This window comes from Eleutherodactylus coqui, chromosome 9, assembly GCF_035609145.1.
Source record: "Eleutherodactylus coqui strain aEleCoq1 chromosome 9, aEleCoq1.hap1, whole genome shotgun sequence".
In the NCBI taxonomy this organism is placed as follows: domain Eukaryota; kingdom Metazoa; phylum Chordata; class Amphibia; order Anura; family Eleutherodactylidae; genus Eleutherodactylus; species Eleutherodactylus coqui.
Genome location: NC_089845.1, coordinates 176268668 through 176412846, shown reverse-complemented (window position 1 = coordinate 176412846; position 144179 = coordinate 176268668).

The following is a 144179-nucleotide window of genomic DNA, read 5'->3' as shown; positions in this document are numbered from 1 at the left end:
GCCCTGGTGCGCCTGAACAGAATGTCGCGCTGCGCCACAGTCTGTATGCCCTGGTGCGCCTGAACAGAATGTCGCGCTGCGCCACAGTCTGTATGCCCTGGTGCGCCTGAACAGAATGTCGCGCTGCGCCACAGTCTGTATGCCCTGGTGCGCCTGAACAGCATGTCGCGCTGCGCCACAGTCTGTATGCCCTGGTGCGCCTGAACAGCATGTCGCGCTGCGCCACAGTCTGTATGCCCTGGTGCGCCTGAACAGAATGTCGCGCTGCGCTACAGTCTGTATGCCCTGGTGCGCCTGAACAGAATGTAGTGCTGCGCCACAGTCTGTATGCCCTGGTGCGCCTGTACAGAATGTCTCGCTGCGCCACAGTCTGTATGCCCTGGTGCGCCTGAACAGAATGTCACGCTGCGCCAGTGTCTGTATGCCCTGGTGCACCTGAACAGAATGTCGTGCCGTGCCAGTGTCTGTATGCCCTGGTGCGCCTAAGCAGAATGTTGCGCTGCGCCATAGTCTGTATGCCCTGGTGCGCCTGAACAGAATGTCGCGCTGCACCACAGTCTGTATGCCCTGGTGCGCCTGAACAGAATGTCGTGCTGCGCAACAGTCTGTATGCCCTGGTGCGCCTGAATAGAATGGCGCGCTGCGCCACAGTCTGTATGCCCTGGTGCGCCTGAATAGAATGTCGCGCTGCGCCACAGCCTTTATGCCCTGGTGCGACTGAACAGAATGTCGCGCTGCGCCACAGTCTGTATGCCCTGGTGCGCCTGAACAGAATGTCTCGCTGCGCCACAGTCTGTATGCCCTGGTGCGCCTGAACAGAATGTCACGCTGCGCCAGTGTCTGTATGCCCTGGTGCACCTGAACGGAATGTCACGCTGCGCCACAGTCTGTATGCCTTGGTGCGCCTGAACAGAATGTCGTGCTGTGCCAGTGTCTGTATGCCCTGGTGCGCCTGAGCAGAATGTCACGCTGCGCCACAGTCTGTATGCCCTGGTGCGCCTGAACAGAATGTCACGCTGCGCCACAGTCTGTGTGCCCTGGTGCGCCTGAACAGAATGTCGCGCTGCGCCACAGTCTCTATGCCCCGGTGTGCCTGAACAGAATGTCGCGCTGCGCCACAGTCTGTATGCCGTGGTGCGCCTGAACAGAATGTCGCGCTGCGCCAGTGTCTGTTTGCCCTGGTGTGCCTGAACAGAATGTCGTGCTGCGCCAGTGTCGGTATACCCTGGTGCGCCTGAACAGAATGTCGCGCTGCGCCACAGTCTGTATGCCCTGGTGCGCCTGAACAGAATGTCGCGCTGCGCCAGTGTCTGTATGCCCTGGTGCGCCTGAACAGAATGTCGCGCTGCGCCACAGTCTGTATGCCCTGGTGCGCCTGAACAGAATGTCGCGCTGCGGCAGTGTCTGTTTGCCCTGGTGTGCCTGAACAGAATGTCGTGCTGCGCCAGTGTCGTTATACCCTGGTGCGCCTGAACAGAATGTCGCGCTGCGCCACAGTCTGTATGCCCTGGTGCGCCTGAACAGAATGTCGCGCTGCGCTACAGTCTGTATGCCCTGGTGCGCCTGAACAGAATGTCGTGCTGCGCCACAGTCTGTATGCCCTGGTGCGCCTGAACAGAATGTCGTGCTGTGCCACAGTCTGTATGCCCTGGTGCGCCTGAACAGAATGTCGCGCTGCGCCAGTGTCTGAATGCCCTGGTGCGCCTGAACAGAATGTCGTGCTGCGCCAGTGTCTGTATGCCCTGGTGCGCCTGAACAGAATGTCGCGCTGCGCCACAGTCTATATGCCATGGTGCGCCTGAATAGAATGTCGCGCTGCGCCAGTGTCTGTATGCCCTGGTGCGAATGAACAGAATGTCGCGCTGCGCCACAGTCTGTATGCCCTGGTGCGCCTAAACAGAATGTCGCGCTGCGCCACAGTCTGTAAGCCCTAGAGCGCCTGAACAGTATGTCGCGCTGCGCCACAGTCTGTATGCCCTGGTGCGCCTGAACAGAATGTCGCGCTGCGCCACAGTCTGTATGCCCTGGTGCGCCTGAATAGAATGTCGCGCTGCGCCACAGTCTGTATGCCCTGGTGCGCCTGAACAGAATGTCGCGCTGCGCCACAGTCTGTGTGCCCTGGTGCGCCTGAACAGAATGTCGCGCTGCGCCACAGTCTGTGTGCCCTGGTGCGCCTGAACAGAATGTCGCGCTGCACCACAGTCTCTATGCCCTGGTGCGCCTGAACAGAATGTCGTGCTGCGCCACAGTCTGTATGCCCTGGTGCGCCTGAACAGAATGTCGGGCTGCGCCACAGTCTGTATGCCCTGGTGCGCCTGAACAGAATGTCGTGCTGCGCCAGTCTGTATGCCCTGGTTCGCCTGAACAGAATGTCGTGCTGCGCCACAGACTGTATGCCCTGGTGCGCCTGAACAGAATGTTGCGCTGCGCCACAGTCTGTGTGCCCTGGTGCGCCTGAACAGAATGTCGCGCTGCGCCACAGTCTGTATGCCCTGGTGCGCCTGAATAGAATGTCGCGCTGCGCCACAGTCTCTATGCCCTGGTGTGCCTGAACAGAATGTCGTGCTGCGCCACAGACTGTATGCCCTGGTGCGCCAAAACAGAATGTTGCGCTGCGCCACAGTCTGTGTGCCCTGGTACGCCTGAACAGACTGTTGCGCTGCGCCACAGTCTGTATGCCCTGGTGCGCCTGAACAGAATGTCGCACTGCGCCACAGTCTGTATGCCGTGGTGCGCCTGAACAGACTGTTGCGCTGCACCACAGTCTGTGTGCCGTTGTGCGCCTGAACAGAATGTTGCGCTGCGCCACAGTCTGTATGCCCTGGTGCGCCTGAACAGAATGTCGCACTGCGCCACAGTCTGTGTGCCCTGGTACGCCTGAACAGACTGTTGCGCTGCGCCACAGTCTGTGTGCCCTGGTGCGCCTGAACAGAATGTCGCACTGCGCCACAGTCTGTATGCCGTGGTGCGCCTGAACAGAATGTCGTGCTGCGCCACAGTCTGTATGCCGTTGTGCGCCTGAACAGAATGTCGCGCTGCGCCACAGTCTGTATGCCCTGGTGCGCTTGAATAGAATGTCGCGCTGCGCCACAGTCTGTATGCCCTGGTGCGCCTGAACAGAATGTCGTGCTGCGCCACAGTCTGTATGCCGTTGTGCGCCTGAACAGAATGTCGCGCTGCGCCACAGTCTGTATGCCCTGGTGCGCCTGAATAGAATGTCGCGCTGCGCCACAGTCTCTATGCCCTGGTGCGCCTGAACAGAATGTCGTGCTGCGCGACAGACTGTATGCCCTGGTGCGCTAAAACAGAATGTCGCGCTGCACCACAGTCTGTGTGCCCTGGTACGCCTGAACAGACTGTTGCGCTGCACCACAGTCGACATGCCCTGGTGCGCCTGAATAGAATGTCGCGCTGCACCACAGTCTCTATGCCCTGGTGCGCCTGAACAGAATGTCGCGCTGCGCCACAGTCTGTATGCCCTGGTGCGCCTGAATAGAATGTCGCGCTGCGCCACAGTCTGTATGCCCTGGTACGCCTGAATAGAATGTCGCGCTGCACCACAGTCTCTATGCCCTGGTGCGCCTGAATAGAATGGCGCGCTGCGCCACAGTCTGTATGCCCTGGTGCGCCTGAACAGAATGTTGCGCTGCGCCACAGTCTGTATGCCCTGGTGCGCCTGAACAGAATGTTGCGCTGCGCCAGTGTATGTATGCCCTGGTGCGCCAGAACAGAATGTCGTGCTGCACCAGCGTCGGTATGCCCTGGTGCGCCTGAACAGAATGTCGCGCTGCGCCACAGTCTGTATGCCCTGGTGTGCCTGAATAGAATATCGCGCTGCGCCACAGTTTGTATGCCCTGCTGCGCCTGAACAGAATGTCGCGCTACCCCACAGTCTGTATGCCCTGGTGCGCCTGAACAGAATGTCGCGCTGCGCCACAGTCTGTATGCCCTGGTGCGCCTGAACAGAATGACGCGCTGCGTCACAGTTTGTATACCCTGGAGCGACTGAACAGAATGTCGTGCTGCGCCACAGACTGTATGCCCTGGTGCGCCTGAACAGAATGTTGCGCTGCGCCACAGTCTGTGTGCCCTGGTGCGCCTGAACAGAATGTCGCGCTGCACCACAGTCTCTATGCCCTGGTGCGCCTGAACAGAATGTCGTGCTGCGCCACAGACTGTATGCCCTGGTGCGCCTGAACAGAATGTCGCGCTGCGCCACAGTCTGTATGCTCTGGAGCGCTTGAATAGAATGTCGCGCTGCGCCACAGTCTGTATGCCCTGGTGCGCCTGAACAGAATGTCGTGCTGCGCCACAGTCTGTATGCCCTGGTGCGCCTGAACAGAATGTCGCGCTGCGCCACAGTCTGTATGCCCTGGTGCGCCTGAACAGAATGTCGCGCTGCGCCACAGTCAGTATGCCCTGGTGCGCCTGAACAGAATGTCGCGCTGCGCCACAGTCTGTATGCCCTGGTGCGCCTGAACAGCATGTCGCGCTGCGCCACAGTCTGTATGCCCTGGTGCGCCTGAACAGAATGTCGCGCTGCGCCACAGTCTGTATGCCCTGGTGCGCCTGAACAGCATGTCGCGCTGCGCCACAGTCTGTATGCCCTGGTGCGCCTGAACAGCATGTCGCGCTGCGCCACAGTCTGTATGCCCTGGTGCGCCTGAACAGCATGTCGCGCTGCGCCACAGACTGTATGCCCTGGTGCGCCTGAACAGCATGTCGCGCTGCGCCACAGTCTGTATGCCCTGGTGCGCCTGAACAGCATGTCGCGCTGCGCCACAGTCTGTATGCCCTGGTGCGCCTGAACAGCATGTCGCGCTGCGCCACAGACTGTATGCCCTGGTGCGCCTGAACAGAATGTCTTGCTGCGCCACAGTCTGTATGCCCTGGTGCGCCTGAACAGAATGTCTCACTGCGCCACAGTCTGTATGCCCTGGTGCGCCTGAACAGAATGTCACGCTGCGCCAGTGTCTGTATGCCCTGGTGCACCTGAACAGAATGTCACGCCGCGCCAGTGTCTGTATGCCCTGGTGCGCCTGAACAGAATGTCGTGCCGTGCCAGTGTCTGTATGCCCTGGTGCGCCTGAGCAGAATGTTGCGCTGCGCCATAGTCTGTATGCCCTGGTGCGCCTGAACAGAATGTCGCGCTGCACCACAGTCTGTATGCCCTGGTGCGCCTGAACAGAATGTCGTGCTGCGCAACAGTCTGTATGCCCTGGTGCGCCTGAATAGAATGGCGCACTGCGCCACAGTCTGTATGCCCTGGTGCGCCTGAATAGAATGTTGCGCTGCGCCACAGCCTTTATGCCCTGGTGCGCCTGAACAGAATGTCGCGCTGCGCCACAGTCTGTATGCCCTGGTGCGCCTGAACAGAATGTCACGCTGCGCCACAGTCTGTATGCCCTGGTGCGCCGGAACAGAATGTCGTGCTGCGCCACAGTCTCTATGCCCTGGTGCGCCTGAACAGAATGTCGCGCTGCGCCAGTGTCTGTATGCCCCGGTGTGCCTGAACAGAATGTTGCGCTGCGCCACAGTCTGTATGCCGTGGTGCGCCTGAACAGAATGTCGCGCTGCGCCAGTGTATGTATGCCCTGGTGCGCCAGAACAGAATGTCGTGCTGCACCAGTGTCGGTATACCCTGGTGCGCCTGAACAGAATGTCGCGCTGCGCCACAGTCTGTATGCCCTGGTGCGCCTGAACAGAATGTCGCGCTGCGCCACAGTCTGTATGCCCTGGTGCGCCTGAACAGAATGTCGCGCTGCGCTACAGTCTGTATGCCCTGGTGCGCCTGAACAGAATGTCTCGCTGCGCCACAGTCTGTATGCCCTGGTGCGCCTGAACAGAATGTCACGCTGCGCCAGTGTCTGTATGCCCTGGTGCACCTGAACAGAATGTCACGCTGCGCCAGTGTCTGTATGCCCTGGTGCGCCTGAACAGAATGTCGTGCCGTGCCAGTGTCTGTATGCCCTGGTGCGCCTGAGCAGAATGTTGCGCTGCGCCATAGTCTGTATGCCCTGGTGCGCCTGAACAGAATGTCGCGCTGCACCACAGTCTGTATGCCCTGGTGCGCCTGAACAGAATGTCGTGCTGCTCCACAGTCTCTATGCCCTGGTGCGCCTGAACAGAATGTTGCGCTGCGCCAGTGTCTGTATGCCCTGTTGCGCCTGAACAGAATGTCGCGCTGCGCCACAGTCTGTATGCCCTGGTGCGCCTGAATAGAATGTTACGCTGCGCCACAGTCTCTATGCCCTGGTGCGCCTGAACAGAATGTCGCTCTGCGCCAGTGTCTGTATGCCCTGGTGCGCCTGAACAGTATGTCGCGCTGTGCCACAGTCTGCATGCACTGGTGCGCCTGAACAGAATGTCGCGCTGCGCCACAGTCTGTATGCCCTGGTGCGCCTGAACAGAATGTCGCGCTGCGCCACAGTCTGTATGCCCTGGTGCGCCTGAACAGAATGTCGCGCTGCGCCACAGTCTGTATGCCCTGGTGCGCCTGAACAGAATGTCGCGCTGCGCCACAGTCTGTATGCCCTGGTGCGCCTGAACAGAATGTCGCGCTGCACCACAGTCTGTATGCCCTGGTGCACCTGAACAGAATGTCGCGCTGCGCCACAGTCTGTATGCCCTGGTGCGCCTGAACAGAATGTCGCGCTGCGCCACAGTCTGTATGCCCTGGTGCGCCTGAACAGAATGTCGCGCTGCGCCACAGTCTGTATGCCCTGGTGCGCCTGAACAGAATGTCGCGCTGCGCCACAGTCTGTATGCCCTGGTGCGCCTGAACAAAATGTCGCGCTGCGCCAGTGTCTGTATGACCTGGTGCGCCTGAACAGAATGTTTCGCTGCGCCAGTGTCTGTATGCCCTGGAGCGCCTGAACAGAATGTCGTGCTGCGCCACAGTCTATGTGCCCTGGTGCGCCTGAACAGAATGTCGCGCTGCGCCACAGTCTGTATGCCCTGGTGTGCCTGAATAGAATATCGCGCTGCGCCACAGTCTGTATGCCCTGGTGCACCTGAATAGAATGTCGCGCTGCGCTACAGTTCTATGCCCTGGTGCGCCTGAACAGAATGTTGGGCTGCGCCACAGTCTGTGTGCCCTGGTGCGCCTGAACAGAATGTTGTGCTGCGCTACAGTCTGTGTGCCCGAGAGCGCCTGAACAGAATGTCGTGCTGCGCCACAGTTTCTATGCCCTGGTGCGCCTGAACAGAATGTCGCGCTCCGCCAGTGTCTGTATGCCCTGTTGCGTCTGAACAGACTGTTGCGCTGCGGCAGTGTGTATATGCACCGGTGCGCCTGAACAGAATGTCGCGCTGCGCTTCAGTCTGTATGCCCTGGTGCGCCTGAACAGAATGTCATGCTGCGACACAGTCTGTGTGCCCTGGTATGCCTGAACAGAATTTTGAGCTGCGCCACAGTCTGTATGCCCTGGTGCGCCTGAATAGAATGTTGCGCTGCGCCACAGTCTGTATGCCCTGGTGCGCCTGAACAGAATGTCGCGCTGCTCCACAGTCTGTATGCCCTTGTGCGCCTGAACAGAATGTTGCGCTGCGCCGCAGTCAGTGTGCCCTGGTGCGCCTGAACAGAATGTCGTGCTGCGACAGTCTGTGTGCCCTGGTATGCCTGAACAGAATTTTGCGCTGCGCCACAGTCTGTATACCCTGGTGCGCCTGAACAGCATGTCGCGCTGCGCCACACACTGTGTACGCCCTGGTGCGCCTGAATAGAATGGCGCGCTGCGCCACAGTCTGTATGCCCTGGTGCGCCTGAACAGAATGTCGCGCTGCGCCACAGTCTGTATGCCCTGGTGCGCCTGAACAGAATGTCGCGCTGCGCCACAGTCTGTATGCCCTGGTGCGCCTGAACAGAATGTCGCGCTGCGCCACAGTCTGTATGCCCTGGTGCGCCTGAACAGAATGTCTCGCTGCGCCACAGTCTGTATGCCCTGGTGCGCCTGAACAGAATGTCACGCTGCGCCAGTGTCTGTATGCCCTGGTGCGCCTGAACAGAATGTCGCGCTGCGCCACTGTCTGTATGCCCTGGTGCGCCTGAACAGAATGTCGTGCTGTGCCAGTGTCTGTTTGCCCTGGTGCGCCTGAGCAGAATGTCACGCTGTGCCACAGTCTGTATGCCCTGGTGCGCCTGAACAGAACGTCACGCTGCGCCACAGTCTGTGTGCCCTGGTGCGCCTGAACAGAATGTCGTGCTGCGCTACAGTCTGTGTGCCCTGGTGCGCCGGAACAGAATGTCGTGCTGCGCCACAGTCTCTATGCCCTGGTGCGCCTGAACAGAATGTCGCGCTGCGCCAGTGTCTGTATGCCCCGGTGTGCCTGAACAGAATGTCGCGCTGCGCCACAGTCTGTATGCCGTGGTGCGCCTGAACAGAATGTCGCGCTGCGCCACAATCTGTATGCCCTGGTGCGCCTGAATAGAATGTCACACTGTGCCACAGTCTGTATGCCCTGGTGCGCCTGAACAGAACTCGCGCTGCACCACAGTCTGTATGCACTGGTGCGCCTGAACAGAATGTTGCGCTGCTCCACAGTCTGTATGCCGTGGTGCGCCTGAACAGAATGTCGTGCTGCGCCACAGTCTGTATGCCCTGGTGCGCCTGAACAGAATGTTGCACTGCGCCACAGTCAGTGTGCCCTTGTGCGCCTGAACAGCATGTCGCGTTGCGCCACACTCTGTATGCCCTGGTGCGCCTGAAAAGAATGTCACGCTGCGCCACAGTCTGTATGCCCTGGAGCGCCTTAATAGAATGGCGCGCTGCGCCACAGTCTGTATGCCCTAGAGCGCCTGAACAATATGTCGCGCTGCGCCACAGTCTGTATGCCCTGGTGCGCCTGAACAGAATGTCGCGCTGCGCCACAGTCTGTATGCCCTGGTGCGCCTGAACAGAATGTCGCGCTGCGCCACAGTCTGTATGCCCTGGTGCGCCAGAACAGAACTCGCGCTGCTCTACAGTCTGTATGCCCTGGTGCGCCTGAACAGAATGTTGCGCTGCGCCACAGTCTGTATGCCCTGGTGCGCCTGAATAGAATGTCGCGCTGCGCCACAGTCTCTATGCCCTGGTGCGCCTGAACAGAATGTCGTGCTGCGCCACAGACTGTATGCCCTGGTGCGCCAAAACAGAATGTCGCGCTGCGCCACAGTCTGTGTGCCCTGGTACGCCTGAACAGACTGTTGCGCTGCACCACAGTCGGCATGCCCTGGTGCGCCTGAACAGAATGTCACGCTGCGCCAAAGTCTGTGTGCCCTGGTACGCCTGAACAGACTGTTGCGCTGCGCCACAGTCTGTGTGCCCTGGTGCGCCTGAACAGAATGTCGCACTGCGCCACAGTCTGTATGCCCTGGTGCGCCTGAACAGAATGTCGCACTGCGTCAGTCTGTATGCCCTGGTGCGCTTGAATAGAATGTCACGCTGCACCACACTCTCTATGCCCTGGTGCGCCTGAACAGAATGTCGTGCTGCGCCACAGTCTGTGTGCCCTGGTGCGCCTGAACAGAATGTCGTGCTGCGCCACAGTCTGTATGCCCTGGTGCGCCTGAATAGAATGTCGCGCTGCGCCACAGTCTCTATGCCCTGGTGCGCCTGAATAGAATGGCGCGCTGCGCCACAGTCTGTATGCCCTGGTGCGCCTGAACAGAATGTTGCGCTGCGCCACAGACTGTATGCCCTGGTGCGCCTGAACAGAATGTTGCGCTGCGCCACAGTCTGTATGCCCTGGTGCGCCTGAGCAGAATGTCGCGCTGCGCCAGTGTATGTATGCCCTGGTGCGCCAGAACAGAATGTCGTGCTGCGCCAGCGTCGGTATGCCCTGGTGCGCCTGAACAGAATGTCGCGCTGCTCCACAGTCTGTATGCCCTGGTGTGCCTGAATAGAATATCGCGCTGCGCCACAGTCTGTATGCCCTGCTGCGCCTGAACAGAATGTCGCGCTACCCCACAGTCTGTATGCCCTGCTGCGCCTGAACAGAATGTCGCGCTACCCCACAGTCTGTATGCCCTGGTGCGCCTGAACAGAATGTCGCGCTGCGCCACAGTCTGTATGCCCTGGTGCGCCTGAACAGAATGTCGCGCTGCGTCACAGTTTGTATACCCTGGAGCGCCTGAACAGAATGTCGTGCTGCGCCACAGACTGTATGCCCTGGTGCGCCTGAACAGAATGTTGCGCTGCCAATGTCTGTGTGCCCTGGTGCGCCTGAACAGAATGTCGCGCTGCACCACAGTCTCTATGCCCTGGTGCGCCTGAACAGAATGTCGTGCTGCGCCACAGACTGTATGCCCTGGTGCGCCTGAACAGAATGTCGCGCTGCGCCACAGTCTGTATGCTCTGGAGCTCTTGAATAGAATGTCGCGCTGCGCCACAGTCTGTATGCCCTGGTGCGCCTGAACAGAATGTCGTGCTGCGCCACAGTCTGTATGCCCTGGTGCGCCTGAACAGAATGTCGTGCTGCGCCACAGTCTGTATGCCCTGGTGCGCCTGAACAGAATGTCGCGCTGCGCCACAGTCTGTATGCCCTGGTGCGCATGAACAGAATGTTGGGCTGCGCCACAGTCTGTGTGCCCTGGTGCGCCTGAACAGAATGTCACGCTGCGCCACAGTCTGTATGCCCTGGTGCGCCTGAACAGAATGTCGTGCTGCGCCACAGTCTGTGTGCCCTGGTACGCCTGAACAGAATGTTGCGCTGCGCCACAGTCTGTATGCCCTGGTGCGCCTGAACAGAATGTCGCGCTGCGCCACAGTCTGTATGCCCTGGTGCACCTGAACAGAATGTCGCGCTGCGCCACAGTCTGTGTGCCCTGGTGCGCCTGAATAGAATGTCGCGCTGCGCCACAGTCTCTATGCCCTGGTGCGCCTGAACAGAATGTCGTGCTGCGCCACAGTCTGTATGCCCTGGTGCGCCTTAACAGAATGTCGTGCTGCGCCATAGACTGTATGCCCTGGTGCGCCTGAACAGAATGTCGTGCTGCGCCACAGTCTGTATGCCCTGGTGCGCCTGAATAGAATGTCGCGCTGCGCCACAGTCTGTGTGCCCTGGTGCGCCTGAACAGAATGTTGCGCTGCGCCACAGTCTGTGTGCCCTGGTGCGCCTGAACAGAATGTTGCGCTGCGACACAGTCTGTATGCCCTGGTGCGCCTGAACAGAATGTTGCGCTGCGACACAGTCTGTATGCCCTGGTGCACCTGAACAGAATGTCGCGCTGCGCCACAGTCTGTGTGCCCTGGTGCGCCTGAATAGAATGTCGCGCTGCGCCACAGTCTCTATGCCCTGGTGCGCCTGAACAGAATGTCGTGCTGCGCCACAGTCTGTATGCCCTGGTGCGCCTTAACAGAATGTCGTGCTGCGCCATAGACTGTATGCCCTGGTGCGCCTGAACAGAATGTTGCGCTGCGCCATAGTCTGTGTGCCCTGGTACGCCTGAACAGACTGTTGCGCTGCGCCACAGTCTGTATGCCCTGGTGCGCCTGAACAGAATGTCGCGTTGCGCCACAGTCTGTATGCCCTGGTGCGCATGAACAGAATGTTGGGCTGCGCCACAGTCTGTGTGCCCTGGTGCGCCTGAACAGAATGTCACGCTGTGCCACAGTCTGTATGCCCTGGTGCGCCTGAACAGAATGTCGTGCTGCGCCACAGACTGTATGCCCTGGTGCGCCTGAACAGAATGTCGTGCTGCGCCACAGTCTGTATGCCCTGGTGCGCCTGAACAGAATGTCGTGCTGCGCCACAGACTGTATGCCCTGGTGCGCCTGAACAGAATGTCGCGCTGCGCCACAGTCTGTGTGCCCTGGTACGCCTGAACAGACTGTTGCGCTGCACCACAGTCGGCATGCATGGGTGCGCCTGAACAGAATGTCACGCTGCGCCACAGTCTGTATGCCCTGGTGCGCCTGAATAGAATATCGCGCTGCCCCACAGTCTGTAAGCCCTGGTGCGCCTGAACAGACTGTTGCGCTGCGCCACAGTCTGTATGCCCTGGTGCGCCTGAACAGAATGTCGCGCTGCGCCACAGTCTGTATGCCCTGGTGCGCCTGAACAGAATGTCGTGCTGCGCCACAGTCTGTATGCCCTGGTGCACCTGAACAGAATGTCGCGCTGCGCCACAGTCTGTATGCCCTGGTGTGCCTGAATAGAATATCGCGCTGCCCCACAGACTGTATGCCCTGGTGCGCCTGAACAGAATGTCGCGCTGCCCCACAGTCTGTATGCCCTGGTGCGCCTGAACAGAATGTCGCGCTGCGCCACAGTCTGTATGCCCTGGTGCACCTGAACAGAATGTCGTGCTGCGCCACAGTCTGTATGCCCTGGTGCGCCTGAACAGAATGTCGTGCTGCGCCACAGACTGTATGCCCTGGTGCGCCAAAACAGAATGTTGCGCTGCGCCACAGTCTGTGTGCCCTGGTGCGCCTGAACAGAATGTCGCGCTGCGCCACAGTCGGCGTGCCCGGGTGCGCCTGAACAGATTGTCGCGCTGCCCCACAGTCTGTATGCCCTGGTGCGCCTGAACAGAATGTCGCGCTGCGCCACAGTATGTATGCCCTGGTGCACCTGAACAGAATGTCGTGCTGCGCCACAGTCTGTATGCCCTGGTGCGCCTGAATAGAATGTCGTGCTGCGCCACAGACTGTATGCCCTGGTGCGCCTGAACAGAATGTTGCGCTGCGCCACAGTCTGTGTGCCCTGGTACACCTGAACAGACTGTTGCGCTGCGCCACAGTCTGTGTGCCCTGGTGCGCCTGAACAGAATGTCGCGCTGCGCCACAGTCTGTGTGCCCTGGTGTGCCTGAATAGAATGTCACGCTGCGCCACAGTCTGTATGCCCTGGTGCGCTTGAATAGAATGTCGCGCTGCACCACAGTCTCTATGCCCTGGTGCGCCTGAACAGAATGTCACGCTGTGCCACAGTCTGTATGCCCTGGTGCGCCTGAACAGAATGTCGCGCTGCGCCAGTGTCTATATGCCCTGGTGCGCCTGAACAGATTGTCACGCTGCGCCACAGTCTGTATGCCCTGGTGCGCCTGAACAGAATGTCGTGCTGCGCCACAGTCTGTATGCCCTGGTGCGCCTGAACAGAATGTCGTGCTGCGCCACAGTCTGTATGCCCTGGTGCGCCTGAACAGAATGTTGGGCTGCGCCACAGTCTGTGTGCCCTGGTGCGCCTGAACAGAATGTCGCGCTGCGCCACAGTCTGTATGCCCTGGTGCGCCTGAACAGAATGTCGCGCTGCGTCACAGTCTGTATGCCCTGGAGCGCCTGAATAGAATGTCGCGCTGCGCCACTGTCTGTATGTTCTGGTGCGCCTGAAGAGAATGTCTCGCTGCGCCACAGTCTGTATGCCCTCGTGCGCCTGAACAGAATGTTGCGCTGCGCCAGTGTCTGTATGCGCTGGTGCGCCTGAACAGAATGTCGTGCTGTGCCAGTGTCTGTATGCCCTGGTGCGCCTGAGCAGAATGTTGCGCTGCGCCATAGTCTGTGTGCCCTGGTGCGCCTGAACAGAATGTCACGCTGCGCCACAGTCTGTGTGCCCTGGTGCGCCTGAACAGAATGTCGTGCTGCGCTACTGTCTGTGTGCCCTGGTGCACCTGAACAGAATGTCGTGCTGCGCCACAGTCTGTATGCCCTGGTGAGCCTGAACAGAATGTCGTGCTGCGCCAGTGTCGGTATGCCCTGGTGCGCCTGAACAGAATGTCGCGCTGCGCCACAATCTGTATGCCCTGGTGCGCCTGAACAGAATGTCGTGCTGCGCTACTGTCTGTGTGCCCTGGTGCGCCTGAACAGAATTTCGTGCTGCGCCACAGTCTCTATGCCCTGGTGCGCCTGAACAGAATGTCGCGCTGCGCCAGTGTCTGTATGGCCTTTTGCGCCTGAACAGACTGTTGCGCTGCGCCAGTGTCTGTATGGCCCGATGCGCCTGAACAGAATGTCGCGCTGCGCCACAGTCTGTATGCCCTGGTGCGCCTCAACAGAATGTCGCGCTGCGCCACAATCTGTATGCCCTGGTGCGCCTGAACAGAATGTCGTGCTGCGCCAGTGTCGGTATGCCCTGGTGCTCCTGAACAGAATGTCGCGCTGCGCCAGTGTCTGTATGACCTGGTGCGTCTGAACAGAATGTCGTGCTGCGCCAGTGTCTGTATGCCCTCGTGTGCCTGAACAGAATGTCGCGCTGCGCTACAGTTCTATGCCCTGGTGCGCCTGAACAGAATGTCGCGCTGCACCACAGTCTGTATGCCCTGGTGCGCCAGAACAGAATGTCGCACTGCGCCACAGTCTGTATGCCCTGGTGCGCCTGAACAGAATGTCGCGCTGCGCCAGTGTCTGTAGCCCTGGTGCGCCTGAACAGAATGTCACGCTGCGCCACAGTCTGTGTGCCCTGGTGCGCCTGAACAGAATGTCGTGCTGCGCCACAGTCTGTATGCCCTGGTGCGCCTGAACAGAATGTCGTGCTGCGCCACAGTCTGTATGCCCTGGTGCGCCTGAACAGAATGTTGGGCTGCGCCACAGTCTGTGTGCCCTGGTGCGCCTGAACAGAATGTCGCGCTGCGCCACAGTCTGTATGCCCTGGTGCGCCTGAACAGAATGTCGCGCTGCGTCACAGTCTGTATGCCCTGGAGCGCCTGAATAGAATGTCGCGCTATGCCACTGTCTGTATGTTCTGGTGCGCCTGAATAGAATGTCGCGCTGCGCCACAGTCTGTATGCCCTGGTGCGCCTGAACAGAATGTTGCGCTGCGCCAGTGTCTGTATGCGCTGGTGCGCCTGAACAGAATGTCGTGCTGTGCCAGTGTCTGTATGCCCTGGTGCGCCTGAGCAGAATGTTGCGCTGCGCCACAGTCTGTGTGCCCTGGTGCGCCTGAACAGAATGTCACGCTGTGCCACAGTCTGTGTGCCCTGGTGCGCCTGAACAGAATGTCGTGCTGCGCTACTGTCTGTGTGCCCTGGTGCGCCTGAACAGAATGTCGCGCTGCGCCACAGTCTGTATGCCCTGGTGCGCCTGAACAGAATGTCGCGCTGCGCCACAATCTGTATGCCCTGGTGCGCCTGAACAGAATGTCGTGCTGCGCCAGTGTTGGTATGCCCTGGTGCGCCTGAACAGAATGTCTCGCTGCGCCACAGTCTGTATGCCCTGGTGCGCCTGAACAGAATGTCACGCTGCGCCAGTGTCTGTATGCCCTGGTGCGCCTGAACAGAATGTCGCGCTGCGCCACAGTCTGTATGCCCTGGTGCGCCTGAACAGAATGTCGCGCTGCGTCACAGTCTGTATGCCCTGGAGCGCCTGAATAGAATGTCGCGCTATGCCACTGTCTGTATGTTCTGGTGCGCCTGAATAGAATGTCGCGCTGCGCCACAGTCTTTATGCCCTGGTGCGCCTGAACAGAATGTTGCGCTGCGCCAGTGTCTGTATGCGCTGGTGCGCCTGAACAGAATGTCGTGCTGTGCCAGTGTCTGTATGCCCTGGTGCGCCTGAGCAGTATGTTGCGCTGCGCCACAGTCTGTGTGCCCTGGTGCGCCTGAACAGAATGTCACGCTGTGCCACAGTCTGTGTGCCCTGGTGCGCCTGAACAGAATGTCGTGCTGCGCTACTGTCTGTGTGCCCTGGTGCGCCTGAACAGAATGTCGCGCTGCGCCACAGTCTGTATGCCCTGGTGCGCCTGAACAGAATGTCGCGCTGCGCCACAATCTGTATGCCCTGGTGCGCCTGAACAGAATGTCGTGCTGCGCCAGTGTTGGTATGCCCTGGTGCGCCTGAACAGAATGTCTCGCTGCGCCACAGTCTGTATGCCCTGGTGCGCCTGAACAGAATGTCACGCTGCGCCAGTGTCTGTATGCCCTGGTGCGCCTGAACAGAATGTCGCGCTGCGCCACAGTCTGTATGCCCTGGTGCGCCTGAACAGAATGACGCGCTGCGTCACAGTTTGTATACCCTGGAGCGACTGAACAGAATGTCGTGCTGCGCCACAGACTGTATGCCCTGGTGCGCCTGAACAGAATGTTGCGCTGCGCCACAGTCTGTGTGCCCTGGTGCGCCTGAACAGAATGTCGCGCTGCACCACAGTCTCTATGCCCTGGTGCGCCTGAACAGAATGTCGTGCTGCGCCACAGACTGTATGCCCTGGTGCGCCTGAACAGAATGTCGCACTGCGCCACAGTCTGTATGCTCTGGAGCGCTTGAATAGAATGTCGCGCTGCGCCACAGTCTGTATGCCCTGGTGCGCCTGAACAGAATGTCGTGCTGCGCCACAGTCTGTATGCCCTTGTGCGCCTGAACAGAATGTCGCGCTGCGCCACAGTCTGTATGCCCTTGTGCGCCTGAACAGAATGTCGCGCTGCGCCACAGTCAGTATGCCCTGGTGCGCCTGAACAGAATGTCGCGCTGCGTCACAGTCTGTATGCCCTGGTGCGCCTGAACAGCATGTCGCGCTGCGCCACAGTCTGTATGCCCTGGTGCGCCTGAACAGAATGTCGCGCTGCGCCACAGTCTGTATGCCCTGGTGCGCCTGAACAGCATGTCTCACTGCGCCACAGTCTGTATGCCCTGGTGCGCCTGAACAGAATGTCACGCTGCGCCAGTGTCTGTATGCCCTGGTGCACCTGAACAGAATGTCACGCCGCGCCAGTGTCTGTATGCCCTGGTGCGCCTGAACAGAATGTCGTGCCGTGCCAGTGTCTGTATGCCCTGGTGCGCCTGAGCAGAATGTTGCGCTGCGCCATAGTCTGTATGCCCTGGTGCGCCTGAACAGAATGTCGTGCTGCACCACAGTCTGTATGCCCTGGTGCGCCTGAACAGAATGTCGTGCTGCGCAACAGTCTGTATGCCCTGGTGCGCCTGAATAGAATGGCGCGCTGCGCCACAGTCTGTATGGCCTGGTGCGCCTGAATAGAATGTTGCGCTGCGCCACAGCCTTTATGCCCTGGTGCGCCTGAACAGAATGTCGCGCTGCGCCACAGTCTGTATGCCCTGGTGCGCCTGAACAGAATGTCGCGCTGCGCCACAGTCTGTATGCCCTGGTGCGCCTGAACAGAATGTCTCGCTGCGCCACAGTCTGTATGCCCTGGTGCGCCTGAACAGAATGTCACGCTGCGCCAGTGTCTGTATGCCCTGGTGCGCCTGAACAGAATGTCGTGCTGTGCCAGTGTCTGTGTGACCTGGTGCGCCGGAACAGAATGTCGTGCTGCGCCACAGTCTCTATGCCCTGGTGCGCCTGAACAGAATGTCGCGCTGCGCCAGTGTCTGTATGCCCCGGTGTGCCTGAACAGAATGTTGCGCTGCGCCACAGTCTGTATGCCGTGGTGCGCCTGAACAGAATGTCGCGCTGCGCCAGTGTATGTATGCCCTGGTGCGCCAGAACAGAATGTCGTGCTGCACCAGTGTCGGTATTCCCTGGTGCGCCTGAACAGAATGTCGCGCTGCGCCACAGTCTGTATGCCCTGGTGCGCCTGAACAGAATGTCGCGCTGCGCTACAGTCTGTATGCCCTGGTGCGCCTGAACAGAATGTCGTGCTGCGCCACAGTCTGTATGCCCTGGTGCGCCTGAACAGAATGTCTCGCTGCGCCACAGTCTGTATGCCCTGGTGCGCCTGAACAGAATGTCACGCTGCGCCAGTGTCTGTATGCCCTGGTGCACCTGAACAGAATGTCACGCTGCGCCAGTGTCTGTATGCCCTGGTGCGCCTGAACAGAATGTCGTGCCGTGCCAGTGTCTGTATGCCCTGGTGCGCCTGAACAGAATGTTGCGCTGCGCCAGTGTCTGTATGCCCTGTTGCGCCTGAACAGAATGTCGCGCTGCGCCACAGTCTGTATGCCCTGGTGCGCCTGAATAGAATGTTACGCTGCGCCACAGTCTCTATGCCCTGGTGCGCCTGAACAGAATGTCGCTCTGCGCCAGAGTCTGTATGCCCTGGTGCGCCTGAACAGTATGTCGCGCTGTGCCACAGTCTGCATGCACTGGTGCGCCTGAACAGAATGTCGCGCTGCGCCACAGTCTGTATGCCCTGGTGCGCCTGAACAGAATGTCGCGCTGCGCCACTGTCTGTATGCCCTGGTGCGCCTGAACAGAATGTCGCGCTGCGCCACTGTCTGTATGCCCTGGTGCGCCTGAACAGAATGTCGCGCTGCGCCACAGTCTGTATGCCCTGGTGCGCCTGAACAGAATGTCGCGCTGCGCCACAGTCTGTATGCCCTGGTGCGCCTGAACAGAATGTCGCGCTGCGCCACAGTCTGTATGCCCTGGTGCGCCTGAACAGAATGTCGCGCTGCGCCACAGTCTGTATGCCCTGGTGCGCCTGAACAGAATGTCGCGCTGCGCCACAGTCTGTATGCCCTGGTGCGCCTGAACAGAATGTCGCGCTGCGCCACAGTCTGTATGCCCTGGTGCGCCTGAACAGAATGTCGCGCTGCGCCAGTGTCTGTATGCCCTGGTGCGCCTGAACAGAATGTCGCGCTGCGCCAGTGTCTGTATGACCTGGTGCGCCTGAACAGAATGTTTCGCTGCGCCAGTGTCTGTATGCCCTGGTGCGCCTGAACAGAATGTCGTGCTGCGCCACAGTCTATGTGCCCTGGTGCGCCTGAACAGAATGTCGCGCTGCGCCACAGTCTGTATGCCCTGGTGTGCCTGAATAGAATATCGCGCTGCGCCACAGTCTGTATGCCCTGGTGCACCTGAATAGAATGTCGCGCTGCGCTACAGTTCTATGCCCTGGTGCGCCTGAACAGAATGTTGGGCTGCGCCACAGTCTGTGTGCCCTGGTGCGCCTGAACAGAATGTTGTGCTGCGCTACAGTCTGTGTGCCCGAGAGCGCCTGAACAGAATGTCGTGCTGCGCCACAGTTTCTATGCCCTGGTGCGCCTGAACAGAATGTCGCGCTCCGCCAGTGTCTGTATGCCCTGTTGCGTCTGAACAGACTGTTGTGCTGCGGCAGTGTGTATATGCACCGGTGCGCCTGAACAGAATGTCGCGCTGCGCCTCAGTCTGTATGCCATGGTGCGCCTGAACAGAATGTCATGCTGCGACACAGTCTGTGTGCCCTGGTATGCCTGAACAGAATTTTGAGCTGTGCCACAGTCTGTATGCCCTGGTGCGCCTGAATAGAATGTTGCGCTGCGCCACAGTCTGTATGCCCTGGTGCGCCTGAACAGAATGTCGCGCTGACCCACAGTCTGTATGCCCTTGTGCGCCTGACCAGAATGTTGCGCTGCGCCGCAGTCAGTGTGCCCTGGTGCGCCTGAACAGAATGTCGTGCTGCGACAGTCTGTGTGCCCTGGTATGCCTGAACAGAATTTTGCGCTGCGCCACAGTCTGTATACCCTGGTGCGCCTGAACAGCATGTCGCGCTGCGCCACACACTGTGTACGCCCTGGTGCGCCTGAATAGAATGGCGCGCTGCGCCACAGTCTGTATGCCCTGGTGCGCCTGAATAGAATGTCGCGCTGCGCCACAGCCTTTATGCCCTGGTGCGCCTGAACAGAATGTCGCGCTGCGCCACAGTCTGTATGCCCTGGTGCGCCTGAACAGAATGTCGCGCTGCGCCACAGTCTGTATGCCCTGGTGCGCCTGAACAGAATGTCGCGCTGCGCCACAGTCTGTATGCCCTGGTGCGCCTGAACAGAATGTCGCGCTGCGCCACAGTCTGTATGCCCTGGTGCGCCTGAACAGAATGTCACGCTGCGCCAGTGTCTGTATGCCCTGGTGCGCCTGAACAGAATGTCGCGCTGCGCCACTGTCTGTATGCCCTGGTGCGCCTGAACAGAATGTCGTGCTGTGCCAGTGTCTGTTTGCCCTGGTGCGCCTGAGCAGAATGTCACGCTGTGCCACAGTCTGTATGCCCTGGTGCGCCTGAACAGAATGTCACGCTGCGCCACAGTCTGTGTGCCCTGGTGCGCCTGAACAGAATGTCGTGCTGCGCTACAGTCTGTGTGCCCTGATGCGCCGGAACAGAATGTCGTGCTGCGCCACAGTCTCTATGCCCTGGTGCGCCTGAACAGAATGTCGCGCTGCGCCAGTGTCTGTATGCCCCGGTGTGCCTGAACAGAATGTCGCGCTGCGCCACAGTCTGTATGCCGTGGTGCGCCTGAACAGAATGTCGCGCTGCGCCACAATCTGTATGCCCTGGTGCGCCTGAATAGAATGTCACGCTGTGCCACAGTCTGTATGCCCTGGTGCGCCTGAACAGAACTCGCGCTGCACCACAGTCTGTATGCCCTGGTGCGCCTGAACAGAATGTCGCGCTGCTCCACAGTCTGTATGCCCTGGTGCGCCTGAACAGAATGTCGTGCTGCGCCACAGTCTGTATGCCCTGGTGCGCCTGAACAGAATGTTGCACTGCGCCACAGTCAGTGTGCCCTTGTGCGCCTGAACAGCATGTCGCGTTGCGCCACACTCTGTATGCCCTGGTGCGCCTGAAAAGAATGTCACGCTGCGCCACAGTCTGCCCTGGAGCGCCTTAATAGAATGGCGCGCTGCGCCACAGTCTGTATGCCCTAGAGCGCCTGAACAATATGTCGCGCGGCGCCACAGTCTGTATGCCCTGGTGCGCCTGAACAGAATGTCGTGCTGCGCCACAGTCTGTATGCCCTGGTGCGCCTGAACAGAATGTCGCGCTGCGCCACAGTCTGTATGCCCTGGTGCGCCTGAACAGAATGTCGCGCTGCGCCACAGTCTGTATGCCCTGGTGCGCCTGAACAGAATGTTGCGCTGCGCCACAGTCTGTATGCCCTGGTGCGCCTGAATAGAATGTCGCGCTGCGCCACAGTCTGTATGCCCTGGTGCGCCTGAACAGATTGTCGTGCTGCGCCACAGACTGTATGCCCTGGTGCGCCAAAACAGAATGTCGCGCTGCGCCACAGTCTGTGTGCCCTGGTACGCCTGAACAGAATGTCGCGCTGCGCCACAGTCTGTGTGCCCTGGTGCGCCTGAATAGAATGTCGCGCTGCGCCACAGTCTCTATGCCCTGGTGCGCCTGAACAGAATGTCGTGCTGCGCCACAGACTGTATGCCCTGGTGCGCCAAAACAGAATGTCGCGCTGCGCCACAGTCTGTGTGCCCTGGTACGCCTGAACAGACTGTTGCGCTGCACCACAGTCGGCATGCCCTGGTGCGCCTGAACAGAATGTCACGCTGCGCCAAAGTCTGTGTGCCCTGGTACGCCTGAACAGACTTTTGCGCTGCGCCACAGTCTGTGTGCCCTGGTGCGCCTGAACAGAATGTCGCACTGCGCCACAGTCTGTATTCCCTGGTGCGCCTGAACAGAATGTCGCACTGCGTCAGTCTGTATGCCCTGGTGCGCTTGAATAGAATGTCGCGCTGCACCACAGTCTCTATGCCCTGGTGCGCCTGAACAGAATGTCGTGCTGCGCCACAGTCTGTGTGCCCTGGTGCGCCTGAACAGAATGTCGTGCTGCGCCACAGTCTGTATGCCCTGGTGCGCCTGAACAGAATGTTGCGCTGCGCCACAGTCTGTATGCCCTGGTGCGCCTGAGCAGAATGTCGCGCTGCGCCAGTGTATGTATGCCCTGGTGCGCCAGAACAGAATGTCGTGCTGCGCCAGCGTCGGTATGCCCTGGTGCGCCTGAACAGAATGTCGCGCTGCTCCACAGTCTGTATGCCCTGGTGCGCCTGAACAGAATGTTGCGCTGCCAACATCTGTGTGCCCTGGTGCGCCTGAACAGAATGCCGCGCTGCACCACAGTCTCTATGCCCTGGTGCGCCTGAACAGAATGCCGCGCTGCGCCACAGTCTGTATGCCCTGGTACGCCTGAACAGACTGTTGCGCTGCGCCACAGTCTGTATGCCCTGGTGCGCCTGAACAGAATGTCGTGCTGCGCCACAGACTGTATGCCCTGGTGCGCCTGAACAGAATGTCGTGCTGCGCCACAGACTGTATGCCCTGGTGCGCCTGAACAGAATGTCGCGCTGCGCCACAGTCTGTATGCCCTGGTGCGCCTGAACAGAATGTCGCGCTACCCCACAGTCTGTATGCCCTGGTACGCCTGAACAGACTGTTGCGCTGCACCACAGTCGGCATGCCCGGGTGCGCCTGAACAGAATGTCACGCTGCGCCACAGTCTGTATGCCCTGGTGCGCCTGAATAGAATATCGCGCTGCCCCACAGTCTGTATGCCCTGGTGCGCCTGAACAGACTGTAGCGCTGCGCCACAGTCTGTATGCCCTGGTGCGCCTGAACAGAATGTCGCACTGCGCCACAGTCTGTATGCCCTGGTGCGCCTGAACAGAATGTCGCGCTGCGCCACAGTCTGTATGCCCTGGTGCACCTGAACAGAATGTCGTGCTGCGCCACAGTCTGTATGCCCTGGTGCGCCTGAACAGAATGTCGTGCTGCGCCACAGACTGTATGCCCTGGTGCGCCAAAACAGAATGCTGCGCTGCGCCACAGTCTGTGTGCCCTGGTGCGCCTGAACAGAATGTCGCGCTGCACCACAGTCGGCGTGCCCGGGTGCGCCTGAACAGATTGTCGCGCTGCCCCACAGTCTGTATGCCCTGGTGCGCCTGAACAGAATGTCGCGCTGCGCCACAGTATGTATGCCCTGGTGCACCTGAACAGAATGTCGTGCTGCGCCACAGTCTGTATGCCCTGGTGCGCCTGAATAGAATGTCGCGCTGCGCCACAGTCTGTATGCCCTGGTGCGCCTGAATAGAATGTCGTGCTGCGCCACAGACTGTATGCCCTGGTGCGCCTGAACAGAATGTTGCGCTGCGCCACAGTCTGTGTGCCCTGGTACACCTGAACAGACTGTTGCGCTGCGCCACAGTCTGTGTGCCCTGGTGCGCCTGAGCAGAATGTCACGCTGTGCCACAATCTGTATGCCCTGGTGCGCCTGAACAGAATGTCGCGCTGCGCCACAGTCTGTATGCCCTGGTGCGCCTGAACAGAATGTCGCGCTGCGCCAGTGTCTGTATGCCCTGGTGCGCCTGAACAGAATGTCACGCTGCGCCACAGTCTGTATGCCCTGGTGCGCCTGAACAGAATGTCGTGCTGCGCCACAGTCTGTATGCCCTGGTGCGCCTGAACAGAATGTCGTGCTGCGCCACAGTCTGTATGCCCTGGTGCGCCTGAACAGAATGTTGGGCTGCGCCACAGTCTGTGTGCCCTGGTGCGCCTGAACAGAATGTCGCGCTGCGCCACAGTCTGTATGCCCTGGTGCGCCTGAACAGAATGTCGCGCTGCGTCAGTCTGTATGCCCTGGAGCGCCTGAATAGAATGTTGCGCTGCGCCAGTGTCTGTATGCGCTGGTGCGCCTGAACAGAATGTCGTGCTGTGCCAGTGTCTGTATGCCCTGGTGCGCCTGAGCAGAATGTTGCGCTGCGCCATAGTCTGTGTGCCCTAGTGCGCCTGAACAGAATGTCACGCTGCGCCACAGTCTGTGTGCCCTGGTGCGCCTGAACAGAATGTCGTGCTGCGCTACTGTCTGTGTGCCCTGGTGCACCTGAACAGAATGTCGTGCTGCGCCACAGTCTGTATGCCCTGGTGCGCCTGAACAGAATGTCGCGCTGCGCCACAATCTGTATGCCCTGGTGCGCCTGAACAGAATGTCGTGCTGCGCCAGTGTCGGTATGCCCTGGTGCGCCTGAACAGAATGTCGCGCTGCGCCACAATCTGTATGCCCTGGTGCGCCTGAACAGAATGTCGTGCTGCGCTACTGTCTATGTGCCCTGGTGCGCCTGAACAGAATTTCGTGCTGCGCCACAGTCTATGCCCTGGTGCGCCTGAACAGAATGTCGCGCTGCGCCAGTGTCTGTATGGCCTTTTGCGCCTGAACAGACTGTTGCGCTGCGCCAGTGTCTGTATGGCCCGATGCGCCTGAACAGAATGTCGCGCTGCGCCACCGTCTGTATGCCCTGGTGCGCCTCAACAGAATGTCGCGCTGCGCCACAATCTGTATGCCCTGGTGCGCCTGAACAGAATGTCGTGCTGCGCCAGTGTCGGTATGCCCTGGTGCTCCTGAACAGAATGTCGCGCTGCGCCAGTGTCTGTATGACCTGGTGCGTCTGAACAGAATGTCGTGCTGCGCCAGTGTCTGTATGCCCTGGTGCGCCTGAACAGAATGTCGCGCTGCACCACAGTCTGTATGCCCTGGTGCGCCTGAACAGAATGTCGCACTGCGCCACAGTCTGTATGCCCTGGTGCGCCTGAACAGAATGTCGCGCTGCGCCAGTGTCTGTATGCCCTGGTGCGCCTGAACAGAATGTCACGCTGCGCCACAGTCTGTGTGCCCTGGTGCGCCTGAACAGAATGTCGTGCTGCGCCACAGTCTGTATGCCCTGGTGTGCCTGAACAGAATGTCGTGCTGCGCCACAGTCTGTATGCCCTGGTGCGCCTGCACAGAATGTTGGGCTGCGCCACAGTCTGTGTGCCCTGGTGCGCCTGAACAGAATGTCGCGCTGCGCCACAGTCTGTATGCCCTGGTGCGCCTGAACAGAATGCCGCGCTGCACCACAGTCTCTATGCCCTGGTGCGCCTGAACAGAATGCCGCGCTGCGCCACAGTCTGTATGCCCTGGTGCGCCTGAACAGAATGTCACGCTGCGCCACAGTCTGTATGCCCTGGTGCGCCTGAACAGAATGTCGTGCTGCGCCACAGTCTGTGTGCCCTGGTACGCCTGAACAGAATGTTGCGCTGCGTCACAGTCTGTATGCCCTGGTGCGCCTGAATAGAATGTCGCGCTGCGCCACAGTCTGTATGCCCTGGAGCGCCTGAACAGAATGTCGTGCTGCGCCACAGACTGTATGCCTTGGTGCGCCTGAGCAGAATGTTGCGCTGCGACACAGTCTGTGTGCCCTGGTGCGCCGGAACAGAATTTTGTGCTGCGCCACAGTCTGTGTGCCCTGGTACGCCTGAACAGACTGTTGCGCTGTGCCACAGTCTGTGTGCCCTGGTGCGCCTGAACAGAATGTTGCGCTGCGCCACAGTCTGTGTGCCCTGGTGCGCCTGAACAGAATGTCGCGCTGCGCCACAGTCTGTGTGCCCTGGTGCGCCTCAATAGAATGTCGCGCTGCGCCACAGTCTGTATGCCCTTGTGCGCCTGAATAGAATGTCGCGCTGCGCCACAGTCTCTATGCCCTGGTGCGCCTGAACAGAATGTCGTGCTGCGCTACAGTCTGTATGCCCTGGTGCGCCTTAACAGAATGTCGTGCTGCGCCACAGTCTCTATGCCCTGGTGCGCCTGAACAGAATGTCGTGCTGCGCCACAGACTGTATGCCCTGGTGCGCCTGAACAGAATGTTGCGCTGCGCCACAGTCTGTGTGCCCTGGTGCACCTGAACAGAATGTCGCGCTGCGCCACAGTCTGTATGCCCTGGTGCGCGTGAACAGAATGTCGCGCTGCGCCACAGTCTGTGTGCCCTGGTACGCCCGAACAGAATGTCGCGCTGCACCACAGTCTGTATGCCCTCGTGCGCCTGAATAGAATGTCGCGCTGCGCCACAGTCTCTATGCCCTGGTGCGCCTGAACAGAATGTCGTGCTGCGCCACAGTCTGTATGCCCTGGTGCGCCTGAACAGAATGTCGTGCTGCGCCATAGACTGTATGCCCTGGTGCGCCTGAACAGAATGTTGCGCTGCGCCACAGTCTGTGTGCCCTGGTACGCCTGAACAGACTGTTGCGCTGCGCCACAGTCTGTATGCCCTGGTGCGCCTGAACAGAATGTCGCGTTGCGCCACAGTCTGTATGCCCTGGTGCGCATGAACAGAATGTCGTGCTGCGCCACAGACTGTATGCCCTGGTGCGCCTGAACAGAATGTCGTGCTGCGCCACAGACTGTATGCCCTGGTGCGCCTGAACAGAATGTCGCGCTGCGCCACAGTCTGTATGCCCTGGTGCGCCTGAACAGAATGTCGCGCTACCCCACAGTCTGTATGCCCTGGTACGCCTGAACAGACTGTTGCGCTGCACCACAGTCGGCATGCCCGGGTGCGCCTGAACAGAATGTCACGCTGCGCCACAGTCTGTATGCCCTGGTGCGCCTGAATAGAATATCGCGCTGCCCCACAGTCTGTATGCCCTGGTGCGCCTGAACAGACTGTAGCGCTGCGCCACAGTCTGTATGCCCTGGTGCGCCTGAACAGAATGTCGCACTGCGCCACAGTCTGTATGCCCTGGTGCGCCTGAACAGAATGTCGCGCTGCGCCACAGTCTGTATGCCCTGGTGCACCTGAACAGAATGTCGTGCTGCGCCACAGTCTGTATGCCCTGGTGCGCCTGAACAGAATGTCGTGCTGCGCCACAGACTGTATGCCCTGGTGCGCCAAAACAGAATGCTGCGCTGCGCCACAGTCTGTGTGCCCTGGTGCGCCTGAACAGAATGTCGCGCTGCACCACAGTCGGCGTGCCCGGGTGCGCCTGAACAGATTGTCGCGCTGCCCCACAGTCTGTATGCCCTGGTGCGCCTGAACAGAATGTCGCGCTGCGCCACAGTATGTATGCCCTGGTGCACCTGAACAGAATGTCGTGCTGCGCCACAGTCTGTATGCCCTGGTGCGCCTGAATAGAATGTCGCGCTGCGCCACAGTCTGTATGCCCTGGTGCGCCTGAATAGAATGTCGTGCTGCGCCACAGACTGTATGCCCTGGTGCGCCTGAACAGAATGTTGCGCTGCGCCACAGTCTGTGTGCCCTGGTACACCTGAACAGACTGTTGCGCTGCGCCACAGTCTGTGTGCCCTGGTGCGCCTGAGCAGAATGTCACGCTGTGCCACAATCTGTATGCCCTGGTGCGCCTGAACAGAATGTCGCGCTGCGCCACAGTCTGTATGCCCTGGTGCGCCTGAACAGAATGTCGCGCTGCGCCAGTGTCTGTATGCCCTGGTGCGCCTGAACAGAATGTCACGCTGCGCCACAGTCTGTATGCCCTGGTGCGCCTGAACAGAATGTCGTGCTGCGCCACAGTCTGTATGCCCTGGTGCGCCTGAACAGAATGTCGTGCTGCGCCACAGTCTGTATGCCCTGGTGCGCCTGAACAGAATGTTGGGCTGCGCCACAGTCTGTGTGCCCTGGTGCGCCTGAACAGAATGTCGCGCTGCGCCACAGTCTGTATGCCCTGGTGCGCCTGAACAGAATGTCGCGCTGCGTCAGTCTGTATGCCCTGGAGCGCCTGAATAGAATGTTGCGCTGCGCCAGTGTCTGTATGCGCTGGTGCGCCTGAACAGAATGTCGTGCTGTGCCAGTGTCTGTATGCCCTGGTGCGCCTGAGCAGAATGTTGCGCTGCGCCATAGTCTGTGTGCCCTAGTGCGCCTGAACAGAATGTCACGCTGCGCCACAGTCTGTGTGCCCTGGTGCGCCTGAACAGAATGTCGTGCTGCGCTACTGTCTGTGTGCCCTGGTGCACCTGAACAGAATGTCGTGCTGCGCCACAGTCTGTATGCCCTGGTGCGCCTGAACAGAATGTCGCGCTGCGCCACAATCTGTATGCCCTGGTGCGCCTGAACAGAATGTCGTGCTGCGCCAGTGTCGGTATGCCCTGGTGCGCCTGAACAGAATGTCGCGCTGCGCCACAATCTGTATGCCCTGGTGCGCCTGAACAGAATGTCGTGCTGCGCTACTGTCTATGTGCCCTGGTGCGCCTGAACAGAATTTCGTGCTGCGCCACAGTCTATGCCCTGGTGCGCCTGAACAGAATGTCGCGCTGCGCCAGTGTCTGTATGGCCTTTTGCGCCTGAACAGACTGTTGCGCTGCGCCAGTGTCTGTATGGCCCGATGCGCCTGAACAGAATGTCGCGCTGCGCCACCGTCTGTATGCCCTGGTGCGCCTCAACAGAATGTCGCGCTGCGCCACAATCTGTATGCCCTGGTGCGCCTGAACAGAATGTCGTGCTGCGCCAGTGTCGGTATGCCCTGGTGCTCCTGAACAGAATGTCGCGCTGCGCCAGTGTCTGTATGACCTGGTGCGTCTGAACAGAATGTCGTGCTGCGCCAGTGTCTGTATGCCCTGGTGCGCCTGAACAGAATGTCGCGCTGCACCACAGTCTGTATGCCCTGGTGCGCCTGAACAGAATGTCGCACTGCGCCACAGTCTGTATGCCCTGGTGCGCCTGAACAGAATGTCGCGCTGCGCCAGTGTCTGTATGCCCTGGTGCGCCTGAACAGAATGTCACGCTGCGCCACAGTCTGTGTGCCCTGGTGCGCCTGAACAGAATGTCGTGCTGCGCCACAGTCTGTATGCCCTGGTGTGCCTGAACAGAATGTCGTGCTGCGCCACAGTCTGTATGCCCTGGTGCGCCTGCACAGAATGTTGGGCTGCGCCACAGTCTGTGTGCCCTGGTGCGCCTGAACAGAATGTCGCGCTGCGCCACAGTCTGTATGCCCTGGTGCGCCTGAACAGAATGTCGCGCTGCGTCACAGTCTGTATGCCCTGGAGCGCCTGAATAGAATGTCGCGCTGCGCCACTGTCTGTATGTTCTGGTGCGCCTGAATAGAATGTCGCGCTGCGCCAGTGTCTGTATGGCCTGTTGCGCCTGAACAGACTGTTGCGCTGCACCACAGTCTGTGTGCCCTGGTGCGCCTGAACAGAATGTCGCGCTGCGCCACAGTCTGTATGCCCTGGTGCGCCTGAACAGAATGTTGCGCTGCGTCACAGTCTGTATGCCCTGGAGCGCCTGAATAGAATGTCGCGCTGCGCCACTGTCTGTATGTTCTGGTGCGCCTGAATAGAATGTCGCGCTGCGCCAGTGTCTGTATGGCCTGTTGCGCCTGAACAGACTGTTGCGCTGCGCCAGTGTCTGTATGGCCCGATGCGCCTGAACAGAATGTCGCGCTGCGCCACAGTCTGTATGCCCTGGTGCGCCTCAACAGAATGTCGCGCTGCGCCACAATCTGTATGCCCTGGTGCGCCTGAACAGAATGTCGTGCTGTGCCAGTGTCGGTATGCCCTGGTGCGCCTGAACAGAATGTCGCGCTGCTCCACAGTCTGTATGCCCTGGTGCACCTGAATAGAATGTCGCGCTGCGCTACAGTTCTATGCCCTGGTGCGCCTGAACAGAATGTCACGCTGCGCCACAGTCTGTATGCCCTGGTGCGCCTGAACAGAATGTTGGGCTGCGTCACAGTCTGTGTGCCCTGGTGCGCCTGGACAGAATGTCGTGCTGCGCCACAGTCTGTGTGCCCTGGTGCGCCTGAACAGAATGTTGCGCTGCGCCACAGTCTGTATGCCCTGGTGCGCCTGAACAGAATGTCGTGCTGCGCCACAGTCTGTATGCCCTGGTGCGCCTGAACAGAATGTCGCGCTGCGCCACAATCTGTATGCCCTGGTGCGCCTGAACAGAATGTCGTGCTGCGCCAGTGTCGGTATGCCCTGGTGCGCCTGAACAGAATGTCGCGCTGCGCCACAATCTGTATGCCCTGGTGCGCCTGAACAGAATGTCGTGCTGCGCCAGTGTCGGTATGCCCTGGTGCGCCTGAACAGAATGTCGCGCTGCGCCACAATCTGTATGCCCTGGTGCGCCTGAACAGAATGTCGTGCTGCGCTACTGTCTGTGTGCCCTGGTGCGCCTGAACAGAATGTCGTGCTGCGCCACAGTCTCTATGCCCTGGTGCGCCTGAACAGAATGTCGCGCTGCGCCAGTGTCTGTATGGCCTGTTGCGCCTGAACAGACTGTTGCGCTGCGCCAGTGTCTGTATGGCCCGATGCGCCTGAACAGAATGTCGCGCTGCGCCAGTGTCTGTATGGCCTGTTGCGCCTGAACAGACTGTCGCGCTGCGCCAGTGTCTGTATGGCCTGTTGCGCCTGAACAGACTGTTGCGCTGCGCCAGTGTCTGTATGGCCCGATGCGCCTGAACAGAATGTCGCGCTGCGCCACAGTCTGTATGCCCTGGTGCGCCTCAACAGAATGTCGCGCTGCGCCACAATCTGTATGCCCTGGTGCGCCTGAACAGAATGTCGTGCTGTGCCAGTGTCGGTATGCCCTGGTGCGCCTGAACAGAATGTCGCGCTGCTCCACAGTCTGTATGCCCTGGTGCACCTGAATAGAATGTCGCGCTGCGCTACAGTTCTATGCCCTGGTGCGCCTGAACAGAATGTCACGCTGCGCCACAGTCTGTATGCCCTGGTGCGCCTGAACAGAATGTTGGGCTGCGTCACAGTCTGTGTGCCCTGGTGCGCCTGGACAGAATGTCGTGCTGCGCCACAGTCTGTGTGCCCTGGTGCGCCTGAACAGAATGTTGCGCTGCGCCACAGTCTGTATGCCCTGGTGCGCCTGAACAGAATGTCGCGCTGCGCCACAGTCTGTATGCCCTGGTGCGCCTGAACAGAATGTCGCGCTGCGCTACTGTCTGTATGCCCTGGTGCACCTGAACAGAATGTCGTGCTGCGCCACAGTCTGTATGCCCTGGTGCGCCTGAACAGAATGTCGTGCTGCGCCAGTGTCTGTATGCCCTGGTGCGCCTGAACAGAATGTTGGGCTGCGCCACAGTCTGTATGCCCTGGTGCGCCTGAACAGAATGTCGTGCTGCGCCACAGTCTGTATGCCCTGGTGCGCCTGAACAGAATGTCGTGCTGCGCCAGTGTCTGTATGCCCTGGTGCGCCTGAACAGAATGTTGGGCTGCGCCACAGTCTGTATGCCCTGGTGCGCCTGAACAGAATGTCGTGCTGCGCCACAGTCTGTATGCCCTGGTGCGCCTGAACAGAATGTCGCGCTGCGCCAGTGTCTGTATGCCCTGGTGCGCCTGAACAGAATGTCGTGCTGTGCCAGTGTCTGTATGCCCTGGTGCGCCTGAACAGAATGTTGCGCTGCGCCACAGTCTGTATGCCCTGGTGCGCCTGAATAGAATGTCGCGCTGCGCCACAGTCTGTGTGCCCTGGTGCGCCTGAACAGAATGTCGTGCTGCGCTACTGTCTGTGTGCCCTGGTGCGCCTGAACAGAATGTCGCGCTGCACCGCAGTCTGTATGCCCTGGTGCGCCTGAACAGAATGTCGCGCTGCACCGCAGTCTGTATGCCCTGGTGCGCTTGAACAGAATGTCGCGCTGTGCCACAGCAGTTTAAATTGCCATTTTTAATTTGCCTAAGATGTTCCGCAGTTCTGCTGACTTTGCGCCGTGCGGCCCGCATACTTTATATCACACTTCCTGCAGATTATCAGGATTGTAATTCATGTCATTTGCCATACAAAATGTTTTTGAATTCTGACTATGATAGAAATCTGTTGTTTTTCGTACTTTATTACACACCCCACATCTTTGAAGCCCTTTTGATGGATCCATTGTGCAGGTTTTTCTTGGGATTTTGAAAAAAACTTGGTTTTAAAAAATCCCTAGATTTTTTTTTTTCGGGACACACCCCAAAGTCAGAACTTTATTTAGAGATTCATCCTGTTACAAACAAGGAAGGTAATGAATTAATCACTCCCTGATCTTGTAAGAATCCCTACTATAGGGGTGCCCAAAGCTGCCTACCGGGGATTCCCTTTTCATTCTATTGGCTTCACTAATGCTGTAAGGAGGAGGCTTTGTATCGCCGGGTTTAGTTTCTTTTCCAATTGAATCTGTTGCTATCTGAAAATCTTTCTTAGTAGTTCAGGCTCTTCTTGCCCTAACTATTTCACCGCAGGGTGTCGCATTTATCACATGACTAGGGTGGGCACGGTGTGCCAGTGGAATGCTTATTATATAATGACGATTCTATACATGCTGAGACCCAGAAGCGAGAGGATATTCTTCTGATGGGTAACAATTCATGGGTGTTGATATAATCAGTGACATTTGCTAATGCTTTCACCACCCCATCATCATCATCATCATCATTAATAGCACCCCACATGACAATCTCATCAATGTAACGTGCATACCACACCACATGGCCATGACCAGGGTTACAGCTCCCAGCAGCTCATCATAGGGAGACCTTTGACCCCATAGGGGCTCCTGAAATCTGAAGGTAATACTCATCATCGAAAGTAAAAAATATTATAATCAAATCGCACCTGAATACATCTAATTTAAATGCTAGGAGCTCGGATGCATGGAGATCAAAGCCTTCTTCTGTTTATTCAGTAGGTGCCCATCATAACAAGAGAAATGCAACCGTCCTGAGGACGCGGTTCAACCTTCTCAGGTCTTGATCACCTCCTGAGAAGGCTGAACGTTTGTATTCTTGTTATGATGGGCACATACTGAATAAACAGAAGAAAGCCTTTACCTCTCTGCATCCGAGCTCCTAGCATTTAAATGCACTTGTGTCAAGAAACCGCCCAGGATGGAGCGGTATGGAGGAGAGACTGCTTTCTTCATGCTGAAAAGAGGACACAGCAAGAAACATAAGACGGGAGCCGACATAACCGGCTACATAGGTGAGAGCATTACTTTTACTTGAATATGAATACATCTAAGAATGAACTCCTTTAATGCATCAGAATACTTGCTGTATGTATGTAGGTGATCACTAACTGCTGGTATGGCCATGTGGTGAGGCATGCAGGAATATAACAACCACATCACAAGTGACCCACCGACAATTGGGTTTCCATTTAACCTTCTCAACAAACTGTAGAACACTCTTGCTGTCTTTAAGATAACCTGGTATTCTGTGGACAAGTGGTTGCAGGGAACGATCCACCTACAAGCTAAGGAGCTCGCAGGGTCAATCGATCCCTGCAACAATTGGATGGAGGGGGGGGGGGATATCCCTTTGTGGGCCTTGGAGAGTCCAGGAAGCACTGGGGAGTCCAGGAAGCACTGGGGAGTCCAGGAAGCACTGGGGAGTCCAGGAAGCACTGGGGAGTCCAGGAAGCACTGGGGAGTCCAGGAAGCACTGGAGAGTCCAGGAAGCACTGGAGAGTCCAGGAAGCACTGGAGAGTCCAGGAAGCACTGGAGAGTCCAGGAAGCACTGGAGAGTCCAGGAAGCACTGGAGAGTCCAGGAAGCACTGGAGAGTCCAGGAAGCACTGGAGAGTCCAGGAAGCACTGGAGAGTCCAGGAAGCACTGGAGAGTCCACGAAGCACTGGAGAGTCCACGAAGCACTGGAGAGTCCACGAAGCACTGGGACGGAGGGATTCCCAGGACAAAGGTAATCAGCCTCTTTTCTTTCAGGACTCCCAGATCTACTCCATCCTTCATCCATTTGGATAGACAATGCAGACACTCTTTAATAGGATTGAACTTCAGTTTGCGATAAATAGTGGGATCCTCCAGAATGTTCTTACTTGTCTCACATAGAGATCTGTATCCAATAACGATGGTTCCCCCCTTGTCAGATATGTTCTAGTTACATTTGGGTTTTGCGATCATTTCTTTAGTTCCCTCCTTTCATTATGAGATAGATTATTCCTTGTATAGATTCTATACTTATTCTCCTCGTGTCACTTGGTCAAATCCCACTCAAGAACAAACTGAAATTCGTCCTGGCACTGGCTATGCAGACATTTTAGGAACCAAGCTTTTCCTCCCAGCAGGTGGATCACTTGCAATTTGTGAAATGTTGTTATAATGCACAAGCAAATAATCTGTATGGTTTAGTTTGCAGGGAGAAGAATATTTAAGGGTCCCATTGAAGCTGAGAACTGAGGTTCCGCCTCAACTTAACCTTCCCTTCTACCTTGCTAATCCAAATGTATACAAATTGTAATAAAGTTCAGTCATTCACCTGCTCCATTCCTAAAGGTACAATGTTGAGGACGGCTGTTGTCAAAGGAGTAGGGAACTGTAGTGACCCAGAAGGGAGCACAACTACTACTCATGTTACTATAGAGGTCATTATTATTACTGCGGTCTCAACTGGGGGGGGGGACTAATATTATTGAGCACACTATTACTGCTGGGGACACTACTGTTGGTCCCTATTACTATTGGGAGCTACTAAGGGGCACTATTACTATTGTGGCCACTACTAGGGGCAGTACTACTACTGGGGTCCCTATTATATTGGGGTCACCCCTGGGGGCTCTGTTATAATTTGGGCCAATATTGAGGGTACTGTTACTGTTCAGGTCACTTACAGTTGCCAATCAGCCAGTAAATTTCTGTCCCAGACAGTAAATCACTGGCCTGGAGAGTGAATAAAATACCTGATGATGTGGGGTTGCTGCCTAGCTGGAGGTTCAGGGTGAGGGGGGCACAAAAGGAGACTTTATGACTACTGGGGCCACTATGGATGTGACTACTACTATTGGGGTAACAATCAATGCCCTGGACAGTAATTCATTTCCAAGGCCAGTGCCAGTATAAAATAATTGCTCCCTGTGAGACCAGCGGGGCAGCAACAATTGCCACAATTAGTTTTACTTTTCAAAGGTGCTCTGCTCGGGCCAGTCTGGTTTCTGTAAGCTCTGGGGGAGGAAGCAGGGTGTCTGCCTACAGAAGCCACGAAGGCCACAGCGGAGCTACTTCAGTGAGTAAAACTACTCGTGGCCATGGTTGTTGCTCAGGGGCATTAAGGGGGAGTACTGTTACCACTGGGGCTACTAAGAGGGCATGCCATTGCTATTGGAGTCCCACTATTATTATTTATAACACGATTGGAGGCACTATTACTATTAGAGCCACAAAGGGGGTACACTATGACAACAAGGGCCACTGAGAGGGGTACTATTACTACAGGGTCCACATAGGTAAAATGTTTCATTGTAATAAGCCATGTCCCCCTGACCACAGCCCCCCTTTTACATTGGTAGTTATTTTTTGGCAACAAACATGGCAACCTAGGGCCACTGCTGGGAGCAAAATTTCTAGTTGTGGCCACCAGAATAATAGAGGGTAAAAACATACGTTGTGATTGGCCATGCCCCTAACCACACCCCTCCGGCTGCAGAGCTGCACACACTCAGGCTGTGCTCCACTTCTTAGGCTGCAGAGCTGCACACAGTCATGCGCTGCTCGACTCCTCCAGCTGCAGACTGGCACGCACTAATGTGCTGCTCGACTCCTCCAGCTGCAGAGCTGCACACACTCAGGCAGAGGTCAACTTCTTAGGCTGCAGAGCTGCACACAGTCACGTGCTGCTCGACTCCTCCAGCTGCAGACTGGCACGCACTAATGTGCTGCTCGACTCCTCCAGCTGCAGACTGGCACGCACTAATGTGCTGCTCGACTCCTCCAGCTGCAGACTGGCACGCACTAATGTGCTGCTCGACTCCTCCGGCTGCAGAGCTGCACGAACTTATGCACTGCCCGACTCCTCCAGCTTCCGATCTGCTCACACTTAGGCGGAGGTCGACTTCTCAGGCTGCAGAGCTGCACACACTCCCGTGCTCCTCAACTCATCTGGCAGCAATGCTGCACACACAGTCACGCGCTACTCGAATCCTCCAGCTGCAGAGCTGCACACACTCACATTCTTCTCAACTCCTCCAGCTGAAAAGCTGCATGTTCGGATGCTCTGCTTGACTCCTCCAGCTGCAGAGCTGCACACACTTACACGCTGCTCAACTCCTCCGACTGCAGAACTGCATGCAAGCACATGCTGCTTGACTCCTCCAGCTGCAGAGCTGCACACACTCACATTCTGCTCAATGTCTCAGGCTGCAGAGCTGCACACAGTCATGTGCTGCTCGAACCCTCCGGCTGCAGAGCTGCACACACTCACGTACTGCTCGACTCCTCCGGCTGCAGAGCTGCACACACGCGCTGCTCGACTCCTCCAGCTGCAGAACTGCACACACTCACGTACTGCTCGACTCCTCTGGCTGCAGATCTGCACACACTCGCACGCTGCTCAACTCCTCCGACTGCAGAACTGCATGCAAGCACATGCTGCTTGACTCCTCCAGCTGCAGAGCTGCACACACTCACATTCTGCTCAATGTCTCAGGCTGCAGAGCTGCACACAGTCATGTGCTGCTCGAACCCTCCGGCTGCTGAGTTGAACACGCTCAGGCTGTGCTCGACTTATTAGTCCTCAGAGATGCACACATGCGCTGCTCGACTGCTCCAGCTGCAGAGCTGCACACACTTAGGTGGGGGTTGACTTCTCAGGCTGCAGAGTTGCACGCACTCACATGCTTCTGAACTCCTCCGGCTGCAGAGCTGCACACACTCACATGTTGCTCGACTTCACCGGCTGCAGAGCTGTACGCAATTACGCTCTGCTTGACTCCTCTGGCTGCAGAGCTACAAGCTTTCACTCTCTGCTCCACTCCTCCGGCTGCACAGCTGCACACACTCACGGGCTGCTCGAACCTCCGCCTGCATTGCTGCACATACTCACGCTCTGCTCTACTCCAGCTGCGAGGCTGCACACACTCATGCTCTGCTTGACTCCTCCATCTGCAGAGCTGCAGATTCGCACGCTCTGTTCAACTCCTCTGGCTGCAGAGCTGCTTGCACTCATGTTCTGCCAATCACTAGATTTAGAAAAGGGTGAAGTTGTGCTACGCTCTTAGCGAACAGAGCAACAGGCAGCTCATGAGTGCATGCAGCCAGAAGAGTCTAGCAGCACGAGAGTGCGTGCAGCTCTGCCACCAGAGGAATCAAGCAATGCGTGAGTGTGTGCAGCTCCGTAACAGGAGGAGTTGAGCAGCACGTGAGTGTGTGCAGTTCTGCTGCCGTAGGAGTCAAGCAGCGCACGAGTGTGTGCAGCTCTGCAGCTAGACAAGTCTAGCAGCGCACAAATGTGTGCAGCTTTGCTGCCAGAGGAGTCGAGTAGCGCGTGAGTGCGTGCAGCTCTGCAGCCAGAGGAGTTGAGCAGCGTATGACTGCGTGCAGCTCTACAGCCAGACCAGTCGAGCAATGCATGAGTGTGTGCATGGCTGTAGCTGGAGGAGTTGAGTAGCACGTGAGTGTGTGCAGCTCTGCAGCTGGAGGAGTCTTGCAGTGCGTGAGTCTGTGCAGCTCTGCTGCCAGAGGAGTCGAGCAGCGCATAAGTGTGTGCAGCTCTGCAGCTGGAGGAGTCTAGCAGCGCATGTGTGCAGCTCTGCAGCCGGAGGAGTCGAGCAGCGCATGTGTGCAGCTCTGCAGCCGGAGGAGTCGAGCAGCGCGTGAGTGTGTGCAGCTCTGCAGCCGGAGGAGTCGAGCAGCGCGTGAGTGTGTGCAGCTCTGCAGCCGGAGGAGTCGAGCAGCGTGCGAGTGTGTGCAGATCTGCAGCCAGAGGAGTCGAGCAGCTCGTGAGTGTGTGCAGTTCTGCAGCTGGAGGAGTCGAACAGCGCGTGTGTGCAGCTCTGCAGCCGGAGGAGTCGAGCAGTACGTGAGTGTGTGCAGCTCTGCAGCCGGAGGAATTGAGCAGTGTGTTAGTGTGTGCAGCTCTGCAGGTGGAGGAGTCCAGCAGGGCGTGAGTGTGTGCAGCTCTGCAGCTGGAGGAGTCGAGCAGCGTGTGTGTGCAGCTCTGCAGCCGGAGGAGTCCAGCAGGGCGTGAGTGTGTGCAGCTCTGAAGCTGGAGGAGTCGAGCAGCGTGCGAGTGTGTGCAGATCTGCAGCCAGAGGAGTCGAGCAGTGCGTGAGTGTGTGCAGCTCTGCAGTCGGAGGAGTCGAGCAGTATGTGAGTGTGTGCAGCTCTGCAGCCAGAGGAGTCGAGCAGTATGTGAGTGTGTGCAGCTCTGCAGCCAGAGGAGTCGAGCAGTATGTGAGTGTGTGCAGCTCTGCAGCCAGAGGAGTCGAGCAGTATGTGAGTGTGTGCAGCTCTGCAGCCAGAGGAGTCGAGCAGTATGTGAGTGTGTGCAGCTCTGCAGCCAGAGGAGTCGAGCAGAACATGAGTGTGTGCAGCTCTGCAGCCGGAGAAGTCGAGCAGCATGTGAGTGTGTGCAGCTCTGCAGCCGGAGGAGTCGAGCAGCATGTGAGTGTGTGCAGATCTGCAGCCGGGGGAGTCGAGCAGCATGTGAGTGTGTGCAGCTCTGCAGCCGGAGGAGTCGAGCAGCGCATGACTGTGTGCAGATCTGCAGCCGGAGGAGTTGAGCAGTATGTGTGTGTGTGCAGCTCTGCAGCCAGAGGAGTCGAGCAGTATGTGTGTGTGTGCAGCTCTTCAGCCAGAGGAGTCGAGCAGTACATGAGTGTGTGCAGCTCTGCAGCCAGAGGAGTCGAGCAGGGCGTGAGTGTGTGCAGCTCTGCAGCCGGGGGAGTCGAGCAGCATGTGAGTGTGTGCAGCTCTGCAGCCAGAGGAGTCGAGCAGTACATGAGTGTGTGCAGCTCTGCAGCCAGAGGAGTCGAGCAGGGCGTGAGTGTGTGCAGCTCTGCAGCCGGGGGAGTCGAGCAGCATGTGAGTGTGTGCAGCTCTGCAGCCAGAGGAGTCGAGCAGTATGTGAGTGTGTGCAGCTCTGCAGCCAGAGGAGTCGAGCAGTATGTGAGTGTGTGCAGCTCTGCAGCCAGAGGAGTCGAGCAGTATGTGAGTGTGTGCAGCTCTGCAGCCAGAGGAGTCGAGCAGAACATGAGTGTGTGCAGCTCTGCAGCCGGAGAAGTCGAGCAGCATGTGAGTGTGTGCAGCTCTGCAGCCGGAGGAGTCGAGCAGCATGTGAGTGTGTGCAGATCTGCAGCCGGGGGAGTCGAGCAGCATGTGAGTGTGTGCAGCTCTGCAGCCGGAGGAGTCGAGCAGCGCATGACTGTGTGCAGATCTGCAGCCGGAGGAGTTGAGCAGTATGTGTGTGTGTGCAGCTCTGCAGCCAGAGGAGTCGAGCAGTATGTGTGTGTGTGCAGCTCTTCAGCCAGAGGAGTCGAGCAGTACATGAGTGTGTGCAGCTCTGCAGCCAGAGGAGTCGAGCAGGGCGTGAGTGTGTGCAGCTCTGCAGCCGGGGGAGTCGAGCAGCATGTGAGTGTGTGCAGCTCTGCAGCCGGAGGAGTCGAGCAGCGCATGACTGTGTGCAGATCTGCAGCCGGAGGAGTTGAGCAGCGCGTGAGTGTGTGCAGCTCTGCAGCCAGAGGAGTTGAGCAGCACGTGAGTGTGTGCAGCTCTGCAGCCAGAGGAGTCGAGCAGTACATGAGTGTGTGCAGCTCTGCAGCCAGAGGAGTCGAGCAGCGCATGACTGTGTGCAGATCTGCAGCCGGAGGAGTTGAGCAGCGCGTGAGTGTGTGCAGCTCTGCAGCCAGAGGAGTCGAGCAGTACATGAGTGTGTGCAGCTCTGCAGCCAGAGGAGTCGAGCAGTATGTGTGTGTGTGCAGGTCTGCAGCCAGAGAAGTCGAGCAGTACATGAGTGTGTGCAGCTCTGCAGCCGGGGGAGTCGAGCAGCATGTGAGTGTGTGCAGCTCTGCAGCCGGAGGAGTCGAGCAGTACGTGAGTGTGTGCAGCTCTGCAGGTGGAGGAGTTGAGCAGCGCGTGAGTGTGTGCAGCTCTGCAGCCAGAGGAGTCCAGCAGGGCGTGAGTGTGTGCAGCTCTGCAGCTGGAGGAGTCGAGCAGGGCGTGAGTGTGTGCAGCTCTGCAGCCGAGGAGTCGAGCAGGGCGTGAGTGTGTGCAGCTCTGCAGCCAGAGGAGTCGAGCAGTACATGAGTGTGTGCAGCTCTGCAGCCGGAGAAGTCGAGCAGGGCGTGAGTGTGTGCAGCTCTGCAGCCGGGGGAGTCGAGCAGCATGTGAGTGTGTGCAGCTCTGCAGCCGGGGGAGTCGAGCAGCATGTGAGTGTGTGCAGCTCTGCAGCCGGAGGAGTCGAGCAGTACGTGAGTGTGTGCAGCTCTGCAGGTGGAGGAGTTGAGCAGCGCGTGAGTGTGTGCAGCTCTGCAGCCGGAGGAGTCAAGCAGGGCGTGAGTGTGTGCAGGTCTACAGCCGGAGGAGTCGAGCAGTACATGAGTGTGTGCAGCTCTGCAGCCGAGGAGTCGAGCAGGGCGTGAGTGTGTGCAGCTCTGCAGCCAGAGGAGTCGAGCAGTACATGAGTGTGTGCAGCTCTGCAGCCGTGGGAGTCGAGCAGCGCGTGAGTGTGTGCAGCTCTGCAGGTGGAGGAGTCCAGCAGGGCGTGAGTGTGTGCAGCTCTGCAGCTGGAGGAGTCGAGCAGCGCGTGAGTGTGTGCAGCTCTGCAGCTGGAGGAGTCGAGCAGCGCGTGAGTGTGTGCAGCTCTGCAGCCAGAGGAGTCCAGCAGGGCGTGAGTGTGTGCAGCACTGCTGTGTGAAGCAGATGTTACTGTGCACTGTTTGGCCTGGCGGAGGGCAGGGGGGAGACATTAAGATTTTTGGAGGGTAGAAGGACACAATGGGGTTCTATTACACTATGGAGCCATGGGGCTTTACTTATAGAGGTGCAGGGTCTCTATTACCTTAAAGGGGAACAAGGAGGCCACTAGTATTAGAGCAGCACAGAGGGGCTCTGTTATTGTGTAGGGGCACAAGGAGTCTCTGTTACTCTATAAGGACATTCCAGGAGTTTTTCTTCTTTTTTTAATAATAACAACCTGTCATTCAGATCCCTGCCAATCAGCTGGTTCCCGGGCCGCAGTCACTATGGTCAGCCGAGGAAACAGAAAGCGCTGACCGCAGTCAGAGGCCCGGGTTGGTACTGCAGTGGAGCTCCAACTGAATTCAATGGGAACTGCACCTGTAATACCAAACTGGGGCGCTGCAGTGCGGTCAGCGCTTATTACGTCCTGACTGCAGTGACCGCGGGGCCCAGCTGACTGGCAGGGAACCAAGTTGTGGGTCTCCGCAAATCATCTAATGGTGACCGACAGCAAAAATAAAGAAAAGTCCTGGAATAATTTTCTAGATGTTTCATTCCAAAAACTCTTCTCTGTAACCGTTGCAGTTTCTTTCGTCCTTCTAGCGGTGATTCCCCGAGTCCTGCCCCCCTGAGTGAAGCTTCTGACGCTCTGATTATTCTGATCGCTGTGAAGTCCTGATTGACTGTGCGGCTCCTCTGAGACCACCGCTAAGCCTACTTTATATTGCGTATTACTCTTATAATACTGCCGGTGTTTGAGATACGGCGCGACTCCCCGGACAAGACGCACTTGTGCACCTCCAATCCAAGCAGATAGAGCACTTTTTTAATTATGTTGTTTCTTCTCAGATTGTCTTCAAGAGTCTCCCTTAGGCGTCTGCACCCTGTTGTGAAGTGCATGTAAGCGGGACGCGAGTAACGCCCACCTTGGAAATGTCACATGATTAGAGTCATATGACCAACCCCTCGCCCTCCCTACAGACACCTTTATTACACTGAAACTGTACACCCCAGTTCTCTAAGCCTGACAAAGAAGCTTACTTTGTATTCCCTCGAAGCGCGTTGCATTATACACCGGTCCATTCCCAGTCATTGTTACAAGGCTTGTATAATAATATAAGACTCCCTAATGGCAATCAGACTGTTCCCTGGACCAACCCCTAATAGTTCCTACCTGCCTGTATACCCGGATTAACAATTAGCCTAAGATTTATATCCTGTAATATACTTATTCTCCAGAAAGACATCCAGTCCCTCTTACACTCCTCTATGAATCCTGCCATCACCACATCCTCAGGCATTGTCTAAGAACAAGAGTCGGGGTGGCCTAAACCAAGTACAGCGTCTACTTCAGGAACTGCGCTGGGCCTTCCCCTAAAATAAAACAGAGGAGGATACACAGACAACACAGACTATGGGGGGGGGGGGGGTATAGAAGGGGGAGAAGGGGGGTGAAGAGGGTAGGGGGGAGAAAGGGAATCGTCTGGGTAGGAAATACCCCTTCCTGTGGTTTCTGGAGAATCACTGTGGTGGTGGTGGTGGTGGTGGTGGTGGTGGGGCGGGGGGGGGGGGGGCGCCATTCGGTGTTAGAAATCCACAGAACAGCTTCCAAGTCTCTCCTTTCATGATTTCTGATTTAATGGAACTCGCCTCTCAAAGATCGCCAAGAGCCCCATATTTCAAGAAAATTATCGTGGGTGCCGTTTGCCCAGCTAGACAGTTCCTCTAGATTTGAGAGGAGATCCACTCTATCCCTCCACTGAGTCACAGGGCAGGTCTTTTTGACGCCACAGCAGTGGGATGAAAGCCTTAGCCGTGTCAAGCAAGAAGGCCAACAGTTTATGTTTGTACGGGTGGAATGAAGCCGAAGGCCTCCACAGGAAGACCATCTCCGGGGAAATGGAGAGGTTTGGAACCAGCTTTTTCAGAACTCTTTCCATGTCTTTCCAAAAGGAGGTCAATACAGCACAAGTCCACCATAGATGTAGGAAGGATCCCGTGTCCGCCTCACATCTCCAGCACTTGTTATGGGGAGCCAATTTGTGGTCGAAAAGCCATTGAGGTGTCCTGTACCATCTCACCAGGAGCTTGTAGTGTGACTGCTGTGAGGTGACACAAGGAGATAGGCCAAAAGCTGCCTTCAAAATAAGTTTAGTGTCAGTCGGGGATAAAGAAGTGTGCAATTCTCTCTCCCATGAAATCAGGAAGGCTGGTTTCGACCCACCGGAGGGGAAGTGAAATGTTTGCGCAAAAACGATACTTTTCTTTTAGCTGAGTCCAACCCTTCTAGAGCAGTCTCGAAGGGGGTCAAGGGCCTGGAAGACTTATATAAGCTGAGAAAGTCCTCTAAAACTTTGGTTACATGGGTGTAGTGGAGTGGAGGGAGTGACCTATTAGGAAGAAGATCTTGTATTATATCTGGTGTAGGTTTATGTGCTATCGACTGAATATCGCTGATTCTTTTGTCTGGGAAAACTCTCCACATGTTGGCCGAGCAGGAATCTAGGGGGAGGTCTAGGAGTTTGTAGATAGCACAAACTGGGGTGCAGGGTGAGGGTGAAGGCGCCAGGGCTTCTCTTATACTGTCCCAGGCCTCGAATGGGCCTTTGAGGAGGGGGTTCACGCTTGCTCCTCTAAGCTGTCTTTTATGTGGGAACCACAAATCTTCTTCTAAAGTTGGGCCATAGGACTCTGTAGCTAAGGCGTGGATAAGGCGGTCCCTACATGGGAGAGCCAGCTCCATCCAGTAGCTCAACTGGGAAGCGAGATAGTATTCTTGGACGCACGGCAGCCCCACACCTCCTTCCCTGCTCTTTTTTCAGAAGGCTGTGGGCCAGTCTCGGTCTCCTCCGCCTCCATATGTAGTTTGAGAAGGTTACCCTTAACGCTTTGGAAAAGCTGGGTGGGAGGTGAATTGGGAGAAGGTGAATCTTATATAGTATGATGGGAAGCACATAAGTCTTCAGAACATTCTTCCTTCCTAACCAAGAGATGAATGGGAAGTCATATGATCGCACGAGGTTTTTTACCTAAGCCAGGAGAGGGAGAATGTTAGCAGAGTACAGATTTTCTGTTTTCTTTGTGAGCTTGATGCCCAAGAAATCAATTTCGGACTCGGACCAGACAAAGGGGGAGTGTGCGCTTAAATGTCTGCGGTGAGCTAGAGGGATAGAGATGTTGAGGACTGTGGATTTTGCAAAATTGATTTTAAAATTGGATAGGACTCCAAATTCCTCTAGGAGGATAGCGAGTCTGGGGAGACCTTCCGGGTTAGTTATCAAAAAGATTATGTCATCGGCAAAGGCTGCAGGCGAGAGCTCTTCTTTCTTGGTTTTCAGAGCCTGTATCTCTGGGTCAGCTCTAATTTTTTGTAGGAAGGGTTCCAGGGTCAAGATGAAGAGGGATGGTGAAAGTGGGCAGCCCTGGCGTGTACCGTTGCTAATATTAAAGGGCGGAGATAATGAGTTGTTGATCCATCTCCCTTAATTACACCGGTATATAGTATGTTTGGCATCCTTGAATAAAAGAACTAAGCAATTGAAGCCACCCGAGCCCCTGGGATCACTGAGGACCTACCTGGATTTAGAGGAAGTAAGTGCACCTATCTCTCCAGGAGCGTGGGGGTTAATATTATCTTGTTGTGTTTATGCGACCGCGATCTTCATCCTGTGGGTCCCCCTTGTCGCTCTTCCTGTGCCTTTTGGGATTGGTGCATTGGATATAACATAAGACCTCCTCGGGCTGGCAGTGTGGGCGCCTGTCACCCGGCGGGTGCACCAGGTGAGTCCCTTTTTCCTAGTATCAATTGATTTAATATCCACCAACTGATGTGTTGCCTATACAAGTCTATGGGAGAGAGCGGGGCGGGACTCTGAGAACGGCCAGATGTTCATGCAGCGCGCCAACTTCAGAGGAGGACAGCACTAGATCGCGGGACTGCGTGAACAGAAACAATGCGTCCCTCAGCTCCCCGCCACGTCCCCGAACAGCACCAGAACATATGTGGGACGTGACAGGATCCCTTTAAGAGGTTGATAATTGTACAAGAACAAAGTCATGAAGCGACCGATTACCTTCTGTGAGAAGCTTGAAATCAGTATTTGCTGCCGCCTGCATCACTGTTTTGTCTCTCTTCTTGGATCTGTATGATGTCAAGCGTCCCACAACCCAGTGGTGCCGCTGATCCCGGTGGAAGGGATAAATGGGGGTCAGGCACAACCCAGGAGGCGCTCAGCCTTTATGTAGCGCAGAGGCGTTAACTGATGCTTGTGCGCCCCAACGTGTCCGCCACTTACCCTTCATAACACTGGTGCCTCCCCATGCGTCGGCGGGTCTGACTGCTACCTCTACAGCCGCGAGGACCCCGGAGCAGCACAAAGGCGTTTTCATCTTGCTATGTGTTTATTCTTGTTTTTGGCTTTTATACATATCTGTGTAATGAGGGTAACAAAATATCGTAGCTTCTCATGAAACCCAGCGGACGGGCACCGTCATGGGACATGCTGCCCGCGGGCAAAATCCAAAATAGCTTTCTGAAGCCAGCGATTGGACGACGTCCGACAGTTCATCTCTTATAAGGGAGTGTTAGCCTGATGTACGGCTGCAGCTTGTTGGAAGTCGGGTGTTCTGTCCGTATTGATGTAAGAAGTGTAACGTCCCGCCGTACCAACGCAGCGAGCCTCCATATTTGTGTTCATTCTCTTTAGCGTGGGGTTACTGCTCATGCTGCTGTCAGAAAAGGAGGCAGGCAAAGGAGCCTGGGATCATGGAGAGTAGAGCTAGTTGGGGAGCCACATCTACTGAGTGTGTGTAACTTTTTGTGTATCTGAAACACCACCACGTGCAGCGGGCCCACAGCCGAGGAGATGGCAGGGTAGATAAAGGTTTCTGTCACAGCGGCTCTACCATCTCCTCCCCTGAGGGGAGCTCGGGACCCGACCAAGTCACTGCTGGGGGAGGTTACAGAGAGAGGGTAACTAGCAGTTACCTTACAGTTCATTGTCATTCGTGATGTCACCGTTGCTTCCTTTGTGGTGAACCTTGAAACAGAAATAAAGTAGTCCACACACAGGAATAACTTTCTGAGCAAACCGCGAATGGTGAGTAATACACGTTTACGCAAGTCCAGCAAAGTTCCAACAAAACAGTAACAGACCAGAAAAAAATACTTTACACTCTCAGAAGCTGCTGTGACAGGGAGTAATCCGGGGTAATCCAGATAATCCACAGTCCCAGTTATCTGTGTGATCCCGCTCCCAGCCGCACACTCTCTCTTACTCTCTAGCGGTCATCACTCACTCCTCTGGAGTCCTTCTTCTTCCTCAGAGCAGATAGCGGCACTGACACATCCTGGGTAGTGTAGGCCCAGGCTAAGCTGATGGATATTTTTTAGCTTCTTCCATTCTGGACCACACAGACCAGACAGTGCCTGTGTGGCTCACTTGCAGACCTCTCTCTCTCTAGGGAGACTCCAGACTCAAGACACTAAACACCAGACTGACTCGCATAGCAACCTTGCAAACACATATACTGTACATAGCATGATCACATGACATACAACAAAAAACATTTCTCAGACATAACCCAGACGTTAACCCATTCAGTGCTGCAGAGGTGCAATACACATTAAATGCACACAACATAGAAGACACTGACAATACGATTGCATGAGACAAACGCTTAACATTATGGAGGGGCCCCATTAACTCTCGGCCACTACACACATTCCAAAAAGTATTGGGGCGGGCAGCACCACTAAAAGTGTAGCGTGTTCCCCACCTCGGATCGCAGCGCCTGCAGGAGGCTGATACTTTCAGGGAAATGCAATGAATAAGGTCTGGACATCTGTACCAGCTTAGTCAGCAGTTTGTAATTTTTTTTCATTTGCGGTTAGTGGGAAAATACAAAAGCTCACTGCCAATCAGAGTCACAACAGATAACTCTCTACCAAGGCTGGTTCAGTGAGGATGAGCTGCTGTCAGCTGTGGTGGAAGAATGGAGACTACTTGTGTGAGAGGGGTTTTTACAGAAATACATCTTCTATTGGGATCGGTGAAGAATGTAATTGGAAGATCCTGGAATTGGCCGTTAAGAAGGGGGACAGCTGGAGGTGTTCTAGCCATGAGAGTTTAGTGTTAAGGCGAGTGGCTTGAAGAGTAGAGAACGGGGTAAAGAAGTGCTGGTAGCTACATTGCACAAGCGAGTGCATTGTGGAAGAATGGGGTTAGGACCCCTTCATGAATTGGAAGGTCACCCTTGGTAGTAATTCTATCCCATGTATCTAGGCAGGTAGCCAAGAGAGATGTATATTTCATACACAGCATTGTATGAATATGGCGCCAAGTCAAAGCTGCTTCAAGGTCTACTTACCATTTAGAGTGCCGCTAGAAGTGCCAGTTGAGTAGTCGAGTCAGGATTGCTGCAGTGTAGTATGGTTTGGCATACCAGCACATTCCCAGGTTTTGGGGTAAGTCAAAGTCTGAAAATTAATTTGTCTGGTCGGTCCTCCCCAAATGAACCTTCAAAATACCCCTTGAATCTGTTTAAAGAATTGGGATGGGATTTTGACTGGAAGCGTTTGGAAAAGGTATAGGAAACGTGGTACGATGTCCATTTTTAATCTGCCTGAACCAAGACAGGTGTTTCTTAGTATAGCTATTCAAGTCCCATATTGTCCATTTTACCAGGGGCATGTGGTTTAGATTGATATAAGGAAGACAGGTCTGCAGACATATGCATCCCCAAATATTGGAGAGGTGGGGAGTTCTCCTTCAATGGAAGTCTTCAGAGGCCGGACAGACATCTGTCTGGGATGATTCTGCGTTGAACAGGGGGTTGGACCCAATGACCCCGGAGGACCCGATGACCCTGGAGGACCCGATGACCCACGGAGGTCCCTTCCAACTCTACCATTTTAGGATTTTATGATTCATTTAAACTCATATTGTGTTGTCAGATGAGTAGCTTCTCCGGTGGGGAGGGTTACATTTAGGGCTTCAGTTTATTTTAAAATTGCTCCGATGGATTCCCAGAAAGGATATCCATGGCTGGGACACATACATGAAGTGGTCATCCGCATATAGTGCTATCTTACATGATTAAGGGCCAACTTGCAAACCATTCGCATTGGGGTGATTTCACAACACCAATGCCAGATGTTCCATTACAATAGCATACAAAAGTAGGGACAGAGGGCATCCCTGTCTGTTTCCTAATGGGGAATGCCCATGGCAAGAGACCATTCACATGAATCTACACTGACAGATTGCCATATAATCTTCCATTGCAGATTATATGAGGGGTTGGGGGAAAGGGGACATAAGAGTTCAGACAGAAACAACCAGGTCAGCGGAGACCAAGCAGCCTAAATCCTGGCATGAACACCCCCCCCCCCCCCCCCTAGTAATAAGGAGGTTGCCTTCACCCCGCCTAGGGGGAAAGACAGTTAACACCTGTACTCAGGAAACTAGGGCACAAGTTCCCCATTATGGGACGCGCTTTCTATGGGAAGAGAACCCCCGGGAACTGCAATGGTAATTGAATGTATTTATTTTGTTTTTATAATAAGCTTTCAAACAATGTTAACAAGAAGAAAAAACATGTGGTTAAGGATTAGAGATGAGGGAGCATGCTTGTCCGAGCATTAGCATACTCTAAGGTACTCATTACTCAAGCGAGCACCACGCGGTGTTCGAGAAAATGTCACCCTCTCCTCCCCACATGTTTAGCGCCTTTTTTAGCCAATGAACATGCAGGGAAGGCTTTGGCACCTCCTGCTATGATGTGCCAACCCTGTGCACGTCTATAGCAGTGATTGGCTGGCCTGATCAGGTGATCTAGGAGTATAAGAACTCAGGTCACCTGATGCTCGCCTCACACGGAGGCTGGATTAGCTGAGGGACAGAGCTGCTGTGAATGAGGGAAAGTGGTAGTATAGGTTAGAAGGAGCGATTAGACACAGATCCATCTGCAAGGAACCCAACTGTCCTTTTTAGGACTACAACTCCACTTTTGTGCATCAGCAGTTTGGCTGCCTGGGAGCAGTAGTGCACAAAGTATTCACAAGCATCCCGGCTATATACTGCATACTGTTACCAGTTCTAGATAGGGCTTCAGAGGGGGAGGCAAGTGCAGAACCAGAACAGGTTGATAGAGGCAGTGTGGTGGCCAGAGGGAGAAGCAGGGCCAGAGCAAGTAATCCCCCAACTGTTCCCCACAGCACCTCCTCGTGGCAAGCTCCCGAACGGAGGGCTAGGTGTTCGAAGGTCTGGAGGTTTTTAATGAGCGCGCGGATGACCAATGAACAGTGGCGTGCAACCTGTGCCACACCAAGATCAGCAGGGGAGCCACCACTACCAGCCTCACCACCAGCATGGGCAGGCATATGATAGCTAAGCACCTGATGAGGTGAAACGAAGGCCGTTCACCGCCTACGGATAACACCACTGCCTCTTCCCCTGTGTCACATGCTGGCACTGAGATGCAATCCCCCACCCAGGACGCAGGCACGAGCGTCTCCCGGCCTGCATCCACGCCCTCACCTCCACGGTCCTCCACTGTCTCCACCACTGTGTCCCAGCGCAGCGTTCAGCTGTCCATAACACAAATATTAGAGCGCAAGCGCAAATATGCCGCCACCCACCCGCATGCATAATCGCTAAACGTGCATATCTGCAAACTGCTAAGCCTGGAGATGCAGCCATATAGGCTGGTAGAAACTGAGGCTTTCCAAAACCTCATGGCGGCGGCCGTCCCTCGCTACTCGGTCCCCAGTCGCCACTATTTTTCCCGCTGTGCCGTCCCCGCCCTACACCAGCACGTGTCACAGAATATCAATGCCCTCACCAACACGGTTACTGGGAAGGTCCACTTAACCACGGACACGTGGACAAGTGCTGGCGGGCAGGAACACTACATCTACCTGACGGCACAATGGGTTAACCTGGTGGAGGCTGGGACCGAGTCTGACCCTGGGTCTGCTCACGTGCTACCCACACCGAGGATTGCGGGTCCTACCTCGGTCATGGTTTCTCCAGCTTATTATGCCACCTCCTCCAACCCCCCTCCTCCTCCTCCTCCACCTCTCAATTACCATCTGTGAGCAGGTCGCCTTCAGTCGGTAGCTCGAGGCGCTTCAGCACTGCTGTGGGGAAACGTCAGCAGGCCGTGCTGAAACTACTCAGCTTGGGAGACAAGAGCCACACCGTCCAAGAGCTGTTACAGGGTTTGACGGAGCAGACAGATCTGTGGCTTTCGCCGCTGAACCTCCAACCGGGCATGATTGTGTGTGACAATGGGCATAACCTGGTGGCAGCTCTGCAACTTGGCAGACTAACACATGTGCCATGCCTTGTCCACTTGTTCAATCTGGTTGTTCAGCGCTTTCTTAAAAACCACCCCAAGTTGTCTGGGCTGCTCAGCAAGATGTGTCGCGTGTGCGCACATTTCAGAAAGTCCACTCCAGATGCTGCCACCCTCAGGACACTGCAACATCGCTTCCAGCTGCCAGTGCACCGACTGTTGTGCGACATGCCCATGTGCTGGAATTCAACTTTGCACATGTTGGCCAGGGTTTATGAGCAGTGTAAAGCCATTGTTAAATACCAGCTGCAACATGGCCATCAGAGTGGTAGTCGGCCTCCGCAGTTCTTCACAGAGAAGTGGGCATGGATGTCTGACATCTGTTAAGTGTTAGGAAACTTTGAGGAGTCAACACAAATGGTGAGCGGCGATGCGGCCATTATCAGCATAACCATCCCGCTGCTTTGCCTGCTGAGAAGGTCGCTGCTAAGCATTAAGGTCTACGCAACAGGAGATGGGGGATGATAGATAGTACATCGCTTGATAGCCAGACCACCCTCAGGTCTGTTTCTCAGCGCGTATTGAAGCAGGAGGAGGAGAGGAAGAGACTGCTGGCACACTGCAGAGGGTACCCATGCTACTTCCTTCACATCTGTTCAATGTGTATGGGGACAGCTGGAATGGGAACAGCTGGACGCTGCACTGGGAAAATTTTGAGTACGCTGTGGACGCAGGCTCGTGTGGGGGGCATTGGACTGAAATGCCAGCAAGTAACCCAGGAGAAGAGGCAGCAGTGCCACCTGCAGGTGGTGATTGGCCTCCGTTGCACCTAGTGTGGTGCTTAGCTAAGATGTACCAGCGCGTGTGCCTTGCTGCTTATGGTCTGGCCCAAGTAAATTGTTAGGGGGGGGTGACTGCCAGGCTCTTGCCCCCAATTTGGCTTAATAGTGGGACCTGGGAGCCTTAGATGCACCCATGCATGCTGCCCCTGCCCTTCCCTATCCGTTTCTGTGGTGTTTTTATGACTTTCTGATGTTTTCAGGTTATTCACAAATCGTCCCCTATGCGGAGCATCGGTCAGCTTGAAAAATGCTCGAGTCCCCCATTGACTTCAATAAGGGGTTCGTTACCTGAAACGAGCTCTCAAGCATTACAAAAGGCTCGACTCCAGTACCGAGCACCCGAGGATTTTGGTGCTTGCTCATCTCTATTAAGGATCAAAATATTAGGCCTCGAGTCCATGGGCAGATCGGATTCCACATGCGGGAGCCCGCAGCGGAACGTGACCCTGGAGGCAGCGGTGTCCGCATATACCCGTCATTCTGTTTCTTCATCTGTACTGTGGATGGTCCTCATGTGACATCGGACATGCAGCAGTGTCAATTGCGGACGGACCACGGATCAGACGACTTCCATTGACTTTAACAGAAGCCGTTGATGCAGGACCAGCAATTGGTTTCTGCTGTATGAAGAATCATTTTACCATAGCATGCTATGGAGGGTTATTGCTGCAGAATCTGGAGGCGGACGCCAGCATGAGGCCTTATATGGAGTTTCCAAAGAAGCCGGCCTAGTGGTTGTATATCAAAGCATTGGAGGGAATGCCCCCTATAAGTATCAAGGGCAACTCCAATGAAGTAAGATAATGACTATAAAGTAGGGAACCGATGGGGGCAATGGGTGAAGGGGCAGGGGGTGGAGGGGCAGAGGGTGGGGGGCAGGGGGTGAAGAGGCAATGGGTGGATGGGCAATGGGTGAAGCAGCAGCGAGTGGATTGGCAGTGGGTGCAGGGGCAGGGGGTGGAGGTGCAGTGGGTGGAGGGGCAGCGGGTGGAAGCGCAGCTGGTGGAGTGGTAGCGGGTAGAGGGGCAGTGGTGAAGGGGCGAGGTGCTGCTGGTGGTGAGGCAGCGGATGGAGGGGCAAAGGGTAGAGGGGCAGGTGGTGGGGGCACAGCAGCTGGAGAGGCAGGTGGTGGAGGGGACAGTGGGGGAAGGGGCAGGGGATCGAGGCACAGCAGCCAGAGGGACAGCGGGTGGAGGGGCAGCGGGTGAAGGGGCAGGGGGTCAAATTGCACTGGGTGGAGGGGCAGCAGGTGAAGGGGCAGTGAGTGGAGGTGCAGTAGCTGGAGGTGCTGCTGGCAGAGGGGCAGCGGGTAGAGGCGCAGCGGTGGAAGTATAGTGGCTGGAGGTGCTGCTGGTGAAGGGGCAGCTGGTAGAGGGGCAGCGGGTGGAGTGGTAGAGGGTGGAGGGGCAAGGGGTGGAGGTGCTGTGGATGGAGGTGCTACTAGTTGAGGGGCAGTGGATGGAGGGGCGGTGGGTGGAGGGGCAAGTGGTGGAGGCACAGCAGGTGAACGGGCCAGTGGATCGAGGCGCAGCGGGTGGAGGGGCAAGTGGTGGAGGCACAGCAGGTAGATGGGCAAAAGGGAAAAGGGGCAGGGGATCAAGGTGCAGCGGGCGGAGGGGCAGCGGGTGAAGGGGCAGGGGAGGAAGTGGCAGCGGGTAGAGGGGCAGCGTGGGAAGGGGCAAAAGGTGGACTGGCAGTGGATGGAGGGGCAGTGGGTGAAAAGGCAGCAGGTGGAGGGGCAGCAGGTGAATAGGCAGCGTTTGGAGGAGCAATGGGTGAAGGGGCAGTGGTTGGAGGGGCAGGGGGTGCAGGTGCAGCGGGTGGAGGGGCTGGGGGAGCAGCAGCTGGAGGCGCTGCTGGTGGAGGGGCAGCGAGTGGAAGCGTAGCAGTGGAGTGGCAGTGGATGGAGGGGCAGAGGGTCAAGGGGCAGGTGGTGTAGGCACATTGAGTGGAGGGCCAGCAGGTGGAAGGGCAGCGGGTGGAGGGGCAAGGGATGAAGTGGCAGCGAGTGGAGGGGCAGCCAGTTGGGGGCAATGGGTGAAGGGGCAGCGGGTGGAGGGGCAGGAGATGAAGAGGCAGTGGGTGGAGGGGTAATGGGTGAAGCAGCAGGTGGATTGGCAGTGGGTGGAGGGGCAGCAGGTGGAAGCGCAGCTGGTGGAGGGGCAGGTGGTGGAGGCACAGCAGCTGGAGGGGCAGGTGGTGGAGGGGCAAGGGATGAAGTGGCAGCGAGTGGAGGGGCAGCCAGTTGGGGGCAATGGGTGAAGGGGCAGCGGGTGGAGGGGCAGGAGATGAAGAGGCAGTGGGTGGAGGGGTAATGGGTGAAGCAGCAGCAGGTGGATTGGCAGTGGGTGGAGGGGCAGCAGGTGGAAGCGCAGCTGGTGGAGGGGCAGGTGGTGGAGGCACAGCAGCTGGAGGGGCAGGTGGTGGAGGGGCCAGTGGGAAAGGGGCAGCGGGGGAAGGATCAGGGGATCAAGGTGCAGCTGGCAGAGGGACAGTGGGTGGAGGGGCAGCGGGTGAAGGGGCAGGCGGTCAAGTGGCAGCAGGTGGAGGGGCAGCGGGAGAAGGGGCAGGGGATCGAGGCACAGCAGGCTGAGGGACAGCGGGTGGAGGGGCAGTGGGTGAAGGGGCAGGGGGTCAAGTGGCAGTGGGTGGTGGGGCAGGTGGTGGAAGCACAACGAGTGGAGGGGCCAGCGGGTGGAAGGGCAGTGGGTTATAGGGCAGGGGATGAAGTGGCAGCGAGTGGAGGAGCAGCGGGTTGGGGCAATGGGTGAAGGGGCAGTGGGTGAAGAGGCAGTGGGTGGAGGGGCAATGAGTGAAGCGGCAGTGTGTGGAGTGGCAGTGGATGGAGGGGCAGTGGGTGAAAGGGCAGCAGGTAAAGTGGCAGCGAGTGGAGGGGCAGTGAGTGGAGGAGCAGGGGGTGGAGGGGCAGCAGGTGGAGTGGCAGGGGGCGAAGAGGCAATGGGTCGATTGACAATGGGTGAACCGGCAGCGGGTGGATTGGCAGTGGGTGGAGGTGCAGCGGGTGGAAGGGCAAGGGGTGGAGGTGGAGTGGCTGGAGGAGCAGCGGGTGGAGGGGCAGAAGGTGGAAGCGCAGCTGGTGGAGGGGTAGCGGGTGGAGGGGCAGAAGTGGAGGTGCTGCAGGTGGAGGTGCTACTAGTGGAGGGGCAGCGGATAGAGGGGCAGTGGGTCAAGGGGCAAGTGGTGGAGGCACAGCAGGTGGACGGGCCAGTGGGGGAAGGGGCAAGGGATCGAAGCGCAGCAGGCGGAGGGGCAGCGGGTGAAGGGGCAGGGGAGGAAGTGGCAGCAGGTGGAGGGGAAGCGTGTTAAGGGGCAGGGGGTGGAGGGGCAGTGGGTGGATGCACAGCGGGTGGAGGGGCAGCGGGTGAAGTGGCAATAGGTGGAGTGGCAGTGGATGTGTAAGCCGCCGACCGGGGTGGGCTTTCCAGAATACAGCGAAGTCCTGAACAAAAGACGCGACTCAAAACCAATCCGTAGCAATGAGATTTTACTTAATTTGGCAGAACCCTTAACCAACCCGAACTCCCCCAGAAAGTTACATACACTCAGCGGGGAAGCTGAGACTCTTGTGCCATGCAGCGCTGTGCTCTATAATGTGCGCCTTCAATATCCTCCAAGCTTTTGCCTAGCCGCAGGCCGTCTCTAACCAGCCGCTATTACCTTCTATCACCCTGGAAGTAGGAACAATCAGTGAGGATGCTAGGGAAGCACCGGCGGCACAGCACAAGAGCTTACAATCTTATCAACACACCCGTATTCTCCCCTTACACAACACCACTCAACAGATATAACAATATATATAGCTCACAAGTCAAGGCAAAGTACAGTTGTGTAACGTGTGACTTGTAGATATCCTTAGACAGCTCTACGAGTATAGAGTTCTCTGTGTGTTAGGACTATGTCGGACAGCTCAGTCCCCAGCAGTGCGGCCGGCGGCCATCAGTATGCCTAACTAACTAACTAACTGCCGGCCTTGTTATTAGTCTCAGTCAGATTGGCGGTGCGTGCACGGTTACACCAGAGGCCTTAGTTCTCTGGCTGACCCGGGTCTGGTGGGTACCTTTAGACTTTGTCCGGAACGCAGGAATAGGATTTCATCCAAGAACCATATGAACTCACTGACGCCGTTACTTCTGAGCCCGGTCTGCAATGACCATCTTCTCCGTTAAGATGGTAGTCTGACAAACGCTGGAACAGTCTCTAATGCAGCTCCCCTCACGGAAGCTCCGGTCCTCGTTGGGGTCCTTTTTCCGGTGGATCGCAGTGTCTCTCTCGCTAGCTGCAGTCCTCACCAGCTCGTCTCAGCTCGCTCGCACGCACCTAACCGCTTTTCTCTCCTACTCTCTATGGTCATGATGCACTTCTTTTTTTCTCTGTCTCAGTCCAGAGCACAGTGACCTCTTGTGGTCAAAAACAAAATGACAGTTACAACAGAAACCAGGACATTTACAGCAGGAGGACTGTTTCACCATCTTACATGCCACCCCACTAGATGTTGCCGTCCCCGGCAACCTCCCCCACTCAAACTCATCCTGCGCGTAGCGCTGTGGGGGTACACCAGCGGTGGACCTGGCTGTCCTGCGCAGAGTCATAGGACCAGGGACAGTTGGCACACTCGGTGGATGTGGTTCTGCTGGCTGGGCATCTCTCTCCCTGGGTGGCGAGCTTGTCACGACCGGGGACTCCGACATGGCCGGGACAGGAACTACCCACCATTCATCATCTACCAGGGGTTCCCCAATACTAGGGGTAGGGATAAGCATCTCCTTATCAGCCGCAGGTTGCTGAAAAAGGCAGTGTCTCAACATGTTACGGTGGAGGTTCCTTGAGGGTCCCCCATTCCCCTCGGGCTCAACCTCATACACGGGGATATCAGGATCTACCTTCTGCTTCACTATGTATGGAACCGCCTCCCACCGCCCATCCAATTTTCCGGTTGGCCTCTTGGCTCTGACTATCACACGATCACCTGGAGCATACTCGTCCATCTGCACTGGCCCCGGGTTGGGGTGCACCACTTGTCTCAGGCGCTCACCCACAACCTTATGTATTGCTCTCAGTCGGCGACGATGATCTTGCACCCAGGTGGTGGTGCTTCTCGGCGGAGGCTGTCTCGGATCCGGCATGTGAAGATCCTCGATCTCCTGGCCTGCTCTCCCAAACATAAGCATGTGTGGAGAGTAACCAGTGGTATTGTGAACCCTATTGTTGTAGGCCCACATCAGCTCAGGTAAGTACTCTGGCCACTGGGCTTTTTGACTTTCCTCTAGAGTCCGCAGCATCTGTATCAAGGTGCGGTTGAACCGCTCACACGCCCCATTCCCTTGTGGATGGTACGGAGTCGTGCGGGAACGTACGATACCATAGAGCTGATACAGCTCCCTCATCAAAGCACCCTGGAAACATGCCCCCTGATCTGAATGAATTCTCCGCGGACACCCAAACACTTGTATAAAGTGTTTACAGACTGCCTCAGCAGCCGATTCAGCCGTCTGATCTCTGGTGGGCACGGCCACTGCATATTTTGTAAAGTGGTCCGTCATGACCAAACAGTAGGGGCGTCCTGAGGTAGAGTACCCGATCTGTACATAATCAATCAATAAGATTTCCAGGGGGGCGGAAGTGCGGATAGTTTGCACAGGGGCCCGTTGCTCGGGGCTTTTACTCAGCCCGCAGGACCGACATTTCAGACATGCCTCGGTCACCATTTCTCCCAAATCCGGGCAATATACGAAGCGCTGGAGCCATTGGTACGTCTTCGCGCTCCCGAAATGAGCCCCCCTCTCATGGGCTTCTTGAGCGGCAGCTGGTCCCAGTGACATAGGGATGACAACCTGTTGCCGGTGCTGCAGCTCTGACTGTACGTATATGGTCCGGCACAGGAGCCCCTGGTTAATACTCAGCTTATCCCATTGTCTCAGCAACTTCTGACCTTCCTGCGTCAGACTGGCCCGCTCGTCCGGGCGAGGCCAAACCTTAGTTCGGACCCACTCTCTCACTTTCCATAGGTCCGAGCAGCTACTTTGGACTCGTTCCCAATCTCCCAACGTCTTCCCCAACACCATCGGCATCCCTGAAGCCACCCCACTTGAATGTGTCAGATTCTGGAATGGTGGTACTCTGCCGAGGTGTGGAATTTCAGTGTCTTCTAAATCCTCTTCTCCCCTCTTGGTCGGCGACCCCACTGGAACTCGGGAGAGGGCATCGGCGTTGCCGTTCTCCCTCCCTGACCGGAACTGGATGCGGTATCGATACTTGGAAAGGCGGGCCATCCATCGCTGCTCAAGGGCGCCTAGCTTAGCGTTCTCCAAGTGCGCTAGCGGGTTATTGTCCGTCATCACAGTCACTTCTGCACCCGTCAGATACTCTGCAAACTTCTCAGTCATGGCCCAGACCAGCGCCAAATGCTCCAACCTAAAGGAGCTATAGTTGTCAGGGTTGCGCTCCGACTCCCTTAACGACCTACTGCCATAGGCAATGACCCTCTCACGCCCGTCTTGAACTTGAGATAACACAGCTCCAAGACCATGTAAACTTCCATCCGTGTACAGCAAGAACGGGCTATCAAACTGTGCATAGGCCAGGATTGGGGCGCTGGTCAGAGTTCTTTTCAATGCCTCGAAGGCTTCTTGCTGTCGTGGCCCCCACTCAATGGGGCGATTCCTGGGCCCTCCAGTTGTGCCTCTCAGCAGCTCGTTTAGTGGACCGGCCAGATGAGAGAACTTGGGTATAAATCTCCTGTAATAACCGGCCAGGCCTAGAAACGCTTGTACTTCCCGTAGGGTTCTTGGCTGGGGCCACTTTTGCACGGCCTCCACCTTGCTAGGGGCCGGTTGTACCCCTTCTGGAGTGACCACATGTCCCAGGAACTCTATGCGCTGTTGAAGCAGTTGACACTTTTTGGGCTTGATTTTCAGACCATGATCTTGTAGTCGTCCCAGGACCTGCCGCAGTTTTTTAAGATGATCTTCGAATGAAGTCCCAAACACCACAATGTCATCCAGATATATCAATACTGATTCAAAGTTTAGGTCACCCAGACAGTGCTCCATCAACCGCTGAAACGTCCCTGGAGCGTTGGTCAGTCCGAACGGCATCCTATTGAACTCATATAGTCCCATGGGCAAGATAAAGGCTGTCTTTGCCTTGTCTTTTTCAGCTACTGGCACTTGCCAATATCCACTAGCCAGGTCGAGCGTGGAAAAGTACTTGGCTGGACCCAAGGAGGATAGTGACTCTTCGATCCGTGGTAGAGGATAAGCATCCCGGATGGTTCGGGCATTCAATTTCCGATAATCTACACAGAACCGAAGACTTCCGTCTTTCTTTCGCACCAGGACCACAGGAGCAGCCCACGGGCTTTTACTTTCCTGTATCACCTGGTTTTCCAGCATGCTGGCCACCATATTTTTCACCTCTTGATACATCTTGGGTGGGATTTGCCTGTACCGTTCTCGAACTGGCGCAGCGTCGCGGGTAGGGATTTCATGCTCGATAGCGGTGGCACACCCGAAGTCTTCATCATGCCTTGAGAACGCTTCCTGGTATTCCCATAGCGTGTCTTCCAGAAGCTTTTGTTGCCCCGGGGTCAGAGAGCGGGGGTCCACTCCCATCAGAGACATGATCACTCGACCGTTCCACTCAGCTGTTGGGGCCTGTTCTTGCTGGACCTTCACAGCAAAGGTCCAAGCTGACCTCCCATCTGGCTGTAGCGTGAAGCTCCTCCGGTGAATGACACCGCCCTCGGGCACATGAACTTCAGCCAGCAGGGTATTCCCAGGAACGATCGACTCACTGTCCCAGACATTGAGGCAGCGTATAGGCACGCACCCATCTTTCACGGTGACGAGTGCTCGGGCTACCAGTGGGCGGTTCTGCAGTTCTCCCCGTGGAGCAGGTTCGATCAGGACCTCCAGTCCATTCAGTGGCCGCCCAGCTCCCACTGGAAGCATCAAAATTTTCTCCTGGCGTGGTGGAATCTTCACTGGAGCTCTCAGCGGTACTCTCACATGCCCAATAGGACACCCTGACATGAGGCTCTTCTGTAAACTGCAGCTCCTCACCATCTGCTGTAGGACCTTTTGAGTTGGCCGGTGCGTGGTGGTCCGCTGCCAGTATTTAGGCCCTTCCTTGGCATAGAAGTGATGATCGAGGTCTCTCAGCACGTTCATGCCCAGCGTTACATTGAGTCCCTTTCGGGACGGATGATCTACCAGCACGATCCCCTTTTTGCCAATGTCCTGCCCAAACAGCCGGATTCGCATCCAGACGATCCCTTGTACATCCATTGCACCATTATTGGCAGCTGTCAACCGGATAACACTTCCATCTTCCGGTTCCATCATATGCCCGAAGTGTCTCTCGAAAAACTCCAACGGCATCAGGGTGCATTCCGATCCGGTATCCACTAGGCAGTGTACCTTTTGGCCCTCCAGCTCAGCTTCCATAATGGGACTGCTAGCATAGAGATCGCGTTCATTGCGTAGTGGGCTTACCTCTGAGGGAACTGCCGCAGGATGCCCTGTTACTGCGGCAGTCGGAAGTTTAAAGCCAGCTCAGGTTCCGTCTGTTGGTGGCACTCTCGAGCGATATGGCCATACCGTCGGCAGCTCCAGCAAAGAGGTCCCCTTGATCCCCGCACCCCGGATGGGTCTGGATTAATGGATCCTCGCCCCCGGAACACTCTCTGTGGAGGTGGGCAGGACGATGGGGTCAATCCCGGGGCCCTGGATGAGTCCGCCTTCATCTGGGACACTTCCAGGCGGAGTTCTCTCATTTCTGCTCGTAGGGCCTGGACCACATCCTTCAAGGACTCGGAGTCTTCAAGACCTCCCCGGGCCCCTGTCACTTGGGTGCTACTCACTGCCTGCACACTCACAGCCGTGGGCTCTTCTTCTCTCTCTACAGCAGCCCGGTAAACGTTATAAAATGTCAGGTCAGCATCTGCCCGGGTCATCTCTTGCAGTTTATCCTGTAAAAATCTATTGGATAGTCCTAGAATAAATTGGTCTCGTAGTAGCCGGTCCACTTCCTTGAAAGCTCCCATGGCCCCTGAATCCCGTCGTTGCACTTCATTCAACACTTCCTGTAGGGTGTTAGAGTATTGTATCAACGTTTCACCCTCTCGCTGGGACCGGTTGAAGAAGCTGCTGCGCAACTGCGCTACCCTGGTTCGCCCTCCCTGTGCCCCCTCCAGCAGGGAGAATATTTTCTCCAAAGTGTCTCTTTCTGACTCGGGCCGTACCATCACGGTCCGTCTAGCGTCGCCTTCCAGGGCCCCCAATGCTATCTCTGCATGCAGCGCAGGTATCAAATTACTCAATTTAACTATACTTTGTACCCTTTCGGTCCAGTCCTGCAACCCCATATTTTTACCGTTAAACTTTGGCAAGTGCTGCATTAGTGCTCCAGCCGATAAGTACCCTACTTGGGCTGGCGTGACAGGTACTGGGGCTAGGAAATCTTGTTGCGCCGGGGCACCCTGGGCTGCTGGCGCTAGGGGAATGTTTCCCGCCACGTCTCCGTCCATGACGATCGCTGTATCCTGCCGAACTACGCCAAGTGTAAGCCGCCGACCGGGGTGGGCGTTCCAGAATACAGCGAAGTCCTGAACAAAAGACGCGACTCAAAACCAATCCGTAGCAATGAGATTTTACTTAATTTGGCAGAACCCTTAACCAACCCGAACTCCCCCAGAAAGTTACATACGCTCAGCGGGGAAGCTGAGACTCTTGTGCCATGCAGCGCTGTGCTCTATAATGTGCGCCCTCAATATCCTCCAAGCTTTTGCCTAGCCGCAGGCCGTCTCTAACCAGCCGCTATTACCTTCTATCACCCTGGAAGTAGGAACAATCAGTGAGGATGCTAGGGAAGCACCGGCGGCACAGCACAAGAGCTTACAATCTTATCAACACACCCGTATTCTCCCCTTACACAACACCACTCAACAGATATAACAATATATATAGCTCACAAGTCAAGGCCAAGTACAGTTGCGTAAGGTGTGACTTGTAGATATCCTTAGACAGCTCTACGAGTATAGAGTTCTCTGTGTGTTAGGACTATGTCGGACAGCTCAGTCCCCAGCAGTGCGGCCGGCGGCAATCAGTATGCCTAACTAAACTAGCTATCTGCCGGCCTTGTTATTAGTCTCAGTCAGATTGGCGGTGCGTGCACGGTTACACCAGAGGCCTTAGTTCTCTGGCTGACCCGGGTCTGGTGGGTACCTTTAGACTTTGTCCGGAACGCAGGAATAGGATTTCATCCAAGAACCATATGAACTCACTGACGCCGCTACTTCTGAGCCCGGTCTGTAATGACCATCTTCTCCGTTAAGATGGTAGTCTGACAAACTCTGGAACAGTCTCTAATGCAGCTCCCCTCACGGAAGCTCCGGTCCTCGTTGGGGTCCTTTTTCCGGTGGATCGCAGTGTCTCTCTCGCTAGCTGCAGTCCTCACCAGCCCAACCCAGCTCGCTCACACGCACCTAACCGCTTTCCTCTGCTCCTCTCTATGGTCATGATGCACTTCTTTTTTCTCTATCCCAGTCCAGAGCACAGTGACCTCTTGTGGTCAAAAAACAAAATGACAGTTACAACAGAAACGGACATTTCCAGCAGGAGGACTGTTTCACCATCTTACAGATGGAGGGGCAGTGGGTGAAAGGGTAGCAGGTGGAGGGGCAGAGGGTGAATAGGCGGCGGGTGGAGGAGCAATGGGTGAAGGGGCAGCAGGTGGAGGGGCAGTGTTTGGAGGGGCAGGGGCTGGAGGTGCAGCAGTTGAAGGCGCTGCTGGTGTAGGGGCAGCGAGCGGAAGCGCAGTGGTGGAGTGGCAGTGGATGGAGGGGCAGAGGGTGGAGGGGCAGGTGGAGTAGGCACATTGGGTGGAGGGGCCAGCGGGTGGAAGGGCAGCGGGTGGAGGGGCAAGGGATGAAGTGGCAGCGAGTGGAGGGGCAGCGGGTTGGGGGCAATGGGTGAAGGGGCAGAGGGTGGAGGGGCAGTGGGTGGAGGAGCAGGGGGTGAAGGGGCAGCGGGTCTAGGGGCAGTGGGTGGAGTAGCAGGGGGTGGAGGTGCAGCGGGTAGAGGAGCAGGGGGTGGAGTCAGCGGGTGGAGGGGCAGGGGGTGAAGAGGCAGTGGGTGGAGGGGCAATGGGTGAAGCGTCAGTGGGTGGAGTGACAGTGGGTGGGGTGGCAGGGGGTGGAGGTGCAGTGGCTGGAGTCACAGCGGGTGGAAGCGCAGCTGGTGGAGGGGTAGCGGGTGGACTGGCAGCGGGTAAAGGTGCTGCGGGTTTAGGTGCTGGTGGTGAGGCAGCGGAGGGAGGGGCAGAAGGTGGAGGGGCAGGTGGTGGTGGCACAGCAGCTGGAGTAGCCAGTGGGAAAAGGGGCAGCGGGGGAAGGGGCAGGGGATCGAGGCGCAGCAAGCAGAGGGACAGCGGGTGGAGGGGCAGTAGGTGAAAGGCAGGGGGTCAAGAGGCAGTGGGTGGAGGGGCAGTGGGTGAAGGGGCAGGGGGTCAAGTGGCAGTTGGTGGAGGGGCAGTGGGTGAAGGGGCAGCAGGTGGAGGTGCAGTGGCTGGAGGTGCTGCTGGTCGAGGGGCAGCGAGTGGAAGCGCAGCGGTGGAGGTGTAGCGGGTGGAGTTGCTGCTGGTTGAGGGGCAAGTGGTGGAGGCACAGCAGCTGGAGATGCAGTTTGTTGAGGGGCCAGTGGGGAAAGGGGCAGAGGGGGAAGGGGCAGGGGATGAAGTAGCAGCAAGTGGAGGAGCAGCGGTTTGGGGGCAATGGGTAGAGGGGCAGTGGGTGGAGGAGCAGGGGGTGGAGGGGCAGGGGGTGAAGAGGCAGTGGGTGGAGGGGCAGTGGCTGGAGGCACAGCGGGTGGAGGCGCAGCGGGTGGAAGCGCAGCTGGTGGAGGGGTAGCGGGTGGAGGGGCAGGGGTGGAGGTGCTGTGAGTCGAGGGGTTGCTGGTGGTGAGGCCGCGGATGGAGGGGCCAGTGGGAAAAGGGGCAATGGGGGTAGGGGCAGGGGATCGAGGTGCAGCAGGCAGATGGACAGCGGGTGGAGGGGCAGCGGGTGAAGAGGCAGGGGGTAAAGTTGCAGCAGGTGGAGGGGCAACGGGTGAAGTGGCAGCGAGTGGAAGCGCAGCAGTGGAGGTGTAGTGGTCGGAGGTGGTGCGGGTGGAGGTGCTGCTGGTGGAGGGGCAGTGGATGGAAGGACAGAGGGTGGAGGGGCAGGTGGTAGAGGCACAACGGGTGGAAGGGCAGTGGGTAAAGGGGCAGGGAATGAAGTGGCCGTGGGTGGAGGGGCAGGGAGTGGAAGCGCAGCGGTGGAGGTGTGGCGGGTGGAGGTGCTGCTGGTGGAGGGGCAGGTGGTGGAGGTACAACGGGTAGAGGGGCAGGTTGTGGAGGGGTCAGTGGGTGGAAGGGCAGGGGGAGGAGGGGCAGTGGGTGAAGGTGCAGCGGCTGGAGGCGCAGCTGTTGGAGGGGTAGGTGGGGGAGGGGCAGTAGGTGAAAGGGCAGGGGGTCAAGAGGCAGTGGGTGGAGGGGCAGTGGGTGAAGGGGCAGGGGGTCAAGTGGCAGTTGGTGGAGGGGCGGTGGAGGGGCTGCTGGTGGGGGCACAGCAGGTTGAGGGGCAGGTGGTGGTGGGGCCAGTGGGAAAAGGGGCAGCGGAGGAAGGGGCAGTGGATCGAGGTGCAGTGGAGAGGCAGTGGGTGAAGGGGCAGGGGGTGAAGTGGCAGCAGGTAGAGGGGCAGTGGGTGAAGAGGCTGGAGTTGGAGGGGCAACGAGTGGAGGGGCAGCGGGTGAAGTGGCAGTGGGGGAAGTGGCAACGGGTGGAGTGGCAGTGGATGGAGGGGCAGCGGGTGGAGGGGCAGTGGGGGAAGGGGCAGTGGGTGAAGCGGCAGGGGGTAAAGAATCAACGGGTGAAGGGGCAGCGAGTGGAGGAGCAGCGGGTGGAGGGGCACGGTGTGAAGTGGCAAGGGGTGGAGTGGTAGTGGATGAAGGGGCATTGGGTGGAGGGGCAACGGTTGAAGGGGCAAGCGGTGAAGTTGCAACAGGTGGAGTGGCAGTGAATGGAGGGGCAGCGGGTGAAGGGACAGGGTATAAAGGGTCAGCAGGTGGAGGGTCAGTGGGTGAAGGGGCAGGGGGTTAGTTTAAGTTACCGCAAAGTAAAGTAATTCCAGGCCCTGACCGTTCCCGGAGACCTGAGGTACTATAATGTTGTCTGCGGCTCACTTATTTCTTTGCCGATGTTCATGCCGGTGGGTGCCGTAATGGTGGTGTCACCCGTGACAACCTCTGCACCTGTCCTAATGTTTATTGGGCATCCCCATGCCGGGGGTGTTCGGAAGAGGCACAGCACTGCCCTGACCTTGGCTATGTTCATCCCTGCGGGAGGGAGTGTGGTGAGTGCTGCCCATGACAAGCCAGCATTTTAGCCCCCCCCCCCCCCCCCCCCCGCCCGCATGCTCCTCAGCGTATGCTGTGTCCGGGGTCACCCTAGGGGATGCTGCACGTTAACCACTGCAGTGCACCCAGGTGGGCGTAACGGCCACCATGAGCCAAGCTGCTCCCACGCTGCCCGCTACAGACCAATGACTGCCATTACTGTCCACTGTATTTGGGGTATAGACTGGCGTAGTCAACTATAATAGAGACCCAGTGAAACAGACCCCAAAATGACGATGACTACAGTACTGACAGTGAGCAGTTCTGTTGGCTCCATCGCAGCGTGGCTTTATGTGAACCCCACAGATTAGTGAAATGTGATGAGGAAACACTCTCAGTGAGGCTGTTGGTACTTTATATCATGATGTCGCCCAGAGACCCAAATAACACCCAGACCTGTTGCTGCTCGATGCTTTCCAGGTAGCGATAGGATATTGTCAAAAAAAATCAACCAAAAAACAGCAAAAATAAAGAAAACTGTAGTTGAGCGATGCGGCGGGCTCTCTCCAGCCATCTATGGACGGCTCTGTGAATCTCAGCAGGTTGTGGCACTTCATTGCAGACAATGTAGCAGCTGGCAGGATGTCATCTCTATATAGAAGCTTCCGGCTCGTTCTCTGCATCCTCAAAGCCGCGAGCCGACAAATCACCGAAAGTTTGGAAAAGCTATGCAAAGAACATCTGATAATGGGCGAGAGGGCTAATACTACGGGACATCCTTCCATCTCGCTCTTATCACCTTTATCTATCTAGCGCACGCATACTGTAGTAGGAGGAAAGCCACAGGGAGAACATACAAACTCCTTCCTGGGGGTCTGTGAGAAGTCAGCACCGTCCTGGGGGTCTGTGAGAAGTCAGCACCGTCCTGGGGGTCTGTGAGAAGTCAGCACCGTTCTGGGGGTCTGTGAGAAGTCAGCACCGTCCTGGGGGTCTGTGAGAAGTCAGCACCGTCCTGGGGATCTGTGAGAAGTCAGCACCGTCCTGGGGGTCTGTGAGAAGTCAGCACCGTCCTGGGGGTCTGTGAGAAGTCAGCACCGTCCTGGGGGTCTGTGAGAAGTCAGCACCGTCCTGGGGGTCTGTGAGAAGTCAGCACCGTCCTGGGGATCTGTGAGAAGTCAGCACCGTCCTGGGGATCTGTGAGAAGTCAGCACCGTCCTGGGGATCTGTGAGAAGTCAGCACCGTCCTGGGGGTCTGTGAGAAGTCAGCACCGTCCTGGGGGTCTGTGAGAAGTCAGCACCGTCCTGGGGGTCTGTGAGAAGTCAGCACCGTCCTGGGGGTCTGTGAGAAGTCAGCACCGTCCTGGGGGTCTGTGAGAAGTCAGCACCGTCCTGGGGATCTGTGAGAAGTCAGCACCGTCCTGGGGATCTGTGAGAAGTCAGCACCGTCCTGGGGGTCTGTGAGAAGTCAGCACCGTCCTGGGGGTCTGTGAGAAGTCAGCACCGTCCTGGGGATCTGTGAGTAGTCAGCACCGTCCAGGGGGTCTGTGAGAAGTCAGCACCGTCCTGGGGGTCTGTGAGAAGTCAGCACCGTCCTGGGGGTCTGTGAGAAGTCAGCACCGTCCTGGGGGTCTGTGAGAAGTCAGCACCGTCCTGGGGATCTGTGAGTAGTCAGCACCGTCCTGGGGGTCTGTGAGAAGTCAGCACCGTCCTGGGGGTCTGTGAGAAGTCAGCACCGTCCTGGGGGTCTGTGAGAAGTCAGCACCGTTCTGGGGGTCTGTGAGAAGTCAGCACCGTCCTGGGGGTCTGTGAGAAGTCAGCACCGTCCTGGGGGTCTGTGAGTAGTCAGCACCGTCCTGGGGGTCTGTGAGAAGTCAGCACCGTCCTGGGGGTCTGTGAGAAGTCAGCACCGTCCTGGGGATCTGTGAGTAGTCAGCACCGTCCTGGGGGTCTGTGAGAAGTCAGCACCGTCCTGGGGGTCTGGGCGTAGCCAACACCATCCTGTCCCAGCCAGAGTCACAGGAGCCAGCCCAGTGACCTGAAGTCAGCGCTCGCTGTTATACTAAAGATTATTGAAGTTAAGCTGCAATGTTCAAATATTAGCCCCACTCCTGCATGTGTACTGAAACTACCAAACCTTCTGTGCCCCATATTGTGAATTGTAAACTATCAAGTGTGTTGTGCCTCTGTACCATGAAGAGAAAAACATAAATTAATCAGTTATAACAAATTTTGGCCTGCGGCTTTAGATATTAGGAGAGGTAATGCCGCTGCCTTATAGGCTTCGTTGGTTGAGGGTGGAAGAGATGGGACTTATGATCCATAATGCAGTAGCATGTCGCCTTCCACCGGTGGCTTCAGAGTAGGGGTGAATTCCTACGACCCGGTTAAATCTAATGAATAAAACTGGATTTATGTTATCGTTTTCGGCAGGATCCGCTTGGATGCAGCTTTTTGCAAGCGTTTTTTGCTCCCCTTTGTAGTTTCAGGATCACAGGGCCGCTGAGTCAGCAGAAGTAAAATAAAGTGAAATCTTCAGCAGTTACATTTATCACGGCTCACAAATATTAGCCAGATGTCACATTACTTATGAATGACACACTCTTATCTTGTCCTTGTTGTTGCTAGGCAACCAGTTTCTGCACAGCGACACTTAGAAGTAGTTATCCACGGCCTGAATTTAGGAAGGGAAGATAATTGAAAAGTCCCGGAGGACTTCAGGTATTTCCTAGTGACGTATATTTGTCACATAGCAATATTCGTCTCCTCTCAGCCTTCTCTTCTGCTAAACATTTCTTTAACCGTTCCTCATAGGACATGATTTGCAGACCACTCACCATCTTGGTAACTCTTCTCTGAACTTACTCCAGTTTGTCTATGTCTTGTATGAAGTGGGGTGCCCAGAACTGGACCCAGTATTCCAGATGAGGTCTGACTAAGGAAGAGTAGAGGAGGATAATGACCTCACGTGATCTAGACTCTATGCTTCTCCTAATACATCCCAGAATTGTGTCTGCGTTTTTGGCTGCTGCATCACATTGTTGACTCATGTTCAGTCTATGATCTATTAGTATACCCAAGTCTTTTTCACATGTGCTGCTGCTTAGCCCAATTCCTCCCATTCTGTATTTGCTTTCCTCATTTTTCCTGCCCAGATGTAGGACTTTGCATTTCTCCTTGCTAAATACCATTCTGTTAGTCGCCGACCACTGTGCAAGCTTTTCTAGATCTTTTTGAATACTCTCTCTCTTCCCTAGTGTTAGCTATCCCTCCTAGCTTTGTGTCGTCGGCAGATTTGATCAGTTTCCCACAATTCCCTCCTCCAGATCATTTATAACAATGCTGGCCAATAATGGGCCCAGGACAGAGCCTTGTGGTTCCCCACTTGATACATTCTTCCACTTGGATGTGCAGCCATTTATGACCCCTCTTTGAGTACGATCACTCAGCCAGTTGTGAATCCACCTAACAGTTGCCTTGTCAATCCCAAATTTGTTCATTTTTTCAATAAGGATGGTATGAGATGTGGGGTGGCTCCACCGAGTTGCCCAGCTATCTTGCAGAAACGCCCACCATTCTGCTTTGGGGAGCTAAGATATATCCCCTGTGTCCCCCAGACAGGGTATTATACCCCACAAAAGCTTTTTTAAAGCTCCGGAGCCTGGCTGTGGCAAAGGTCGGGGCCGTGGCCTAGTTGGGCCTACTGAAAATTTGTATCCCCAGCCTGGGGTTAAAGATATGCCTCCAGGTGACCACTGGAGGAACACCCCCGCAAGAGAGACGGGCAAAGTGGCATGCACAGGTACCATCCCTGCCCAACAGACCCGTGAACATACCTGGGGGAGTCCGTGGGTCCCTTCAGGCCACTGGGCCTTGCAGCCATGAATACTCTCCTCTGCCTGCTGAAAGGGCTTGATTGTCTGCTTCTAGGGGCCCAGTAGGCCCTGGGACTTATCCATAGGTGCTCCAGTGCCAGGGAAAAGCAGCCAAAAAGGCCTGGGAGTGGTCACTGGCCTAGTTGGGCAAGTGGCCTTGGCGGCATGAACACACCAGGAGGTGTGAGCCCAATGCAGATAGCTGCAGGCTCCTGCCAGGGGACTCGAACAGCAGAGTGAGGGGGCCACTTTGAAAGATCTGGAGGGCCCCTCTGCCCCTGAATCTAAGAGGCAGGAGGTACAAGGCAGACAGAAAAGCTTGGAGTATATGCTAGAGACTTGCACTTAAAGGGGTTGTCCCACGAAACAAAGTGGGGGTAAGCACTTCTGTATGGCCATATTAATGCACTTTGTAATATACATCGTGCATTAAATATGAGCCATACAGAAGTTATTCACTTACCTGCTCCGTTGCTAGCGTCCCCGTCTAATCTTCAGCGTCTAATCGCCCGATTAGACGCGCTTGCACAGTCCGGTCTTCTCCTTTGCTGAATGGGGCCGCTCGTGACGGAGAGCGGCTCCTCGTAGCTCCGCCCCGTCACGTGTGCCGATTCCAGCCAATCAGGAGGCAGGAATCGGCAATGGACCGCACAGAAGCCCTGCGGTCCACCGAGGGTGAAGATCCCGGCGGCCATCTTCACAAGGTAAGTATGAAGACGCCGCACCGCGGGGATTCGGGTAAGTACTATCTGTTTTGTTTTTTTTAATCCCTGCATTGGGTTTGTCTCGCGCCAAACGGGGGGGCTATTGAAAAAAAAAAAAACCCGTTTCGGCGCGGGACAACCCCTTTAATAACTATTACATCTGGGCCAGAGCCTTTTGCTCTCTTCCCTGCATTCATCTATCCATCCATTCTTCCAACTGTCTGTCCATCCAGCCATACACCACCTCCTAAAGGCACAATCCGATAGCACTCCCCCTGCTTGAGAACACTGAGAACAGCAACAGGGAACACCCAGCACTACACAGTGGAATTTCAAATAATCTATGCAGTCAATTTTATTTTACAAGACCAATAGAGTTGACAGGAGAAGGAGGGAAAGGGAGGAGAAGCAGATCGGGATAGAGCGCCCCTGAAGACTTAGCACTGCAGTGCAGAGGGGTGAAGCTCATGTCTTTCGCCGGGTTTCTAGAGACTGTGAGATAGAGGGAGACACAGACTGATCTGTGCTTGTAGCTCACCTACTCTACAAACCACAAGGCCTACTCCATATATACTGTTTCTTGGCCTCTTCTATGCTGTCATCTGTGGTGTGGCGGCAGCGGTCCACTGGCATTACTACATCATGACTACCCCAATAGCGATGCGTTAGCGATTAAACTGCATGTGACTCTTCCCGTGATACTTTATAAGTTCGGGGCTGCAGATATCTCCTACTATAACCTTACAGTGAGACGGCTCCTACTGAACAAGCTACATTGGTTAATAAGCTGCAACAGTACGCCTATCCTGACGCCTTGGCGGACTCTAACAAGCCCTGCAGCCAACAAGGCGCTTCCTCTGATGGGGCCGCACCAGATTCACCTCCTGTATCCGGTCCGACCGTTGACGATGCCTTAAAGCAATTACAGAATCCCGCTCTGCACTTACAGAAAAAAATTGACGCCCTACAATCAGATTTTGGTCTGCTGCGGGCGGGCATTCAAAAACCGAGGGAACGCACAACCAGGATCGAGACACGGGTCTCTAACCTGGAAGGCACCACTACACCTCGAATCGGGTGCAGACCCTTATCTTCAGCTTCACAGCGCAGCAGAAGAAATTAGATGGCCTGGAGAATCGCCTGGTACGATGCAACCTCGGATTCATAGGATTGCCGGAGGGCAAGAAGCCTTGTGACTTCCGAGATCACTCCTCATGCAGGCATATGGTCCAAACTCTCACCTCTACTCTGCATTGAAAGGGCCCACCACCACCCGGAGGCACCCCGCGTACCTTCATTGCCAAAATTACAGGGCCGAGGCAAAATCCTGTGGGATTTGTGGGAAGGCAGCACAGAGGGGGAGAGCGCAGAGCATTGTGGGAAGGCAGCACAGAGGAGGAGAGCGCAGGGCATTGTGGGAAGGCAGCACAGAGGGGGGAGCGCAGGGCATTTTGGGAAGGCAGCACAGAGGGGGGAGCGCAGGGCATTGTGGGAAGGCAGCACAGAGGGGGAGAGCGCAGAGCATTGTGGGAAGGTAGCACAGAGGGGGAGAGCGCAGTGCATTGTGGGAAGGCAGCACAGAGGAGGAGAGCGCAGACCATTGTGGGAAGGCAGCACAGAGGGGGAGAGCGCAGACCATTATAGGAAGGCAGCACAGAGGGGGAGAGCGCAGAGCATTGTGGGAAGGCAGCACAGAGGGGGAGAGCGCAGACCATTATAGGAAGGCAGCACAGAGGGGGAGAGCGCAGGGCATTGTGGGAAGGCAGCACAGAGGCGGGAGAGCGCAGAGCATTGTGGGAAGGCAGCACAGAGGGGGAGAGCGCAGGGCATTGTGGGAAGGCAGAACAGAGGAGGGAGAGCGCAGAGCCTTGTGGGAAGGCAGCACAGAGGAGGGAGAGTGCAGAGCCTTGTGGTAAGGCAGCACAGAGGGGGAGAGCGCAGGGCATTGTGGGAAGGCAGAACAGAGGCGGGAGAGCGCAGAGCATTGTGGGAAGGCAGCACAGAGGGGGAGAGCGCAGAGCATTTTGGGAAGGCAGCACAGAGGAGGAGAGCGCAGACCATTGTGGGAAGGCAGCACAGAGGGGGAGAGCGCAGACCATTATAGGAAGGCAGCACAGAGGGGGAGAGCGCAGAGCATTGTGGGAAGGCAGCACAGAGGAGGAGAGCGCAGGGCATTGTGGGAAGGCAGCACAGAGGGGGAGAGCGCAGGGCATTGTGGGAAGGCAGCACAGAGGAGGAGAGCGCAGGGCATTGTGGGAAGGCAGCACAGAGGGGGGAGCGCAGGGCATTGTGGGAAGGCAGCACAGAGGGGGAGAGCGCAGACCATTGTGGGAAGGCAGCACAGAGGGGGAGAGCGCAGACCATTGTGGGAAGGCAGCACAGAGGGGGAGAGCGCAGAGCATTGTGGGAAGGCAGCACAGAGGGGGGAGCGCAGGGCATTGTGGGAAGGCAGCACAGAGGGGGGAGCGCAGGGCATTGTGGGAAGGCAGCACAGAGGGGGAGAGCGCAGAGCATTGTGGGAAGGCAGCACAGAGGGGGAGAGCGCAGGGCATTGTGGGAAGGCAGAACAGAGGGGGGAGCGCAGGGCATTGAGGGAAGGCAGCACAGAGGGGGAGAGCGCAGGGCATTGTGGGAAGGCAGCACAGAGGGGGAGAGCGCAGAGCATTGTGGGAAGGCAGCACAGAGGAGGAGAGCGCAGGGCATTGTGGGAAGGCAGCACAGAGGCGGGAGAGCGCAGAGCATTGTGGGAAGGCAGCACAGAGGGGGAGAGCGCAGGGCATTGTGGGAAGGCAGCACAGAGGGGGAGAGCGCAGGGCATTGTGGGAAGGCAGCACAGAGGGGGGAGCGCAGGGCATTGTGGGAAGGCATCACAGGGGGAGAGCGCAGGGCATTGTGGGAAGGCTACACAGAGGGGGAGAGCGCAGGGCATTGTGGGAAGGCAGCACAGAGGGGGGAGAGCAGGGCATTGTGGGAAGGCAGCACAGAGGCGGGAGAGCGCAGGGCATTGTGGGAAGGCAGTACAGAGGGGGAGAGCGCAGGGCATTGTGGGAAGGCAGCACAGAGGGGGGAGAGCAGGGCATTGTGGGAAGGCAGCACAGAGGGGGGAGCGCAGGGCATTGTGGGAAGGCAGCACAGAGGGGGAGAGCGCAGGGCATTGTGGGAAGGCAGCACAGAGGAGGAGAGCGCAGGGCATTGTGGGAAGGCAGCACAGAGGCGGGAGAGCGCAGAGCATTGTGGGAAGGCAGCACAGAGGGGGAGAGCGCAGGGCATTGTGGGAAGGCAGCACAGAGGGGGAGAGCGCAGGGCATTGTGGGAAGGCAGCACAGAGGGGGGAGCGCAGGGCATTGTGGGAAGGCATCACAGGGGGAGAGCGCAGGGCATTGTGGGAAGGCTACACAGAGGGGGAGAGCGCAGGGCATTGTGGGAAGGCAGCACAGAGGGGGGAGAGCAGGGCATTGTGGGAAGGCAGCACAGAGGGGGGAGAGCAGGGCATTGTGGGAAGGCAGCACAGAGGCGGGAGAGCGCAGGGCATTGTGGGAAGGCAGTACAGAGGGGGAGAGCGCAGGGCATTGTGGGAAGGCAGCACAGAGGCGGGAGAGCGCAGAGCATTGTGGGAAGGCAGCACAGAGGGGGAGAGCGCAGAGCATTTTGGGAAGGCAGCACAGAGGAGGAGAGCGCAGGGCATTGTGGGAAGGCAGCACAGAGGGGGAGAGCGCAGAGCATTGTGGGAAGGCAGCACAGAGGAGGAGAGCGCAGGGCATTGTGGGAAGGCAGCACAGAGGGGGGAGCGCAGAGCATTGTGGGAAGGCAGCACAGAGGGGGGAGCGCAGGGCATTGTGGGAAGGCAGCACAGAGGGGGAGAGCGCAGGGCATTGTGGGAAGGCAGCACAGAGGGGGAGAGCGCAGGGCATTGTGGGAAGGCAGCACAGAGGGGGAGAGCGCAGAGCATTGTGGGAAGGCAGCACAGAGGAGGAGAGCGCAGGGCATTGTGGGAAGGCAGCACAGAGGGGGGAGCGCAGGGCATTGTGGGAAGGCAGCACAGAGGAGGGAGAGCGCAGAGCCTTGTGGGAAGGCAGCACAGAGGAGGGAGAGCGCAGAGCCTTGTTGGAAGGCAGCACAGAGGAGGGAGAGTGCAGAGCCTTGTGGGAAGGCAGCACAGAGGGGGGAGCGCAGGGCATTGTGGGAAGGCAGCACAGAGGGGGGAGCGCAGGGCATTGTGGGAAGGCAGCACAGAGGAGGGAGAGCGCAGAGCCTTGTGGGAAGGCAGCACAGAGGAGGGAGAGTGCAGAGCCTTGTGGGAGAGCAGCACAGAGGGGGAGAGCGCAGGGCATTGTGGGAAGGCAGCACAGAGGGGGAGAGCGCAGGGCATTGTGGGAAGGCAGCACAGAGGGGGGAGCGCAGGGCATTGTGGGAAGGCAGCACAGAGGAGGGAGAGTGCAGAGCCTTGTGGGAGGGCAGCACAGAGGGGGAGAGCGCAGAGCATTGTGGGAAGGCAGCACAGAGGGGGGAGCGCAGGGCATTGTGGGAAGGCAGCACAGAGGGGGAGGGCGCAGGGCATTGTGGGAAGGCAGAACAGAGGGGGGAGAGCGCAGAGCATTGTGGGAAGGCAGCACAGAGGGGGAGAGCGCAGGGCATTGTGGGAAGGCAGCACAGAGGGGGAGAGCGCAGGGCATTGTGGGAAGGCAGCACAGAGGGGGGAGCGCAGGGCATTGTGGGAAGGCATCACAGGGGGAGAGCGCAGGGCATTGTGGGAAGGCTACACAGAGGGGGAGAGCGCAGGGCATTGTGGGAAGGCAGCACAGAGGGGGGAGAGCAGGGCATTGTGGGAAGGCAGCACAGAGGGGGGAGAGCAGGGCATTGTGGGAAGGCAGCACAGAGGCGGGAGAGCGCAGGGCATTGTGGGAAGGCAGTACAGAGGGGGAGAGCGCAGGGCATTGTGGGAAGGCAGCACAGAGGGGGGAGAGCAGGGCATTGTGGGAAGGCAGCACAGAGGGGGGAGCGCAGGGCATTGTGGGAAGGCAGCACAGAGGGGGAGAGCGCAGGGCATTGTGGGAAGGCAGCACAGAGGGGGAGAGCGCAGAGCATTGTGGGAAGGCAGCACAGAGGGGGGAGCGCAGGGCATTGTGGGAAGGCATCACAGGGGGAGAGCGCAGGGCATTGTGGGAAGGCAGCACAGAGGGGGGAGCGCAGGGCATTGTGGGAAGGCAGCACAGAGGGGGAGAGTGCAGAGCCTTGTGGGAGGGCAGCACAGAGGGGGAGAGCGCAGAGCATTGTGGGAAGGCAGCACAGAGGGGGGAGCGCAGGGCATTGTGGGAAGGCAGCACAGAGGGGGAGGGCGCAGGGCATTGTGGGAAGGCAGAACAGAGGGGGGAGAGCGCAGAGCATTGTGGGAAGGCAGCACAGAGGGGGAGAGCGCAGGGCATTGTGGGAAGGCAGCACAGAGGGGGAGAGCGCAGGGCATTGTGGGAAGGCAGCACAGAGGGGGGAGCGCAGGGCATTGTGGGAAGGCATCACAGGGGGAGAGCGCAGGGCATTGTGGGAAGGCTACACAGAGGGGGAGAGCGCAGGGCATTGTGGGAAGGCAGCACAGAGGGGGGAGAGCAGGGCATTGTGGGAAGGCAGCACAGAGGGGGGAGAGCAGGGCATTGTGGGAAGGCAGCACAGAGGCGGGAGAGCGCAGGGCATTGTGGGAAGGCAGTACAGAGGGGGAGAGCGCAGGGCATTGTGGGAAGGCAGCACAGAGGGGGGAGAGCAGGGCATTGTGGGAAGGCAGCACAGAGGGGGGAGCGCAGGGCATTGTGGGAAGGCAGCACAGAGGGGGAGAGCGCAGGGCATTGTGGGAAGGCAGCACAGAGGGGGAGAGCGCAGAGCATTGTGGGAAGGCAGCACAGAGGGGGGAGCGCAGGGCATTGTGGGAAGGCATCACAGGGGGAGAGCGCAGGGCATTGTGGGAAGGCTACACAGAGGGGGAGAGCGCAGGGCATTGTGGGAAGGCAGCACAGAGGGGGGAGAGCAGGGCATTGTGGGAAGGCAGCACAGAGGGGGGAGAGCAGGGCATTGTGGGAAGGCAGCACAGAGGCGGGAGAGCGCAGGGCATTGTGGGAAGGCAGTACAGAGGGGGAGAGCGCAGGGCATTGTGGGAAGGCAGCACAGAGGGGGGAGAGCAGGGCATTGTGGGAAGGCAGCACAGAGGGGGGAGCGCAGGGCATTGTGGGAAGGCAGCACAGAGGGGGAGAGCGCAGGGCATTGTGGGAAGGCAGCACAGAGGGGGAGAGCGCAGAGCATTGTGGGAAGGCAGCACAGAGGAGGAGAGCGCAGGGCATTGTGGGAAGGCAGCACAGAGGGGGGAGCGCAGAGCATTGTGGGAAGGCAGCACAGAGGGGGGAGCGCAGGGCATTGTGGGAAGGCAGCACAGAGGGGGAGAGCGCAGGGCATTGTGGGAAGGCAGCACAGAGGGGGGAGCGCAGGGCATTGTGGGAAGGCAGCACAGAGGAGGAGAGCGCAGGGCATTGTGGGAAGGCAGCACAGAGGGGGGAGCGCAGGGCATTGTGGGAAGGCAGCACAGAGGAGGGAGAGCGCAGAGCCTTGTGGGAAGGCAGCACAGAGGAGGGAGAGCGCAGAGCCTTGTTGGAAGGCAGCACAGAGGAGGGAGAGTGCAGAGCCTTGTGGGAAGGCAGCACAGAGGGGGGAGCGCAGGGCATTGTGGGAAGGCAGCACAGAGGGGGGAGCGCAGGGCATTGTGGGAAGGCAGCACAGAGGAGGGAGAGCGCAGAGCCTTGTGGGAAGGCAGCACAGAGGAGGGAGAGCGCAGAGCCTTGTTGGAAGGCAGCACAGAGGAGGGAGAGTGCAGAGCCTTGTGGGAAGGCAGCACAGAGGGGGGAGCGCAGGGCATTGTGGGAAGGCAGCACAGAGGGGGGAGCGCAGGGCATTGTGGGAAGGCAGCACAGAGGAGGGAGAGCGCAGAGCCTTGTGGGAAGGCAGCACAGAGGAGGGAGAGTGCAGAGCCTTGTGGGAAGGCAGCACAGAGGGGGAGAGCGCAGGGCATTGTGGGAAGGCAGCACAGAGGGGGAGAGCGCAGGGCATTGTGGGAAGGCAGCACAGAGGGGGAGAGCGCAGGGCATTGTGGGAAGGCAGCACAGAGGGGGGAGCGCAGGGCATTGTGGGAAGGCAGCACAGAGGAGGGAGAGCGCAGAGCCTTGTGGGAAGGCAGCACAGAGGAGGGAGAGCGCAGAGCCTTGTGGGAAGGCAGCACAGAGGAGGGAGAGTGCAGAGCCTTGTGGGAAGGCAGCACAGAGGGGGAGAGCGCAGAGCATTGTGGGAAGGCAGCACAGAGGTGGGAGCGCAGGGCATTGTGGGAAGGCAGCACAGAGGGGGAGGGCGCAGGGCATTGTGGGAAGGCAGCACAGAGGGGGGAGCGCAGGGCATTGTGGGAAGGCAGCACAGAGGAGGAGAGCGCAGGGCATTGTGGGAAGGCAGCACAGAGGGGGGAGCGCAGGGCATTGTGGGAAGGCAGCACAGAGGAGGGAGAGCGCAGAGCCTTGTGGGAAGGCAGCACAGAGGAGGAGAGCGCAGAGCATTGTGGGAAGGCAGCACAGAGGGGGAGAGCGCAGGGCATTGTGGGAAGGCAGCACAGAGGAGGGAGAGCACAGAGCATTGTGGGAAGGCAGCACAGAGGAGGGAGAGCACAGAGCATTGTGGGAAGGCAACACAGAGGGGGGAGCGCAGGGCATTGTGGGAAGGCAGCACAGAGGGGGAGAGCGCAGGGCATTGTGGGAAGGCAGCACAGAGGGGGGAGCGCAGGGCATTGTGGGAAGGCAGCACAGAGGGGGAGAGCGCAGGGCATTGTGGGAAGGCAGCACAGAGGGGGAGAGCGCAGGGCATTGTGGGAAGGCAGCACAGAGGGGGAGCGCAGAGCATTGTGGGAAGGCAGCACAGAGGGGGAGAGCGCAGGGCATTGTGGGAAGGCAGCACAGAGGGGGAGAGCGCAGAGCATTGTGGGAAGGCAGCACAGAGGCGCCATCTTTGAAAGCTGCAGTGAAGATCAGATTCTAAGGAAAGAAACCCTGTGGCCCCGGTATGCTGTGTGTTACCATGGTTACTGAAAGGAAAGCAGCATTTTTATTAAAAACAATTTTCCCTGTGTGGCCGGACAACCCCTTTAATGGGGTTTAGGTCTGGAGAATGCAGGGCATTCCATTATTTTCAGTCTACCAACTTCTTGTCTCCTTAAGTAGCTCTCACATAACCTAGAAGAATGTTTTGGATCATAGTCTTGTTGTATTATGAACCCCTGACCAACTAGTTGCCCACCAGAGGGCGCTGCCTGCTGTATCAAATGCTGTGGGTGCCCTTTTTGTCCAGTGTGCTACTCACCCTGTGGATCCAGTACTCGACGGCATACAAAAACCCTGCGTGATCTACAAAAGATGTTACATTTTGTTTTGTCAGTTCACAAGCCCTTGTTCCCCTCTTCAGTAGTCCATTGGAGGCGCTTCTTGGGCCAAATCCCACCCTAGAGGGTGTTGTAATGATCCAATGTAGGATAAAGTTGCTTCTACACAAGATTTTCTCCTGTAAATCTTTATTTCACACATTGAGACATGTTATAAGATGCTCGTCTCTGCTAACAAGTAGCTGACATGTTTCGGCAGATGCAACTGCTCAGAGCTGCAGGACATGCCTTAGTTTAAAAGAATGAAAACATCAAGATTTTCAACTTCCGCCTCGATATATGCCAGATGTCACCTCGATGTATGCCAGATGTCACCTCGATGTATGCCAGATGTCACCTCGATGTATGCCAGATGTCACCTCGATGTATGCCAGATGTCACCTCGATATATGCCAGATGTCACCTCGATATATGCCAGATGTCACCTCGATGTATGCCAGATGTCACCTCGATATATGCCAGATGTCACCTCGATGTATGCCAGATGTCACCTCGATGTATGCCAGATGTCACCTCGATGTATGCCAGATGTCACCTAGATGTATGCCAGATGTCACCTCGATGTATGCCAGATGTCACCTCGATGTATGCCAGATGTCACCTCGATATATGCCAGATGTCACCTCGATGTATGCCAGATGTCACCTAGATGTATGCCAGATGTCACCTAGATGTATGCCAGATGTCACCTCGATATATGCCAGATGTCACCTCGATATATGCCAGATGTCACCTAGATGTATGCCAGATGTCACCTCGATATATGCCAGATGTCACCTAGATGTATGCCAGATGTCACCTCGATATATGCCAGATGTCACCTCGATGTATGCCAGATGTCACCTCGATGTATGCCAGATGTCACCTAGATGTATGCCAGATGTCACCTAGATGTATGCCAGATGTCACCTCGATATATGCCAGATGTCACCTCGATGTATGCCAGATGTCACCTCGATGTATGCCAGATGTCACCTCGATATATGCCAGATGTCACCTCGATGTATGCCAGATGTCACCTCGATGTATGCCAGATGTCACCTCGATATATGCCAGATGTCACCTAGATGTATGCCAGATGTCACCTAGATGTATGCCAGATGTCACCTCGATATATGCCAGATGTCACCTCGATGTATGCCAGATGTCACCTCGATGTATGCCAGATGTCACCTCGATATATGCCAGATGTCACCTCGATGTATGCCAGATGTCACCTCGATGTATGCCAGATGTCACCTTGAGTATGCGGCTGGAAACATTAATTGGGCCATAAATGGCCAACCACAAAGTTTCCTGTCTTGTTATCTTATTTTAAGACATTTGTTGCCAAAAACGTACCAACAAGATGGTCAAGAAGTATCTCAAAATCCAATATTTCCAGAGAGGAAGACAACTGATCGAGACATTTTTAAAGAAGTTCGCCTAAATCAGGTAACATAGATATAATAGTCACAAGTGACTTAGCCTTTACAACAAGAACTCAGTTCTGAGACCTGAATCAGGTTAATGGCAGTGGGGCTCTGCGCATCGGGCCCCCAGCACCGCACCTTTAGTATCAATATATTGTGGGTGGGATCAACATCCAGACATGGGAAGGATTATGCAAATGTCACATATACAAGGTATAAAGTTATATAGTCCTTGGCTACAAAATGAAGTTCCCAGAGATTCAATCTTAGATTAGGCGTAAACACCTTGGAATTCTCAGATGTGGTATAAATGTCATCATAACTTCCCAATCAGAGGATAACTCCTCCACGATCGATGGCGCATTGCAACATCCTGAGACCATTTTCAAGATATTTCAGCTATAATACATACATAATTCTGGAATCAGCACATAGTTCATGTACCGGGCATTGTGTTCTTTTCTGAAGGCCTTAAAGGCATCCTCAGACTGAAGCAATCGTTTCATGAACCAAACTAATTTTTATTCACAATTCCCTCCTTAAATTTCTGGAAAATGGTACTCAAAGACATTCCCTATCTAGTAACCTGGAAACAAAGTAGACCTGCAATCCTTGCTACGCTTACTAGCCCTGCCTATAGAGACCTGCCCCGAGGAAAGTAAGGAGATCTTCCTCCCACTCCTCTGCCCATCCCCCAACTGGCTCAGGCCTCTGCTGTCCCTATGTTCTGCAATGACATAATTGATTCAATGCTAAGGAGGAGTTACACAGATATCAAGGTAACTTCATCAAAGATCACAATATAGATCTGCATAAATGTGTCCATTCTAATGAATTGTCCTTGAAGTGTATATGTATAGCAGTCCATTCATTTTAGGAGATTTCCCAGTGTGGCATCCTTCAGATACACCTGCCTATCCACAATACATGCAGTTGTCACATTTCTGCAGAGTATGCTTTCCACATAAGGTCCAAGGAGCTTTATCAGTTGTCAGAACAGCCATAAGATGTGTTTCAGTATTCAAAACTTTTGCAACTTTCTTGCCAGATTTTCCTGGAGAACATTTACAATTAGTACTGATAATTATTTTACAGATTATATCAACGACTTTTACGATAATAGCAATTACCAAAATCAGCAAAACTCCTTGTAAAAGCATACTGACAACTGCTGAGATCATTCCACCCCAGCCTTTAAAGCAGTTTACTGGGTTTAGATAGATAACCATTCTGGCCATGTGGTCTCATGGTCTGATATAGCCTGACGGTACAACTCCTTCACTTTCCTAGCTTGTTCCAGGCCATGTGTAATCTGCAATGTTCCTGATGGATGTAGTGACAACAAGATGGTCCGACTACTTGGCACAGACCTCCTTGTGAAGCAGTGAGGTGATCTAAAACAACTGTATGTTGATTGGTGACCAAAATTAGTTGCTTAGTATATTCATTTTGAATACCTAATATATCAAATAAAGTATCAGTAATGTTATCAAATGCATCTCCCAAAGCTTCTCTCATATGAGTGGCCCTCCGAGCACTGCTCCAGCCTTCCAGGCCCAGTGTGTATGTGCAAAGTGTGTCTGGTGTGTCACGTTTATACAACATATGTGATGGAAATTCATCATTTGTCCAAACCCAGGTGGCCGGCTCTAGCTTTGCTAATGTGCATGTACCTCCAGCACCAAGTGGTATCCATCTATATGCTTTACTACCACACACTGCATATACGCCTTCTGGCAATTTGAGCTGTGCCCCCTGTATGAAAGCTTCTGCTATGTAGGCTACCCAAGCTGGATCAGGAAATATACATCATGAAGTAGTTTTATCTTCAGTAAGTGCTGCATAATATGAGTTAGGATTACATCTTGGCTGTTCACCCTCAGTTTGCTCTTGTACAGCTGATTGGTCAGTATCTACAGTTTGTCTGGGTCCGCGTATTTCTCCCCCCTCCTTATAGTACCCTTGCAACTCCTTGCACTGAGTGGGGTCACCATCTGGAAACCTGTCAGCATACTGCCAAGAGGAATTGTGTAACTCTTAGAAGAGCAGGAGGGTTCTTTTGTAGGACACTAGCTCCTGAGAGAATTCCAGACTGGACAACTTTTACTTTATCAAGAATGGAAAACCTGATCTGCGTCTTATCTGCAGGTATAGTGCCCATTTCTAACATTTGGAGTGGTTTATTGTGCCATCTTCCATCTTCATCCTTTAACCCCTTGAGTGGCAGGTTTCCTACCACCCTGTCGTACCCACCAGGGCAGGTTTTTTACAATGGTCTAATCATTGAATTTCAACTAGTTTTGCAGTTGCGTCTCAAGAGCCATAACTTTTTCATTTTTCCATTGACATGGCCATATAAGGGCTTGTTTTTTGCGGGACAAGTTGTGATTTTTTAAACAGGGGGGAGGAAAAAAAGAAATGGGGAAAAAAGAAAAAAAGGGGCCATGTCATTAAGGGGTTAAATAATGTATTACCTTCCTTCTCTGGGTCATTACGACGCACACGGATACCACATGTGTGATTGTATTTTTGATTTTTTACAAAGTAAAGGGAGACAAGTGTTTTTTTAATTTTTTTAATACTTTTTTTCCTTTTTTTTTTTTAATTTGTTTTTAATTTTTATTTTTTTTTGTCCCTTTAGGGGACTTCCACAGGGACCCATCAGGACCCCTGATCACATTTCGGGGGTCCAATGGTGACAACCCTTTACATGCTGCAGTCACATAGACTGCAGCATGTAAAGGGTTAACACGGCAGAGATCGGAGGTTTTCTCTGATCTCTGCTGTAAGAGCAGGTACCTAGCTGTCCTCTGACAGCTAACAACCAGCTCTCCCTGCCACAGAGACCATCGGCTTGCTTCTGACAAGCCGATGGTCTCTATGGCAACCTGTAAACAAAGCAGGAGGTTGCCGACATGTCGGCAATATCTTCTGCTGGTTTTTCAAAGCCCTTGCACTGCTCTCTGTGGGTCTGTGCAGGCAGAGCACACTGTCACAGCTTGTGGCATTGTGCTCTGCAGCTCCCATAGTGATACATAGCCCGGAAATCTTCCGGGCTATGTTGCTATGAGCAGTGGAGCTCGTCCCCGGAAATTTTCCGGGCGTGCCACTCAAGGGGTTAATTCAAAAACCTATTAACTCTAGAGGTTAAATTTACTTGCCACCAGGGAAGACTAGTCCATCCTGTAACAGGCAGAGCAATCACTTCAGGAAGGGACATAAGAGGGAGATACAATTGCTGTTCAGTTAAAGGGGATGCAATATATGGCATTGCTTTAGCCGATACAGGAGGGGTACATACCCAGCAATCTGAGAAGTTCCTTACTCTAGACACAATTCCATGGTACTCGATAAATTTGTTGTTACAACTCTCATCTAGCGCATCCTGGCAACACAGAACTGCTATCAATGCAAACAAATAACAAAATAAGGAAAAGTACTTCCTTTTTCTTAATCCTGATGGGCTGCAAACAATTTGCAATGGGACACGTGTATCCATGTGTCCTTTCCTTGCACCTTTACAGAAGTTGGAGTGATCAGTTGGACCTGGTATGGGCCTTCAAACCGAGGTTCCAATGCCCGCCTTACGTATTTACGTATGCTCACCCAATCTCCTGGCTGCAGATTATGAGTTCCCGGTAATGCGGATGGATCCGGAATGGAACTGAAAACACGTTTATGAATCTGCTGCAATGTCTTTTGTAAGGCAACTACATAAGAAGTTAAGTCTGAATGCAGCTTTTGCAGCTGCTGTGGGAAGTACAGTCCGGTTTTTGGAGGAGTTCCAAAAAGCACCTCATAGGGACTAAGTCCAGTCTTTTTGTTAGGTGTAGTGCGCACTGAGTACAGAGCTATGGGCAAACACTCTGTCCAAGGTTTACCTGTTTCAGCTGCTGCTTTTGCAATCTTTGTCTTAAGTGTACCATTGACACGCTCCACCTTACCACTACTTTGAGGGTGGTAAGGAGTGTGAAATGCCTGCTGTATTCCTAATGCCTGTGTAACCTCCTGGCAGACTTCTGATGTAAAGTGAGTCCCTCTGTCCTTTCAATTACTTCTGGAACACCATATCTACTCACCACCTCAATGAGTAGTTTCTTTGCTACAGTCTTTGCATTAGCCTTGGCACAGGGCCAACCTTCTACCCACTTTGAGAAGAGGTCCACACATACCAGAACATACTCATAGGTCCCAACCTTGGGGAGCTGGATGAAATCAATCTGCAATCTCTGAAAAGGATACAATGGCTTTGGACTGCATTTACGAGGGACTTTAACAGTCTTTTCAACGTTATGGCAGGCACAGATAACACAACCTTGGGTAAATCTGGTAGCAGAGTGGTGGAAACCTGGGACTACCCAGTACTGACCTACTAAGCATACCATTGCCTCTTTAGACTGGTGGGTGGGCCCGTGAGAGAGGGAACACATCATGGGATGAAGAACTCTAGGCAGACATAGCCGGGATCCCACTCTCCACAACCCGTCCTCACTTAGTGACCCGGAGTGCTTGCGCCACTCCTCCTTCTCACGGTCTGTGACCTGGGTCTGAAGTTTCAGCAGCAAGTCCATATCAACCTTTCCCAGGGCAGTATCCATTGCCAAACAGTATAGGTGGCTGGACAAAGGCAATAAGGCTGCCGCTTTAGCTGCCAGGTCTGCTCTGTGATTTCCTCTTGCCTCAGGCGATGGCTCCTTAGTATGTGCACGCACCTTAATGATACCAACCTTCTTGGGCAGCTCCAGAGCCCTCAACAACCGCTCTACCAGAGTGGCGTTCTTAACTGGTTTCCCGGAGGAAGAGGTAAAGTTTCTGGCCCGCCATAAGGGTAAGTAGTCATGACATATACCAAAACAGTATTGACCGTCAGTATATATGTTGGCTACACGATGCTCTGCCATTGAACACGCCTCAGCGAGTGCAGTCAGCTCCGCCTCTTGTGCGCACATAGAGGGAGGCAAAGATTCCCTCTTCAACTCCTCATGTTGTGACACTATGGCATATCCTGTATGAGGTTTACCATCTTGGTAGAAACGGGAACCGTCCACAAACAGTTCCAAGTCAGCATTTGGTATAGGGGTCTCACTGACATTGCCAAGCGGTTTGGTTTCGGTATTCATCAATTCTATACAGTCATGTACAGGGATGTTACTCTCACTGTCAGTTTCTTTTCCCACATCTGGTAAAGTGTGGCTGGATTCAGAGTGGTACACCTTTTGATTGTGAGGTTGGATGGAGTAAGGAGGGCTACCTCATATTTGGTGAGTCGTGCCATTGAGAGATGTTTGGTTGTCACCTGTGACAACACTTCCTGTACTGCATGTGGTACTTGTATCACCAACGGGTGCTCCAATACCATGTCTGCTACTTTCTCTTTGAGCACAGCACAGGCAGCAATGGCTCTGATACATGAGGGCGCTCCTCTCACAATCACATCCAACCTCACAGAGTAATACCCCACAGGTCTTTGTTTAGTTCCATGTTGCTGTGTGAGAACACCTTTTGCGTGTCCCTCACTTTCATGACAGAACAGATTGAATGGCAAGTCATTATTTGGTATGCCCAAGGCAGGTGCAGCCACGATTGCAGCTTTCAATTTTTGAAACCCTTCTTGAGCCTCGGCTGTCATTTGGAAAGGTTGTCCTTTGTTGCAAATGATGAGCACATCAAATAGTGGTTGCATCAAACTTGATGCACTGGGGACCCATTCTGGGCAATAACTTACTAATCCCAGAAAGGCACGCAATGACCGTGCCCTTGTGGGCTGAGGAGCCTGTGCAATAGCTGCCTTTCTGCTATCAGTGATGGGTTTCTTTTCTGCCGAGATACAGTGTCCCTGAAACACCACCTTTGTCTGCGCGATTTGCAATTTGTCTTTTGAAACCTTACACCCTTCCGCTGTCAAGAACAGCAGAAGGGATCGGGTCTCAATGAGACAGATGCTCCTGGTCGTTGTACACAGCATCAAATCATCAACATACTGTAACAATTGAGTGTCTCTGTCCTCAGGATGCCAGGAAGACAGAAGATAGGCTGACGCCTGTGAGAACTCTGAGGGGGATGTCGCCCCTCTTTGTGGTAGTCTGGTCCAACACAGCGGTCTTCCTTCATGTGTGAAGGCAAGCAACAACTGTCATTCTTCATCAATGCATACGCTGAAATACGCATTTGCTAGATCCAATATAGAAAAAAACACTGCGGTCGAGGGGATCTGATTTAAAATTTATGAGGGTTCGGGACTAACACTGAATCTATAATCATCAATTTATTGATTTCCCGCAGATCATGTACCATCCGGTTTGTCTGCGTTTGCCCTGGAAGGCATTTCTTTTTTACAGGGAATAGCGGTGTATTATAAGGGGATCTGCAAACCCTTAAAACACCAGCCTCAAGAAAATCCTCGACTTGCACTGAAATTGCTCCTGTCTGATCCTTGCTCAGGGGATATTGTCTTATGCACACTATGGCAGCTCCAGGTTTCTGTTTAATTTTTACAGGAGCGACCCGTAACAAGTCCACATCAGTCTTACCCTTCACCCACAATTCTTCTGGAATGTCTCTCAGCATCTCTTCTATGTCTACATCTAAAATCTGACATTTGTCATCACTCTGCACTATCCCTATCAGGGTTGTCAACATCTCCTCAGACATAGGACCTGTAACTGTGATACCTTTTTTCCCGAACCGTAAGACTGCATTAATGGCACTCAGCACATCTGCACCAATCAAATTTACAGGACAATTGTCATACACTAATAGCTGGACACAAACATCAATTGTATCTGCTATACGAATTTGCAAAGGTTTGGTCTGCTGTAACCAGCACGGTCCATCAATCCCCACTCCCCCCACTTTACCAGCTTCAATTAAATTAGAGGGTATATCTTGTTTGCATACAATTGAGCGGCCAGCCCCTGTATCAATCATGAAACTTTGCTTGTTCCCATGGGGGAGCATCAGTTCTACACTTGCGTGTGGCCCTGATCGTGGTGGAACAAACAAAGTGGGGCTGCCTGCATCCTAGTCTGCTTGTGGGTATTCTATGCCGAGCAGCTGAGCTTGCATCTGGCTCCTTCTTGATGGACAATCACACTTCATGTGTCTCCTTCCTCCACAGCCAAAACACACACCAGACCTTCTTGCTTCCTCCCTCCTTGGCTGTGGATGAGGAGCACATGAAATTGTATCCCCTGCTCCTTCTATGAGCATCGCCCCTAAAATTCTGCATTCCCCTCTCTTGTGCTGTAGGCACCACCACACCTGGAGGAGCCGCTACAGAAATCATTACCGGCGTCTGTTTCTGACTCTTTATCAACTTTTTTTTATTAAATCTGTCTTCTATGCTTCTAGCTACCACTAGAGTCTGCTCCAACGAAGTATACATACACTCCGGACATACCGCATTCAACTCAGTCTTGATGTCTTCCCGCAACCCACTTATAAAGCATGTACGGAACAATCGAGCATCTTTACTTGTGGGAGTATTGATGTCGTACTCCTGATCAATAAATATATTGGCGCATCGGGCATGATATCGATCAACTGACCCATCTGGTCCCTGGACTGCTTCTGGCAGACCACAGGACAACTCATTAGACCGCTGCTTGCTCAAAGCATGCAGACGCCTAACAAACTGAATTCCTGACTTTTCAGTTTTTTTGTTATCTGGCACATCTGCAATATCTTCTCCTGCCGGAACAGCTCGGATGTTAGCTAAGATTGGAGCTCCAGCCACAAGAGAGCACAATCCTGCTAAATCACTCCATGCTGCATCATAATTTTTCTGGATACGATCTATATGTTTGTAAAAGCTAATTGGGCTTTTATAACAATCTGGCAGCTTACTAACCATAACTAGCTGTTCTGACTGACTCCAAGGTTTAAACCAACGAGTAGACCCTTTACCCTCCCGTCCCCCTTCTCCTTGAGTTGTTGTCTGTATGATAACTGGATATGCCTCATGGGAGACAGTTTGTTTTACATTACACTGATCACATTCCTGCCCTGGGCTAGGCAGAGTTTTATTACATTTACAGACCCAAGAATTAGATTGTGTAAATCTATTATTTGGATCTCTCCGCTCCCTCCGCTCTTCTTCTTCTCTCTCTGCCTGCTCACTTTCCGGATCCACCTGAGGTGCATCTCCCACACGAAAAGGTTGGGAGGATGCCATCGAGGTGTCTCCCTGCACCAGTGCCCTTTATACATAGGGCACAGTAAGAGCGGTGGGGGCGCGGTGCTGACTGTGTCTGTCAGCAGGAGACTGTGGACTAGATGACTCACTAGTATTTAACTGCAACGGATTCATCTGTTCACACAGGCTACTTTCCGACACCGGTGAACCAGGACTTTTATGTATAGTGCTGGGCAGGTGGGAAACATGCATGGGAGGGTGTGCAGCACAGGCAGCCTGTAATTCATACAGAGACTGTGCCATATACTCCTGCAGAGCCCCCTGTGGATAGATTGATGCCACGGACGGACTAGGTAACGATGTATACCCAGTAGAAGCAGTAGAAGCAGTGACACTGTAGTGGGGAGGCTGTGACCTAAGCCCTTCATACTGAAAGGGACTATTCACAACCTCTACACTGTCCCCTGACCTACCCCCAAAGGGAGTAGAAGAAGAAACGGGTCTCATTCGTCTTTGAGACTCACTCTGCTGATCAGGGGACAGAACATGCCCCCCCACCGGAGTGGATAAAACCTCCATTCCTGACTGCACTGATGAATCAGATGCAGGAGATGCTACAGTTCTTTTGCGGTGTAACTCCAGATCTTCATCTGGAGTATTAAGGGGATCAAACTTCAAAGAAGCATCAACCCAAGCCTGGATTTGCGGACCATAACCATGGTCCGCAATCCATCGGGCTTCCTTCCGGGTAAATGCCATGCTTGCAGGTCAAGGCAACCCGTTCTCGGCATCCCAGCCTTACGTAGTATAGTAGCAGCATTTTTCACTGCAGCCTTCCCAAAAGTAACCCTTACCAAATCAACAATCGTTGGCTTATACTTTGACATTTTGCTGAGTTTGGTAAGTGTTGCACCCATAGCAATCCGGCAGGGAGAGCCAGTCCCGTCTTCGGATATCCTGCTATATATAGAACTTATTTTCACGCAACTGTCAGTGGGAGGCTATCCCAGAGCCCAGTTACGCATGCCTACACTCTATCGGTAGCCAAACCACCCGTAGAGTCGTAGTGAACTGTGGGCAAGGCAAGTGTGAACCTTCAACTGAATAGCAAACGACAACCTATGTCAAATTATGCATCAACACCAGAATCTCCGCCAGACGCTTCAAAGGTATTAGGACACTCGAGCTCATCTAACCAACCCGGAACATAACAATGATTACCTACTATACTTGTCCAAAGGCTTCCACTATCTAAAATAGGAACAGCGTGACATGGAATTTCCAAATAAAACTGATGATTGTGGTAATAAATACAACGTGATGAGATAGTGTTACGAACATGAGATAACACTAAGGGGCTCACAGGGGAAGCTTTAGTTAAAACTACTGTACAAATGCAAAACTCACAAACCATATGGACATTAAGGGAACCAGGTGCGACGGAGTCCTGTCCTATGATATATGTAAGCAATATAAGCAAACCACAATACCATCAAAAAGATCAAACAAAATGCAAGAAAACAACCTTCAGTACAGTATGCATCTACCCACTTTAGAGCGGTCTCACAGGGGTATTGGGTAGCATTAGGCATATCGCACAGTCATTGGACATAATCACAGCGAACAGCTCACAGTGCTTTCATTAACAAACAGCAGGACAAGTCAGACACGAGAAACAGACAATGTAACAGGAAACAAAGACAGCGTACAACACAGAAAGAGTTAAAGCATGAGTATAAGCAAAGAATTAGAAATAGATGATGTACCCAAACAGCAGAACCCACATATGGAAAATGGAAACCACATAAAAGCACATAAAACAAACACATAAATTTTACCTGGTAGGGAGCAAGTTCAGAAATGCTGAAGTTGTACACCTAACACTGACACCACAGGAGACCTCCTCTCTAAGGAGAAGTCAAGAGAAATCAAGTAGCTGACATGTTTCGGCAGATGCAACTGCCTCAGAGCTGCAGGACATGCCTTAGTTTAAAAGAATAAAAACATCAAGATTTTCAACTTTCACCTAGATATATGCCAGATGTCACCTTGAGTATGCGGCTGGAAATATTAATTGGGCCATAAATGGCCAACCACAAAGTTTCCTGTCTTGTTATCTTATTTTAAGACATTTGTTGCCAAAAACGTACAAACAAGATGGTCAAGAAGTATCTCAAAATCCAATATTTCCAGAGAGGAAGACAACTGATAAGAAACTGCTATGTATGCATATTAATTGTCTTTGGCATAAAGCCACTCACTTTTCAAAATACTATAAAGAATCAGCACATAGGGTAAATAAAGTAGTGCGTTACATATAGCATCATGTCTGTGTGTCTCTGTATTTGTCTGTGGAGTATGGAGCAATAAAATTTGATATTTTAACTTAAAACCCCCAACGGATGCTGCCACCTCCTTCTTTTTTGTTATCTGACTCCGGGACTTGAGGTCCATAGTCCCACAGGTGGCTTGGCATATATTCATTCAATACTTCTGCACTTTTTCGCATCTTCTGGTGTGCTGCAGGATTCTATCTTGGGCATTTCTGTGTGTCTCTGTGTGCTCATGACCGGTCATAATTTGGAGCATATGAATGAAACCATTGAATTTCCCTAACAAACTTGGTGCCCAACGTGGGGCTTGAGATGAGAAAAGTACAATCATTGTACCTTGATTCTCGGACCATGGAAGAGAGCAACCTGGAACCAAAGACTGAAAAACAGTGCTGTACGGTAAGTCATTATCTTGCCAATCTGATCTATGCTTCTTGGTTGACCTTTTTTCAGGTCTGAGGGTAGATGTGCATGCTTCCTTATAACAACTCAAATCCATGAGAACATACGGACTGAGTATGCTGTCTGGGTGGTAACAGATTTGCATAATAGGGGGTTTTTGTATCTGGTTTTGTTTTGTCCTATGCTTAGCCTGTAAAATATGGGGAAAGTCCCATTTACCCCTTTACCGACCTCTGAAAGGCACGGTGTAAAACTGAGGAAGCCATAACAATGAATGTCACGGTTTAAAACTGAGTGAGCCATAACAAAGGGGAAAAACTATAAGCTTAGGAACCCCTGGGCATTATGTAAAACTGAGGAAGCCATAACAAAGGGGAAAAACTATAAGTTTAGAAACCCCTGGTAAGCCTCTTATAGGTATAAGAGACGTAGTAAAGGCAGAGGGAAGAAGGGTGGAGGCTGGAAGAGTAGGGGAAGCAAAAAAAACTAAATGAACCACAGTATGCTTCTGTTTTGTCCTTATTGCATGATTATTTGCATATGAGTGAGTGATTGAGATAAGCTGAATTGATCTGTAAAACCTGACCTCTAGGATACATATATAAATCTCTGTGTCCCACGTTAACAGAACTATCAGATCAGCAAGGCAGTAAGGAAGTCCCTGTCACCAGGGCACGGACTCTGGAAAGGGCCCTCTGTGTTTTCGCTGTATATCTCAGAGGCCAGGGGATTGTTTTATGTGTATAAACGTATAAAAACAATAAGCCTCTTGGTGTACATAAGCCGCCAGCAATGGACAATATTGCTGGTAAAGAGAATAAGGTATGGAAGACTGCAAGGATGCAGTAGGTAAAGGATGTACTAAATTGTATACTTGTAAAAATAGGACACCGCGCTCCTGGGAATATCCACCCTCCGAACAACCGTCTCTTTCCTTCACTCCGTTTATTGAGACAACGCGTTTCGTCGATTACGACTTCATCAGGTACAGATTATTGCATAAAATCACCGCTATATATATGTATACATGCAATCAATAAACAGGTTATTACCTTAGTCCATCTGATGCACGCTCAGATCCCGCTCACCTCCGGCGTCCAGCGCTGTCCCGCCCTGCACCCAACGTCACTGATGACGCAGACACACATGACACGGACGTAGCTGTAGTGGGCGCCGCCCCTCGTGCGGGGAGGGGTGAGCTCGGAGCCTGCCGCTGCATCTGTTGATAGAGGTTCCTATGGTTACCTTTTTACACATCGGTGCATCTAGCCTACACCTTGTTATACTTGCCTGCCCTTGTTACATGCCTTCATAATTCAAAATACTCATTGTTAAAAACTACATAAAATACCATAAAATCCATTTTATAAATACATAAATACATAAACATCTATCTTGTTAATCTCTCCTTAAAACGCATACTAGCTTTTTTCTGGATATATAAAAAAACCCTTATAAATCTTATTTCATTATATCAGAATAAATATTGCATATAAATATCACTTATACATTTTCATATAAAATTAATCCCACTATCTCTATTAACCCTAAGGGGGTATACTGTGTACTTAATGCATTTAAACCCGCAGCTTAAAGCCTCCAACATGGTTTGCATAATTGTAAATAATGTTTAATCGTATTTTTTTCTCCATTTTTTATTAATTATTAGACTATATAATTATTTTACTTATTATAATAAATTTATTCATAATTTTTCCAAAATTTCGTTAAGTCCTTTAGGGACCAACGTATTAATTCTATATATCCAGAACATCTCCTTCTCTCTAAGATTTTGAGTGGAGATGTTCTGGATACATTCAATTGGTGTAGCACGCAAACCCGTTGGATCACAGGCATGAACTAGGGAGAAATGTCTAGACACGCTGTGTTTTTTATATCCTTTATAAATGTTGCTCCGATGTTGATTTAGACGTGCCCTTAGTGTATTTACTGTCCTCCCTATATATCTAAGTCCGCACGGACATTCCAACATGTATATAATCCCCTTAGTGTTGCAAGACATTTTTTGTTTAATATCAATTTTTTCCCCATTAGTCAACTCAACATATTTTGTCCCCTGGGTAATATTAGAGCAACATTTGCAACGCTTTTCTCTGCATTTAGAGACTCCCCCCTCCCCCTCCCTTTGTATTTTTTTATTTTTGATAGTTTTACTAGACTTATTCTCTTTTTTTGGACACGATGGTGCAATGAGGTTTTTTAGGGTTTTATTTCTCCTGAAAATACAAGAAGGTTTTTTTGGTAAACTACTTTCCAAAAATGGATCTTCCCTCAAAATGGCCCAATTTTTCTTCAAAATATTATTAATTTTATTCGCCTGTGTACTGAATTTAGTTACAAAAGATGTACGGAAAGAATCCATTTTTGTTTCTATTTTTTCTTTATCTATTTTGGATTTATCATCCTGTTTCAACGTTTTCTCATATGCTGCTTTTATTAAATTTTTGGGGTAACCCTTTTCCAGAAATCGTTTGTGAAGAATTTTAGACTGTAATTTAAAGTCACTTATTCTGGTACAGTTCCGTTTAATCCTCTGATATTGACCAAACGGTATATTGTGTTTCCAGCTTTTTTGGTGGCAGCTGTAATAGTTCAGGTAGCTGTTAGTATCAACCTTTTTAAAATGTGTCTTTGATGTAATTTTATGGGTGTAACTGTCGCCTTCTAGCTCTAGATCTAGATACATGGCTTTTTTTGTACTGATGTTATATGTAAATTTGAAATGGAACTCATTAATAGCCAGTTCTTCTATATAATTCTTCAGATCTTCTTCTTTACCATTCCATATCACTATAAGATCATCAATGAACCTTTTATACAATATGATTCTGGTATCATTGAATCTGTTCCTTTCAAATATCCCCATGACTAAATTGGCGAAACTCGGCGCACATTTAGTTCCCATCGCTGTACCGGTCTTTTGGCGATAAAATTCGCCATCATATGTGAAAATATTTTTATCTAGTATAAACATGAGGCTATCTTGCAGAAATAGTCTTTGATGAGTTGGCATTAGGGGATCTTCACTCAGTATTCTTCCTACTGCCTCTACTCCCTTATTATGGTCAATATTGGAGTACAATGCCTCTACATCTATTGTGCACCAAATGTACGATGGCTCCCATTTTATATTGTCCACCAGCTCCAATAGATGTCCCGAGTCACGTAGGTGGGATGGAAGGCTGACCACATATCTTTGGAGCTGGTGGTCAACATACTCAGACAATCTATGCGTGACGGCCTGCATGCCAGCTATTATAGGCCTCCCTGGGGGGTTAAATACATCTTTGTGCACCTTGGGCACATGATAGAAATAGGGTATCCCCATCGGTGTTTCTTTTAAATATTTGTATTCCATTTTACCCAAGCTGTTATTTTCATATGCTTTCTCTATTAGTAAATGGAATTCTTTTGTGATGGTTTTAGTGGGGTCTTCTCTTAATTTCTCATAATACTTATGGTCCCCCAAGATCCTCACTGATTCCGTATGATATTGATCATACCCCATAATGGTAATTGCTCCCCCTTTGTCTGCACTTTTGATTACAATACTCTCCTCCCCCATCAAATCTCTAAGAGTCTTCCTTTGTTGTTTCGTTAGATTATGATTAATACGTTTATTGTCTTTGCACATAGAGGAGAAATCTTTCATAGTTCTATTATAGAACAATTCGAGATATTCTCCCCTTGCCTCTATTGGATGAAATCTACTCCTGGGCCTCAGGTCTGTTATAATGGGGTCCTCGATATTAAATTCCCTTTCTTCTAGTTCGTCTGTTGTTTTATTACCTATATTTTTCTTCTCTTGTATAATAAAATATCTATTTAACGTAAGTTTTCGTAAAAAGGAGTTAAGGTCAACAAATAAATCAAAAAGATTAGAGGTCCTGGTTGGGCAAAATGATAGCCCTTTAGACAAAACTTCAATTTCACTTCTTTTTAGATTATATTTTGAAATATTCAATATTCCTTTTTTACGTGCTTCTTCGAAGCTCACTATCTCCTCATTAATAGGTTTTGCCCTGATGCTCCCTTTTGATACCCGGTTCCCCCCCCTTTTGCCCCTCCTTCTTCTCTTGTGATATTTTTCACCGTTGATGTTACTTTGACCGGTTGGTAAAACTGGTGTATTTTCGTTTTGGTTCTTGCCCCTAAACTCTTGGGATTTCTGCTGGATTGTACCCCTATGGGGTTGTTGGGTGCTCCTATTTTTACATTTGTTGATAACCGATTCACAGGGGATGATGTCAACCCTGGTTCTTTGTTCGTGAGTGATACTCTTCCCCCTAAAAAAGGAACCGGTGTGGAATCACTATTTTCCAATGAATATCTTTGTGACCCACCTCTAATACTTAAATCGATAACCTCATTAATGTCTGGGGGGGAATTTGCCATAGGGGAATTTAATAAAATATCCTCAATTTCATTAGGTGTAAATGTTGATATATTAGTTAAGGATCTATATTCTTTTCCTTGTTCTCTTTGTTGCAGGTCTCTCCCACTTATCCGTTTTTGAATTGGTGTATTGTCTGGAATGCTGCACACCGTGGAATCTACCACAAATAATGATTTACTGTGTTCATCAAGAAATTGGCCCATAGTTTTCCTGGGCCGTTGTGATTTTTGTTGTTGTATAATGTCTGTTGTTTGTTCCTTCGGTAGTGTCTTCCACTCCGTTTGTGTATTACCATCCGCAAATCGTCTATTTGTTTTATTCCTTGTATAATGTGCATTATTATCACCCTCATTATCAATGTATCTTTGCTGAACATATTCCCTTCTATTTGTCCGTTTATTATATTGGAAATTCTGGAATGAAGGTGTTGGTCTCGCTAAACCCCACCCTTCCTTTCTATTCCTATATCCCTGTTTATAAGTGGTATTATCATATCTATGGTCTTGTTCATACCTATCTCTCCCCCTTTGCACTCCCATTTCATCATAATTTCTCCGTACATAATTTCTATGATGCGATCTAAATTCTCTGTTCTGATTGTAATCTTCTTCTCTCACTGGTGGTCTTATTGATCCTCTCCTATTTCTCCCTATATAGGGTCTCTGCTGTTCATGTCCGCCTTCATAGGTGGGTCTATCTATCTCTGTCCTTTCTTTCTGAACATCTCTCTTCTTTTTATAGTCTTTGGGAAAGAATACTTGGAGTTCATAATCCTGATAATCCCTTATTAGTTTCCTTATTTTACGTTGTATGATTTCTTGCTCATACTTTTCTACATATCTATAGATCTCATCATAATCTTTATCCTCATTACAGCATATAATATCCTTCATTTTATGGGACAACAATGACAGCCGTTTGCTGATTAATTTAGATATCATCAAAGTCGCAAACGTATGCAACATCAGTACCCATTGGCCCGAAAAATCACTGTCTTGTGGGAACGCTGGGAGAATGTTCACTCTGAGACCTCTGGGGACCAATTTATTTAGATTACAATCAGAACAGAGAATTTAGATCGCATCATAGAAATTATGTACGGAGAAATTATGATGAAATGGGAGTGCAAAGGGGGAGAGATAGGTATGAACAAGACCATAGATATGATAATACCACTTATAAACAGGGATATAGGAATAGAAAGGAAGGGTGGGGTTTAGCGAGACCAACACCTTCATTCCAGAATTTCCAATATAATAAACGGACAAATAGAAGGGAATATGTTCAGCAAAGATACATTGATAATGAGGGTGATAATAATGCACATTATACAAGGAATAAAACAAATAGACGATTTGCGGATGGTAATACACAAACGGAGTGGAAGACACTACCGAAGGAACAAACAACAGACATTATACAACAACAAAAATCACAACGGCCCAGGAAAACTATGGGCCAATTTCTTGATGAACACAGTAAATCATTATTTGTGGTAGATTCCACGGTGTGCAGCATTCCAGACAATACACCAATTCAAAAACGGATAAGTGGGAGAGACCTGCAACAAAGAGAACAAGGAAAAGAATATAGATCCTTAACTAATATATCAACATTTACACCTAATGAAATTGAGGATATTTTATTAAATTCCCCTATGGCAAATTCCCCCCCAGACATTAATGAGGTTATCGATTTAAGTATTAGAGGTGGGTCACAAAGATATTCATTGGAAAATAGTGATTCCACACCGGTTCCTTTTTTAGGGGGAAGAGTATCACTCACGAACAAAGAACCAGGGTTGACATCATCCCCTGTGAATCGGTTATCAACAAATGTAAAAATAGGAGCACCCAACAACCCCATAGGGGTACAATCCAGCAGAAATCCCAAGAGTTTAGGGGCAAGAACCAAAACGAAAATACACCAGTTTTACCAACCGGTCAAAGTAACATCAACGGTGAAAAATATCATAAGAGAAGAAGGAGGGGCAAAAGGGGGGGGAACCGGGTATCAAAAGGGAGCATCAGGGCAAAACCTATTAATGAGGAGATAGTGAGCTTCGAAGAAGCACGTAAAAAAGGAATATTGAATATTTCAAAATATAATCTAAAAAGAAGTGAAATTGAAGTTTTGTCTAAAGGGCTATCATTTTGCCCAACCAGGACCTCTAATCTTTTTGATTTATTTGTTGACCTTAACTCCTTTTTACGAAAACTTACGTTAAATAGATATTTTATTATACAAGAGAAGAAAAATATAGGTAATAAAACAACAGACGAACTAGAAGAAAGGGAATTTAATATCGAGGACCCCATTATAACAGACCTGAGGCCCAGGAGTAGATTTCATCCAATAGAGGCAAGGGGAGAATATCTCGAATTGTTCTATAATAGAACTATGAAAGATTTCTCCTCTATGTGCAAAGACAATAAACGTATTAATCATAATCTAACGAAACAACAAAGGAAGACTCTTAGAGATTTGATGGGGGAGGAGAGTATTGTAATCAAAAGTGCAGACAAAGGGGGAGCAATTACCATTATGGGGTATGATCAATATCATACGGAATCAGTGAGGATCTTGGGGGACCATAAGTATTATGAGAAATTAAGAGAAGACCCCACTAAAACCATCACAAAAGAATTCCATTTACTAATAGAGAAAGCATATGAAAATAACAGCTTGGGTAAAATGGAATACAAATATTTAAAAGAAACACCGATGGGGATACCCTATTTCTATCATGTGCCCAAGGTGCACAAAGATGTATTTAACCCCCCAGGGAGGCCTATAATAGCTGGCATGCAGGCCGTCACGCATAGATTGTCTGAGTATGTTGACCACCAGCTCCAAAGATATGTGGTCAGCCTTCCATCCCACCTACGTGACTCGGGACATCTATTGGAGCTGGTGGACAATATAAAATGGGAGCCATCGTACATTTGGTGCACAATAGATGTAGAGGCATTGTACTCCAATATTGACCATAATAAGGGAGTAGAGGCAGTAGGAAGAATACTGAGTGAAGATCCCCTAATGCCAACTCATCAAAGACTATTTCTGCAAGATAGCCTCATGTTTATACTAGATAAAAATATTTTCACATATGATGGCGAATTTTATCGCCAAAAGACCGGTACAGCGATGGGAACTAAATGTGCGCCGAGTTTCGCCAATTTAGTCATGGGGATATTTGAAAGGAACAGATTCAATGATACCAGAATCATATTGTATAAAAGGTTCATTGATGATCTTATAGTGATATGGAATGGTAAAGAAGAAGATCTGAAGAATTATATAGAAGAACTGGCTATTAATGAGTTCCATTTCAAATTTACATATAACATCAGTACAAAAAAAGCCATGTATCTAGATCTAGAGCTAGAAGGCGACAGTTACACCCATAAAATTACATCAAAGACACATTTTAAAAAGGTTGATACTAACAGCTACCTGAACTATTACAGCTGCCACCAAAAAAGCTGGAAACACAATATACCGTTTGGTCAATATCAGAGGATTAAACGGAACTGTACCAGAATAAGTGACTTTAAATTACAGTCTAAAATTCTTCACAAACGATTTCTGGAAAAGGGTTACCCCAAAAATTTAATAAAAGCAGCATATGAGAAAACGTTGAAACAGGATGATAAATCCAAAATAGATAAAGAAAAAATAGAAACAAAAATGGATTCTTTCCGTACATCTTTTGTAACTAAATTCAGTACACAGGCGAATAAAATTAATAATATTTTGAAGAAAAATTGGGCCATTTTGAGGGAAGATCCATTTTTGGAAAGTAGTTTACCAAAAAAACCTTCTTGTATTTTCAGGAGAAATAAAACCCTAAAAAACCTCATTGCACCATCGTGTCCAAAAAAAGAGAATAAGTCTAGTAAAACTATCAAAAATAAAAAAATACAAAGGGAGGGGGAGGGGGGAGTCTCTAAATGCAGAGAAAAGCGTTGCAAATGTTGCTCTAATATTACCCAGGGGACAAAATATGTTGAGTTGACTAATGGGGAAAAAATTGATATTAAACAAAAAATGTCTTGCAACACTAAGGGGATTATATACATGTTGGAATGTCCGTGCGGACTTAGATATATAGGGAGGACAGTAAATACACTAAGGGCACGTCTAAATCAACATCGGAGCAACATTTATAAAGGATATAAAAAACACAGCGTGTCTAGACATTTCTCCCTAGTTCATGCCTGTGATCCAACGGGTTTGCGTGCTACACCAATTGAATGTATCCAGAACATCTCCACTCAAAATCTTAGAGAGAAGGAGATGTTCTGGATATATAGAATTAATACGTTGGTCCCTAAAGGACTTAACGAAATTTTGGAAAAATTATGAATAAATTTATTATAATAAGTAAAATAATTATATAGTCTAATAATTAATAAAAAATGGAGAAAAAAATACGATTAAACATTATTTACAATTATGCAAACCATGTTGGAGGCTTTAAGCTGCGGGTTTAAATGCATTAAGTACACAGTATACCCCCTTAGGGTTAATAGAGATAGTGGGATTAATTTTATATGAAAATGTATAAGTGATATTTATATGCAATATTTATTCTGATATAATGAAATAAGATTTATAAGGGTTTTTTTATATATCCAGAAAAAAGCTAGTATGCGTTTTAAGGAGAGATTAACAAGATAGATGTTTATGTATTTATGTATTTATAAAATGGATTTTATGGTATTTTATGTAGTTTTTAACAATGAGTATTTTGAATTATGAAGGCATGTAACAAGGGCAGGCAAGTATAACAAGGTGTAGGCTAGATGCACCGATGTGTAAAAAGGTAACCATAGGAACCTCTATCAACAGATGCAGCGGCAGGCTCCGAGCTCACCCCTCCCCGCACGAGGGGCGGCGCCCACTACAGCTACGTCCGTGTCATGTGTGTCTGCGTCATCAGTGACGTTGGGTGCAGGGCGGGACAGCGCTGGACGCCGGAGGTGAGCGGGATCTGAGCGTGCATCAGATGGACTAAGGTAATAACCTGTTTATTGATTGCATGTATACATATATATAGCGGTGATTTTATGCAATAATCTGTACCTGATGAAGTCGTAATCGACGAAACGCGTTGTCTCAATAAACGGAGTGAAGGAAAGAGACGGTTGTTCGGAGGGTGGATATTCCCAGGAGCGCGGTGTCCTATTTTTACAAGTATACAGTTTTTAACTTCAGCGGCTCTCGTGATAGAGAGACGGAGGACCTGCAGATCTCTCCCCTGTCTAGCCCAGAGGGATTACAAGGGACCCACCGACAGCTCATTCTATAGGTTCTCCTGGATCAAGGGGTGTTGGTAGGGATCTAGCACAAGGTCCTTACCAAACACCGGGTGAGTGTGATTTACATATTTTTCACACACTGTCAGTATATAGCCTTTACACTCAGGAGCGCTAACCTGGTTCTTTTATTTGGATGTACTAAATTGTTAGAGCAGGAGGGGTATCAGGGAACAGGAGCATTAGACCTCTAGCATTGGAACAGGTTTGCAAAAAGCATGGAAAGGGGCAGTAGTGAGCCCTGGAATCCCCTTACTGACCTCTAGATAGGTACAACTTTTGCGTTGTGAGGAGCCTAGGTAGAACAGGACTAACTTTAAATAGTAGCTCTGGGGGAAATCCTCTTTTGTAAAAGAGGAAAATAGAGTCAGGGAAGGGATAAGAGGGACGGAGGTATAGTGCACTAAGAACAGACAATATGGGAAACGTACAGGGCAAGAGTACACCTATATGGAAAACAGCTAGAGAAATAATAAATGACAGAGAAGGCAAGTAAGCGATCGTGAGAGTGGCAGAAGGTAAGACTGAAAACATTTACACTGATTCCCGGTATGTATTTGGCATAGCTCGTGATTACGGCCCAATATGGAAGGCCAGACAGTTTCTAACTTCAGCTGGACAACCAATTAGGAATAGTGCAGCGGTGCAGAGTCTCATGGAGGCCCTACTCCTACCTGACAAAATGGCAGTGCTCCAGGTGAAAGTTCACACCAAAGTCGACACTGGAGAAGCAAGACACAATGCCCTAGCAGACAACGCAGCAAAGGCAGCGGCCATCAAGCCGTGGAAGAAAGAAGAAAAGAAGAGACAAAAATTTAGACATTGACAAAAACTTGGACATTGATGAAAATTTGGACATTGATATGCCAAGGACTTTACAGTTACAGGCCAGCAAGGAAGAAAAGGATAAATAGACTAAAATGGAAGCAGCAGAACCGGACAGCATATGGCAAACGGCAAGCAAAACCTGCCTACCACGATCTCTGTACCCAATGATGGCCCAGCTGACACACGTAAAGACTCACCTGTTGAAAGCAGCAATGATGTCGACACTTGAATGAGTACGGGTGGCTCCTGGGTTCTCTGTAGGTGCTGCATCATTTGTCCAGTCTTGCATGATCTGTGCCATAGGCAACCCAGGGCAGAAGTAAATTTACCACATAACACTTGCCTAGACCACTCTACCATTTCAGAGATGGCAAATTGACTACATTCAGCTCCCACCTGTTGGGAAGTATGAATATGTACTTGTTGTTGTTGATGTCTTTTCAGGTTGTAGGCCTACCCTGTTACCAAGGTAACCTCGCAGGTAATCACAAATAATCTCAGGAATGAGGTAATCTGCAGGTACGGGGTACTGGAAGTGATTGAGTCAGGCAAAGGTACACATTTTACAGGTGAAAAAATGCAACACATCATGTCTGCTCTGGGTATATCCCAGGCCTTTCACACACCCTACCATTCACAGAGTGGTGGGAAAGTAGAAAGGATGAACGGTACCCTGAAATGAAAAATACAAAAGGCAATGGAGGAAACAGGCAAACCTTGGACTGAGTGTCTTCCATTAGCCCTTTTCCTCAGTTAGGTACATACCTAATAGGAAGATAGGATTGTCCCCCTATGAAATTTTGTTTGGCAGTGTGCCAAGACTGGGCCTGTACTTTCCTCAACAACTGCTGGCACACTTCGGGACAATGACTATGTACAGTCTCTAAGTAAACGTTTGAAAGTAACACACAACAAAGTGTTCTCTTCTATCCCATATCCTAGTTCTTTTGAAGGTACACATGACCTAAAGTTGCGACTGTGATTTGCGCATGGCTTCATTTTGCTACATATCCCGGATACACGCGTGATGTAAAATCAGGAGCCCAAAAGGAAAGGGAAGCACAGTCCAGGATGGAGAAGGGGGGCAGCAGGCGTTAGGGCAACATCCAGTTTTCTTTCAATCTCTGCGACAGATAAAAGCAGTAACGTTTCGACCCACTTGGCGCCGACTCACTGTGGGGTGGCCTGATAGACTGCCTGCCCGATTGCAGTATGATGTAATACTATGGCATTACATCACACTACAGGAGCAATCAAAGCATCGCATGTTGTGGTCCCTCTGGGGACTAAAAAAAAGTAAAAATTAGATCAAAAAGGTTTTGCTAATTATTAACAAAAAAAGTAATACAAGTTTAAAAAAAACCTTTTGCCATATTTAAAATAAAAGAATCTAAATAATAAATCCAAAATGCATATTTGGTATCGCTGCATCTGTAAAAGTCTGATCTATCAAAGTAATACATTATTTTCCCCGCACTGTGAACGTCGTCAGAAAGAAATGACAGAAATGCACTTTTTTGGTCACCCTATCTTCAAGAAAAAAATGCAATAAAAAGCTACAGGACGTCCCGTAAAAATTAAGCTGTCGCACAACGATGTAAATATAAAAAATAAAAGGTTCTTGCGCGCAGAAGATGGAGGCAGAAAATAATTTAAAAAAATTAAATATCTTTGAAAAAAAATACAAATAGTACAGCGAAAAAACCCAGAAAACATAAATGTAGTATCTTAGTAATTGTACTGAGGGCTCAGTCACACGGGTGTTTTGACGCACATCAGTTGCATTTGTGGTACGCATCAATATAGAACCAATGCTTTTCAATGGGAGCGGTCACATGTGCGAATTTTACATGCACAAAAAAGCATGTGGCAAAAATTAGAGGACAGCGTCTTTCAGCACGCGGCTATCTGCATTCGCAAAGATTTTGGCCAAAGCGCAGGACTTGCCATTGGCTGCTATTGTTTTTTTTTTTAGAGCACCCCGCACTGTATTCCCATCATCTGCACGAGTGCATAGGCTTCTATGCTGAAAGTTAAATCAATAGCAAAGGCTAATGATGTTGTCCTTATTGGGGTAATTGTGTAACGTCTGGCCAAAGGGGTCTTGTGAATGGAGGCATAAAGAAGGTTTGCATTGTCTGTGCCCCTCCTTGGGGAGGCTCATAGACGCATGTGTTTTTGCGGCATTTTTCATTACCAAATCCTTTTATTTTTTTTTTTGAAACAATAGTTGTAATTGAATTCTTGACAATCCGATTGGTCCAAAAATCAAAGGATTATTTCATTATATGCATATGGATTGATAACATTTAAATTACATTGTTTCTATTGAAAAAAGTCAGACCAGTTATAAAGTCAAAGGAAAATAAAATTAAACTTAAATTGGTCAAGTTACATATTTAGGTCAGCTGTAAGGATGAGCGAGTATACTCGCTAAGGCACTACTCGTTCGAGTAATGTGCCTTAGACGAGTATCTCCCTGCTCGTCCTTAAAGATTCGGGGGCCGCCGCGGGGTGGGGAGCTGCGGGGGAGAGCGGGGAGGAACGGAGGGGAGATCCCTCTCTCCCGCCCGCTCTCCCCTGCTCCCCGCCATGACTCACCTGTCAGCCGCGGCGGTCCCCGAATCTTTATGGACAAGCAGGGAGATACTCGTCTAAGGCACATTACTCGAACGAGTAGTGCCTTAGCTAATACATGCTCATCCTTAGTCAGCTGCTCTCAGCTAAAATAAAAATAGTTTGCCTCTTTTAACGCCAAAACATACAATATTACACTTCGTAACATACTTGTTTCTCTTGATGGAATTTTCTACATTGCCGCCTGCATGTTGCAATCGTCTGTAATTATGCTGGACCTCGATTCATGTGTTTCCACATCTGCTGAGTATGCTTCCCTTTGTTAAAGCATATGGAAATCTGGTGCACAAAGATGGTATTACACAAGAAGAAATCAGAGCGCCCAAACATGGCGGACTTCCACCCCGCCAAGGACCTCGGCCCACATTTCTACCCTAGTCAGTCAGTGTATTTGTGCCAGACAGGTAAAACACCGCAATGGGAAGTCTTTGTGCACTCACAGCATAGGCGAGCCCAAGGAACTCAAGCATGGTATTACACATGAGGAAATCAGAGTGCCCAAACATGGCAGAGTTTCACCCTGCCAAGGACCTCGGACCGTATTTCTACCATAGTCAGTCAGTGTATTTGTGTCAGACAGGTAAAACACCGCTATGGGAAGTCTTTGTGCACTCACAGCATAGCTAAGCCAAAGGAACCCAAGGAAAGTATTAAACATGAAGCAATTACAGTGCCCAAACATGGCAGATTTTCACTCCGCCGAGGACCTCGGCCTCTGCCCACACCCTCAGCAATCATGGGCATAAAGCAGACTTCAGTGCTAGTACAGCTGTGAACGTCTCATTTAATTAGTTGTGGTAGCTTACACCGATCCAAATACTGGATTAACCAGGAAGAAGTTCCACAGGCCCAACCTGGCTCAGTTGCATTTCCCCCAGGACATAGGCCTCTGCACACACCCTCAGCAATCGTGGGCATAGAGCGGACTCCGATGCTAGTACAGCAGTGAACGTCTCATTAATGCAGTAACGCTCCTTTTGTTTGGCCCAAACCAGTGTCTCAGATACATGTTGCCCAGGGCTGATCCCATGACCCCAACCAGGAGGAGGAGGTGGCATTAAAGGCCAAGAAACCATGACCAGGACCCACTATAGTCTGTGTGGGAAGCACGTGAGCGGGCCCAAGGTCAGGCTCGGTCCCAACCTCCACCTTGTGTGATCCAAGGGGCCCTGAGTTACATAGCAATGGGAAATCCATGTGTCCCCACACAGATAGCTCAACACTGCAAGGGGAAGTCTTTGAGTTCCTTGGGCTGGCCTATGCTGTCAGTGCACAAAGATGGTATCACACAGGAAGAAATCAGAGTGCCCAAACATGGGAGAGTTTCACCCCGCCAAGGACCTCGGCCTCGGCCTACATTTCTGCCCTAGTCAGTCAGTGAATTTGTGCCAGATAGGTAAAACACAGCGATGGGAAGACTTAGTGCACCCATAGTATAGACAGACCCCAGTAACATTTCTGTAGCAGAAGTATAGACAGACCCCAGTAACATTTCTGTAGTAAAAGTATAGACGGACCCCAGTAACATTTCTGTAGCAGAAGTATAGGCGGACCCAGTAACATTTCTGTAGTAAAAGTATAGGCAGACCCCTGTAACATTTCTGTAGCAGAAGTATAGACAGACGCCAGTAACATTTCTGTAGCAGAAGTATAGGCAGACCCCAGTAACATTTCTGTAGCAGAAGTATAGGTGGACCCCAGTAACATTTCTGTAGTAAAAGTATAGGCAGACCCCAGTAACATTTCTGTAGCAGAAGTATAGGCGGACCCCAGTAACATTTCTGTAGTAAAAGTATAGGCAGACCCCTGTAACATTTCTGTAGCAGAAGTATAGGCGGACCCCAGTAACATTTCTGTAGCAAAAGTATAGGCAGACCCCAGTAACATTTCTGTAGCAGAAGTATAGGCGAACCCCAGTAACATTTCTGTAGCAGACGTATAGGCAGACCCCAGTAACATTTCTGTAGCAGAAGTATAGGCAGACCCCAGTAACATTTCTGTAGTAAAAGTATAGGCGGACCCCAGTAACATTTCTGTAGCAGAAGTATAGGCAGACCCCAGTAACATTTCTGTAGCAGAAGTATAGGCAGACCCCAGTAACATTTCTGTAGTAAAAGTATAGTCAGACGCCAGTAACGTTTCTGTAGCAGTAGTATAGGCAGACGACAGTAACATTTCTGTAGTAAATGTATAGGCAGACCCCTGTAACATTTCTGCAGTAAAAGTATAGACGGACCCCTGTAACATTTCTGTATCAAGAGTATAGGCAGACCCCTGAAACATTGGTGCACCATGAGTGTAGGCGAAGGCCAGAAAAATTAGTTAGATAACAGTATAGGTGAGGGCCAGAAAAATTGGTGTACCAAGAGTACAAGTGTACCCCTAAAAAATTGCTCAACCGAGAGGGCAGGTAAAACCCATAAACATTTTTTAAAGATACAGCTCGCTGTTGCTTAATTTGTAACAGAGCATGGAGGCAGCCCTGTTAAAAAATTGGTTTCTGTTAAAGTATCAATACTTTAGAAAATTTGAAAAATTGTAAAAAATGTATAGGCAGAGCCTGTTGAGCCACAGAAAAATTGGCAGCGTGATGACATGCTGTTTTAGGAGGAGGAGTAAGAGGAGGAGGAGTAATAATATCCGAGAGTGATTGACAAAACTAATTCCCCCTTTTTTTCCGGTGATACATAATGCTTTTTTCTCATGTTACAGCGACACAGTCTTGCTGGAGAGCCATAAAGCTGGCAAAGGCCTTGGAGAGTGTTCCCCTGCCTGCGCTGGACATGCTGCCTGATCCCCGTGCCTCCCCTGCTAGTTGGCCCTCGGAACTGCGTCTTCTGCCACTAGCGCTGTCAGATGGAAAGTTTAGCATCACTTTTTCCACCAGGGCCCTGTGGTATTGCATCACTCTCGTACCCCTTTCCTCTTCGGGAATGAGAGTGGAAAGGTTCTCCTTATACCGTAGGTCGAGAAGGGTGTACACCCAGTAATCTGTGTTGGCAAGAATGCGTCTAACGCGAGGGTCACGAGAAGGGCAGCCTAACATGAAGTCAGCCATGTGTGCCAGGGTACCTGTACGCAACACATCGCTGTCCTCACTAGGAAGATGACTTTCAGGATCCTCCTCCTCCTCTTCAGCCCATACACGCTGAGCAGATGACAGGCAAGCTGCATGGGTACCCTCTGCAGTGTGCCCAGCTGTCTCTTCCCCCTCCTCCTCCTCCTCCAAAACGAGCTGAGATATAGACTTGAGGATGGTCTGGCTATCAAGCGACATACTGTCATCCCCCATCTCCTGTTCCGACCGCAAAGCATCGGCCAGTATGCTTTGCAGCGAACTTCTCAGCAGGCAAAGCAGCAGGATGGTAACGCTAATGATTGCTACATCGCCGCTCACCATCTGGGTAGACTCCTTAAAGTTTCCGAGCACCTGGCAGATATCTGCCAACAAGGCCCACTCCTTAGTAAAGAATTGGGGAGGTTGATTACCACTACGCCACCCATGCTGGAGTTGGTATTCCACTATTGTTCTACACTGCTCATACAGCCTGGCCAACATGCGCAGGGTAGAATTCCAGCGGGTGGGCACGTCGCACAGCAGTCGGTGCTCTGGCAGCTGAAACCGATGTTGCAGGGTCCTCAGGGTGGCAGTGTCCATGGTGGACTTGCGGAAATGTGCGCAGATGCGGCGCACCTTGCCGAGCAGGTTAGACAAGTGGGGTAGTTTTTCAGAAACCGCTGAACCACCAGATTGAAGACGTGGGCCAGGCATGGCACGTGTGTGAGGCTGCCGAGCTGCAGAGCTGCCACCAGGTTACGGCGGTTGTCACACACGACCATGCCCGGTTGGAGGCTCAGCGGCGAAAGCGAGAGGTTGGTCTGCTCTGTCAGACCCTGCAACAGTTCGGGGGCCGTGTGCTTCTTCTCACCTAAGCTGATTAGTTTCATCACGGCCTGCTGACCCTTGCCCACCGCTGTGCTGCCGCGCCGCGTGATACCGACTGCTGGCGACGTGCTCACACTTCTTAATTGAGAGGTAGAGGTGGCGTAGGAGGAGGAGGGGGGGAGGGTTTGAAGGAGGTGGCATAAAGCGCCGCAAATACCAGCACTGAGGTAGGACCCGCTATTCTGGGTGTGGGTAGGACATGAGCAGTCCCAGGCTCTGACTCGGTCCCAGCCTCCACCAAATTCACCCAATGTGCCATGAGGGAGATATAGTGGCCCTGCCCGCCAGTACTTGTCCACGTGTCCATGGTTAAGTGGACCTTCCCTGTAAGCACAGTGGTGAGGGCACGATTAATGTTGCGGAAGATGTGCTGGTGTAGGGCTGGGACGGCACACCGGGAAAAATAGTGGCGACTGGGTACCAAGTAGCGCGGGACCGCTGCCACCATCATGTTTTTGAAAGCCTCCGTTTCCACAAGCCTGTACGGCAGCATCTCCAGGCTGATTAAATTTGGCAATGTTCACGTTTAAAGCTTGTGTGGCGGGTGCGTGGCTGCATATTTGCGCTCCAATGCTTGTGTTAGCGATAGCTGAATGCTGCACTGAGAGACATTGCTGGATGGAGTGGAGGACAGTGGAGGTGAGGGTGTGGGTGCAGGCCGGGAGGCGCTCGTACCTGTGTCTTGGGAGGGGGATTGGATCTGTGTGGCAGGTTGGGGCATGGGGGAAGAGGCAGTGGTGTGACCCGGAGGCGGTGAACGGCCTTCGTCCCCATCTTGTGGGGTGCTTGGCCATCATATGCCTGCACATGCTGGTGATGGTGTAGCTGGTAGTGGTGGCTCCCTGGCTGATCTTGGTGCGACACAGGTTGCACACCACTGTTCGTCGGTCGTACGCGCTCTCACTGAAAAACATCCACACCTTTGAACACCTAGCACTCTGCACGGAGACTTGCTGCGAGGTGGTGCTTTGGGAAACAGTTGGGGGATTATTCAGTCTGGCCCTGCCTCTCCCCCTGGGCACCCCACTGCCTCTTCCAACCTGTCCTGCTGCTACACTTGCCTCCCCCTCTGAAGCCCTGTCCTCAGTAGGCTTAGCAAACCAGGTGGGGTCAGTCACCTCATCGTCCTGCTGCTCTTCCCCCAAATCCTCTGTGCGCTCCTCCCTTGGACTTGGAGCCCTTACTACTACCTCACTGACAGACAACTGTGTCTCATCATAATCCTCCTCAATCACAAAAAGCTCTTGAGACAGTTGCCGGAAGTCCCCAGCCTCATCACCCGGACTCCGGGAACTTTCCAAAGGTTGGGCATCGGTCACGACAAACTGCTCAGGTGAGAGAGGAACCATTTTTTCCCACTCATGGCAGGGACCCGAGAACAGTTCCTGGGAGTCTGCCTGCTCATCAGAATATGTCATTTTCATGGAGTGAGGAGGCTGGGAGGAAGGAGGAGGAGCAGCTAGAGGATTCAGAGTTGCAGTCCCTAGTCCGGGAGTAGTGGACTGCGTAGAAGACTGGGTGGTCGATACATTGCTGGATGCATTTTCTGCCATCCACGACAGGACCTGCTCACACTGCTCTGTTTGTGATAAAGGTGTGAAAGAAAAATTTAGTTTGGTTCATAGATCTTGGTTCATCCTGATGATGCCTTTAAGGCCTTCAGAAAGAACAAGATGCCCTGGTCATGAACCATGTACGGACTTCAAAAGTCCTGTACTTTCCCAACCTGTAAAAACATAATCTTTTGCCAAATTATCTTAGAAATGGTATCAGGATGCTGCTAGAATTGCTAAGTGTGTGAGCGGTTATCCTGTAATTGTGCTTTTTACACGATATCTGCAAATTCCAATGTGTTTACGCCAAATATGATATTTGGAGCCTGAGAAAATCATATTTCAGCCAGCAATGCATATAATCTTATATCTTGCATGCATGTAATTTGTATAATCCTTCCCATATGTATATGTTAGTTACACCTTTCCTTTCCTCTCAATAAAATTACGGTGTCGGGTGCCTGGACTTCCAGAACCCCATTACCTGGACTGGATTCAGATCTCTTGTCTGAGTTTTTGGTTAACGGCTAAGTCACTTGTGACTCTTACTTATGGATTTTACCTGATTTAGGTGTATTTCTTTAAAAATTCTTTAACAAAGGTCTACCACACGGACCCATAAATTGTGATATGAAGCTGGGGACCCCAGAAACTTGCCTCTCTCCTAATTCCGCAGCAGCCGGCTGTGATTCACCTGGACCAGGAACTTGGCCTGTGCCCACACCCTCACTTGGACGCCCGCGTCCTCGACCCTTACTCCTACTCCTCATCATGGCTGATTAAGAATAGAGCAGGGCCCAAATAAATTGCCCCACTGTACAGCACTGACAACTGTGGCTTAATTCACCGCACACAGACTTGTAGATAGCGGAGGCTCTATGCTGTGACTTGAAAAGATTAACCCGCTGTCTTGCGCTGATACCTAGGGGTAATTTACCGCTCGCAGAGACTTGTAGATAAGAGAGGCTGTGTGGGGTGGGAGAAGACTCTAAAGCCAGTGGATAGTGCTGGTAACTGCGGCGATCTCAACCCCACCAAGGAAAGGGTATTGTGGGACGCTCTGCACAGCGGCTGAGCTGTAATACTTTGCAGTGGCCCCGGTAATATTACAGTACTGTTTAGCGGTGAGACCTCCGTCTAATTTACTGCAGACACAGAACGGTATAAATGAGTTAGTTCACAGTAGGCTAGGAATTATTTGAGTGCAGTTTCACGGTGAGAGCGGTATTGTACGGCACTGCAGCCTGAAAAAACTATTACTGAAAGGCTGCAAACAGGCCTAGCTGCGTAATACAAAAATAGAAGCACTACTACTCCCAGCAGGCCCTAACTAAAATGCACACGGTCAGATGTAGCCCAACGAAGGAGCTTCTGGGTTTTTGAAGACAGGATCCTACTCTAACACTTTCCCTATATCAGCAGCAGCACTTTCCCTATACTCTGTATAATACACTGCAGACTGAGAACGCTATAGCTGTAATGGCCTGCACAGCCTGAGATTAAAAAAAAAAATTGTGCAAAACTGCTCCCAGCCAGCCACAACAGTAATGCACACGGTCAGATGTAGCCCTAAGAAGGACCGTTGGGGTTCTTGAAGACAGGATCCTACACTAACACTTTCCCTATCTCAGCAGCACTTTCCCTAACCTCTGGCAGCTTGTGTCTGAGGCGAGCCGCAGGCAGGACCACTTTAAGTGCTCGGCGGTCACCTGATCTCGCCAGCCACTCACTACCGTGGGGGGGGGGGGAGGGGGCTGGCACGTCACAGCAGGAAGTGGTAATGCCTTCCCCGCATGTCTATTGGCTAGAAAATGGCGCTAAACATGCGGGGAAGGAAATGGAATTGACTTGAGTACCGTGTGCTGTTCGTCTCGAGTAACGAGCATCTCGAGTACCCTAATACTCGAACGAGCATCAAGCTCAGACAAGTGTGTTCGCTCATCTCTAGTTATGTGTGCTAAAAACATCATTGAATACAGATGGCTGCTTTTAAGGTTAAACATATATGTATTTCAGCACACTACCAGTTTGCATAAACCCCTCCTGTAAATAGAAAAAGCAACTCACATTGTGTACCCATTTACCTGTATGGTTTGTCCTTCCACAGTGTCTGCAGCCACAGACTACATGTCCCACCCTAGCGGTCTTTTGTGGTGCTGTAGTAGACATGATGATTAGTTAGCATAAAATGTCTATTGATTTGTATAAACTAGATGTATTACGCAACTGTAGGGATTTAACTATGTAGAGGCTAATGGCCACACAATTTCATTATGGTAATTGCTGGACAATGGCATGGTTAAAGATGTGTGTTACAACATTAGCCTAATGTAAAGCTCCTCTCCAGCCTCTGAGAGTTAAATTCACATTCCTATACTGTGTTACTTGTATGCATTTTGGGTGTTTTCCCCAGCCCTCCCCCACCCTCAACTTCTGAGACAAAGAAACTACTTTTGCCTGATCACATGTTGAGGGGGCAAAGGTTGGCTCATACACTGGACTTGAGAGAGAGGTGGGGAGGGGGGGGCAGGGAATTCTATATGGCCCAACAAATGAGAATTCTAAATGTTACTCATGTAATCTGTTATACGCCCATAAAGGGCAGGTATTATGTGTTTCAATAAATTGAGGGTCTAGGCATTGTATGCCCAGATCCAGTTTAGACTTAAGACTTAGAGGTTGTGTCTGACTCAGTTGGCTTGCGCATGCCATATTACACAATTAGGAAGCTACAGAATACCCTGAAACTTACTGGAGAAAATACTATCCAGTACATTTGGCGTTCCTGTGTGGGAGAGAAGGCTGTGATTTCTTCATTCTGGAAAATACAGAGACTGGAAATTAACACGCAGAACTCAGGGGCCCGAAAATCTACAGAACACGGTAAGATTGCTTTACGTTAATCTACCTGTGTGAGCTGACTTCTACCTGTTTATCTGCTTGCCCCTATGCCACACTAACAAATCACTGAAAGCGCTGCGGAATATGTTGGCGCTATACAAATAAAGTTTATTATTATTATTATTATTATTATTAATAAGACAGGTAATGTAGTTCTGTCTACTCAAGATTACCACCGTGTAACCTGTCTAGGGGTATTCTGTATGCTGTGAATGTTGTGTCTGAGACGGTTAAAGATTGTGTACACAAGACCAAGAGACAGATTCTGTGAGGGTTAATGTGTAAGAAGGGCGGACTTTGGGCTTTATAAGCTTTGAGGGAGCGCGCCCGGGGCGTATTCTCCTATGTATGTTAATGATACTTGGAGAATAGCACCAGGAAAATTTAAAATAGGCATATTCACTTGTATAATCGAGCACGGTATATGCTCTCATACGTAAGGAAGGATACGCAGGGATTAAAATAGGCATGTTTACCTGTATGATCGAGCACGTTATGTTCTCACATGGGGAAAGGGACACGCGGGGATTATAGCCGTGTTGTGGGACGGCTGGATACTCCAGAAACTGTTGAGGTCTTGGTCACTGAATATAATCGTCAGTCTTCGCGTATAGTCAAATGACTTGTTTAAAGGGTGTGCAGTGTTTGTTACTGGGATTTTACTGATAGAGAGTGGGCTGTTGCACAGATAGGTGAGATGTATACTTTAAGTCACTGAGCATTCCCCAGTAAACCTGTCTGTTCCTTTTGTTTTGTGTTAATAGAGTTAATGTGCGTTGTGATTTGCGAGGGAAGAAGAGATTTTGCTGGGAGGATTTGAGAAAGGAGGAGTCTAGTAAAGGAGCTTTATTGTGTCCAGAAATTTCAAATAGGATAGAATGAGCAGGCAGAGTAGAATACGGCATAGATCCAGGTTGTCCAGGAATTCCAGAGAATGGGGAACAAAGCAAGCAAAGATAAGGGGCATAGAGCATGTAACTTAGTTGCTGAAAGAAAAGAATGTTGGGAAATGAGAATAATGGACGGGGGTTGGGTTATAGGCAGATAAGCAGGGGGGCCCTAGCAGACAGAAAGGTGCTTCAGATTGCTAGGAGGTGGTATAATGTAGAAAAGGGATACACGAGCAGAATTGGGTGGAGTAGGAGGTGAGAGGGTAGTGGGGGGGGGGTGTATTGCCTGTATCATAAACAATGTGATGCCTTTGTGTTGACTACAGCCCATCCCTATAATGGCAGCCTCACTTGCAATGTTTAAAACCCCACATAGTGTGACTCTGCAGCAAGTGTGGTGAGCCCTGCCCTCATCCTGAAATTACTTCCTCCCATGTGCTCACTTTCAGGGTGTGTGACGTCACTTCCGGCCCCTCCAATCCGGGACAGGACTAAACCCCGCCCCTTCCTCCTCCAGCAGCCATCTTGCCTCACCAGGAAGATCTGTAGCCCCGCCCTTTTCCGCCTCTGGCAGCCATCTTGCTGCACTTGGGAGGCCTACATTCCCCAATGCCACTGTATCCACTGCTAACATCATGATTGTCTGAAGTAAGGTTTTGTTTGACCAGACTTTGTTACACTCCAAAATGTGGCCACCTTTGATGTGTGATAAGTTCAGGGAAACAAACCTTTGTTCTTTGCGAAGATGCAGCTTAGGACATAGTAGATGACTAAGCTGGTTTATAGTGTATAGAAGATTGGAGTTGATGCATGGAGGACAGAGGCCAGGGACCCATGAGCAGGGGACGCCCTCTCATGGTGTGTTCCCAGGGGCTCTGTTTTCCGCTGCCTGCTTCTCCAATGGATGTTCAGACAGATGATGTTAAGGAAGGCTCCTACAGATGGAATCATTTTCCTATAGTCACCCAGCAAACTTTTTCACGCAATTCGCCAAAGTAGTCTGGGTTTTTATGTGAGAAAGAGAGACTTAATTGCTCAGAGTAGGATGTTAATTCATCCGCATTTTTTTAGTTTTTTTCCTTGTCTTTGTATATTCTAGTGTCAGTCTCCACTGAAGCTATAATTTTATTCAGACAGGATAGTCAAAGTCAAACAATGTAATTCCCTGAATGCCATTTCAACTGGGTGGCTGTTAATTTTGCTTGTGTTGCGCTCCCTTGTGTTAGAAATGCTAACTGCGACAAAAAAGGCAAAAGGATATTTTATACTCAGATTTTGCTGCATACAATGTCACCTTGACCTACAAAGTGCTTGTTTTTGTGCCTCTTGGTTTCCTTTTTCCTGTTGTACTATTTTGAACCCAACTACTCCTTTTTCAATTGTGTATTCCGGAGTATTCAAAAGGGGGAGAGTCATAGGTGATCTAGGTCATAGGTGATCTAGGTGTAGTAGATCAGCTATTGGTTTTTTTTTTTAAACAAAAAGGAAATAAATGAATAATTTTTTTGCTACAAGATTCTGATCTATGTGAAATAGAATATCAACACGATTATTTAGTACTGATGCAGCAAGAAACTGTAGGTATGCAAACAGTTACTGGAACCCCCTGTTGACAATGCATATTTTGATCTTTTTGTAGATGGTACCAGGGTGAGGATTGATGACTCCACATTGGATATGCAGTGGTCACACAAGATGTCCTAGAAGCAGAAGCTCTGCCTCCACATGTCTCAGCACAAGAAGTGGAACTGAAGGCCCTCACTGAGGCGTGTAGAGTGGCGAGAGGTAAGATGGCAACCCTTTACACTGACTCCTGGTATGCATTTGGCATAGCTCACGATTACGGCCCAATATGGAAGGCCAGACAGTTTTTTACCTTAGCAGGACAACCAATTAGGAATGATGCAGCAGTGCAGAGTCTCATGGAGGCCCTACTACTACCTGGCAGTGGAAAGCTCACACCGATTCCTACACTGGAGAAGCAAGAGGCAATGCCCTCGCATACACACAGCTGTTGAAAAAAAGATACTGACAGCATGAGTCAGAGGCAAAAAATTTGGACATTGATATGCAAAGGACTTTACAGTTACAAGCCAGCAAGGAAGGAAAGGATAAATGGACTAAAAATGGGAGCAGCAGAAACAGGACAGCGTATGGTGAACAGTCAAGAGTACTTGCCTACCACGGTTCCTGTATCCCATGATGGCCCAGCTGATGGACGGAAAGATGCACCTAGTAAAGCAGCAATTATTTTGACACTTGAACGAGGACCGGCAACTCCTGGGTTCTCTGTAACTGCTGCATCATTTGTCCAGTTTAGCATGATCTATGCCATAGGCGAGTCAGGACAGAAGGGAAAGATGCCCCAAAGTCACTTGCCTAGACCACTCTACCGATTTCAACTCCCACATGTTGGGAAGTATGAATATGTGCTTGTTGTTGTTGATGTCTTTTCAGCTCCCACCTGTTGGGAAGTACGAATATGTGCTTGTTGTTGTTGATGTCTTTTCAGGTTGGAGGCCTACCGTGTTACCAAGGCAAACGAGTAGGTAACCGCAAAGAAGCTCATGAACGAGGTAAACTGCGAATATGGGGTACCAGAAGTGATTCAGTGTCAGACAGAGGTACGAGCTTCGCAGATGAATGCAACACATCATGTCTGCTCTGGGTGTATCCCAGGCCTTTTACACACTCTATTACCCATCGAGTAGTGGAAAGGTGGCAAGTAGAGATGAGCGAGCACCAAAATGCTCGGGTGCTCGTTACTCGGGACGAAATTATCGCGATGCTCGAGGGTTCGTTTCGAGTAACGAACCCCATTGAAGTCAATGGGCGACCCGAGCATTTTTGTTTATCGCCGATGCTCGCTAAGGTTTCATTAGTGAAAATCCTGGCAATTCAAAAAAAGTGATGGGAACGACACAGCAACGGTTAGGGCAGGCGAGGGGCTACATGTTGGGCTGCATCTCAAGTTCCCAGGTCCCACTATTAAGCCACAATAGCGGCAAGAGTGGACCCCCCCCCAACAACTTTTACTTCTGAAAAGCCCTCATTAGCAAGGCATACCTTAGCTAAGCACCACACTACCTCCAACAAAGCACAATCACTGCCTGCATGACACTCCGCTGCCACTTCTCCTGGGTTACATGCTGCCCAACACCCCCCCCCCCCCCCCGCACGACGCAGTGTCCACAGCGCACACCAAAGTATCCCTGCGCAGCCTTCAGCTGCACTCATGCCACACCACCCTCATGTCTATTTATAAGTGCGTCTGCCATGAGGAGGAATCGCAGGCACACACTGCAGAGGGTTGGCACGGCTAGGCAGTGACCCTCTTTAAAAGGGGCGGGGCGATAGCCCACAATGCTGTACAGAAGCAATGAGAAATATAATCCTGTGCCACCGCCATCAGGAGCTGCACACGTGGGCATAGCAATGGGGAACCTATGTGCCACACACTATTCATTCTGTCAAGGTGTCTGCATGCCCCAGTCAGACCGCGGTTTTTTATAAATAGTCACAGGCAGGTACAACTCCGCAATGGGAATTCCGTGTGCACCCACAGCATGGGTGGCTCCCTGGAACCCACCGGCTGTACATAAATGTATCCCATTGCAGTGCCCATCACAGCTCAGGTAACGTCCGATTAAATGCAGGTGGGCTTCGGCCCACACTGCATGCCCCAGTCAGACTGGGGTTCTTTAGAAGTGGACACATACAGTTACAACTCCCTGTGGACCCACAGCATGGGTGGGTGCCAGGAAGCCACCGGCGGTACATAAATATATCCCATTGCATTGCCCATCACAGCTGATGTAACGTCAGCTTTAATGCAGGTGGGCAAAAAATTAATTGGATTACACTGTAGGCGAGGGCCCCAAAAAATTGGTGTACCAACAGTACTAATGTACCTCAGAAAAATTTCCCATGCCCAACCAAGAGGGCAGGTGAAACCCATTAATCGCTTAGCTTACTGTGGCTTAATTTGTAACTAGGCCTGGAGGCAGCCAGTTAAGATAAAAATTGGTTCAGGTGCAAGTTTCAACGCTTTAATGAGCATTGAAACGTATAAAAATTGTTTACAAAAATTATATGACTGAGCCTTGTGGGCCTAAGAAAAATTGCCCGTTCGGCGTGATTACGTGAGGTTTCAGGAGGAGGAGCAGGAGGAGGAGGATGAATATTATACACAAATTGATGAAGCAAAAAGGTCCCCGTTTTTGATGGTGATAGAGAACAATGCTTCCATCCGCGGGTACAGCCTACGTATTGTTTAGGTACCGCTGCTGTTCGCTGGTGGAGAAAAGAAGTCTGGGGAAATCCAGACTTTGTTCATGTTGATGAGTGTAAGCCTGTCGGCACTGTCGGTTGACAGGCGGGTACGCTTATCCGTGATGATTCCCCCAGCCGCACTAAACACCCTCTCTGACAAGACGCTAGCCGCAGAACAAGCAAGCACCTCCAGGGCATACAGCGCGAGTTCAGGCCACGTGTCCACCTTCGACACCCAGTAGTTGTAGGGGGCAGAGGCGTCACCGAGGACGGTCGTGCGATCGGCTACGTACTCCCTCACCATCCTTTTACAAAGCTCCCGCCAACTCAGCCTTGACTGGGGAGCGGTGACACAGTCTTGCTGGGGAGCCATAAAGCTGGCAAAGGCCTTGGAGAATGTTCCCCTGCCTGCGCTGTACATGCTGCCTGATCTCTGCGCCTCCCCTGCTACCTGGCCCTCGGAACTGCACCTTCTGCCACTAGCGCTGTCGGATGGGAATGGTACCATCAGTTTGTCCGCCAGGGTCCTGTGGTATAGCATCACTCTCGAACCCCTTTCCTCTTCGGGTATGAGAGTGGAAAGGTTCTCCTTATACCGTGGGTCGAGCAGTATGTACACCCAGTAATCTGTAGTGGCCAGAATGCGTGTAACGTGAGGCTCTCAAGAAAGGCATCCTAATATGAAGTCAGCCATGTGTGCCAGGGTACCTGTACGCAACACATGGCTGTCCTCACTAGGAAGATCACTTTCAGGATCCTCCTTCTCCTCCTCCTCCGGCCATACACACTGAAAGGATGACAGGCAAGCAGCATGGGTACCCTCAGCAGTGGGCCAAGCTGTCTCTTCCCCCTCCTCCTCATGCTCCTCCCCCTCCTCCTCAACGCGCTGAGATATAGACATGAGGGTGCTCTGACTATCCAGCGACATACTGTCTTCCCCCGCCTCCGTTTCCGAGTGCAAAGCGTCTGCCTTTATGCTTTGCAGGGAACTTCTCAAGAGGCATAGCAGAGGAATGGTGACGCTAATGATTGCAGCATCCCCGCTCACCATCTGGGTAGACTCCTCAAAGTTTCCAAGGACCTGGCAGATGTCTGCCAACCAGGCCCACTCTTCTGTAAAGAATTGAGGAGGCTGACTCCCACTACGCCGCCCATGTTGGAGTTGGTATTCCACTATAGCTCTACGCTGCTCATAGAGCCTGGCCAACATGTGGAGCGTAGAGTTCCACTGTGTGGGCACGTCGCACAGCAGTCGGTGCACTGGCAGATTAAACCGATGTTGCAGGGTCCGCAGGGTGGCAGCGTCTGTGTGGGACTTGCGGAAATGTGCGCTGACCCGGCGCACCTTTCCGAGCAGGTATGACAAGTGTGGGTAGCTTTTCAGAAAGCGCTGAACCACCAAATTAAAGACATGGGCCAGGCATGGCACGTGCGTGAGGCTGCCGAGCTGCAGAGCCGCCACCAGGTTACGGCCATTGTCACACACGACCATGCCCGGTTGGAGGCTCAGCGGCAAAAGCCAGCGGTCGGTCTGCTCTGTCAGACCCTGCAGCAGTTCGTGGGCCGTGTGCCTCTTCTCTCCTAAGCAGAGTAGTTTCAGCACTGCCTGCTGACGCTTGGCCACCGCTGTGCTGCCACGCCGCGCGACACCGACTGCTGGCGACGTGCTGCTGCTGACACATCTTGATTGCGAGACAGAGGTTTCGTTGGAGGAGGAGGAGGAGGGTGGTTTAGTGGAGGAAGCATACACTGCCGCAGATACCAGCACCGAGCTGGGGCCCGCAATTCTGGGGGTGGTTGGGCCGTGAGCGGTCCCAGGCTCTGACTCGGTCCCAGCCTCCACTAAATTCACCCAATGTGCCGCCAGGGAGATATAGTGGCCCTGCCCGCCTGTGCTTGTCCACGTGTCCGTTGTTAAGTGGACCTTGGCAGTAACCGCGTTGGTGAGGGCGCGTACAATGTTGCGGGAGACGTGGTCGTGCAGGGCTGGGACGGCACATCGGGAAAAGTAGTGGCGACTGGGAACCGAGTAGCGCGGGGCCGCCGCCGCCATCATGCTTTTGAAAGCCTCCGTTTCCACAAGCCTATACGGCAGCATCTCCAGGCTGATCAATTTGGCTATGTGCACGTTTAACGCTTGAGCGTGCGGGTGCGTGGCGGCGTACTTGCGCTTGCGCTCAAACAGTTGCGCTAGCAACGTCTGGACGCTGCGCTGAGAGACATTGCTGGATGGGGCCGAGGACAGCGGAGGTGAGGGTGTGGGTGCAGGCCTGGAGACGGTAGTGCCTGTGTCCTCAGAGGGGGGTTGGATCTCAGTGGCAGGTTGGGGCACAGGGGGAGAGGCAGTGGTACAAACCGGAGGCGGTGAATGGCCTTCGTCCCACCTTGCGGGGTGCTTGGCCATCATATGCCTGCGCATGCTGGTGGTCGTGGCTCTCCAGCTGATCTTGGCGCGACAAAGGTTGCACACCACTGTTCGTCGGTCGTCAGGCGTCTCTGTGAAAAACTGCCACACCTTAGAGCACCTTTGCCTCTGCAGGGTGGCACGGCGCGAGGGGGCGCTTTGGGAAACAGTTGGTGGATTATTCGGTCTGACCCTGCCTCTACCCCTGGCCACCGCATTGGCTCGGCCTGTGCCCACACCCTGACTTGGGCCTCCGCGTCCTCGCCCGCGTCCATGTCCTCTAGTCCTACCCCTACCCCTCAGCATGCTGTATTACCAATAGTGCAGAAACAGAACGCTGTAATAAAATGTGCCACTTATTGGCCTGTGGTTGGAGGCTGACTTCGCTTACGGAACGCACAGCAGATGCAGGAAAGAATTTTGCGCAAGCCTGCTGTAACACTTAGCTGGCTGCGTATGAATTAGGACAACTACCCCCAGCAGAGACCCAGTACACTTGTGGACAGGAATACAGCGGTGATGTAACAGCCAACACAGAGCCAGGAAATTATTTTGCGCAAGCCTGCTGTAACACTTAGCTGGCTGCGTATGAATTAGGACAACTACCCCCAGCAGAGACCCAGTACATTGAGGACAGTCACAGGCAGCCCAAATAGATTTTTTTTCCCAAATGTTTTTGGAAAGGCCCACTGTGTATATTCAATAAATATGTCTTCTGTCCCTGCCTCACAATATATGTCTTTTGTCCCTGCCTCACCACCACTACTGGCCCTGGACTATGTATAATTACTGCAGGGCGCAATGCTCTGCACAGCCGATATACAAAAAAAAAAAAAAAAGTGCAACACTGCAAAAAGCAGCCTCCACAGTACTGCACACGGTCAGATGTGGCCCTAAGAAGGACCGTTGGGGTTCTTGAAGCCTAAAATACTCCTAACACTCTCCCTATAGCAGCAGCCGCATCAGCAGCACTGTCCCTGATCTCTGTCAGAACGCATCTGTGGCGAGCCGCGGGAGGGGCCGATTTATATACTCGGGTGACACCTGATCTCGCCAGCCACTCACTGCAGGGGGGTGGTATAGGGCTTGAACGTCGCAGGGGGAAGTTGTAATGCCTTCCCTGTCCTTCTATTGGCCAGAAAAGCGCGCTAACGTCTCAGAGATGAAAGTGAAAGTGACTCGAACATCGCGTGGTGCTCGCCTCTAGTAACGAGCATCCAGAACACGCTAATACTCGAACGAGTATCAAGCTCGGACGAGTACGTTCGCTCATCTCTATTGGCAAGACTTAGTGGCATGCTAAAAAGCAAGATACTTAAAATGACGCCGGGAATGGGGCTACTTTGGAAAGACTGTCATCCAATAGCCCTATTTAGTGTTAGATATGAGCCCAGGGCGGATCATACATTATCTCCCTACGAGATTGTTTGGGCTAGCCCCAAGGCTAGGTCGTTACTATCCTCAGTAGTTACAATTACAATCTGATGTGTTGACTAAGTATGTGATTTCCGTTGTTAAAGAACTAACCAAAGCCTATGCACAGGTGTTCTCTTCCAGACTCAGAGTCAGACACTGGGACACATATCTTGCAGCCTGGGCATTGGGAGTGTGTCCAGAAGTTCCTCAGGAAGCACCCTCCTGAGCCCCGATTTGATGGTCCCTACCAGGTGCTTCTGACTACTGCCACAGCTGTGAAACTAGCCGAAAGACTTACTTGGATCCACGCGTCACACTGTAAGAAAGCCTCAGATCCGGGAGACCAGTCTTAGTCATGTTGTGGACATTACTCTGGTTGGGGCTAGTGAGAGAGGAGGGTGGCAACTGGAATCCTTAGTCGGGAGAATATGAGGGTATGGTTACCTTCTAGTATAACTCGTCCAACACTCAAGTGGCTGTATATTCCTTCGACTACTGTACTGTGGTCCCGTGACTAGGCGCAAAATCCCACCAAGGGCCAGATTTAGCTCAGTCCAGCTGGTTATATGACTTATATACCCGGGGAATACAATATGTTTGCGCCACTGATAATGTCTGGGGACAAGACTGCCGCTATAAGGGATATGTTACCATGCAGGGCGGCGCTGGGTCCCGCGGCCGGCGCGCGCCGTTCCGATGTCGGTGCCGGCGTCCCGGAGCTCTGCTGTTGGGGGCTCTACCGGCGGCGTGGGCGTGTCCACCCGTAGGGTGCCGCCCGCTCTCCTCCACCTTCCATATGCAACAGTGGGAGAGTCAGCTCCTCCCACTCTCCTCCCCTGGGCGGAGGCTTTAAGTTAAAAGGCTGGCAGTGACCTGAGCTCACTGCCAGTTATTGATTCTGTTAGCCTCTAGTCAGGTCTGTCTCAGTCTGCTCTAGTTGCTAGTCAGTGTCCTTCCAGTTTGCCTGTGAGCTCCATCTCCAGCCTTACTCTGCCTTGTAAGTTCTGTTGGTCTGTTCCACCTGCCTCTTCTGTCGGCAATCTCTCCCCCGTTAGTTAAGTTCCATCTAGGTAGTCGCCAGGTCCCTAGCCAGAGCAGGGACCGCCGCCCAGTTGTCCGCCTGGGGTTAGCCAGGGCCGAGGCAAGTAGGCAGGGACAGTGGGGTGGGGGAAGTTCAGGGCACCCCACCTGGCGCTCGGGGGGCAGAGTGCCGTAACATAATAATTGGCCCTTAAAAACTGTTTTGTCATGGAGGCGATCAGTTCCCTCACGAACCAGCTGCAGGCCCTGGTGCCTGTGATCCTGGATTTATCCGCCCGCATGGTGGCCCAGGAGCAGCGGGGGGTGTCGCAGGGGCCGGATGCCTCAACCAGCCCAGAACCCAAGTGCCCTCTTCCCGAGGTGTTTTCTGGGGAGAGGAACACGTTTTTTGTTTTTCGACAGGTGTGTCGCCTGTTTTTTTGGATGCGTCCCCGTTCTTCCGGGTCGGAGGCTCAGAAGGTCGGGCTGATAATGTCCCTGCTGCGGGGCTTTTTCCATCCCCGAGGGTTCCTCCTGCCTGCAGTCAGTGGGCTCCTTTTTCCAGGAACTCGGGGGTATCTTCGATGAACCGGACCGAGCGGGGTTGGCGGTTTCACGGTTGTTGGCGCTGCGGCAGGGGTCATCTTGTGTGGACGATAATTGCTCCAACTTTAGATGCTATCCGGGGGATACCACATGGAACGATAGCGCTCTGAAAGACGTTTTTCTGCAGGGCCTCTCGGACGCAGTTAAAGACCTGTTAATTTCCCATCCCATTCCCGGGTCCTTAAGGGAGGCTATGGAGCTAGCAGTGAAGGCAGATAGGAGGCTCAGGTCTAGGAAGCAGGACAGGCAGACCCGTAGAGTCAGGGAGGTCGGTTGCCCTTGTCCCACTTCCTCCTTACCAGTCTCTGTGCCCGAGCCAATGGAGGTGGATCCGCTGGACCCCAAAGAGCGACGCCGGATCCGTTTGTTGCATCGTCAAGCTGGACATCGGGTGATAACCTGCCCACTGAGGTCTCAACACTCGCAGCCGGAACCGGCGGAAAACTCCGAGTCCTAGGCGAGTGTAGGGAGGATCGCCTAGGACTTCAGGTACTTCCTAAACTTTTGGTACCGTGTCATGTTAGATTCCGGGATTTTTCCCGATCAGGGCGGGCGTTTATTGATTCCGGAGCAGCCGCTAACCTGATAAGCATGAGTTTTGTCCGTTCTCTGATGGCGGAATTTGTGGCGCTGAAGACGCCAATTCATTTTACCAGTATTGATGCTACCCCTCTCTCTACAGGCCTGGTACGATGGAGGACCCCAAGATTACAGTTCACGGTGGGGATCCTCCACTCGGAAGAACTGTCTTTCCTGGTTATGGAAAAAATGTCGGTTGATGTGGTGCTTGGTATGCCCTGGTTGGCACTGCACAATCCCCAATTTTATTGGTCCACCCGGGAATTGACTCATTGGGGATCATCCTGTCATAGTCACCTGTCTACCATACCTGTGTGCTCCGCAGATACTGTGCTCATTCCGGAGTATTTGTCAGACTTTCAGGATGTATTCTCCAAAAAAATGTCTAAGGCTCTGCCTCCTCATAGGGAGTGGGACTGTGGTATTGATCTGATTCCCGACAGTCCCATCCCTAAGGGAGCTATTTTCAATTTGTCAGGCTGTGAGCATGAAGCCCTCAAGTCCTATGTCTCGGAGGCTCTGGCCAACCGACATATCCGGCCGTCCAGGTCCCCTGCCGGGGCAGGTCTCTTCTTTGTAGAGAAGAAGGATGGGACATTGAGGTCTTGTGTGGATTATCGGGCCCTGAATAAAATCACTGTGAAGAACCAGTGCTTCTTGCCCCTAATTCCTGACTTGTTAAATCAGGTGGTAGGGGCCCACTGGTTCTCCAAACTGGACTTGCGGGGGGCTTACAATTTAATTCGCATTAGAGAGGGAGATGAATGGAAGACGGCGTTCAACACCCAGGTTGGGACATTTTGAATGTCTGGTCTTGCCCTTCGGACTCTAACGCCTCCGCTGTGTTTCAGGGTTTTATGAACGCGGTCTTTCACGACTTCCTGGGGGTATTTCTGGTCATCTATCTTGATGACATTCTGGTGTACTCGCCTGACTGGGACTCACATGTGCGGCACCTGAGGTTGGTCCTGACCCGTTTGCGCGAGTATCAACTTTTTGTCAAGTTAGAGAAATGTACATTTGGTTCTAAACAAGTATCCTTCCTTGGTTATGTAATCTCACCCACGGAGATTCAGATGGAGTCTGATAAAGTAGCAGCAATCTCCCAATGGGTCAGACCAGACAACCTCAAGGCTCTCCAGAGGTTCTTAGGTTTTGCAAATTTTTACCGCAAATTCATTAGGAATTACTCAGTTATTGCTCAACCTCTGACCGACCTGACTAAGAAGGGGGCCGACTTGGGTAAGTGGTCGCCTGCAGCCCTTGAGGCCTTTAGCCGTCTAAAAAGGGCATTTACGACTGCTCCGGTGACCCAATTACCGTATATACTGATCACAAGAATCTGGTATATCTCGCCAATGCAAAAAGACTCACAGCTCGTCAAGCCAGGTGGGCGTTGTTCTTCGCCAGGTTTAATTTTGTCGTGACATATATCCCAGGAGAGAAGAACGTGAAGGCGGACGCCCTGTCAGGGAGTTTCGGGGTACCGGATAGTGAGACCATGACTCCCGAGAATATCTTAGGCCCCGGCATGGTGGTGGCAGCTGTAGAGACTAACTTCGTCCCTTAACTACAGGATGCTCAGCAGGACGCTCCTTCGGGGGTGCCGGAGGGCAGATGGTTTGTGCCAGAGACCCTACGCCCTAGAGTCATGGATGAGTCTCACTCGTCGGTTCTCGCTGGGCATCCAGGGTTCCAGGGGACCCTGGAGCTGTGTTCCAGACACTTCTGGTGGCCAGGCATGTCTCAGGAGATCCGCAACTTTGTGAGGGGATGCTTGGTCTGTGCTCGCAATAAGAGTCGGCGGCGTCCTCCGGAGGGTCCTCTGAGACCGCTACCGGTTCCTTCCATTCCATGGTCGCACTTATCAGTAGATTTCATCACTGACCTACCAGAATCCCAGAAGTGCACCACTATCTTAGTGGTGGTCGACCAGTTCTCAAAGATGGCACATTTTGTGGCATTAGAAAACCTACCCTCGGCAAAAGAATTCGCCACGATTTTTGTAAAGGAAATAATTCGCCTACATGGGGTTCCCCAAAATATTGTATCAGATCGCCGGGTTCAGTTTGTGTCGCAGTTTTGGCGTGCCTTCTGCAGAAACCTGGGAACGTTGCTTTCCTTCTCTTTAGCGTTCCACCCGCAGACTAATGGTTAGACTGAGCGGAAGAACCAAGATTTAGTGCAATATTTACGGTTGTTTGCTAGCGAAAAGGCTCATCAGTGGGCAGAGTTCCTGCCGTTGGCAGAGTTTGCACTAAACAACCGCCTTTGTTCTTCCACTGGGGTGTCTCCATTTTTTTGTGTATACGGTCAGCATCCTCGCTTCCTTACAGCAATCCCTACTCCGTCGGTCTGTCCTGCAGCTGATGTCGCCACAGATACGCTTCGGGGAGTATGGAAAGAGGTACAGAATAACTAGGAGGCAGCGGGGGCCCGTATGCAGTTGCGTAGTGGAAAGAGTCTGTCTGTGTCTGAACCTTACAGGGTGGGACAGAAGGTATACCTGTCTTCTAAAAATCTCAAATTGCGTGTCCCGTCCTTGAAGCTGGCGCCACGTTACGTGGGGCCGTTTGCCATCACACGTGTGGTGAACCCACTCACCTACGAGCTGGGGTTGCCAGCCACATGGAGGGTTCACAGGGTATTCCATAAGTCGCTATTGAAACCTTTTGTCCCTTCAGTGATGCCCACCTCCGGTCCGGGATGAAGTTGAATACGAGGTCCAGGAGATACTGGATTCTCGCCGGTGTCGAGGAACCCTACAATATTTGGTGGCCTGGAAGGGTTTTCGACCAGAAGATCATTCCTGGGTGGCCGCACGTGATGTTCACACTCCCGTGTTGGTACGGCGGTTCCACCGTCGTTTTCCGGATAAGCCTGGTTGAGTTTCCGGGGGCCCGGAGGACCCCCGTCAGAGGGGGGGTAATGTTACCATGCAGGGCGGCGCTGGGTCCCGCGGCCGGCGCGCGCCGCTCCGATGTCGGTTCCGGCGTCCCGGAGCTCTGCTGTCGGGGCTCTACCGGCGGCGTGGAGCAGCCAGCGTGCAGCGGCGTGGGCGTGTCCGCCTGTAGGGTGCCGCCCACTCTCCTCCACCTTCCATATGCAACAGTGGGAGAGTCAGCTCCTCCTACAGTACACTAGGAGGGCAATAGACGCAGAACCAGGTCCAGTCCTTAGGAGATGTTTACTGGCTTTGTGAGAACATGAGGTGGAGGACCTGCCTGGAAGGTAATTGGACAGGGGAGTGTGCCTTAGTAAAGCCCTTATGCTCCTCCACATCCTGTCAGACAGCGTTAAGGATAATGAGGTTACCCCCAATAGTTACTTTATCTCGATCCAACTCTGCTGTGTTCTGTGGTTTTCCTGTCATGTTGGTCTATCCTTGTTTTCTGCATAGGTACGGCGGTTCCTTCCAGTCTTGTCACTAGGCAGTGTAGGGTCAGTGTTGGCGGCCTGGACCTGTCCACCATCCGGACTATCTCCAGGAGGGACATTGATGTGGGTGAAGGTCAGGGAGTCCCGCGCCGCGCGTACCTGTGCACACTACTAGTATTGTAAAATAACCCTAGAGCGAGGAGAGAGGCTCCTGGTGGTAGTTTTGATCTACGCGTGTACATTGACGTCATAGGATAGTCAAGGGGGGTACCTGACGAGTTTTAAGGCTAGAGACCAAGTTAAATCTCTATTTGAGTCTATTTTTCTGATCATTATGGTAAATAAACGTTGACTGGATTAATTATGTTTATTATAATTAGCAGCGGTTTATAAATTACACTAGAGATGCCTTATAGGGACTAGCCGACCATTAGGACCTACCTCGACTATGACTTTTCAAAATAGAATAGCTTTAGATATGATTTTAGCTGAAAAGGGGAGTGTCTGTAAGATGATAGGGGAGACTTGTACCTACATCCCAGACGACACGTGACCCGCGGGTAAAGACGCAGTTGCTATTAAAGAAGCTGACCGCACTAACTAAAAAGAGCTAACTTTTGTGATCAGTACTTTCCATGGATGAGCGGGTGGTAAAGGATCCTGGCTCAGATGGGCGTCGCTGTTGTATGTGAACTGATTATCTTTTCCGTTCTAGTCTGCTGTTATCCCGTGTCAGAGAGACCTGTGAAACTGATGCTGGAAAAGCCGCTCCCACAATGAGTTTGCAGGATGCATCCCCAGAAGGAGTGGACAAGTCCTATACCCCCTTGAAGACCCTAAATCTAACCTACAACATGCTCCAGTTATAGGGTCACCCGCAGAGGACTGCGAAAATTACCAGGGAGAGTTAGAGAATAGACATTTTAAGGGGGGATTGTAGTAGACATGATGATTAGTTAGCGTAAAATGTCTATTGATTTGTATAAACTAGATGTATTATGCAGCTGTAGTGATTTAACTCTGTAGAGGCTAATGGCCACATAATTTCATTATGGTAATTGCTGGACAATGGCATGGTGAAAGATGTGTGTTACAACGTTAGCCTAATATAAAGCTCCTCTCCAGCCTCTGAGAGTTAAAGTCACATTCCTATACTGTATTGTCAGGACAGTGTCCGGGATATGGGGGTCCCTGAGATATCCCGCAACCCCTGTCCCTGCCTACTTGCCCCCCTGGGCTAACCCCCAGTGCGACAACTGGGCGGCGGTCCCTACCCTCACTAGGGAAGCGGGACACGGAAAGACAAACAGACACTGAAGACAAACAAACGGTAGAATGGTCAGACAATCCGGGTCGGCAACAGGAGGGTACGCAGTACAGAGGGGAAGGCAAAACGTAGTCAAGTCCAGAAGCAGAAGTCAGAAAAGCCGGGGTCACAAACAGGAGTCAAAACAATACGCGGGTGCAGCTGGAAGACCAAACTAACACTGGCAAGGGCTGAAAGGAAAACACATATTTAAATGCTGTCAGCGCTCCCGCCCCAGAAGCTGATTGGGGCGGGGAGCCTGACAGCAGCAGGGCTAATCAGGGAGGTGCTGGGGACACGCCCCCAGTCTTGCTGCACAGACAGCTACTAGGGAAGCCAGCCTGGTAGTCAAGTGACTAGAGAAGCACCTGCTGCCTCCCTAGCAACCTGGCGGCGACCAGTCTTACAGCGGCCCGGGGAGATCACAAGAACTGGGGCTCCCCTATGCCACACTCCTGTAACCCGGGTGGCAGGACCGGTGGTGTGGGCACGGCGGCCCCGATAGTTGCAGGTTCTGACAGTACCCCCCCTTCTTGGGGGGGACACCGGACCCCATGGCCAGGAGCGGGCTTAAGCGGGAAAGCCCTGTGGAATGACTGGATTAGGCGTGGCGCATGAACATCCATGGCAGGGACCCACGTCCTATCCTCAGGGCCAAATCCTCTCCAGTGGACCAGGTACTGCAGCACACCTCTAACCCGTCGGGCATCAACAAGCCTTTCTACTTCATACTCCAGTTCCCCCTGTACTAGAGAAGGAGGGGGCGGGTTCTGGGTGGGTAGAACTGGAGTCACATACTTCTTAAGCAAGCTTTTGTGAAAAACCTTGTGGACCTTCCAGGAGTCCGGAAGTGACAACTTATATGACACCGGGTTGATAACCTGCGAAACAGTAAATGGGCCAATGAACCGAGGAGCAAGTTTCAGGGAGGGAACCTTAAGTCTCAGATTCTTGGATGACAATAAAACTTGCTCCCCGACCACAAAAGGTGCCGAGATAGTACATCTTTTATTTGAGTATTTACGCAGTTTCTCTTGGGAACCCTGAAGGTTCTTACGAACCTGGGCCCAAACTGTGCACAGTTCCTCAGAGGATATGTCAGCGGCCGGATTGTTCGAGACAAAAGGAGTAGGAAGCGAGAAGCGGGGATGGAACCCATAGTTACAAAAAAAAGGTGACAATTGGGTCGACGAGTTAACATGGTTGTTAATAGCAAATTCGGCGAGAGGTAAGTAGTTGGCCCACTGAAACTGGTTATCAGAGACAAAAAGTCGCAGGTACTGGATCAGTTCTTGATTCATCCGTTCCGTTTGTCTGTTAGAGTCAGGATGGAAAGCGGGAGAAAAAGACAAATTAACATTTAGATTTTTACAGAAAGCTCGCCAGAAGTGAGTGACGAACTGTACCCCTCTATCTGACACAATATCCTCGGGGATCCCATGTAGCCGAACAATCTCCTTGATGAACATTTCAGACAGAAGTTTGGCGTTAGGCAACTTGCAAAGCGGAACAAAATGTGACATTTTAGAGAAACGGTCAACTATTACCCAAATGACCGTATTCCCCAGCGAGGATAGCAGATCAGTAATAAAATCCATGGACAAATGGGACCATGGCCTGGACGGAATGGGCAAGGGAAGAAGAGGACCCTCAGGACGTCTCCTGAGATTCTTCCCCCTTGCGCAAACCGGGCACGCGGACACAAATAACCGTACATCCTTGGCCATATGCGGCCACCAATAGAGTCTGGATACTAACTCTAGAGTACCCCTGATGCCGGGGTGTCCAGCTAGGACTGAAGCATGTGTCTCCTCTAACACTTTCAATCTCAGTGACAACGGGACAAATAATTTGCCTTCCGGAAGGGCTTCAGGAGCTGATTGTTGAGCGGCGTGTATGAGAGGTGAAAGGTCGGAGGAGACAACAGCGAGGACCACCCCAGGGGAGAGAATGCTCTCAGGCTCAGACTCGGAAGGTTCCGGAGAACCAAAACTCCTAGACAGGGCATCAGCCTTGACATTCTTAGAACCGGGTCTATAGGTAACAACAAAATTGAACCGAGAGAAAAACAAGGCCCAGCGGGCTTGCCGAGCATTTAACCTCTTAGCGGAATCTAAATAGGTGAGGTTTTTATGGTCTGTGAGTACCGTGATCTGGTGACGAGCTCCTTCCAAAAAATGCCTCCACTCTTCGAAAGCCCACTTAATAGCCAGCAATTCCCGGTTGCCTATATCGTAGTTCCGTTCAGTGGAAGAGAACTTTCTAGAAAAATAGGCACACGGTCTAAGGTTAGTGAGTGTGGAGGGACCTTGGGACAGTACCGCTCCCACACCAAACTCTGAGGCATCTACCTCCACCACAAAAGGGCAGGACAGATCCGGTTGTACTAGGACAGGCGCAGAAGAGAACGCCGCCTTTAGGGTATCGAAGGCCCTCAGAGCCTCAGAAGAGCAGGTACTCACATCTGCTCCCTTTCTGGTGAGGTCCGTTAGAGGTTTAGCCACCACGGAGAAGTCTTTAATGAACTTGCGATAGTAGTTGGCGAAGCCGAGGAAGCGTTGAAGGGCTTTCAAGGAACCTGGCTGGGCCCACTCCGTGATGGCTTTCACCTTCCCAGGATCCATCTGGAAGTCGCATGGCGTGATGATATACCCTAAGAATGATATCTTTTGTACCCCGAAAACACATTTCTCGAGTTTAGCAAACAGCTTGTTATGTCTGAGTCGAGCTAGCACGGTCTGAACATGAGTACGGTGACTCGGCAAGTCGGAGGAAAAAATCAGAATGTCGTCTAGATATACAACAACGAACACTCACATGATATCCTGAAACACTGAATTCATGTACCCCTGAAAAATGGCGGGGGCGTTACACAATCCAAAAGGCATAACTAGGTATTCAAAATGACCGAGAGGCGTATTGAAGGCGGTTTTCCACTCATCCCCCTCCCGAATGCGAATGAGGTTGTATGCTCCCCTGAGATCAAGTTTAGAAAACCATTTGGCACCAGCGACCTGGTTGAGGTGGTCAGGAATGAGTGGAAGAGCATACTGGTTTCTGACTGTGATTTTATTTAGCTCTCTATAATCTATGCAGGGCCGGAGACCCCCATCCTTTTTCTCGACGAAGAAAAACCTGGCACCCACCGGGGATTCTGAGGGCCGGATGTGCCCCTTGGCCAAGCTGTCCTGGATATAGTCCCTCATGGATTCTCTCTCTGGAACCGTAAGATTATAAATGCGGCCCTTAGGAAGTTTGGCCCCAGGAATCAAATCGATTTTACAGTCCCATTCCCTATGAGGGGGCAGAGCTTCAGATAATTGCTTGTAGAATACGTCTGAAAACTCGGAGAGGTAATCTGGTAGGGGAATCCCCTCGCAGGTGGAGATTCCCACCTCCACTGGACAAAGGTGGTTGGCACAGCGGGGACCCCACTCTACCAGTTCCAACGTGTCCCAATTTACTACCGGGTTGTGCTCCCGGAGCCAGGGGAGACCTAGGATGACGTCCACAGACAAATCTCTCATCACCAGAAATGTGCAGGTTTCAACGTGTAGGGCTCCTATAGTAAACCTTACTTCAGGGGTAACCAGATTAACAACCCCTGCTTGCAATGGAGTGGAGTCCACTCCTGAGACAAAAATCGGAGTCTCTAAACGTAACAAAACCCCGGACAGATGAGCAACGAAATTAAAATTAACAAAATTAGCAGCATCCCCAGAATCAACGAAGGCTTGCCCAGTACGGTGGAAAGAATGGAATTCTAGGGTGCAGGGCAATAACATTTTGGACAATACAGGGAGTACCTTGGCTCCTAGACAGTCCTCCCGACAACTGCCTAGGAGCGGAAGTTTTCCTGCCGTGGCTTCTTAGCGCAGGTTGCAATGCGGTGACCCGGCTCCCCACAGTAGAAGCAGAGATTCTTCTTCAGGCGATATTCCCGTCGTTGCTTGGGGTTCATGGCTCCCAGCTCCATGGGCTCGGTGGTGGGAGGTGAGAAAGTCGGGTCAGTAGAAGAAGTGAGCGTGGGGAGTGGAGTGGTCCGAGCGGCGTGTCTGGCCCTCAAATGTCGGTCGGCCCGAATAGCAAGCGTCATGGCTTGCTCCAGGGTTCTCGGCTCTGGGTGGGCCACGAGTAGGTCCTTAAGACCCTCAGACAGACCGGTTAAAAATACGTCTTTTAGGGCGGCATCATTCCACCCGGATTCCGTACAATGTTGGCGGAATTGGGAACAGTAGTCCTCCGCCATCTTGCAACCCTGGCGCAGGGCCAGAAGCTTGGAGACTGCGTAGCCAGCCCGGTCGGGTTCGTCATAAATTTGACCCAAGGCGGAAAAAAAGGCATCAAGGGATAGTCGGGCGGGAGAGCCAGCTGGTAACGAGAAAGCCCAATTTTGGGGCTCTCCCCTCAGGCGGGTAATTACAATTCCCACTTTCTGGTATTCAGTACCAGAGGAGTGGGGGCGGAGATCAAAGTAGAGCTTGCAGCTCTCTCTAAATGCAAAGAACTGACCTCTCTCTCCGGAGAAGCAATCCGGAAGCGTGGCTCGAGGTTCTGACATTGTTCCTGGAGCGGAAGGGGGCTGCATGGGATCTGCAGCCGCCACTTGTTCCTGTAGCTGCATGCGGGCGGTTAGGTTCTGGACAAGGTTTGTAAGGACCTGGACCTGGTTCGCTAAAGCCGCCACGGCCTCCATCGAGGGATTCAAAGTTGCCGGGCGGATGCAAGGGTCTGACCTGCCTTCGGCCAGTGTTACTGTCAGGACAGTGTCCGGGATATGGGGGTCCCTGAGATATCCCGCAACCCCTGTCCCTGCCTACTTGCCCCCCTGGGCTAACCCCCAGGGCGACAACTGGGCGGCGGTCCCTACCCTCACTAGGGAAGCGGGACACGGGAAGACAAACAGACACTGAAGACAAACAAACGGTAGAGTGATCAGACAATCCGGGTCGGCAACAGGAGGGTACGCAGTACAGAGGGGAAGGCAAAACGTAGTCATGTCCAGAAGCAGAAGTCAGAAAAGCCGGGGTCACAACAGGAGTCAAAACAATACGCGGGTGCAGCTGGAAGACCAAACTAACACTGGCAAGGGCTGAAAGGAAAACACACACTTTTAACTGCTGTCAGAGCTCCCGCCCCAGCAGCTGATTGGGGCGGGGAGCCTGGCAGCAGCAGGGCTAATCAGGGAGGTGCTGAGGACACGACCCCAGCCTTGCTGCAAGACAGTTACTAGGGAAGCCAGCCTGGTAGTCAAGTGACTAGAGAAGCACCTGCTGCCTCCCTAGCAACCCGGCGGCGACCAGTCATACAGCGGCCCGTGGAGATCACAAGAACCGGGGCTCCCCTATGCCGCACTCCTGTAACCCGGGTGGCAGGACCGGTGGTGTGGGCACGGCGGCCCCGAGAGTTGCAGGTTCTGACATGTATTACTTGTATGCATTTTGGGTGTTTTCCCCAGCCCTCCCCCACCCTCAACTTCTGAGACAAAGAAACTACTTTTGCCTGATCACATGTTGAGGGGGCAAAGGTTGGCTCATACACTGGACTTGAGAGAGAGGTGGGGAGGGGGGGCAGGGAATTCTATATGGCCCAACGAATGAGAATTCTAAATGTTACTGATGTAATCTGTTATACGCCCATAAAGGGCAGGTATTATGTGTTTCAATAAATTGAGGGTCTAGGCATTGTATGCCCAGATCCAGTTTAGACTTAAGACTTAGAGCTTGTGTCTGACTCGGTTGGCCTGCACATGCCATATTACACAATTAGGAAGCTACAGAATACCCTGAAACTTGCTGAATACCCTGAAATTAATGCCGTTAATTAATAGCCATAGCTCTCCAAAGAAGGCAGCCAGATACAAGAGATATACTACAGGAAGTGCTTACTCACCATTTTAACCTGATATCATGCCGGGAGGTAGATAGCTTGATAGAGGAGACACAATGTTCTGGGGCAGGCTGATTGCACAGCCACTCTACCCCTCCTCACCCACCCTGGGTTGAGTTGAGTGGCTGCACAATCAGGCTGCCCCTGATCATTTTTGCTCCTCTATAAAGCTATCTGCCTTGCTGCGTGATATCAGGAAAATGATGAGCATTTCCTGTAGTATATCTCTTGTATCTGGCTGCCTTTTCTGTGAATTATTTCTTTATGCATTTTGTCTCACCTCTGTGATTTACTGTTCATTAATAGAGCTTTCTAAAAATGTAGAGCCTATGTAGATACTAATGTGTTTTCTCCCCCCTTATGTCCTTAGGAGATATAGCAATGTGGAGGAACGCTCCTCAGGAAAAGACCCTGAAAGGGAATCAACAACATCATGCTCTTCCTCATCTCGAGAGTGGCAGTGCCCTGTGTATGAGAGGCGGACTCAGCGGCAGCCCTCGCATATTGGATCCAATTCTCCCCGATGGAGTCCCCAGAGGCGTCCCCCGAGGAGTCAAACCCGGAGTCCCTGTGGGTCTTCTGGTTGGACTCCCCTGGGGATTCCTCTGGGCGGCCCCCTCAGGCTCACCTAAGGAGTCCAACTCAGAGTCACCTTAGGTCTCCTGGCTGGACTCCCCCTTGGGATTCCTCTGGCCGGCCCCCTAGGTCTCCGCCTAGGTGTCAATCCAGGAGTCCCTTTTGGTCTCCTGGTTTGACTCCACCTCGGGATTCCAATCGTCGCTCGTGACGGAATCCCCCTAGGCGGAGCTGTAGAGGCCCAGAAGGAATTCTCCTCGGACTCTCCTTGAGAATCGGCGATCACAGCAGCCCCATCATTATCTGCCCAGTGATATTGAGCGTGCAGCATTGCAATATTTGCAATCCCGGGCAGATGATGATTGGGCTGTTGTATTTAGTCGTTCGATCACCTGCCGCCCACGCAGCTACAGGGGAGAGTGAGGGTTAGATGGAGACGGTGCTTGATGCCGCACTTGATGAGTGTCCAGATATGGAGGTGTTTTGGTTTTTAGACTACTGGTGTCTCCACAGTAGGGGAAGGCACCCCGATAGTGCTATATATGAGAATTGGCTCCCATATCCGAGGGCCGGGTCCCCTGGCTGGCGTGGCGCTCAGGGGGATTCTTTTTCCCCACCACCATTGGCTCGGAGTATGGAGCGCAGTTTGCCAGAGCAGGGGTTGGCGTCGAGGGGAGAGCCAACAACTATGGCGACTCCCCCTCAAGTCCCTACCGCTGAGCCTGCCTCTTATCCACAGAGTTCTGCGGACAGCCCCACCCCCCTCTCCTGCATCCGCCTCCCCCCCCGAGTGAGAGTAAATCCTCAACAGGAGAAGGCTTTAGCCAATTTGTCCACAGGCATTTTTCTGGGGTGCAGCCTGCCCGGGTGATGTCCCCTTCTGTCACACAGCACCACACAGACCTTACCCCACCACCTGTTGGCCCACCAGAGGGCTCCAGCCCAATTATTTTGGATGGTCATTTGAGGAAGGAACCAACCTCACCTCCCTCTTTAGGGCCGATCAGGCGCCCTGGGTGGGCACCCCGGTCAGGGTGGGCTTCGGCCCCAAACTGGAAAAAAAACGAGCGAAGTTTGCCCTGAGTTTACAACTTTTGTCATCGTTGTTTATTTTGTGTTTGTATTCAAAAATGTTTTAAATAAAAAAATCTATATGTTTACAGGGCTGTATTGGCTACATGGCTCCGGAACTGCACGCCATTATTTTGTATCTTAAACTCACATTTTTGTTGTATTGTGTGTTCAGTTCTCATATTTAAACTTGGTTAAGTAGGCAGATGTGTAGCGATGGTCCAAGGCAGTTAGTCATCACAGCTTGCATCCTTTTCATACTCTCAAAAGTGTGAGTAAAGTAAAGATGAAGGTCCAAGTGGACAATAGCCTCATCCTGAAAATCAAATGTAATGTTAGTTGAGCTCAGAGCTCTACTCAGGGGCGTGACTATAGGGGATGCGGTCGCACCCGGGCCCAAGAGACTTAGGGGGCCCATAAGGCCTCTCTTCCCCATATAGGAAACCCAGTAGTATGAATAAAACATTATAGTTGGGGCCCTGTTACAAAGTTTGCATTGGGGCCCAGGAGCTTCAAATTACGCCTCTGGCTCTACTTATTCCAGCATTGGTTAATACAGGCCTACAGTCAGTATGTAATGTGTAACAAGCAAGCCTTACAACAATGTTTGTGTACAAGCGTCGCACAACCTTTCCCCACTGCAACACTTTAGCCACAGAGAAAATACTCTGCAGGTTTGTTTAAAAACAAAAAAAAGTAAAAATAATTCTCTTGGGGCGAACATTAGATAATGTCCAGACCACCACCAAGCTGGGGACAGGTTGTAGGAATAGGTGTGGGGTACTTTGGACATGGTCTCATACTTCCTCTTTTTTTTTTTACAGACAAAGCACATTTGAAGGGTGTTGGGGTCTGCCGTTGTTATTCCCCTGCGTCTAACCACAGGTCCGCCCATTAAGCATGTAGTATTCGTTATTTTAGGCAACTGTTGAGTCCCGTTTTGTTTTAATGCTTCGCATTTTAGCCTATTCACCCTTATATTCGTCGCTCATATTTTTCACGTAAATGTTCGCGATTACCTACGGACGAACTGGCGACGTAAATGTACGCCCGTTTGAGTTGAGCGGAAAATATTGTCAAGGAGACCAATGCACAATGTGGTGGAATTTGTACATAGCTCCATTCCACATAGTCTGTGCCCCTTGTTCATTGGATCTTGCAAACCCTTTTTGTGAAAGGTTTTTTCATGAATGCTGCCCCCGATTGTTTTTTTGCCTAATTTAATGTTCACTTTAATGTCCCAACAGTTGAGCCACAAAGCCACAGGGCTGAATCTGGGCAGGCCGGCCCTTCTACAGCGCGGCTGGTCCGCCAGGCCACACCTCCACCAGAAGCCACCCGGTAAGTGATAGACTGCCAAGTAATACTCACCAGCATACTGCAGTGTTAACTCAATTGTTATAGATTAGGTCAAGATTATTAACAATGCCTTGCTATCCTTGTCTGCAGAAGAACCCCCCCCCCCATCCTGCCAGTGACCCATCATCAGCAGAGGGGTGCCCTGTCGGGCTGGCTCACCTGAGGTCACCACAGCCTCTGGTGGAGCTGGACAGACCAGACTTGGACCCGTCCCGCCCTGTGACAGGTAGATGCTACACACTTGGCCCACAACAAATTACCATCTGGGACAGCAGTAGGAGAGGCAGCCAATTGTCTCCTGGAATATTTGGCTGTTACAGTACTGCATAGAGTTGAACAAATAAATGGTTTCTACCCACAGTGTGTGACCAACGGACCCAGGGACACATGCCTTCTCTGCATTTTTTTTTTTTAGCCAAATTCCAGTAGGATTAATGATGGAAACAAATGTGTATTTGTTGTGTTGTTTGGACTGATTAGCACTAGAGATGAGCGAGCGTACTCGTCCGAGCTTGATACTCGTTCTAATATTAGGGTGTTCTGGATGCTCGTTACTCGAGGCGAGCACCACGCGATGTTCGAGTTACTTTCACTTTAATCTCTGAGATGTTAGCGCGCTTTTCTGGCCAATAGAAAGACAGGGAAGGCATTACAACTCCCCCCTGCGACGTTCAAGCCCTATACCACCCCCCTGCAGTGAGTGGCTGGCGAGATCAGGTGTCACCCGAGTATATAAATCGGCCCGCCCGCAGCTCGCCACAGATGCGTTCTGACGGAGATCAGGGACAGTGCTGCTGGTGCCGGAGCTGCTATAGGGAGAGTGTTAGGAGTATTTTAGGCTTCAAGAACCCCAACGGTCCTTCTTAGGGCCACATCTAACCGTGTGCAGTACTGTGGAGGCTGCTTTTTGCAGTGTTGCACATTTTTTTGTTTTTTTTTGTATATCGGCCGTGCAGAGCATTGCGCCCTGCAGTAATTATACATAGTCCAGGGCCAGTAGTGGTGGTGAGGGAGGGACAGAAGACATATTTATTGAATATAGGCAGTAGGCCTTTCTAAAAACATTTGGGAAAAAAAATCTATTTGGGCTGCCTGTGACCGTCCTCAGTGCACTGGGTCTGTGCTGGGGGTAGTTGTCCTCCTAATTCATACGCAGCCAGCTAAGAATTTTGTGCAAGCCTGCTGTAACACTTTTCTTCCTCTGTGTTGCCTCTTACATCACCGCTGTATTCCTGTCCACAAGTGTACTGGGTCTCTGCTGGGGGTAGTTGTCCTAATTCATACGCAGCCAGCTAAGTGTTACAGCAGGCTGGCGCGAAATTCTTTCCTGGCTCTGCTGTGCGGTCGGTAAGCGAAGTCAGCCTCCAACCACAGGCCAATAAGCGGCACATTTAATTACAGCGTTCTGTTTCTGCACTACTGGTAATACACCATGCTGAGGGGTAGGGGTAGGCCTAGAGGACATGGACGCGGGCGAGGACGCGGAGGCCCAAGTCAGGGTGTGGGCACAGGCCGAGCCACTGCGGTGGCCAGGGGTAGAGGCAGGGTCAGACCGAATAATCCACCAACTGTTTCCCAAAGCGCCCCCTCGCGCCATGCCACCCTGCAGAGGTCAAGGTGCTCTACGGTGTGGCAGTTTTTCACAGAGACGCCTGACGACCGACGAACAGTGGTGTGCAACCTTTGTCGCACCAAGATCAGCTGGGGAGGCACCACCACCAGGCTCACCACCACCAGCATGCGCAGACATATGATGGCCAAGCACCCCACAAGGTCGGACGAAGGCCGTTCACTGCCTCCGGTTTGCACCACTGCCTCTCCCCCTGTGCCCCAACCTGCCACTGAGATCCAACCCCCCTCTCAGGACACAGACACGACCGTCTCCCGGCCTGCACCCACACCCTCACCTCCGCTGTCCTCGGCCCCATCCAGCAATGTCTCTCAGCGCAGCGTCCAGACGTCGCTAGCGCCACTGTTTGAGCGCAAGTACGCCGCCACGCACCCGCACACTCGAGCGTTAAACGTGCACATTGCCAAATTGATCAGCCTGGAGATGCTGCCGTATAGGCTTGGGGAAATGGAGGCTTTCAAAAGCATGATGGCGGCGGCCCCGCGCTACTCGGTCCCCAGTCGCCACTATTTTTCACGGTGTGCCGTCCCAGCCCTGCACGACCACGTCTCCCGCAACATTGTACGCGCCCTCACCAACGCGGTTACTGCCAAGGTCCACTTAACAACAGACACGTGGACAAGCACAGGCGGGCAGGGCCACTATATCTCCCTGACGGCACATTGGGTGAATTTAGTGGAGGCTGGGACAGAGTCAGAGCCTGGGACCGCTCACGTCCTACCCACCCCCAGAATTGTGGGCCCCAGCTCGGTGGTGGTATCTGCGGCGGTGTATGCTTCCTCCACTAAACCACCCTCCTCCTCCTCCTACGCAACCTCTGTCTCGCAATCAAGATGTGTCAGCAGCAGCACGTCGCCAGCAGTCGGTGTCGCACGGCGTGGCAGCACAGCGGTGGGCAAGCGTCAGCAGGCCGTGCTGAAACTACTCAGCTTAGGAGAGAAGAGGCACACGGCCCACGAACTGCTGCAGGGTCTGACAGAGCAGACCGACTGCAGGCTTGCGCCGCTGAGCCTCCAACCGGGCATGGTCGTGTGTGACAACGGCCGTAACCTGGTGGCGGCTCTGCAGCTCGGCAGCCTCACGCACGTGCCATGCCTGGCCCATGTCTTTAATTTGGTGGTTCAGCGCTTTCTGAAAAGCTACCCACACTTGTCATACCTGCTCGGAAAGGTGTGCCGGGTCAGCGCACATTTCCGCAACTCCAAGACGGACGCTGCCACCCTGCGGACCCTGCAACATCGGTTTAATCTGCCAGTGCACCGACTGCTGTGCGACGTGCCCACACGGTGGAACTCTACGCTCCACATGTTGGCCAGGCTCTATGAGCAGCGTAGAGCTATAGTGGAATACCAACTCCAACATGGGCGGCGCAGTGGGAGTCAGCCTCCTCAATTCTTTACAGAAGAGTGGGCCTGGTTGGCAGACATCTGCCAGGTCCTTGGAAACTTTGAGGAGTCTACCCAGATGCTGAGCGGGGATGCTGCAATCATTAGCATCACCATTCCTCTGCTATGCCTCTTGAGAAGTTCCCTGCAAAGCATAAAGGCAGACGCTTTGCACTCGGAAACGGAGGCGGGGGAAGACAGTATGTCGCTGGATAGTCAGAGCACCCTCATGTCTATATCTCAGCGCGTTGAGGAGGAGGAGGAGGGGGAGGAGCATGAGGAGGAGGGGGAAGAGACAGCTTGGCCCACTGCTGAGGGTACACATGCTGCTTGCCTGTCATCCTTTCAGCGTGTATGGCCGGAGGAGGAGGAGGATCCTGAAAGTGATCTTCCTAGTGAGGACAGCCATGTGTTGCGTACAGGTACCCTGGCACACATGGCTGACTTCATGTTAGGATGCCTTTCTCGTGACCCTCGCGTTACACGCATTCTGGCCACTACGGATTACTGGGTGTACACACTGCTCGACCCACGGTATAAGGAGAACCTTTCCACTCTCATACCCGAAGAGGAAAGGGGTTCGAGAATGATGCTATACCACAGGGCGCTGGTGGACAAACTGATGGTAAACTTCCCATCCGACAGCGCAAGTGGCAGAAGGTGCAGTTCCAAGGGCCAGGTAGCAGGGGAGGCGCAGAGATCAGGCAGCATGTACAGCACAGGCAGGGGAACACTCTCTAAAGCCTTTGGCAGCTTTATGGCTCCCCAGCAAGACTGTGTCACCGCTCCCCAGTCAAAGCTGAGTCGGCGGGAGCACTGTAAAAGGATGGTGAGGGAGTACGTAGCCGATCGCACGACCGTCCTCTGTGACGCCTCTGCCCCCTACAACTACTGGGTGTTGAAGGTGGACATGTGGCCTGAACTTGCGCTGTATGCCCTGGAGGTGCTTGCTTGTCCTGCGGCTAGCGTCTTGTTAGAGAGGGTGTTTAGTGCGGCTGGGGGAATCATCACGGATAAGCGTACACGCCTGTCAACCGACAGTGCCGACAGGCTAACACTCATCAACATGAACAAAGTCTGGATTTCCCCAGACTTCTCTTCTCCACCAGCGGACAGCAGCGATACCTAAGCAATACGTAGGCTGCACCCGCGGATGGAAGCATCGTTCTCTATCACCATCCAAAACGGGGACCTTTTAGCTTCATCAATCTGTGTATTATATTCATCCTCCTCCTCCTGCTCCTCCTCCTGAAACCTCACGTAATCACGCCGAACGGGCAATTTTTCTTAGGCCCACAAGGCTCAGTCATATAATTTTTGTAAACAATGTTTATACGTTTCAATGCTCATTAAAGTGTTGAAACTTTCACCTGAACCAATTTTTATTTTAACTGGGCTGCCTCCAGGCCTAGTTACCAATTAAGCCACATTAACCAAAGCGATTAATGGGTTTCACCTGCCCTCTTGGTTGGGCATGGGCAATTTTTCTGAGGTACATTAGTACTGTTGGTACACCAATTTTTTGGGGCCCTCGCCTACAGTGTAATCCTAGTAATTTTTAGCCCACCTGCATTACAGCTGACGTTACATCAGCTGTGCTGGGCACTGCAATGGGATACATTTATGTACCGCCGGTGGGTTCCAGGGAGCCACCCATGCTGTCGGTCCACTCGGAGTTGTAACTACATGTGTCCATTTCTAAAGAACCCCAGTCTGACTGGGGCATGCAGTGTGGGCCGAAGCCCACCTGTATTTAACATGATATTACCTCAGCTGTGATGGGCAATGCTATGGGATATATTTATGTGCTGCCGGTGGCTTCCTGGCACCCACCCATGCTGTCGGTCCACAGGGACTTCACAATAGGGAGTTGTTCCTGCCTGTGTCTATGAATTAAAAAGCCTGGTCAGGTTGGGGCATGCAGTGTGGGCCGAAGCCCACCTGCATTTAATCGGACGTTACCTCAGCTGTGATGGGCACTGCAATGGGATACATTTATGTACAGCCGGTGGGTTCCAGGGAGCCACCCATGCTGTGGGTGCACACGGAATTCCCATTGCGGAGTTGTACCTGCCTTTGACTATTTATAAAAAACCGCGGTCTGACTGGGGCATGCAGACACCTTGACAGAATGAATAGTGTGTGGCACATAGGTTCCCCATTGCTATGCCCACGTGTGCAGCTCCTGATGGCGGTGGCACAGGATTATATTTCTCATTGCTTCTGTACAGCATTGTGGGCTATCGCCCCGCCCCTTTTAAAGAGGGTTGCTTCCTGGCCCTGCCAACCCTCTGCAGTGTGTGCCTGCGGTTCCTCCTCATGGCAGACGCACTTATAAATAGACATGAGGGTGGCGTGGCATGAGGGCAGCTGAAGGCTGCGCAGGGACAATTTGGTGTGCGCTGTGGACACTGGGTCGTGGGGGGGGGGATTTGGCAGCATGTAACCCAGGAGAAGTGGCAGCGGAGTGTCATGCAGGCAGTGATTGTGCTTTGTTGGAGGTAGTGTGGTGCTTAGCTAAGGTATGCATTGCTAATGAGGGCTTTTCAGAAGTAAAAGTTTTTGGGAGGGGGGGGGGGGCACTCTTGCCGCTATTGTGGCTTAATAGTGGGACCTGGGAACTTGAGATGCAGCCCAACATGTAGCCCCTCGCCTGCCCTATCCGTTGCTGTGTCGTTCCCATCACTTTCTTGAATTGCCCCGATTTTCACAAATGGAAACCTTAGCGAGCATCGGCGATATACAAAAATGCTCGGGTCGCCCATTGACTTCAATGGGGTTCGTTACTCAAAACGAACCCTCGAGCATCGCGATAATTTCGTCCCGAGTAACGAGCACCCGAGCATTTTGGTGCTCGCTCATCTCTAATTAGCACTAATTAATTTTTTTGTTTGCCCCACAGCGTGGAGAGATCTTCCCCCTGATGAGAAGGTTGCCTGGTATTTCAATGAAATCAGTCTTTGCCACCTGCAGATCGAATTTCTGCAGAGTGGCCTAGACAGACTCTGCGAGTGCCTGGCCAACCTCCATCAGTGGGGAGTCTCTCTCTTTGTGACGATGGACCAAAGGTTGCTCCACCCACCTGCCGCCTCCACACAGTCCCCGTCCATGCCATTGCCCATGGTTCTTTCCATGCCCCAGTGATAATGCTTGTGGGGGTGCAGAAAGGGCCTTGCGTTTCCATTGTTCCGGCTTGTCCATCATCTGGAACCAGAAGTTAGCTTTCGCAACGTCCAAGAAATGTGATGTTCATGTATCATTAGACATTTGAGCCATGTTGGCTCGCTATTTAAAAATAGATATTTCATTAAGTTTTAAATATAAAAACAGTAACGCAAAAACAATTCCATTTTGTAATGTTTTTATTACAAGCTTAGAGAACACAACAGGACCCTAAACACAGGGAAGTGGTTCTTTCACAGGTCACAGGTAAAATGGTTGCTGCAGCACACATCAGGTGACGGAGGCATTTTGGAGGGGGAGTATATTGGCCCAGGTCAACTACATTCCTAGAAAAACTAATAAAGCTTAAAAAGCCTCTATGCTGAGATTCACTCATGGACACAACTTGGGTACCTTGTTTGGCCATTTTTGAACTCCGGTACTATGGATTTTAACATAGACAGACTTTTATAGTGGTCGAGTGCTTAGAGCTCCAACGGGCAGCATATAGGCCACTATAGTCAGTGTTAACACATGCTTCCAACGGTGGGCCAGGCTACAATAGTAGAGCTTCTACAGATGCAAGGTGTGGTTAGTCTGGGCACTTCACTTCGGAATTAGCGATTTGCCCTCGCATGGCAAGCAAACATGTTTCAAAAAAGCTGGACAATATCTGTGAATTGTTCAAACCTCTGAACACATGCTTTGGGTTATACAACCAGTAAGGCAATGCTACACTCTGGGTTGACCTATGAAAAAAGGGACATATTTGAAATCACTCCACACCCACTGCCATCAAACAAATCTGTAAAAACATATATTCTTGTTTAGCGAATATTTGTCAAATGAGGAAATTGGGGAAAACTGTGTGTAAATCTCTCTTTCAGCTATCTTGCCAGATATGCTCAGAGACGTGAATGTTTTGTAGGGGTCATATTGGCATCCCTTACAAACACAATGATTTGGTGGCCTTGCCATTTCCCTAGACAACATTTACACTTCTTTGATCAAATATGGTGCTGCTGCATCCCTAGTCTGATGGCGCTCCGTAACCACAGCAGAAGTCCTAAAGAGAATGGCCATAAAAAGTTACCTTGCTCAGCCATATCTCTCTGGCAACACAAAATGTGTCCTTCAAAAGGTATAGAATGTAATCTTTGCAAAAGTTTTTTGGTTATAGGCTACAACGCACAAACATTTGCAAGCCAATTACAATTTTGCTTGTCACAAAAACATATCACAGCCTGCCAGATTTGCACTACTTACACACAAATGGTGAGCTGATTTCCTGGGAGAACAGAGGTGACCACACTTAGCAAGCAAATGCGATTAGGACCACAGTTGAAGGCTAAAAATTTTTTTTTTAAGGGGGTCCCTTGGATGAGGGCCCACAACGAGGTATTGGTTAACTACATTGACCACCTTCTGCTCCTTGACAAAATACAACCAAAAGAGGCCCCAAGTGGGAGATCCCTCTTGCTATATAGAGCGGAAGGTGACCAATTTAGTACAAGCTCGCAACCCACGTCAAGGATCCTCGTTATTTTCAAGTCCCTAACTACCAGAAAGTGCCAATAATGATCTAACTAATCAAAAAAAGGTTGGCACAGCCGGTTTTAAAAAAAGAAAACAATACTATCTTGAGAAACCAGCTCCTCGGCCTCCTCGCACATGGTCCAAAGCAAAGGAAGTGCTCCCTGTAGAGAGAGGAAGTACTCCGCAAAGAGGTCCCTGACTTGGAGAGCAGATTGTGCTGGCCTACCATATTGCACAGGCTCCTCCAAAACTTCACCCCTAAAAGCAGTGGGTAAAGCATCCAGAGTATGCAAAACAATATCATGTTGCCGGCAGAAATTATGTAGAACCACAAAGGTGCAAATTACCACAGCCACGTTGTCAGGAGGCAGCTGAATGGCACTTAGTAAGACTCGCCAACGGTTAGCAAGAATACCAAGTGCACACTCCACATAACGCCGGGCACGTGTGAGGCGGTGATTAAACACCTGCCTCCTGGTGTCAATGTTCCCGCGAGCAAAGGGCTGCATGACATTATTAGACTGGTCCAATGCCTCATCCGCCACAAAGACAAATGGGGCTTCTGGACCTGCAGGAAGGGCCTGGGCCACAGGAATAGAAAGCTGCTGGTCCCTCAGCCACCTACCCATTGTGGAAGTTCTGAAAATGCGAGCATCCCCAGCTCTTGCAAAGGACCCAATATCAACCAGCAGGAATCGATAGTTGCTGTCCGCAACAGCAAGGAGGACCACCGAAAAGAACTGCCTATAGTTGGATACTGCGACCCAGAGTTAGGTGGCTTCTGGACAAGAATATGCTTCCCGTCCAACGCCCCAATGCAGTTGGGAACTGTGCAGCGCTCATAAATCCCGCAGCGACGTCCATCCAATCTTGGAGAGGGTGGAGCCATCACCAAAGGTACAAGATGCTGCCAAGGGACGTCACAGGTCTCCGTGACAATTTCACTAATGGTAGAGCGGCCAATCCAGACAGACAGATGCAGCGAAGCAAACCAACTCCCAGTAGCCAGAAATCTGGTGAAAGAGGAGATCAAGAAGAGATCTTACAGTGATGGTACAAACCGTGCAACGTCAAGTGACCCTGATAACACGGGTCAGCATGATTAACAAACATATACCTAGTACACAACCAGCCACTGACGATTGGAGCACATTGGCCTACACAGTTTTTGCCAAAATCTTCACTTGGCCGCTAATTTGGTGGCGCATACCTCACCGCCTAGAGTCAGATCAAAGGGAATGATGGCGAAAAATAA